A 142,644-nucleotide genomic window follows, 5' to 3' on the forward strand; every position below is an offset into this window, starting at 1 on the left:
AAAGAGTCTATCCGAGCATACATCAAAAGGTTCAATCAGGTAGCTATTGATGTACCTAATGCTACTACTGAAATATTAGTAAGCGCTTTCTCTCAAGGTTTGAATGATAATGATTTCTTTAAAGATTTGGTAAGAAATCCCCCTGTTAATTTTGATTCCTTGATTGAGCGGGCTACTGAGTTTATTAATGTAGAAGAAGCTCAAGCTGCTCGTAGGAAGGAAGGTGCTACCTCTTCCCCTACCCAGGTCAAGGAGAAAGCTCCGGCCCCCGTGCCTCCACCCAGAGGGCCTAGAGTAACTCATCCACCTCATTGACAACAAGAGTATCATCCACAAGCTGTACAACACGTAGAAATACAACCAGAGGCGCCGAGGAGATGGTGCACTTATCATAAAACTAGCAGTCATCATACTGAAGACGGTTTTGTTTTAAGAAATAAACGAGCTAATCGGGAGCGTTATCAGAGGCAGAACTATTATCGACAGCAGTACCCCAGGAAGCAAAGCCCACTCAAACTTGAATATCGCCCGGTCGAGCCTCGACAGGAGGCAATACCAGTCCCGATCGGTATCAGCCAAGTGTCAGAGAAAGCACCTTCTGAAGCTATGACGACTCGGCAGGAAGAAAACAGAAGTAATGCTACTCGGGGCAATATCAATATGATTACGGGCGGACCCACTGATGGGGACTCTAATAGAGCCAGAAAGGCACATGCCCGAAGATTGGAAATTCATGCTGTGGGATGTAGTAGGGAACGAGCGGTCGGTCCCGAAATAAGTTTCGAACCTAGAGATCTCGAGGGGGTAGAAATACCCCATGATGATGCCCTGATCATCAAAGTCGTGATAGCCAACTACGCTATTGCTCGTACCTTCATAGATACGGGCAGTTCTGTCAATATTATATTCAAGAAGGCTTTCGATCAACTACAAATTGATCCGAGTGAACTTCAACAGATCGATACTCCTCTCTATGGATTCACAGGCAACGAAGTACAACCATTAGGCCAAATAAAGTTGGCCATATCTCTGGGAGAAGAGCCTCTGATGAGAACCAGGAGATCTTATTTTATGGTGGTAGACGCTCCATCCTCTTATAATGTGATACTGGGTCGGCCTGCCTTAAATGAATTTAGGGCGGTCGTTTCTACTTTTTGTCAGAAGATCAAATTTCCTGTGGATGACAAAGTCGGGGAGGTGCGAGGTGATCAGAAGACAGCCCAAAAATGTTATGTGGAAATAATTTGGGCTGAAGCTAACACTGTCCGAAAGATTCAAAAAATGAAAGTTAATGCCATTCGGGAGAAGCAGCCCGTCTTGGTTTATGAAGAAAAGGAAGAAGTTCAGATCCAGGCCGGTCGACCTGAAGCTACTACATATATTGCGGCTGATCTTGAGCCTGCTCTGAAAGCCGAATTAGTGCAATGTCTGAAGAAAAATAATGATGTATTTGCCTGGACTCCCAAAGAAGTCTCGGGCGTTTCTCCTACAGTCATGGAGCATTCTTTGCATGTCTTCCCAGATGCCCGCCCAGTCATGCAAAGAAAAAGGAGTTTTAGTGTGGAACAAAACCAGATTATTAAAGAAGAAATAACTAAACTCATGAAAGCCGGTTACATCAGGGAAGTACAATTTCCAAGCTGGCTAGCTAATGTGGTGTTAGTCTCCAAGCTTGGAAATAAATGGCGAGTATGCATTGATTTCCGAAATCTCAACAAAGCTTGCCCAAAAGACTATTATCCACTACCCAAGATCGATCAATTGGTAGACTCCACTGCGGGATGCGAATACATCTCTATGCTAGACGCTTACCAGGGTTATCATCAGGTTCCCTTAGCTAAAGAAGATCAAGAAAATGTCAGTTTTATAACATCTGAAGGTACTTATTGTTATAATGTTATGTCTTTCGGACTAAAAAATGCAGGAGCAACCTATCAAAGGCTTATGAATAAGGTCTTCCAGAAGCAGATTGGTAGAAACATGGAAGTATATGTTGATGACATCTTAATTAAGTCTCTTCAAGCTGCTGATCTATGCAGGGATGTCGAAGAAACCTGCAAGACATTAAGGCAGTATGGGCTCAAATTAAATCCAAGCAAATGCTTATTCGGAGCGAAAGGGGGGGGGAATTTCCTGGGATATATGGTGTCCGAACGAGGGATAGAAGCCAACCCGAGCAAGGTCAAAGCACTGCAGAACATGGAGCCACCACGCAATATAAGAGAAGCTCAGAGACTGACAGGCCGGATTACAGCCTTATCTAGATACATTTCTAGATCGGTCGATCGTAGTTTCCATTTCTTTAAAATACTTAGAAAAGCTAATAAATTTCAGTGGAATGAAGAATGTGATAAGGCCTTCCAATAATTGAAAGATTATTTGTCTACTCTCCCTGTATTGGCTAAACCCATAGTAGGAGAAACTCTTTGGGGATATTTGTCTGCTAATGAAAACGCCGTGGGCTCTGTATTAGTCAGACAAGAAGGAAAGGAACAACAATCTGTATATTTTTCCAGCCATTTATTAAAAGGAGCTGAGTGTAGATATACTACACTAGAAAAATTAGCTTATGCCCTAGTATTGACTGCTCGGAGGTTGCGCCCATATTTCTTAGCACATGAGATTATTGTATTAACCAATAGTACTCTTGGACGGGTGTTACTCAACCCAGAGGCATCAGGTCGACTGATCAAATGGACAACCGAACTTGGGGAATATGACATTCAATATCAACCTCGCTCGGCTATCAAAGCACAAGCTCTAGCGGACTTCATCATTGAAGTTCAAAGCCCTGAGGAAGAAGACATTTGGAAAGTTTATGTAGATAATTCTTCAACTAGACAAGGCAGCGGAATTGGTGTTCTTCTTGTATCTCCAAGGGAAGACAGACTTCAACTCTCTATCAGATTGAATTACAGAGCCACCAACAATGAAGCAGAATATGAAGCCCTGATATCAGGATTGCAGGCCGCGCGGCATATAGGGGCGGCTCGAGTCCTTATTTATTCCGATTCTCAATTAGCAGCTCAACAACTGTCAGGTAATTTTGAAATTAATAATGACAGGCTTAAGTTATATGCTGAAGCATTTGATAAGTTGAAGTCCCAGTTTCAAGAAGTAAATATACAAAAGGTTCCTAGATCTAAAAATCAAGTGGCAGATGAACTGGCTAAGTTGGCCTCTGCTATAGTGCCATAGAGTCTAGATCGGCCCGTAGAACAAACCCTGTTAATATCTTGTATTGAAAGACAGGCCGAAGCAGAAATTTGAGGTGATTGGAGAGCTCAAATCATATTGTATTTGCAACAAGGTATTCTCCCTAGTGATATAGAACAGGCAAGGGTATTCAAGAAAAGAGCTGCTCAATACACTATGGTAGGGGAGCAGTTATATAAAAGAGCTTTTTCTAAACCTTTGCTCAAGTGTATCGGCACAGAAGATATACAGTTTATTTTACAAGAAGTCCATCAAGGTTCATGTGGTAGTCATATAGGAGGGAGATCTTTGGCTCGCAAAATTTTGCTAGTAGGATATTTCTGGCCTACTCTACATGAAGATGCTAACAAGTTAGTAAGAACTTATATTTCTTGCCAAAAACATCAAAATATCTCACATCATCCTACACAGTTATTGAGAGCCTCTATAGTTGCATGTCCCTTTGATCAGTGGGGCTTGGACATAGTAGGTTCGTTTCCTATGGCAGCTGCACAGAGAAGGTTCTTATTGGTAGCGGTGGATTATTTTTCTAAATGGGTGGAGGCAGAACCACTTGCTCGAATTACTGAAGATGCAGTTATTAAATTTCTATGGAAAAATATAATCTGCAGATTTGGCATTCCTCATAAATTAGTCTCTGATAATGGAAGGCAATTCCAAGGGGACAGGATCTTAGACTGGTGCAACAGTTACGACATTACTCAGGCCTTCACTTCTGTAGCTTATCCGCAAAGTAATGGTCAAGCAGAAGTAACCAATAGGGAAATCATAAGAGGCTTAAAGACTAAACTGGATCATGTCGGAGATAGCTGGGTAGATGAATTACCCAGCGTTCTTTGGGCATATTGTACCACGCCTCAAGAAGCTACAGGAATCACTCCCTTTCAATTAGTTTACGGAGGAGAAGCAATAATTCCCATCGAGGTGGGAGTAGAATCTGACAGAAGACAATTATATGATGGGGACAATGAAGGTAGACGACTCATGGAGCTAGACTTGATAGAAGAGATTAGAGATAAAGCTGTTACTCGTCTGGAATCATATCGACAATGGATGAGACAAAACTATAACAAAAGAGTCATCCCCAGATTTTTCCAAGTAGGAGACTTGGTATGGAAGCGAATTAAACCTGTCGGAGATATAAGTAAGTTGGCACCACAATGGGGAGGACCCTACAAAGTGGTAGAAAAACTCACATCAGGCTCATATTATCTCCAAGATACTGAAGGAAGGATTCTAGAGCGTCCCTGGAGTGCCAATCACTTACAACCTTATCGAACCTAATTGCATCATACTACTCAAGAAGGTGTCTGGAGAAACAACTCACAATTATTTAAGGTCCTCGGTGATTGAGGACAAGCATACCTACAGCTTATGTACTCTATTTCTTTTAATAAAAGTCAAGCAAGACAAATACCACCACGGAAATGAGTGTGATTCATACAGATTGATAAATATCAAGGGAACTTTCATTATTTATTTCAAGCAATCTACAGGGGGGAACCCTAAGGGCCTACGCAACTCCCTTCAAGAACCTAGAAGCTTTAAAAACTGTCACAAGGTTAGTACAAACCTCATATTTTTACATATAATGCAGTCGATCGGGAAATCCCATAGAATAACTCGGACGGGTCTTCATGGGAGGAACCAAAGACTCTAAACCATCACAGAACATTAGTCGATCGGGAAATCCCATAAAATAACTCAGACGGGTCTTCATGGGAGGAACCAGAGACTCTAAACCATCACAGAACATCAGTCGATCAGAAAATCCCATGAAATAACTCGGACGGGTCTTCATGGGAGGAACCGGAGACTCTAAACCATCACAGAACATCAGTCGATCGGGAAATCCCATGAAATAACTCGGACGGGTCTTCATGGGAGGAACCGGAGACTCTAAACCATCACAGAACATCAGTCGATCGGAAAATCCCATGAAATAACTCGGACGGGTCTTCATGGGAGGAACCGGAGACTCTAAACCATCATAGAACATCAGTCGATCGGGAAATCCCATAAAATAACTCGGACGGGTCTTCATGGGAGGAACCGGAGACTCTAAACCATCACAAAACATCAGTCGATCGGGAAATCCCATGAAATAACTCGGACGGGTCTTCATGGGAGGAACCGGAGACTCTAAACCATCACAGAACATCAGTCGATCGTGAAATCCCATGAAATAACTCGGACGGGTCTTCATGGGAGGAACCAGAGACTCTAAACCATCACAGAACATCAGTCGATCGAGAAATCCCATGAAATAACTCGGACGGGTCTTCATGGGAGGAACCGGAGACTCTAAACCATCATAGAAACATAAGTCGATCGGGAAAACCCATGAAGTAACTCGGACGGGTGTTCATGGGAAGGACCGGAGACTATAAACCATCACAGAACACAATCGAGGGAGAAATCTTATAATTTCAAAGCCTAATCGACTGGGGTTATACGGACATGAAGTCAGGATTCAAAAAGGGATGCTATGCATATGATACATTATTCATTTGGAAGTCTATCCATCTAGAAGTCTTTATTTAAAATTCACCTGGAGTAATATATTCAGCTCAGAACTCAGGAATTTTATACAGTTCTTTATCTAGAAATCAATTGAAATTATACATTCTTTTGGAATTATGAAGTACACCAGATGTTGTCTACAGAAGGATTCATCAGAACAAGGCTTAACTTCACGAGATGAGCAAGGAATTCTCGAATAAAGTTTATACTTAATACTCAAAAGTATTTCAGAAGGAGTATTCTCAAACCAGCATAATAAAGAAGCAAGTAAGTATCAAAAATTTCTTATATACTACAAGTACTTAATTACCAAGCTTTAATTGCGCTTCTTTTCATTATCAGTTCTTATATTACAAGTCTTTTATGAATAATCTCCTTAAACATTCGGAAAAGGACCTTTCAAATCTGCGGGCAGTTCTTCGTTAAGCCTGCGACGATTTATGAAAGAAAGGGGAGGTTCCTTGGGTAGATAACCACCCTCTCTTAGTTGTTGAAGAACTCCCGATACGGAATGATTCAGAGCACCCACTATCCTGCGGACAAATTCTTGGGCAAATGCTGAAGACTTTAAATAAGTCTGCCGCCACTCTTCCCACCGACTCTTTTCTTGCTCCTTATAACTTTGGAAATCAGCTTGTAGTTTTGTGTTTTGTTCTTTCAAAACATCCTTTTCTGATTTAAGCTGTTCCAATTCCTTCTGGAGCAGTGATAATTCAACCTCTTGAGCTTTCCTCTGCTCTTGTTCCTGTAGGAGAATGAAATCATGAGAGGCTAAGTCCTGAGCTTGGTCAGAGAGACAGACATTATGAAGCTTCTCTACTTTCTCTAAAATAAGACTTTTTTGATAAGCATCTGAGAGAGCTTTTTCTTTTAAAGCAATCTCTAATCGAAGACCAAAATGTAGCAGATCCACCTGTAATTCTAAAGTTCTTCTGGCAAGCTCTTTATCTTTCAATAATTGCTAACACTCCTTCAATTCTTGTTTCAAGGTCCCCAACTGTTGATTTTGTGAGGCCACTTTCTCTTGCAACTGAGCCATATCGCTGTTGGAAGAAGGTGAAGTAGCCTTCAACGCCTCCAGTTGAACTTTTAATTTATTGTTCTCATGGTCCTTAGCTGTAAGTAGCTGGTCGATATGAAGACTTGAGGCAAGAAACTAAACAAAAGGGTGATGTAAGTTAAAGATGAGGGTATAAAGTTTATAACATATAACTAGAAATACTTACAGCTACTGCCTGACGACTATGGTGATCAGCTCGATGTGGAAGACTAAGGTCTCTTAGTTGTTCGTAACCCTGCATCCAAGATTCGGCTAATAGACCTTGTAGTTGTAGAGAACCATAGCTAGACGGACTAGAGGGTTGTCCCAATTGAGAAGGTAAACCTGCAGCCTATTTAAATAAAGGACAGGGAAGGGAGGAAGCAGGAGGCGAAGAAGAAGAGGAGGCAATAGAAGGGAAAGGAATAGTAGAAACAAGAGAAGCAGAGGAAGAGCTAGATGGAATAGAAGGTGATAGTGTAGGGGGAGCTGATGTAGTTGTGGGAACACTAACAGTCAAGGGAATGGCACCAGGAGAAGATCTCCAGCAAGACGTCCGTTTTACTCGAGGCCTAGAAGCCAAGGGAGGCAAGGCCAATGCCAAAGATGCAGAGGACCCAGAAGGGATAACGGCCGTCTCAGAAGTAGAAGCAGAGGGAGCTGAAATAATAGAAGAAGAAGGGATAAGCAGACCGGGTCTCATCATCCTAAGAGTAGGATTAGAGATAATATGGGTTGGAGTTATCGGCGCCTTACCTCTCTCGAGAGAAATAGGCGCCGGGACAAGAGGAGCTTGCACAAAAGTGCCAAAGAAATCACTAAAGGGAGAAGTCTCAATAAGATTTGGCTTTTTAATTAAGGTAATAAAAAGCTCTTCTTCTTCCTCTTCCATGAGTGTGACCGCCTCTGCCCGTCGTTCTTCTTCAGACAGTAAACCCAAGGTAGAAAAATTAGGACCCGATCGGCGGTCGCGTAACCATTCTTCTCCAAGATTATTTACAAAAGACTTAGTCATGGCAGGATTCTTGTACATAAAGGCTGGAAGAAGAACATCAACTGAAATACAGGGATTAAACACCGTTATAAAACAAATATATTAATTAGTAAATATGGATTGAGATGTTTTTACATACCAAAGGATCCATCCAAAGGGGTGTCAATTTTGCTTATTCCGAAAGGAAACATTAAACCCTCCACAATTAGATGCGGCAAGCTGAATTTTGCTCCCCTTAGTTTAGGTAGAGCAGAAGCAACAGAGGGATAGTCAAGGAGATCATGGGTGCTAGGAAGTGGAGGTAAGTCATGTATCCATTGAATAGGAAACGGAGGGGGAGAAGGGAGACGCATATAGAAAAATTTATGATACCATTCCCCCTGAGGAGGAATGTGGTTGAACAAAATAGCCTTGGGACGGGATTAGAATTTTAAAATACCAACATCCACGCGACGAGGAATGAAGAAGTGATGAAAAAGACGTGGAGACAAGGGGAAATCTAACAGTTTATATACCCCAATAAAACCCATAAGAATGGAAAAGAATTGAGGGACAAACTGGTTGAGTGAGATATTAAAATAACGGCTGACATTACAGAAAAAAGGGTGAAGAGGAAAACGAAAGCCCTGTAGGACTTGGTCTCGGAAGATAGATATACACCTCTGCCCCGAATTGATCAACTGGTAGACTCCACAGCCGGGTGCGAGCTGATATGCATGCTAGACGCCTATCAGGGCTACCATTAAGTGTCGCTTGCCCAAGAAGATCAAGAGAAGGTCAGTTTTGTCATAGCCGACGACACTTACTGTTACAATGTGATGCCGTTCGGACTCAAGAACGCGGGAGCAACCTACCAGCGCTTAATGAACAAGGTATTCAAGGAGCAGATCGAACGCAATTTAGAAGTGTACGTGGATGATATTCTCATCAAGTCTGTCCGAGCGGCTGATCTTTTTACGGACATGGAGGAGACCTTCCGAACGCTGAGAAAGTATGGAGTCAAGCTGAACCCTCAGAAATGTCTGTTCGGAGCCAGAGGCGGACGTTTCTTGGGCTATATAGTGACCGAGCGGGGTATAGAGGCAAATCCCAGCAAGGTAAAAGCGTTGCAAGATATGCCGCCCCCAAGAAATCTAAGGGAAGTACAACGCCTGACCGGGCGGATAACGGCATTGTCAAGATTCATATCTAAGACCGCCGACCGGAGTCTCCCTTTTTTCAAGACCTTACGTAAAGCTACTAAGTTCCATTGGGACGAAGAATGCGATCGGGCGTTTGAAGAGCTGAAGACATACCTGAACTCTTTGCCCGTGCTAGCCAAGCCAGCTGTAGGTGAGCCGCTCTGTATTTATTTATCTTCAACCAAGCAGGCAGTGGGCTCGGCATTAGTGAGGACGAGCGGAGAAGAACAACCCATGTACTTCTTGAGTCATATTCTAAAAGATGCTGAATCTCGCTACACTGGGCTCGAGAAGTTGGCTTTTGCTTTGGTCCTCGCCGCGCGAAGACTTCGTCCTTATTTCCTAGCACATACAATCGTCGTCCGGACAAATAGCCCATTGGGAAGAGTGCTGCTGAACCCAGAAGCGTCCGGACGGCTCATCAAATCGACAACGGAGTTGAGTGAATTTGACATTCAGTATCAACCCCGTTCGGCGATAAAGGCGCAGTCCTTAGCGGATTTTGTTACCGAAGTGCAAAAGCCCGAGCCCGAAGCTATGTGGAAAATATTTGTGGATGGATCGTCCACTCGGTTTGGGAGCAGAATTGGTGTGTTGTTACTCTCCCCCCAGGAAGAACGGATGCACCTATCCGTCCGACTGGACTACAAAGGCACAAATATTGAAGTGGAGTATGAGGCCCTCATAGCCGGCTTGTAGGCAGCCCGGCATGTGGGCACCGGTCGGGTGACACTCCATTCAGACTCCCAGCTGGCCGCTCAGCAGCTCTCAGACACTTTTGAGATTAACAACGCTCGGATCAAACTCTACGCTGAGGCCTTCGAAAAGCTCAAGGCCCACTTCAGAGAAGTCATTATCCAGAAGATACCCCGAGCGGAGAACCAGGCGACGGATGAGCTAGCCAAGCTCGCAAGTTCAATATCGCCGGTCATCATCCAGCAGCCAATCGAGCAAGTATCCTTGGTGGCGCACATTAACCGGATGGAGGGCCTCACATTCGCGAGTGATTGGAGGACAACCATCATAGAGTTTTTGCGCTCGGGTGCGACACCGTCCGATCCGGAGGAAGTCCAGCTATTGAGGAGGAGAGTCGGGCGGTTCACACTCATTGGAGACCAACTTTACAAGAAGGCTTTCTCTCGCCCACTTTTGAAGTGTGTAAGCTCGGAGGACGTGGAGTACATCCTCCACGAAGTGCACCAAGGATCGTGCGGAGGACATCTGGGTGGACGATCGCTGGCTAAGAAGATCCTGCTGGCTGGGTACTTCTGGCCAACCCTGCAAGCAGACGCCGCTCGGACCGTCACGACGTGCCTCTCCTACCAGAAGTACCACCACGTCTCCCACCGACCGACGGAGGAGATGAAAGCATCTACAGTATCCTGTCCGTTCGATCAGTGGGGAATGGATATCGTAGGTCCGTTCCCTATGGCGACCGGTCAGCGGAAGTTTCTACTAGTGGCGGTCGACTACTTTTCCAAATGGGTGGAGGCCGAGCCACTGGCCAAGATCACCGAGCAGATGGTCAAAAAGTTTATCTGGCAGCATATAATCTGTCGGTTTGGCATTCCTCGACGGCTCATATCTGATAACGGGCGACAGTTCGTCGGGAAGCAGCTCGAAGAATGGTGCAAAAGTTATGGCATCGAACAACACTTTACTTCCGTGGCGTATCCCCAGAGCAATGGTCAAGCCGAAGTAGCCAATCGAGAGATTCTTCGCATTCTTCGGGCTCGGCTCGACCAAATGGGAGGAAGCTGGGTGGATGAGCTACCAGACGTCCTATGGGCTATCCGCACGACTCCAAAGGAGGGAACGGGCGTCACGCCGTTCCATTTAGTGTATGGCCGCGAAGCAGTTATCCCAGTTGAAGTTGGCATAGAGTCCATCCGGATCCTGAACTATGATGATGACAATCCCGAGCGGAGGGAGATGGAGTTGGACTTGATCGACGAGGAGCGAGCCAAGGCGTCCGTCCGACTGATGGCGTACTGGCAGAGAATGAAGCAGAACTACAACCGGCGCGTGATCCCTAGAGCATTCCAGGTCGGCGACCTAGTGTGGAAGAAAGTAAAGCCGGCCGGGGATGTTGGCAAGCTGGAGGCTCCTTGGGCGGGTCCCTTCAAAGTCATCGAAAAGCTCCGCTCGGGTGCCTATTATCTAGAGGATGAAGACGGACGACAACTGGATCGACCATGGAGCGCGAACCACCTCTAGCCTTATCGGGCAGGGTGAAAGGTGCGCCAAGGTAATGTATGCTGTATCTTTTCCGTTCGGTGGTATACTTGAAATGCAGGAGTAAAAAATTGAAAAATTAGCGCAAGTATAGGGCATCGTCAGCCGAATCGGAAGAACCGTCGAGCTCCGATGTTGAATATCGAGAGTCGAACCGGCGACTATAAACCCTCCGGCCGGAAGACCGTTGAGCTCCGACGTTAAATATCGAGAGTCGAACCGGCGACTATAAACCCTCCGGCCGGAAGACCGTCGAGTTCCGACGTTAAAAATCGAGAGTCGCACCAGCGACTATAAACCCTCCGGCCGGAAGACCGTCGAGCTCCGACGTTAAATATCGAGAGTCAAACCGGCAACTATAAACCCTCTGGCCGGAAAACCGTCGAGTTCGGCGTTAAAAGAGAGTCGACGACTATAAACCCTCCGGAAGACCGCCGAGCTCAGGCGTTAAATATCGAGTCAAACCGCAACTATAAACCCTCGGGAAAACCGTCGAGCTCCGGCGTTAAATATCGAGTCGAACCGGCGACTATAAACCCTCCGTGGGAAGGCCGAGTCGACTCGCGTTAAAATCGAGAGTGCTATAAACCCTCCGGCCGGAAGACCGTCGAGCTCCGACGTTAAATATCGAGAGTCGAACCGGCGACTATAAACCCTCCGGCCGGAAGACCGTCGAACTCTGACGTTAAAAATTGAGAGTCGAACCGGCGACTATAAACCCTCCGGCCGGAAGACCGTCGAGCTCCGACGTTAAAAATCGAGAGTCGCACCGGCGACTATAAACCCTCCGGCCGGAAGACCGTCGAGCTCCGACGTTAAACATCGAGAGTCGCATCGGCGACTATAAACCCTCCGGCCGAAAGACCATCGAGCTCCGACGTTAAAAATCGAGAGTCGCACCGGCGACTATAAACCCTCCGGCCGGAAGACCGTCGAACTCCGACGTTAAATATCAAGAGTCGCACCGGTGACTATAAACCCTCCGACCGGATGAAAATAATAAAGAGGTCGTTTTATAAGTCGTTTGGCCGATCGGCCAAGTAACCAAAGGTACTTCATGAACATTTATCGGGAATTCCATTTAAAGAAGTGGGGGGGGCGATCAGGCGAGCAGCCCGGTTATGTAGAATACTTCGTGAAACGATTAACGAAGAAGAAAGAAGGGTGATCCTGTCCGAACGCTGAATCAACGGACGCTGGGCACGTGGCGCTCTCCTCGTTGCTGACGTAGATCCCCGACCGGTCACACGGAGCTCCGGCGAACCTGCAAAGAAGTCGGGCCGGGAAGGGGTTCCCGGCGACGACCCTCCGACGCTCAAGTCGGACAAATGGACAACAAAGGGGTGGCTTCGAATATCAAAGAACGCGTACCTCCAATGAAGTGTGAGACCCTTTATATAGAGCTGCGAAGAGGCTCACGCACACACACCGAGGCGAGTATGTGTCCTCAGCCCATACCTCAGCATGGGCTTGTCAGACAAGCTTACCTGACACCATACTGCTACAGTCCAAGCACGTCTCTGATGGAACAACGGAACCCTCTGTCAGAAGATCCTGCGTATGGCCTACTCATCGAACATGCCCGCTGTCAGAAGATGTTCCATTGTCCTTTTCTCTTTCTACTCCCTACCGAGTGCCTGGCCGATCGGTAGCCCCCCACGTCCGACCGGCCATGCGTGCTGGTCCGCTCGGGAGATTCATGGTAGTGTGCTCTATGGACTGTTCGTAGTATTGATACTTTATGCCTTCGGCTGAGCGGGCCACCCGCTCGGCCATACGACCCTGTTCAACATGAGCGTCGGAACCCTGACTCCTCGCCGGGTGCCTTTGACTCTGATGGGACCCCGTTCGGGCCACCGGTCTCCCCTTCTCCAGTCGGCCGCCCTTTGACTTCCACGTGGCGTTGACTTCTCTCAGAAGGGGGTCCCTGTTCTTACCGCTGGATCACTTGCCTCCCCTTTAAGTTTAGTCGAAGGAGGAGATTAGTCTGACTGACTGGACGTTTGTTTCGCCGAGCGGCTCATCCAAGAACCCATCCTCCGCTCGGTCGATGAGGTGCTGACTACGGCTTCGGTCAATGCCACCATCCCTCGGATCTCCTCGGAATTCGCGTCAATCTTCGTCATTAAGGCCAAGCACGCGCTCTGTGCCTCGATAAGGCGCTTATTAAATGCTCTCCTGTGGTGGAATGCCACGTGGCATTACTGTCGTCAGCATACGGCGGCGGCGCCGCGGGTGATGAGACCGAGGTGGTTCGAAATGAACGGCGCAATGCGTGCTCCGATTCTCGCGACCTGGATCCAACGGTGGAGGCCGCTCGGGCTCCTCCCTATAAAGCCTTCGCCTCCTTTGCCTTCGCCGCACTTCTGCTTTCGCGTGCCCCTTGCTGCTTCTCGCGCTCCAGCGTTCCGACGATCTTCTGTGTTCTTCCCTCGATCCTCCTCCTCGTTGTAAGGTTCTCCTTCTTTCTCTTTGGTTCTTTGTGTTTTCTCTGCATTTCTTTCTCGAGTTTCGATCCTCGTTTCGTTTGCCTTCTTGTTTTTACCTTTCTTTGCCTTTTTTGATTCCGTCCGCTCGGACGATGGCCCAGTCCTCTCAACCCGAAGATCAAACCCTCGGCCCATGGTACTCTACCATGGAGTCGCGCTTCAATCGGCGCGACGCCGATGTTCTGATTAATAGTTTTGACCTTCCCTCCAATCTTGAAATCATCCTACCTACAGACTCCGCTCGGCCGCACAAACCACCGCGCGGAGCTTTTTGTGTTTTCTGCAACCAGTTCACAGTCGGTCTGCGATTTCCGATCCATCCTTTCTTTGTAGAAGTTTGCAACTTTTTTGGCATTCCGCTCAGAAGCCTAGTCCCCAATACCTTCCGCCTCCTATGCGGCGTTGTCGTCTTATTCAAGATCCATAGCATTCCCCTCCGACCGGAGGTTTTTTACTATTTCTACTACCCTAAACAATCCGAGCCGGACACTTACATGTTCCAAGCTCGGCCCGGCTTGGTTTTCTTCAATAAACTACCTTCTTCCAATATGCATTGGAAAGAATTCTATTTTTATATTCGCCTTCCCGAGCGGGCTCCCTTCCGAACCCAATGGCAGGTCGGTCATCCTCTCTCCCCAGAACTCAAAAGGTTCAAGACCCGGCCGGATTATCTCCACGCCGCCAACATGCTTGCCGGTCTGCGGTTTGACATCAACAAATTTCTTCCAGAAGGCGTTATGTACATATTCGGGCTGAGTCCCATCAGAACACCCCTCCCGAGCGGCTTCGGTAAGAATTTCACTTGTACATTTGCCTTGCTTGCTAACTGATTTTTTCCTTTTTCCTTTGCAGCGAATATTGTCATGGAGTCGGTGATGGCTGGCATTCTGAAGAGGAAGGCGGCGGCACTCAAAGATGCGGCGGCCAAAGAAATGGAGACGCTCGGCATCCAGCCGGTCGGCTCTAATGAAGAAGAGAGCGGAACAAACGCTGGGGAGTCAGCCGCTCAGGCTTCTCTCCCAGAGCCAGCGGCTGGCGCAACTGCAAGTCGAGAGCCTTCCGCTCGGGAGGAGGGCTCGGCGCAAGAGGAAGAGCGGCCTCTCCAACAAAAGAGGCGTCGAGTGGAGACTCCCCTTCGGTCAGCTACGTCCGCGGTTCATCCGTCCGAGCGGGCCACCGTCGCTTCTCGAGGCAAAGCACCAGAGGTGGAGACGGTTTCTTCCGATCGGACGCCTTCTCAACTAGACGCGTCTGCGGACCCCCTTGAGGCCGTTCCGATCAGTACCCTTCCACCTACTTCTCACAAAGTCCATCGGTCAGCGATTTTATCCCAATTTTCTGCGCCGGCCTCCGATCCTTCCCCGGCGTCCGCCTAGACGACCCCCGGTCGGCGCCGCACCATCCGAGTCTCACTTCACCTCCTCACCGAAGAACTGCTGCCCGAGGCCGATCGACCAACCGCGCCCGAGCATATGATCACAATGAAGGGGCCCTTAGCCGAAATGTGGGTCGACGCTCGGGCGCAGGTGGCTATGATCCCACTCAGCAACTTGGCGAATAGCCACATGCAACAGGCCACAGGGGTAAGTGAAAATAAAGTCCTTTTCACATTCTTTCCGATCGGCTACTAACAATTTTGTCAGAGATGGGTGGAGGAGATTGCTGTCTCCAACCGGCTCGCTATGGTGGATGAGGAGCTCAAAAGGCTACGGAGTTCGGGCGGCGCTCCTTCCCAAGGCCCTTCATATGCCGATCTTCAGAAGGAGCTCAAAAAGACCCAAGGTTTACTGGAGGCCGAGCGGAAGAAGACGGCCGATCAGGCCCACACTTTGGCCGAGCTTGAGCGTGTGAATAAATCTCTAGATCGCAAGATAAGCCTGGCAACCGAGCGGAAGAACACGGCTATCTCCGACCTGGAGAAGAAGAATGTAGAGGCTCGGGGGCTGGAGCAGAAGGTGAAAGAGCTGATGGAGCAGCTCGACGGAGAGAAGGCGGGCCGCTCGGCCGATGCAACTAAGCATAAGGACGAACTGTAAACTCTACAAGAGTCCCTCGCCGCCGCCCAAGCGGCTTTCAAAGAATATCAGGAGGCTGAGCCTGGCCGAGTTGCAGCCCTGCGGCTAAACTACATCCGTTCAACTGAATTTTCAGAGAAAGTCTGCGAACAGATGTACACCGCCTTCGACCTTGCTATGACCGCCACGACAACATATTTGAAGTCCAAGGGTCTTCTTCCCAACTCCGCTCTCATCCCGACCGCAGATCAAGTGGCGCTCCTCGACAACATCCCGAAGGATCTTTACGATTATTTGGAGTAGTTTATATGTAATCCAGCCGCCCGGCTAAAAAACTATCACTTTTTGTAACTCGGCCGTTCGACCTTATTTTCTATAATGCTATGCCTTTTCCTTTGCTAATCCATATGCGTGTTGTCCGCTCGGCTCGCTAACTACCGTTTATGTTCGCCTGCTTCTCCTCGTAATTCTCCCCTCATCCCACCTTTCTTGTGTTCGAAAGGGGTTTTTACGAAGTATTTCGCGTGGATAGTCTGCTCGGATGAATGTATACTTTTTCGCAACTGAAATTTACGCTAGCTATTCGCCAAGTACCTTTGGTTACGTGTCCGCTCGGCGAAACAACTCATCAGTAGACTATCTTAGCCAACTGCTTCAGCTCGATTTTTAACGTCGGAGCTCGACGGTCTTCCGCTCGAAGGGTTTATAGTCGCCGGCTCGACTCTCGATTTTTAACGTCGAAGCTCGACGGTCTTCCGCTCGGAGGGTTTGTAGTCGCCGGCTCGACTCTCGATTTTTAACGCCGGAGCTCGACGGTCTTCCGCTCGGAGGGTTTATAGTCGCCGGCTCGACTATCGATTTTTAACGTCGGAGCTCGACGGTCTTCCGCTCGGAGGATTTATAGACGCCGGCTCGTCTCTCGATTTTTAACGTCGGAGCTCGACAGTCTTCCGCTCGGAGGGTTTATAGTCGCCGGCTCGACTCTCGATTTTTAACGTCGGAGCTTGACGGTCTTTCGCTCGGAGGGTTTATAGTCGCCGGCTCGACTCTCGATTTTTAACGTCAGAGCTCGACGGTCTTCCGCTCGGAGGGTTTATAGTCGCCGGCTCGACTCTCGATTTTTAACGTCGGAGCTCGACGGCCTTCCGCTCGGAGGGTTTATAGTCGCCGGCTCGACTCTCGATTTTTAATGTCAGAGCTCGACGGTCTTCCTCTTGGAGGGTTTATAGTCGCCGGCTCGACTCTCGATTTTTAACGTCGGAGCTCGACGATCTTCCGCTTGGAGGGTTTATAGTCGCCGGCTCGACTCTCGATTTTTAACGTCGGAGCTCGACGGCCTTTAAGGCTAATTTTAACACTTCCGTTCGACGAAGATATTTGCCATCTTTTATCGTTTTGCTTCCTGCATTACAAGGACATGGACGACCAAAACATATAAAATTACATTTAGCGCACCTCTCACCCAGCTCGGTACGGCTGGAGATGATTCGCGCTCCATAGTCGGTCCCGCCGCCGTCCGTCCGTCCTCATCCTCCAGATAATAAGCACCCGAGCGGAGCTTTTCGATGACTTTGAAGGGGCCCGCCCAAGGAGCCTCCAGCTTACCAACGTCGCCGACTGGCTTTACTTTTTTCCAGACAAGGTCTCCCACTTGGAATGCTCTGGGGATTACGCGTCGGTTGTAGTTTTGCTTCATCCGCTGTCGGTACGCTATCAGCTGGACGACCGCCTTGTCTCTGTCTTCATCGATCAAGTCCAGCTCCATGTTCCTCCGCTCGACGTTATCATCATTATAATTCTGGATCCGGACGAACTCGACGCCGACTTCAATTGGGATAACTGCTTCGCCGCCGTACACCAAATGAAATGGCGTAACGCCCGTTCCTTCCTTTGGGGTCGTGCGGATGGCCCATAAGACGCCCGGCAGCTCGTCCACCCAGCTCCCTCCCATGTGATCAAGCCGAGCCCGAAGAATCTCCCGATTGGTTACTTCCGCTTGGTCGTTGCTCTGGGGATACGCCACGGAAGTAAAGTGTTGCTCGATGCCATAACTTTCGTACCATTATTCGAGCTGCTTCCCTACGAACTGTCGTCCGTTATCAGATACGAGCCGGCGAGGGATGCCGAACCGACAGATTATATGCTGCCAGATAAACTTCTTGACCATCTGCTCGGTGATCTTGGCTAGTGGCTCGGTGATCTTGGCTAGTGGCACTTAAACTTCTTTAAGTTAGAAATCTAAATCTTTTGAATTGACCAAACTTAAACATATTTGTCAAACATTAAAAAGGGGGAGATTGTTGGTGCAATTGACCTCCAAGGTTTTAATGTCAGACAAATATGTTTAAGTATGTTTAAGTATGGAGCTTGATTTATGGAAGTCCTAGTTGTAGGCTGGGCAAGTGAAGTCCTAGTTGTAGGCTAGGCAAGGGAAGTCTTAGTTGGAGGCTAGGCAAGGGAAATTTCGGTATATCGTGAAAGCCAGGTGGATAGGTCTGGAGGACTTGATCCCTGGGGAGCCGAATACTGAGGCAAGGGAAATCTCGATATATCGTGGAAGCTAGGTGGATAGGTTTGGAGGACCTGATCCCTGGGGAGCCGAATATTGAGACTTGGTAAGTGAAGCTAGGTGGAGAAAATCCTAGGGGGTGGTAACCTTAGGTAACGAGAAGTCTTAGAGGAGTGAACTCCAAGCAAGGTTGATCGGATGGTTTTTGGTCGATCGCGCGCGGTCGACCGGACCAGCAGATCTCGGTAAATCTAGGATTAGGTTTACCATTGTTTTCTGTATTATTATTATTATTGTTGGCTAATATAATATTGCAGGAAAAGTCTTAGTGGATCAGGCGATCAGACACTGAGCAGACAAAAGTCCAAACAGGTCTGGAGGACCATGTTTGGCAGGTAAGTAACTGGAGGATCGATAGTGAGGTCGAGTTCCTGAAGGGAACAACATAAGGTCGCTGATCCAACTGAAGAAACTGGGTAGGTTTCCAAGTTGAGATCAAAACAGTTCTACTGTCTTATATTATTACTCATGCATTTTATATTACTGTGCTAATATCTGTTTTGCAGGATTATTGTCTAACACTGTTTTGTATGTTTGACACGATTGGTCGATTGAACGGGAGGATCGGTCGACCGAACCAGGTCAACTATCAGTTTAGACCAAAACAGAGTACAGTCCGGTCTAAGCTTGATCAGTCGACCGAACCCTGTTGACTCAGCACAGGTCAGCTCATCAGCATTAAACAGAAGCAAAAGGAAATAGAGCTGATCGGTCGACCGAACAGAGGGATCGGTCGACCGAACCAATCAATATTAATGGCGCAGTAAATACAGATCACGATAAATCTCGACGAACAGGGAAGGAGCCTGTTCGGTCGACCGAAAAGCATGATCGGTCGACCGAACCCTTAAAGATCAGTAAATACAAAAGATCGAGCCAGTGTTAGACTCCAGCTAGGAAGGAAGGGAGCGGGTTCGGTTGACCGAACAGAGGGATCGGTCGGCCGAACGACATTGACACTTATAAAAAGGAGGCTCGAAGTCTGAGGTTGTATATGACTGACTACTTCTGATTGACTCAAGTGCTCTTCTGCAAGCTGCTCGTGATACAAGCCTTCGTCATCCCTGCAAGCTACTTCATTCGATAGTACCGACCGAGCTTCGACTTTCATCTACTATTGTCGGTATATCTTATTTTGTACTGCACTTAATTTCATGTAAGATAGTAGGAGTGTTACTATCTTACATCTTTATATTTGTACGATACACTTCTTTCCGAGGATTTCGGAAAGAAGGGTTATAGTGTTTTGCCCATCGGAGCGGTCAAGGACCGCGGGCCTTCGAGTAGGAGTCGAGCTAGCCCCCCCCCCCTCCCCTCTATCGCTCGCATCCGATTCATCACTTAGTGGAGAAGAGTTCCTTCTTGAAGAAGGAAAGATAGCTGTTGAGAAAAAGGAAGGGAGCGACATTTTTCTAAGAGAAGAGTAAGACATCTTGAGGATAAGGGATAAGAAGGTGGAGCTAGAAAGTGATTGTATCAGAGTGGCACTGGAGTGTGGGACTCTTAAGGCTCTAGTATGTTTTCAAGGTTCTGTTCATCTACAAAATCCATTGATAGAGTAGTAGTACTGGTTCCCTGGACTTCATGGAACTGGGCTTATTGGTTGTAAGAGTTGTTGGCTTGGGCCTCGCTTCTTCGAACCTTGGTGAGAGCTGCTTTGTAAGTTGTAGTATAAAGGGCTGAAGTTGCTCATGCTATATGAGTCAATCGTTCAACTTTTTGTTGGTAGGGTTGTAGTAATATTGTATGTTATATTGTAAAGGAGAAAGGAAAGAACCTAATACCCATTTTTCTGGGCCAATAAATTTTTTCAGTGTATACTTCTTGGCTAGGAGATACTCATTAGGGTTTTCTTATCTATCCCATATCCAGTTGGACCCTTGCTCTCCATTGATGGTATATATATATATATATATACATTTTTGGTAATGAATAAAACTCATCTCTCTCCTGGTTTGATATCTCATTCCAAAAGTAGAGTTCTTTCAACTTCTAACCAATTAGATTCGTCGATATATTCATCGTGTTGATGGTGATCTTCAAGGTCACAATTTGATCAAGATAGTAATCTTGTGAAGCTTCTCATCGTCGAAATAGTCAACGAAGATGTGGACAGAGAGAGTATTTTTTGAGAGATGAGAGGGCATTTCTGAGAGAGGAGAATGTCGACGGATGGTTGTCTTCAAGGGCATTTTTGAAATTTTAGTTGATTTGCATTTTAGAATATCAAACTAACCAAACACTATATTAAAATAATGATATTCATTTACATTCCAATCTACTATCAAACTCATTCCAATTCCTATGCTTGCAGTACATACTATGCACCACTTTAGTTTCATCTATTTTCTTTACCGAGTAATTTGCAAGACTACTTGACCAAAAAAAAGGGTTATTTAATAGACTAATAATTTCCCTATGCACTTGTATGATTGTTGATAAGGGTTATCACGAGTGGACTCAGAAGATAACGTGGTGTTTAAAATCAAGGTGATGTGGTGGTCAAAGTAAAAAATAAATAGAGCATTCCTCACTTGCTTTCGTTGTTTGCACTGCGCTAAGGCTCTCAGGTCCAGCCGGATCGGATTACAAGCCGTTCGGGAGAGGGCTGACTGACCCTTAAGTTGGTTGGATATAAGGGGTTTAGTGCTTTATTCTTAAACTGAAAAGATAACATACCTGGTCATTCAACAACTCACCAGGTTTAAAGACGACTGACCTTATAAGTCAGCCAGAATGTCCGACCCACCTCACAATCGACCAACCATAAATTTGATCAGAATAAGAGTTAGTGAGTCAGCCTCCTTGAGGCTCATAAATTTCTCTATGCATGTCCGGTTAGATAAAAAGTTGGTCGGGCTTAAGGCACTTATTCTCACAAATCTTTCTATGCATGCCCGACCAGATAAAAAGTCTGTCCAGCCTAAGGCACTTAGCTTCAAATTGATTCTCAAATGGATTTCCAACACACACAGTTCGTCATATAGTTTCTTAAACAGATTTCTAGCATGCCCAATACATTATATTATTTTCCAACCGGATCACTAATATATACTTTGTAGCAGTGGCGAATCTAGGAATTCAAACATGGAGGGACGATTTTTACGTGGAATAAAGGGTGATATCCTGTATCTCCACCGGTGGAACCCCGTAATACTAGGGGTTTCATTACCGTCAAGGGGGACGATCGCCGATGCCGCCCCCCACTGGATCCACCCTTGCTTTGTAGAACATCATTGACTAGCTTAATGTAAGGATAAGCATAAAGACAGTTGAATTATATTGACTTGAGTATTCGAGGATCTTTGCTAAGGACTCTCCTAATTTTTGGATATTTAGTTTACTTGTTTGAGTGTACATGCACATGATTGGACATGATTGAAAAGAAACCCTTTGAAGTTTATCATCTCTTCATGTTTCTAACAGGATGAATTTCTAATACCTAAATTGTTGGATATTGGGGCCTTAAATGGACCAAAATGATTTTGAGGAAGGAAGTCATCAATTGTTGAAAGTCGTAATTGACTTCAAAATTGAAATCTACGATTCGCGTAGATAAATTTAGACTATTAATTTGCTCAAAACCGATTAAGGGTGAATGAGAAATTAATGTTTAAAGTCGGCCCAAAATAACATTTATTATTCATTAATAAAGTGCATGGGAGAATAGTCCCACATCGAAAATTCTCGATGTGTATTCTCTACTTATTAATGAAGATGTGTTAATGGAGTTAACACAAAAATAAAAGGACAAGTGCTCCCTTAGCCCAGGGCGAGCAGGTGCTCGCACCTGTGAGTCCGCCACCCGCCACGTGCGCATGTGCGCAATGGGCGCTTTGTAGGCGCACTTTGCACTAAATTTATGCTCCAGGTGACATTGCAGTGCCTACGTGGCACTCGGGTGACGTGTCATGCTCGTACCTGACGTGGCAGTACCTATGCGGCATCCTCGTGGGCAAAGGGAGATGACTGGACAGTTGACTTAGGGAATGGATGGCTACCGTTGATCAACGTTGATCAAATAGGTATGATGGATCGCTTGTGATGCGATCTAGAGCATTGGATCGCAAAGAGTAACGATCTGACGGCTTGGGATGAGACTTGATCTGAAGCATCGAATCAATGGATCCAGATCCGATGACCGATGACAATAGGCGGGATCTGAGGGTCACAACTCCTCAGATCTGATGGATGAGATTGAAGTGGGCTTGGAGAAGGGTTACAACCCTTCAGAATGGATGATCTAGATCGATCTAGCCCAAAGAACACATCCACTCACCCAAAGGACACTCAACCTCTTCTTTCAGTATAAATAGAACCCTCCAGATGATGGAATAATCACTCAATCCTCTCTTCTCTTTCTCAAGCATTCATCTCATCTTGTGCATTCAAGAGTCCAAGAAGTCTACTAGAAGGTTCGCTGGTCTCGGAAGTCGGAGTGCTACGATTCCGAGACGTTCGTCGTCGTTGTATCTTGGGAACGAATTGCAACAATCCGTTAAGCACCGTAGCGGAGCAATATCGTTTACGGAGATAGTGTCGAACACTAGTCTCGACGATCAGTTTGCATACTCCAGAAGCTACCCGGGATAAACAGTCGTAAACGATATTTCGTGCAAACTGATATGGCTACCAACGACATTCTGACGGTCGTTCCGACCGTCATTCCGACCGCCATTCCGACAACCATTCCACACGGAGTAAAGCCGGAGAAATTCACCGGAACTGACTTCAAAAGATGGCAGCAGAAGATGCTGTTTTATCTAACAACGCTAAACCTTGTACGGTTTTTGCACGAAGACACGCCAGCCGCTACGGAAGGTAGTAAGGCTGCTAGCGATGCGTGGTCTCACGGAGATTTTCTGTGCCGCAATTATATACTCAACGCCTTGGACAACACGTTATATAACGTATATTGTTCTCTGGAGACGGCAAAATCTTTATGGGAATCCCTTGAGAAGAAATACAAGACCGAAAATGCTGGATTGAAGAAATTTATCGTCGGTCGGTTTCTGGATTTCAAGATGGTGGACTCAAAAAGCGTCTCATCTCAAGTCCAAGATATGCAATTAATACTGCATGATCTGGACGCCGAAGGCATGAAGCTGAACGAGACATTCGCAGTTGCTGCGGTAATTGAGAAGCTCCCTCCGTCATGGAAGGATTTCAAGAATTACCTAAAGCACAAGCAAAAGGAGATAGGGCTGCAAGACCTGATCCTGAGGTTACGAATAGAGGAGGATAATCGAAAGTTATCCGACTCCAGAGGAACCAAGCGGACTATAGACGAAATGTCCAACCTGGTCGAGCCGAACGCTAAAAAGCCGAAGCAGTTCAAAAAGAAGGCTCAAGCAAAGAAATTCAAAGGCTCCTGCTATAACTGTGGAAAGGCAGGACACCTGTCCAAGGACTGCAGACTCCCAAAGAAGCCAACCAAGGGGCCAAAGGATGCTACGAATCATGTCGCAACCTCTCTTGAGGACTTGGATCTCACTGCAATTGTATTTGAAGCCAACTTGGTGGATACCAACCCGAAGCAGTGGTTCATTGATACTGGAGCAACTCGTCATATCTGTTCCGATAAGGTGATGTTCTCCAAGTATACTCCGATAAATGGCAGGAAGCTCTATATGGGTAATTCCACGACGTCACCAATTGTTGGACTCGGAAAGGTTGTTCTGAAGATGACGTCCGGAAAAGAGCTAACATTCATTGATGTACTCCATGTTCTCGACATCAGTAAGAACCTAGTTTCTGGAGCGGCATTGATCAAGGCCGAATTTAGGCTAGTGTTCCAGTCAGACAACTTTGTACTTACGAAGAATGGTGTCTTCGTAGGAAAGGGGTACCTAGAAAAGGGTCTATTCAAAATGGTTGTAATGTCTGTACTCCGAAATTTTGATGGTAATAAAATAAATGCTTCCAGCTATGTTGTTGAGTGTTTTAATTTATGGCATGATCGACTCGGACATGTGCATAATAATACTCTCAAACGTCTCGTCAAATTAAATTTATTACCAAACGTCAATGTTGACGGAACACACAAATGTGAAGTGTGCGTGGAAGCGAAAATGACGAAACTACCTTTTCATTCGGTGGAAAGGACAACAACTCCTCTAGAGTTAATACATAGTGATCTATGTGACTTGAAATTTGTGCAAACTAGAGGAGGTAAAAAATATTTTATTACTTTTATCGATGACTGCACAAAGTTCTGTTATGTCTTTCTTTTAAGAAGTAAAGACGAAGCCCTAGAGGCGTTCAGAACCTATAAAACAGAAGTTGAAAACCAACTTGACAAACGAATTAAAATAATTCGAAGCGATAGAGGTGGAGAATATGGTGCACCGTTTGATGAATTTTGTACAGAATCTGGCATTATCCATCAAACAACGGCGCCTTACTCACCTCAATCAAACGGTGTTGCCGAACGTAAAAATCGGACACTAAAAGAAATGATGAATGCCTTGTTGATAAATTCAGGCTTACCTCAAAACTTGTGGGGGGAAGCAATATTATCGACAAATCACATTCTCAACAGAATCCCTCATAAGAAAAATGATAAAACTCCATATGAACTATGGAAAGGCCGCGAGCCATCGTACAAATACCTGAAAGTGTGGGGGTGCTTGGCAAAGGTTGAAGTACCTAAACCAAAGCAAGTAAAGATCGGACCTAAAACGTTCGATGCGGTATTTGTCGGATATGCCCATAATAGTAGTGCATATCGTTTCCTAGTTCACAAATCAGACATTCCTGATATACATGTGGGAACAACCATAGAATCTCGGAATGCGATATTCTTTGAAAACGTATTTCCAAATAAAAAGGAAAACATTGAAAGTGATAACAACGGAAGTTCAAACAAAATGACGTTACCGAACTTAGCTGTTATAAAAGGACTATTGACGATCAAAGTAAAGAGTCACGTAGAAATCGTTCGGGCCAGATTTCATGACTTTCATGTCAGAAATGGAACCAAGAATATTAAGTGAAGCTCTCTCTAGACCCGATGCTCCAATGTGGAAAGAAGCTGTCAATAGTGAAATTGAGTCTATCATGAATAATCATACTTGGGAATTAGTAGAACTTCCTTCTGGTAATAAACCATTAGGTTGTAAGTGGATACTAAAACGTAAGTATAAAGCTGATGGATCAATTGACAAGTATAATGCCAGACTTGTAGCCAAGGGGTACAAGCAAGAGGAAGACCTTAATTACTTCGATACATACTCACCGGTGACAAGGATTACGTCCATACGAGTGCTAATAGCCATTGCAGCATTGTATGACCTTGAAATACATCAAATGGATGTTAAGACTGCGTTTTTAAATGGTGAGTTGGAAGAAGAAATTTATATGGAGCAACCCGAAGGGTTCATGGCTCCTGGAAATGAGAAAAAGGTGTGTCGACTTGTTAAGTCGTTGTACGGACTTAAGCAAGCGCCTAAACAATGGCACGAAAAATTTGACAAAGTAATGCTGTCAAACGAATTCAGAATAAATGAATGTGACAAATGCATTTATGTCAAAAACACACCTGAAGGCTATGTAATTGTCTGTCTATACGTAGACGACATGCTAATAATGGGCAGTAATCATGATGTAATCATGACTACAAAGAAAATGTTGACCAGAAATTTTGATATGAAAGATATGGGTCAAGCAGATGTTATATTGGGAATTAAAATTTTCAGGACATCAGAAGGGATAGTTTTAACACAATCCCATTATGTAGAATCTGTATTGAAAAAATTCAATGCGTACGATCTCTCTACAGTGAAAACACCTATGGATCTAAGTCAACACTTAGCGAAAAACCATGGTGAGACCATATCGCAGTTGGAATATTCTCGGATAATAGGCAGTTTGATGTATGTCACAAACTGCACACGTCCGGATATTGCCTGTACGGTCAACAAACTGAGTCGTTTTACGAGTAATCCAAACGACACCCATTGGAAAGCATTGATGCGAGTTCTCAGATATTTGAAATATACTATGACTAGGGATTACATTATGGAAAATATCCCGCTGTGTTGGAAGGATATTGTGATGCTAATTGGATATCAGATACAAAAGACTCCAAATCCACTAGTGGATATGTATTCACGATCGGTGGGGGAGCAGTATCTTGGAAATCCACTAAGCAGACTTGCATTGCTCGGTCAACTATGGAATCCGAGTTTATAGCACTAGACAAAGCAGCTGAGGAAGCTGAATGGCTGCGGAATTTCTTGGAAGATATTCCGAGCTGGATGAAACCTGTGCCTGCCGTACTAATCCACTGTGATAGTCAATCGGCGATTGGAAGGGCACAGAGTAATATGTATAATGAGAAGTCACGACATATACGTCGTAGACATAATACCATTAGGCAGTTAATCTCGAATGGAGTGATTGCAATCGACTATGTTAAGTCCAAAGATAATTTGGCAGATCCTCTAACGAAGGGGTTGAGTCGAGATCAAGTATACTGCTCATCAAGAGGAATGTGATTAAAAATCTACAACTGAAAACGATTGTAGCGGTAACCCAACCTTGTTGACTGGAGATCCCAAGATCTTGGTTCAATGGGACAACGAAGTTACAGAAGTTGTGGTCCAGCACATTAGATAGTTTATCTCTATCCCAATCCTAGGATGAATTTGTGTTGTCCTACCTCATGTAGTGAGGTTAAGCTTATGCTTTTAGTGACTTCTATACCTGATAAGGTGGAGTATGGTAGGATACTCTTGATAGAAGTGTCACCTATGTGAGTGTGAAGACAGGCCGCTTCAATGAAACACTCATGAATCCAAGATGGTATCCATGGCCGAAACGGAACCAACCATGAGAACTTAAAGTAGGTGAGATAGATCTCTGTGTGGGTGTTATTGTCTAAGTATACACCAACAGCTGAGCAGTTCAAGACATCACGTTCGCTGCGCAGCCTAGTATACTCGATAGCATTTCACTACGGAAGGTTCAAAGCCACAAGCTACCTCTCCCGATGTAGTGACTTATCGATTGGACTCTTGTAAAGTGTCAGCATGCATATACGCATTGCATTAATTTCCATTCATGTGGGGGATTGTTGGATATTGAGGCCTTAAATGGACCAAAACGATTTTGAGGAAGGAAGCCATCAATTGTTGAAAGTCGTAATTGACTTCAAAATTGAAATCTACGATTCGCGTAGATAGATTTAGACTATTAATTTGTTCAAAACCGATTAAGGGTGAATGAGAAATTAATGTTTAAAGTCGGCCCAAAATAACATTTATTATTCATTAATAAAGTGCATGGGAAAATAGTCCCACATCGGAAATTCTCGATGTGTATTCTCTACTTATTAATGAAGATGTGTTAATGGAGTTAACACAAAAATAAAAGGACAGGTGCTCCCTTAGCCCAGGGCGAGCAGGTGCTCGCACCTGTGAGCCCACCACCTGCCACGTGCGCAATGGGCGTTTTGTAGGCGCACTTTGTACTAAATTTATGCTCCAGGTGACATTGCAGTGCCTACGTGGCACTCGGGTGACATGTCAGGCTCGTACCTGACGTGGCAGTACCTATGCGGCATCCTCGTGGGCAAAGGGAGATGACTGGACAGTTGACTTAGGGAATGGATGGCTACCGTTGATCAACGTTGATCAAATAGGTATGATGGATCGCTTGTGATGCGATCTAGAGCGTTGGATCGCAAAGAGTAACGATCTGACGGCTTGGGATGAGACTTGATCTGAAGTATCGAATCAATGGATCCAGATCCGATGGCTGATGACAATAGGCGGGATCTGAGGGTCACAACTCCTCAGATCTGATGGATGAGATTGAAGTGGGCTTGGAGAAGGGTTACAACCCTTCAGAATGGATGATCTAGATCGATCCAGCCCAAAGAACACATCCACTCACCCAAAGGACACTCAACCTCTTCTTTCAGTATAAATAGAACCCTCCAGATGATGGAATAATCACTCAATCTTCTCTTCTCTTCCTCAAGCATTCATCTCATCTTGTGCATTCAAGAGTCCAAGAAGTCTATTAGAAGGTTCGCTGGTCTTGGAAGTCGGAGTGCTACGATTCCGAAACGTTCGTCGTCGTTGTATCTTGGGAACGAATTGCAACAATCCGTTAAGCACCGTAGTGGAGCAATATCATTTACGGAGATAGTATCGAACACTAACCTCGACGATCAATTTACATACTCCAGAAGCTACCCGGGATAAACATAAATAATGTTAGCAAAACAACATACGTTTTTTTTAAGCTAGACAGAGAAGCTGAAAATGACTTGCAAAATTATGATCAATTTATCATACCAATAACCCGTTTATCGATAATAATACGTTTTTGCATTCCCAAATCACCATTTCCAATTCTGCTCGAGCCAAGCCGGTTTATGGATTGGTTTTTGCCGAGCTTATACGACTCTAATACAGATTTGTGAGAGGTTTCGAAAATTAAATAAAAAAAATTAAAGAGGTGAAATTTGAGATTTATAATTTAAGCACAGTAAAAATATATATATATATATATATATATCCTACACGTCCGCACAGTACATGACTATACGCACGCAGAGGATATCATCCGTTTTAGTTTTTTTTTTTATTTTTGAATTAACAAAAATAATTAAAATATTTTTTAAAAATTATAGTATCAAAACTATAGGGTTCAGGCTTTAGGTTATAGTATCAAAATTTTTTTTTTTTTTAGATTTTACCTCTAAGATTCCGACTTTAGATTATAGTATCAAAATTATTTAGGGTTCAAACTTTATGTTATAGTATCAAAATTTTTTTTTTTAGATTTTACCTCTAGGGTTCAGGTTTTAGGTTATAGTATCAAAGCTATTTTTTTAAAAAAAAATTTACCTCTAGGGTTCAGACTTTGGGTTATAGTATCAAAGCTATTTTTTTTTTTAGATTTTACTTCTGGGGTTCAGACTTTCCAATTAAATTATAGTGTTTGGCTTAAAAAAAATTTAAAATAAAATTAATTTAAGTATTTATTGTGTATTGTAATATGTTGAGGGGATATATTAATGTATTAGAAATTTATATAAAGAAATGTTAATTTATTTTTAATTTAAAATATTTAAAAAATAAAAAATAAATAAATAAAACAAAGCTGTTGATATCTCACTGTTCTATATATATATATATATATATATATATATATATATATATATATATATATATATATATATATATGTGGAGCCATGTAATTACGTTGTAAATTAGATCATAAAAAAATCTCATTTAAAACTTTAATTATTAAGGATATTTTAATAAATTTTTATAATATTACATGATATATTAGAATCATATAATTCGAGCTTTAAGAAGTCGCCCTTAAACTCGATAACGTTTGTAATACGAAGAGTCATTTTGTCTACATGCCAAATTATTCTAAATCAAGTCAATCATATATTTTTTTAATTTATTTTTAAAAATAATCCAAGTGTCAGAACCTTTACCTCGATTAATCTTGAAAGTGGGTGATTTTTCTCCTGTTTATCCATCGGAATCAGAAGCACAAGCGAGGATCCACGTCCAGCAATTAACTTCTCAGATTTTGATGTCCGTAGTAGGAATTTGAGTAGTCTGCCGAATGCTTTTGCCGCTGCCTGGGCCTCTGAGTCAATCATCTACTGAAACGCCGAATAGTTGTTCATCATGCAACATGCATTCTGGAAACCAACGGAGATCACAATGAATTCATTCTTTCGCGTGTGTAAGGCAACGGCGGTCATATGAAGCATGCATGACTCCACTTAGAAGTGCCCGGTGCATGCACGCATTGAATTCAATCGGCCCCGTGAAAGCATCCGTCCGGTCAGAGCGTGCAAAATTCGCACGCATCCAGTTCCCGTGTCTGCGCATGGGGAAGAGGCTTGCTGGATGAGCGGTATGAATGCTATCAAAATCGTAGTTGATTCATAAATTCATATAAAATTATAATTTATTTATAAAAATCTAGTGAAATCATGATAAAATCATCTATTAAAATAAAAACATTACTAAATGACTAAAATTTAATCAGGAATACACTTTGTAAAGGATATTTTAATAATATCATCTCTATATATTAATTACAATTCAATTTTAACCAGTTGCTAGATAGATTTATCGTTAAAGTAATTAAAATAAAATTAGATCAAAATCGTAAAATCGGCTCAAAATCATAAAATCACATTTAAACATGTAAAAATATGATTTTTGAGATAATTTTATCGATTTTGTGTTGTTAATAAAAGGGAATCATTTTGGATTAAATGGACGATTTTAGATTTGTACTTATCTATGAATGATTTATATTAATTTGTTATCTTGTATTTTATTTATCTTTGGACTTATGGGCAATTTACTTGGGAGAGCATAAACCAAAATTAAGGAAAAGTTTCTGTCATTTATTTTATTAAAATTTTTAGATGGGAAAGAAACGCAATCCATCAAGAATAGTTTTAGAGTCAAAATCTATTATCTCAAAATCGGACGGAAAGCAACAGATGGGAAAAAAATGATGCATGTACCCCCTTTTCATTTACAAAATTATACTATATATAAAAAATTATGCATGTACCATTTTTAACTCACAAAATTATATCATGTACCTAAAAAAATGAAGAATGTATCATTTTTTATTTATAAAATTATGTTGCATGTACCCACCTTCCTCTATCAAAATAAATAAGTATGAAAAGGAAGAGATTTATTCACATTTACTCTTCTCTTATTCCAAAGATAATTTTTCACCATAGATTCCTTTTCCTTTCTCACTCATGTTTTAGAGTAAATAGAGCACTAAGCTTTAGACTTGAATTTATGTTTATGTTACGTTTTCATGATAATTATTTAGTTGTTTAAAAGTTTAAAATTATTAATATTTTATGATTATTTGAATTAAAATATTCTATATGTAGATTTATGTTATAATTTAGATTAAAATGTTTAATGATTAATTAAAAAATATATATCAATTTTTTTTTAAAATTGATTTAAAGTATGATGTAAAATCTTACGATTTTACGATCTGATTTTATGACTGCTCTAATAATTTTACCTAAACTCTCGATTTTGATAATACTGAGTGGTATACATAAATTATTTATGGAGCAAAAGCTTAGAATCGTGCAGATCAAATGAGTCATAGACTAACAGGTATAATTAATTTATTAAACCTAATCAACTTGTTTTTAATGAGAAATTGAAGATTTCAACCATGCATCTTACGTATACTTAAACTATTATGACGTTATAGGTCCGCGCATTTAGCACATTTAGCTTGCTTTGCCTAGCTCAACTAGTAATTCATATGACAATATTACACCCGTCTATAACATGTTAATTAGGTCTCTATCCTCTAATCCACAATGGTTGCATGGCCCGTTTGGAACTTATTTAAGAACTAAACGGGTCCAACCAACCTATTCTGTTCTTCAAATTTCAAACCCGTCGTCCAGCTCTTGCTGTGCGTATCTTTGGTCAAAATGTATATCTCAGATCAAGTCCGTCGTCTCCCAAAGAGGGGAGGCAGACATCACGATCGACCATCGCTCTCAACGCCGGACAAGGAAGCACCAAACAAAACTTTAGAGTATCCACTATGATATGGGGATATTGGTGCTAAAATAAATTTGATCATATAGTTAATCGAAAAAAATTAATTTTGAGTTGCAAGTTTTCTGATTGAGTTACGTGAAACAGTATGGTACACATGGCGTGTGATAATTCGCAGAGCATTGGATCTGCTCTTGTCGTGCACATAATCGCTCACAAACTACTGCATCTCCTCAATGGTGAAGCCAGCATTTCTAGTCCGCTCGAGTTATAAATCGCCACCAAATAAGTCCAAGGCTAAAGACCTTTTTTTTTTTATATATTTGAAAATTTAAAAATAATACAATCAATAGGTAAAATTAACACAACCACATCCCCAGGGACTACGGCTCGAGTTAAAGTTTGACGACACAGCCAACATTGAATAAAATTCATGAATGGCTCACTCGCAGACGATAAAGTCGATCGATACCGACGGGCTATGGGTGTTGGCGTTGTCCAGGCAGCGGATGATCGTCCTGCTCTCGCTACGTGTCGAGAACCTGGAGAAATAGGCGGTCCCACGTTACAGATACACGCTAGCAGTAGATAAACAGAAACAGAAATTAATAACGTGCACACCCTTCGTTGGGCTCTCCTCGATATACTTAATTGCTAAGCAAAACGTCGTCGTCTTCAGATTGAAGTTTGCTCCAGTACAGAAGAAGAGGGAGAGAACGCACACAGCTTGAGGCACGCAGTCATGCATGTTCAAACATGCATGCATGCACGCGCACAGCTTCGAGGCGTGCACGCACGTTATGTTCGACGATATGCAGAGATCTTTTACTAGTAAGTTCTTTTTTTTTTTTATCGCAAGAAATATTTAATAGCAGTGTTCGAATCTTCTTTAATTTGTTCCCCTTCGTTTTTTCATTCTATTTTTTTCTCCAGTTATGTTGTGTTAACTTCAGTGAGATCAGATATATCACTCGAAGGAAGAGAGTATACGACTGCATGATATGTATTTGTGCTCTTTTGTCGTACGTGTAAGTTATCGTATTGGCAGTTCTGTATACCTGGGACGACGTTTTTGCTTTGTCAAAAATATATATACTTTTATCGAATAAAAAATACGTTACATAATTCTAAAAACTTATAATTGAAGTTATAAAATCGAGATACGTAGATTTTAGTTAAAATTTAATTTTGTATTACGAATTAAAGGTATAGTCTTGTAGTTGTAAAAGAAGAGGAGCGCAAAAATATAAAATAAGAACTTTTTAGGAGTTTTGACACAATGTAACCATTTACGAACCCTGTCCGTCTCGGTTCGGTTCGGCCCACGCATAGCCAAACTCGTCCGTTGATGACATCATCGATTTCGTACGCTTACGCAGAACAACCGGAGAAGCGGAGGGGACGACCAACGGCGTTGGCAGTTCTCATACGAAGATTCCACTCTTCAGCCATTTGAGGAAGGCAACGATCCGGTTAGATTTCTTCTCGTTTCCTTTATCTATAGCTAGATTTGCTTGTTGCTCGATTTACTGTCTGATCTATGAAAGCAAAGGGGGAAAAGTGATTTGGATCTCTCTGGTAGAGGTAAACTGAAGTTACCCTAGTGTTTTTTTTTTTTTAAATCATGTGTGGTTGGTTGTTCATGTTCTTCTGTATAGAGTTTCTTCTTGGTGGATTCATACTCTTCATCGCCTCAGTTTCTTAATTTGAGGGCGTCGAATGAGGATTCAAATTGAAATTTATATATCTTCGATATAGCTGAAAATCTGAGAGAATCTGAGAGATGTATCAAATCTGATTTAGTTTTGAGTACGGCTCATTGATCTTTCGAAGAATACTAGATTTTATTCCATGGTAGGGGTTCTGCTGAAATTTCATCTAAATTGTGGGTGGTCTGTTGGCTCGCTTTGGTTATTATGATATAAAAGACACCAGAAATTTTGTATAGCTGCAAAAATATTGTTTTTGCAATTCAGAATTAGAAGAGGAAAAGATAAAATGGAATTCTTATTCGAAGAGATAAATTGAACGATAGATTTAAACTTCAATGTGAGAATGAATCTTTGAATAGATGATTTGTAGCACTAAGAACCCATCCGTCTAAAACTAGATGGAAAATTAATTAAAGCTTTTTGGGTGAACAATTAAATACTTCTGATGGGAAGATGAAGTCTGGAGGAGGGAAGAGGAGTTGCTGGAGATTGGGGCCTAAACCATGCTAGGAACAGGAATGGGTAGGGACCTAGCATCGAATGGATGATGAAGCTGTGATCCTGAAATCACACAACTCAAAGAATAAGATCAATGTGCTTTAGAAGTAATCAATCAGTTCAAGGCAATAATTCAAAAGGATAAGTTCTTTTTCATTTTCTCTTCTATTTCCCCATATTTACTATGTCTAACTTGTCAACTTACCATCCCTCCCAAGGGAACAAGGCCTTAGTGGGTGTCTTAGACATGCATTCCTGTCAACTCTATTCAACCACTTAAAGAAACTTTTGCTCCTCAACCTTTAGATGAGAAATTCTCTAGTGAATAACTTTTTTGGGATTATTCAATTTGAACAAATCCATTCACTTCTGATAAAAATTTGTTTTCTAGATTCTGAATGTTTAGATCACCATTTTCTGGGTCATTTTTGTTTAGCTTTGGGTCTTGTTCTTATTGTCATTTTTCTCTGATCCATTTTAAATGAGAGCTTGTCATAAATAAAACCAAAGTAAGTGAAAACCTGTAAGCAATCCACTCCATTACCTGACCTTATTCAGTGCCGCATTTCCTGTGATTAGAACACTACAAAGCCTTTAAATAAGCTGAGTAACACTATTTAAGCAGCCATTTGCCCTTTTTGATCAGTTAACACCAACAATAGAGACTCAGTAGTTATCTTGCAATTTTCTTTTTCAATTACGTTTTACTCATGCTGGGTATATTTATGGATTTCTAGGTCATCCATTCCTTTTGGATTTCTAGTGTGGCTCAAAACAGCTAAACAAGTTGAAAAGCAGACACTAGTCACGTCAGTAATATTTTTGCAGAATTCACCAGGTAACAATTCAGAAATAATAATTGAAGGTCGATGAGGAAATTATTTGCGATAGTACGACCAAACAAAACATGAATGCTTCCTTCAATGCACGAACTAGAATCCAAAACGGCTGCTCTGTTTCTTGCCTCATTGTCTCCATTTTAGCACAGTGTACGAAGCATGGCACCCATTCAAGCTTACCATTTGCCTGTTTCCATGCAAATTCATGCATCATCTCCACACCAGCTGAACCATTGCACTGATCCTAAAGAAACTACTACAAGTAAAATGATATTTATACATTCATCTCCCTAAGTAAACAAACAAGACAGAAAGAAACGGCAATGAAACCTGAACAATTCAACTCAGCCCCTGTTTTTCTTATTTCTTTTACCCTACAATTCAACGTCCTGCTTCCGTCTCCCTGGTCCATCCATGCTCACCATGAATTCATCGTTTTCCTTATTGTTGACAGTCATCAGCAAGATTTTGTTTTTTTTTATAACAGAAGTCAAGCTCTGAAATTACTGTGGTAACCAGGAATCAAATCCGATGGTGGAGCAGGCGATGACCAGAACTGGGCGTGCTTCACCTTGGCTATGCTGTTGAGGACTCCCAGCGGCGTCACGTCGCCCACCACCGTCACCTTCTTCGACGCGAAGTCGATCTCAAAAGATGTAACTCCTAATGATGAACCCAAAACAGGTAAACACTGATTAAATTTCACGAACTGAGACACTACTGTAGCTCCACTGAGATGCTCGGACTTGCTCACCTTCCATCTTGGAAATGTGCTTCCTCACCTTTCCTTCACACCCCTTGCAGTGCAATGACACTCGCAACACCACAACCTAGCAAGAATGCAAAGTACTGGATGAAACAAATCCACTTTGTCCCTCGTTTCATGCCCAAAATGATCGGATTTTTTGTGCAAAATCTTCAAAGAAAATATCAACTTGGGACAGTAATTAACCTGGTTTTGCCTTTCTGAAGCAGAAGCGAAGGCAGCGGCGGAAACAGAGCAGGCCTTTGACCCAGCCGGTTCGCTCGTCAACGCTTTCAGCGTCGGCGGGTCTAGTGACACAAGAGGAGCCAACTCCCGCCCTCCTTCCTCTAAGTAAGCGCCGTCGACAATGACGCCGCCGCCGTCGTCCTCCTCGCCGCCGAGCAGGTATCTCATGGATCCCGGGGTGCCCAACGTGCCGCTCCTTAGCTTCTCCGAGCTCTTGGGGCGGACTGTCTTGGGCTTCGTCGGCGTATGGGGAATGGAGGAGGGCGCGGCGGACTTGGGCCGCCGGCGGGGGTCTTGGAGGTGCAGCGTGTGGCGGTCGAGGGTGCGGCCGCCAGAGCCGCCGGCGGGATGGATGGTGGAACGGAGGTCGATGCTGGTACAGACAGCGGCGGAGGCTGGGGAGGCGCAGGAGAAATTGACTCCCCCGCCACCTTTCTTGTCCTTGAAGAGCAGGGAAGCCATGGCTGGCGGCGCTCCCACAGTCCCAAAGCAAGGAGGAAGATACTCTAACAATAAGGAAGATGCAATAAATTGATGGAGCGCTCCCTTAATATTTATTCTGATAATTTTAATTATTCGCTCTTTTTTGTTACGTGAGGGGATCTACATCGATAACGTAGCAATTATATATTCTTTTACTTTTTCTATATTATCCATTTACCTTCCTACTTTTCCCGATGCTAATGTTCCACTGGTTATTGAGATTTATTACGAAGAGAAAGAGAAAAAGAAGGTATGCAGAGCAAGAGCAAACTGTTAATTTTTTTTAAAAAAAATAAAATTAAAAGATTTAATCAGTTGGATTTCACATGATCTCAGGTTTGGATTCATGTGGATGCTGTGTTCCACCAGCACAGGAGAATCCAAAGCAGGTGGCCGTTGCTGTTTTACTCCAGTAGAACCACCACGTTCTGTAGCCGCAGCCTGCAACATTAAAGAAAATTGCTGATTTATTTGTTTTTGTTTTTCTGGAAGAGAGGGGAAAAAAACAGTTTGTGAACTGTTCATGCCTGTTTTTCTCATGCGCCATCAAGAACAAGATCCTGCCCTGATTCAATTCACTTTTGTAGATGCACATCGTGGCATTTCAGTCGCTGCCGGGAACAATTTATTTCTGCTCCACTTCAACTGCAATACAAGATGGCAGAGGGTGATAATGATGAGAGCAGGAGAAATTGACGGAGACAATGGGTGGCCTTTCTTTCTTCTCCATTATCTGAGAACTTCTGGTCCATCGTTCTTAAGGAATCAGATATCTCCCCTTTCCCATCCACATCATCAGATTCTTGCCTGGAAACCAGGAAATCAGTGGTAGTTTGCAGTAAGGGTATAGTTTGGCTTGGTAAATTAGTCATTTCATCACTGTCATGGTTCTCATTTCAGTGAAACTGGCAAGTGTTTTTTTCTTCTAATATATCGAAACAAAATGGCAAATAGAATTCTAGCATTAATTTGCACCCATTCTTTATTTAAGTCCGGAGCTTCAACATTTTACAGTATCTAATATTATTTTCACATTAGTATTCCTGTTTTATATTACTATTGAAAGTAATTATTATTATTACTTTCAATAATTTTAACAATTGAAAGTAATTATTATTATTATTATTAAAGACCTCCACAATGCTTACATCATTGGTTCTATGGTGTAGTGGTTAGCACTCTGGACTTTGAATCCAGCGACCTGGGTTCAAATCCCGGTAGGACCTTTATTTCTTTTTGTTTCGTTTTTTTTGTTTATTGTGTAGTATGCTGATATAAAACTACACTATTTCGCCGTCAAAGAGAGACCTTTTCATAGATGCGGCCGCGACCATATCTATCTTTAATTCCATCACATTTTAATATTCATAAGCTTCGACGATATCTAGTTTTAGTCCCACATCTGGGAAATTTGAAGATGCACAGGGTGACGCCCTGCATAAGATGCGGCCGCAACTGTTTATCAAGCGCACAGCTGCGTGGCAGGTACATTGCGAATTATTCTTTCGCCTTTTACTAAAGAATACCGTGTACCTACCACATAAAGCGGCATAAGTTTATTTTTGGAGGGCTTTCTTTGTTTCGAAGTGGCCCCAACAAATCTACTTTAAAATATTGTGCTATGTAGTTTGTTTTTGGATCTAAGCTCGTCTGATCAGGAGCCAAGTAGTTAGTTTTACGGTGTTGTGTCATTTCTGGTTAATGTTAACCTTTTATGTTTTAGTTCTTGATTACACTTAATAAGGATTAAAGTTGTGTATCAGTGGTAGCTCTTTAAGCAATTTTGAAATTACAGCTGCTAAATGAAATTTTCCATTGTAGCTGCTATATATGATGGTATCACAATACTTTTCATCGCGTGAACTGTATTTTTTTCTCCAGCCAAATGACATAACAGACAGATATTTCTACCAGAACTACCTGTGGCAGCCACAGCTCCAACTAGAAAGAAGCTGATTGACTAGACGAACAAGTGCACAATCTCAAACAAAGAATGTGCTTCTTGCCTTTGTCATTCTATCTGGCTAAATATCCTGAGCTTGCGCATGCTCAGGCTTGTGGGTGTATTCGTAGTCCAAGTGAACAAAAGCTCGCTCTATCTCTGGCAACTGCTCGAGCTTCTCCTGCAAGGCTTCACCGATGTCGTGTGCTTCTCTTAGCGGCATCTCTGATGGCAAGACAATGTCTACTTCGACAAAGTAGTGGGAGCCAAATGTGTAAGCCCGCACCGTATCGATCTGCCTTATGGCTTTGTGGTGATTCCAACACAGGTATGTTAGCTTCTGCAGATATTCTGGTGCTGCAGTGCGGCCTACCAGGGAGTTGACATTTTCAAGCACCGTCATCGACCAAGTACGGATGGTATACAATGCCAACTGCAAGCAGAGGCGGATTTACATAGTGACTTGGGGGGGCCATGGCCCCCCCACCCCAGTCCATGTGTAAATCCTGGATCAGTCCTGCTTTTAGCTCTCTTCTCATGAGCAAAATTTGAAGACACTCAAGCAGAGATCTCTTTTCAAAATTGTCGTCCGGAGAAACCAAAAGTTGGTGGATCATGGTGAAGGTTTATCCCAACACTGAAGCATATTGCGTAGCCAGTGGCGTTGAGGTCGCTAACAACGAGAAAGATAAAAGTAGGGTGCTGTCAGTGTGGAGGAGGTCTCTACTCTTCAGTTGCAGACTTGACAGACTCCATATCTACTAGACTGGAGTGTTCCAAAGAATAAGATACAATGAACATTCAACAAAGGATAAACTAAGCCAAAGAAAAACATTGACAAACTCCAGATCTGCTATTACAAAATTCAGGGAATGGAAATAGTGTATATATTGATAATAGGATGCCAAATAGAGGCATTTTGCGATCAACAAATAGACCCCCTGAAAAACATCGAGTTATGTTGGTCAACAGTGAAGAATTTACTGGGCTCTATAGGTGAAGTTGAGCAGGTGAAAGCTATATATATTTTTGTTTGATGGCAAATAGAGTTGTAGATAAGGAGTACCTGCATGTGAAGAATGTCACGAATGTGAGAGGAAAGCAATTCGAATACTCAGACGCTTCAGCTTGATGTAGTAATTAGAGTACCTAACCAATTAATAAACCCATATTATGAATAGCAATAATGAAATGCAAAGTAATAGATGCTGAATAGATGTGAATGATCAAAAGGATGGCAAATTGAATTCTACCCTAACGTTATCATATAACTGGTCTTTAGACCATACAAGTTCGCATGTAGCTCCGATGTGAAACAAGGGCCGACAGCTTATTTCAATGTCACAATATTACTTCGAGATATTGATATCAAACTACCAATAGAAAACTTAGGTCACGAGTTTTTCTAAATATATAATGAATTCTAAATTCTCCCGCACCATCGACAATGAATGTAGCGGCACAAGTTTTGGCCCCCCCAATGTTCAAATCCTGGATCCGCCCCTGACTGCAAGTGTAATAGTAGTGTTGCATTAGTATTTGCAGATGATGTCATAAAGTTCATAATATATGATGATAAAACCAAGGGAGGTAGTAGAATAGAATGTAAATGAAATAATCACACTCACAATTACAGCTCCGACAGGATCTATCCAGCCCTCCACATAGTTTGCAAGTAGAGCAGCCACAAGGCCGATCATATTTGTAATGACATCAAAAAAGTGATCCTGAGCATAAGCTTTGACTATTTCATTAGTAAATGAACGACAGTAAATAACTAGTGCAAGCTTCACCAGTGTCACTGAAATCATGATGTCGACCAACCAAGTTTCTTGTTTCCAGGTCAAGCTGAATTCATTCTCCTGCACATTGTACGTGAATAATTATACAGCTCTGGATTTACATAAGTGGAACTATGCAAACTAAAATTTGTACTTGAGTAAAGACAATAAACAATCAATGAAGAGGTCATCCGCCTTGTTGGTAACCACTCTAGTATTTTAAGATGCAATTATACCCAGTCAGGGATCATGTTTGATTTTTATGATCCAAAGAACAAACCAAATTGTAAAATAATTTAATGATGCAGGAGATAAAACATACTACTTACATCCGACATAAGTGAGCGCACTGACTCTAAGATTATCTGTAGTCCAAGTGTTGCCATTACTGATGCAAAAACAAGAATGCCCTGAAAAATCATACAACGCTGAGTGAAGCTGGAAACCAATGGCACAGTCATGGCAGTGGAAGAAATCAATAAATGAGAGTTCAGATGATGCCCACAGAAATGGCTGGAAGTAGAAAAGATGAATAAAAGCAGTTCAGAGATTCAAAAGTGCTAAGATGAATGAACTAGCACTAACTTGGTTACTTGGGTTTAAGTGTTCTCTGTTAGCAAGTTATTAAGTTGTGCTCGCATATTTGGTAGGAAGGAAGCATTTTGTACAAGCTAAACATCAAGAAAAATGTACAAGCTCCGCAACAACAAATGTTCACACCCAGAACAGTGTGTCAAACATATAATGGAACAAATACCTTTCCAGAATGAATGCTATTGAAAGAAAGGTACAAGCTAAGCCACAAGAAATTTTGTACAAAATTTAACACACAACTTGCTCCAGCAAGGCAACTGTACTCTTTCATGGTAAGCATGTGCAGATGCACATGAAGCATGGAGTGTAGTCTAAATGAAGAGTGACTCAACAATGAGAGATCAGTTAATGCAAGGGTAGATGATGTTTTGCAATGTTGAGCTTCATGGTAGAGAAATTTTTTGGAAAAAAATAAAGTTACTGAACCGCTCCAGAAAATATTACTATGTACATTATGATCAACTTAATCACTTAAAACAAGGATATTTACCAATGGTTGCATGCGCCTTTTCCCAATAGGATATTTGTAGGGGTTTCTTGATTTCATTTGGAATGCAGTAAACCATAAAATAAACCCCGATAACAGATCAAGGAGAGAATCCAATGTCGATGCAATTATTGCCAATGAGCCACTTCGAATTGAAGCATAAACTTTTGCAGCAAAGAGAACCATGTTGGCAATATTTGACAACCGGATGGCTAGTGTTTCAGCTTTAGCTAACTTTTCAAGCTCTTCCTGTATTCAGATGATATGGTGACTATCAGACATAATTACCTTTTCAAGGGGGGAACAATCACTTCACTCATACCTTTGACATTCCAGGTAGAAATCCACGCTCAGCTAGTGTATCCATTTCACTAAAGCCCTCAAGCATTTCTTCTTGTTGTTGATAGTATTCTGCAACCTCATCTCCATTCCCTATAACCATCAAATCAAACACGAAATAAACAAAAGAAGGATAAAACTTCTTGCTCACTCAAGTGTTTATAAACTACCTTAAATCTTCAAAGGTCACACACAAGTAGAAAAAAATCATTTTACAAAAGACAACAAAAAAAAACAAAAGAGACTATTAATGAATGATCCCACAACATGAGAATTCAGGATTCTCCGTTGGGATCCTTTAGATCAGAAAGGCACATCCCTTACTCAAACACTTTTCTATTAATGAACTAGTTTCCGGCACAGGGATGAAGCTGGATCAACCCTAATTACCGTAAACAAGAAAGCGAACATCAACCGGACAGTTTCAATTTCTGAACTATTTCATCGCCTTCCAACAGAGCCCCTAAAAAATCCTAGTTTAAAATTTTCTCATATCAAAACCTAAATTAAGATACTTTAAACCAACCAACTATTTTTATATTCCATTTCCAAGTTAATAGTGTTGCAGACGAATCAAACAGCATATGCTTACTGCAAAAAGATTGTACTTTTCATAAGAAAAATCGAGAAAAATCGAAAAAAAGAAATAGACACATGTGATCGAATGAGGTATTTACCATTAAGGGAGATGACGGAAGAAATACGACCTAATACCGACTAAAGAAAGAGCCATCGAGCTGCTCAGATGACCCGACGAAAAGAATTATAAATTAGGGAAGTGAACCTAGGACGCCGAGGCAATCGTGGAGGCCGCGAGGAGGCGGCTTCTCACGGGGTTCGGAAGGCCGGAATCCGTTGAAGTTAAGCCTCCAGGAGCGCTCCCTGTCGCCGGACTCCACCAACAGGAGCTCGGTGCCTTCGTCGTTGGCGACGCCACCGGAGGCCGACCGCCGTGGCTCCGCCATTCGCTGCCGCCGAAGTCGCCGGAAGCTAAACGAATTCAATCTGGCGGAGACTGAGGAGAGGAGCCGTTCCGAGTCTTCTCTCTTTGATTTTAATCGCCACGCAGCAGCCCGTGTAGACTGATCCGGCGGCGATGCAGCTCACGAGGAGGGCCACGAATTTTTAAATCGAGAAATTATTATTATTACCTTTTCTGGTGGTTTCTATAAATGCTTCTTTTTAAAAAAAATCTCATATTCTCATGGTTAAAACATTTATTTATGGACGGCCGCGATTCGATCCCGATGGGATATCCATTACTTCGTGGACGACGATGGTCCGACTAATGGGGCCCTCGATATGACCCAAGATAAGAATCATACTGATCATTTTTTATATATATAATTCTAATTCTAATTCTAATTTTATCGATATCTTCCAAGATGCTGTAACATAATGAGATTAAAGAAGCAACTAAAGAACTTCAATCTATTTATTTTTTCAAAGAAAGTTTTGTATTTTGCTGTCCAGTATTTCGGACCGCATGATGTCCAAGAGAATCTGCTGTTCTAAAAAATGTGATGAACTCGCATCAATAATTTCACGTACCCCACAAATTATAATTTTATTCATTAATTTCGTGGAAATCAGAATGAATTATAATATAAATTTGGCAGCGATATCATTTTAGAAGCAACAACGGGAACAGTTGGAATCGATCGATGTCCTTTTCCGTTTTAGGCGCGATGCTTTCTGTCAAATGGTTAGGTGATTGACGCGGTCCAAATTTCATTTATTATATTAATCTCTGGAAAATGACAATGTTGATTATGATTCCGATCATAATTATAGTGAGTAGAATACAAATGAAACCATGTTAGTAGTCTTAAAGATAAAAGGCAGGTATTAAACGTGTTAAAATTCCATTAGATAACATTAAATGACTGTTTTTTAAAAAAAAAAATAAACTGAAAGCAAGAGGAAGCTTCAATCTGATTGGATTTGTCAGTTTCACCCGATTAGTGATTTTTAATCCTTAAAAACAATGGTAGCTACGGTCTCAAAAGTTTCCAGTTAATGCTGTCTAGAATCAGAGTCAGACGAAGACTGATTGATATCGGTATTGACGGAGAGACGATTCAGACACACCTAATATATGTGTACCAAAAAATAAATCCCCACGTGTAACTGAAGGACGGCGGTGATGAAATCAGCGGTACTGAGGCTCTGCGCACACTCAGACAAGCACATGGAACATTAGAGATCAGAAATCAAGGAAAAAGCCCCTGGTGCAGACCGTTCGACGCTCAAGTCAGATACTTTTTTCCTAAAAGGACAATCTACGAAGGGAAAAAGAACTGTAGAAGAAGAGTACGAATGCGCAAGTGAGCGTACCTGCTCAAGGGAGAGGACCTCCCTTTCTATATGACACTGCGTACCTCTGGAGCTTGACCGATGCCAGAGAATGTTGGGTGCCAGCTCCCGTCGGGTGATGGAGGGCACGTGGTGCCCTCTTATTGGTTGAAAGAATGTTCTATTTATTGAGAATGACTGATCACTAGAATATTCCCCTGGTTGATGACAATTCTTCTATGATGGACGATTACGATTCTCTGACCCTATTGTCATTTAGTGCTGTCTGTGCCTGCTCAGGTTCAATTGCGACTTGCCCGGGAGACTACTCGGCCAAGCTGCCATGCGGGGGCATTAGGTAAGGAAAATGAGCTGAATCATGTAAATTGACCCAAGTAAAGCCCGAACGAGTAAGAAATGATCGGTTGGTGACAAGCCAGGAACTACTCGGTCTTGTGTCTCAGATTTAGATACCTGACCTATCATTGATCGACCAGGAGTTATGCAGCAGGTGACACAAGACGGCCTAACCACCCTTTTTCCTTGACTTCTAATTGTTACGTCCCCTTCACTTCTAACTGTTACGTCCCCTTGACTTCTGCTTGCTACGTCCCTGATCTTTTAGAAAAGGAGAAAAGTCATGATTCTATGGTTTCCTTATGGTTCGTCTCAAAATTCTCTCCCAGAATCTCTAAGCAGCAAATGCTAGTTGATTTGGTTGAAGAAAGCAGTTGTGATTTTGTGGCTGTACAAGAATCAAAATTGCAAACAGGAACTAAAAGAGGTTTGTGAATTATTAGAAAATGGATACACTCTGACTGGGCTATTACTGATTCAGTGTGATTGGCTGGGAGGGTAGTTAGTTTCTCTCAAACAGGATCCTTCTGCAATCAAGTGGACAGCTCAAGATTAACCAATCCAAAATGTCTATGGACAGAGGATTTTTTTTTTTTTCTTCTCAAGAGCTTAAGTTAATAAGCTATCTGATTGATGATTTTTGGCACATTTGAGAAAGATAAAATTGCTCTTATTTGTCGTGGAGACAATTTTACCAGACCATGCTCCATTACTACTAAAAACTGATCATATCAGGGATGGAAGCAGTTCAAACTGATCATAAAGCAATTCGTTGGATTCAAAGATCCAAGATCAGTTGGGCTAAGGTTGGGGATGAAAACACTTCACACTTCCATAAAATTGCTTCTGACAGAAAACTCAAACTAAACATTAATCAATTGGAATTAATGGTGCAACAATGGACAGAGAAGAGGGGCTACTTAAAGCTTTCTAAGAGCCAAACCTGAATTCAGGCTGCAGAAAAACTGACTAATAAGTGAACATAAGGGACTGGAAAGCTTGGTAGTCCCTTTTAAGTACGAAGAGAATGTGGAAAATGTTGAGGAGCTAGGCATTTGATTATATGAATTGGGACTCACTACTTTTGATCTTTAAGTTACATGGCTTTCCTCCAAGATAGATTAGGTGTTTTTAAAGAGATTGTAGTGACTTCACATTGTGCAATTTCAGTAAATGGTAAAGCAGGGCCCTGATTAGAAATAGATAAGACTTAAAGACAGGGTAATCCATTGCCTCCCCTCTTATTCAACATCTTTTCTCAGAGACAGAGAGACTCTGCTACCAGTGTTATTTGTTTATTTGGAAAAGAAATCATGTCAGGAATCAGGATAGCAACACTTCTTCAGCAAGTTACATATATGAGTAAAAACTAAAGCAATTCACTGAAATATTTAGAATTAACAAACCCATAAATGCGTTGTTTACTGCTGACCTTGAGGAGTCCTAACCCCGATAATTGAGTTAGAGGTAAAGTTACTACGTGAGGTCGTGAGGACAATCAGTCATCCACAATTCAGTGAGGAAATTGAGATTGTTAAGGTAGTCAGGCAGTAGTTTTCCAAAGTTTCCGTGGTTGAGAAAGAATAATATAATTTCTTGATGAAGGGAAGGAGGAGGTATGCTATTAACTATGATAAGATAGGGCAGTGAATTACCTAACAATTCCTCTGGGGAGAGGAATCCATTAACTCTTTTAAAAGAAAGAAATGTGAAAGGAAATAAAAGAGTGGATGGAAAGGTTACCATGTGCATGAAGTTTAATATTACATTTGGTTTGAGTTATTATACATACATTTAATTATATGATTATCAATTAATCACATAATTAAATTACTGGGAATAAAATATAATTTAATATTATTTACTCCAAGTCATGTTATAATTTAATTTAACATTTATTATATTATCTTTAATTAATTTCTAAAATTTTAAATTTAAAATAAAAACTATGGGAGGGGTAGAAGGATTGGGGACCAAAACGCCGAAAAGTGTTCTCTGTTTTTTAGCTCAAGCATTGGAGAATCTCCTCCATCTTTTCATCATCGGTTCTATGGTGTAGTGGTTAGCACTCTGGACTTTGAATCCAGCGACCTGGGTTCGAATCTCGGTAGGACCTTTGTTTTATTTCAAGTTCTCTTTTTGGTCCTAGGCCGCGGGCCCGCGACCATATCTAAATTTAATTCCATCACATTTTAATATTTATACGTGATAAACTTCGGCCATATCTAGTTTTAGTCCCACATCTGGAAAAAATTAAGATGCACCGGGTGACGCCCTACATAAGGTGCGGCCGCGACTGTTCACAAAACGCACAGCTGCGTGGCAGGTACATAGCGAATTATTCTTTCGCCTTTTACTAAAGAGTACCGTGTGCCTACCACATAAAGCAGCATATAAATATTTTTGGAGGGCTTTCTTTGTTTCGAAGTGCCCCGAACAAATCAAACATTAAAATATTGTACATATGAGGCTTCTCCCATTGATAAACTTCTCGCTATGTTTTTTGATCTAAGCTCGTCTGATGAGGAAAAAGAACTTTGCGTTACGGTGTTTGGTTTCTGGTCAATGTTAAGTCTCCAGTGAGTATCATGTATCAGTTTTTGCTCCTTCAGCAATTTTGAAATTACAGTTGCTAAATGAAAATTTTCATTGCATAGATAAACCCAGCTAGTCTTAGGGTTTTTGGTCTATAAATATTTTTTTACCTGTCACTATAATAAATCAGAAAGCCCTTGACCGGCAGCCAAGAAACCTAGCAAAACCTAGCAAAAATTTCATCGGGTGAACTGTAGTTTTTTCTCCAGCCAAATGACATAACAGACAGATATTTCTACAAGAACTACCTGGGGCAGCCACCTCCTACTAGAAAGAAGCTGATTGACTAGACGAACAAGTGCACAATCTCAAACAAAGAATGTGCTTATTGCCTTTGTCATTCTGTTTGGCTAAATATCCTGAGCTTGCGCATGCTCAGGCTTGTGGGTGTATTCGTAGTCCAAGTGAACAAAAGCTCGCTCTATCTCAGGCAGCTGCTCGAGCTTCTCCTGCAGGGCTTCACCGATGACGTGTGCTTCTCTTAGCGGCATCTCTGACGGCAAGACAATGTCTACTTCGACAAAGTAGTGGGAGCCAAATGTGTAAGCCCGCACAGTATCGATCTGCCTTATGGCTTTGTAGTGATTCCAAGGCAGGAATGTTAGCTTCTGCAGATATCCTGGCGCTGCACTGCGGCCTACCAGGGAGTTCACATTTTCAAGCACCGTGATTGACCCAGTACACTGGTATGCAATGCCAACTGCAAGTGTAATAGTAGTGTTGCATTAGTATTTGCAGAGATGTTGTCTTAAAGTTCATAATATTTGATGGTAAACATATTACAGGAATTTATACACAGAATAATAAAGGAAAATTGTAATTTTTACTAAAAATATGAACATAAAGGTAGTCAGGCAGTAGTTTTCCAAAGTTTCCATGGTTGGAAAAGAATAATATAATTTCTTGATGATGGGAAGGAGAAGGTATGCTATTAACTATGATAAGATTGGTTGAGTCATGAGTGAATTACCAATTCCTCTAGGGAGAGGAATCCATTTAACTCTTTTAAAGGAAATCATTGGAAATGTGAATGGAAATAAAAAACAGAGTGGATGGAAAGGCCTCCATGTGCATGGAGTTTAGTCACATCGAAGAATGAGTGGCTTGTTGATTGTTTAATGTTGAATACAACCATTAGGTACTTTTTAGTTTAAATTATCATGCATAACATAATTAATCACGTAATCAATACGATGAAAAATTAAACCTAATATTTACTATATTATTTGAATAAATAAATAAATATAATTAATTTCTAATTTTTTAAATTAAAATAAAAAATATGGGAGGGGTGGGCAGAAGGATGGTGTCCACGAATGTTTAGGGACTAAAACAGCACCACCGGCCTCCATCGTCGCTCTCGATGCTACTCCGGTGCTGCCGAAAAGTCTTCTCCTTTTTTTGGGACTCCAGGCACTGGAGGAGTTGCTCCAACTCCCTCACGAACTCAATGGCGCCGTCGATTATGGAGGCCTGATTTCCTTGAACAAGCGAATCAATTTCACGATCAACTCTAATGTTTAAATGAATCGATTAGCTTAATACTGTAATTTCCACCCTTTACACGTACGATCTTAGCATGAGCGAGCAGAGTGCCAGGAGATTCTCGTTCATCTGCCGCCTCCAGTTGCGTTCCACGACGATGTGCATTCCGCCGACTGCTAATCTTCTTCGCCTCATCTGCACCCGCCTTCTCGACCAATCACAGCTTCTGCACCGAGGATGGTGCGTTCTCCAACCAGTACCTGTCGACGACCTTCGTCCCCTCTCTCTCCTCCTCCCCTTCGGCCGTCGCTGGAGGAAGAGAAGGAGGAAGAAGCAACGGCTCGTCGTGCGACCTCAAGAAATAGCTCTCGTCCTCAAAGGCTTTGGATTGCTGGAGCCGAACTCTCCGAACTGCATCACATCGGCGAAGCTGAGCTTGTCCAAGGATATCTGGGCTTGGGCAGGATCGCTCACTCTCGAGGAATAGATAGCAAGAGGAGGAAGGGGAGGAATTGGGACACGACCTAAGGAGGATAATTTCAGGGAAAAATTTTGTTAATCCTCGAAGGTTTTTAGATATCGGATTATATCCCTCATTCAGTAACGTTGTAGACATTTTTCATTATCGCAAATCATTTAGAAACACACATGATTATTGGGTGGCAAAAGATGAATACGTTTGTCGTCAGTGTCCCCGTCAATCTGTCCAAGACCAACATAAACGAGAAACACACATGATTATTTGTTGTCAGCTGGTTCCCGACGGTACTTCACATATGTAACTCGATCACATGCTACGTGGTTCGTTGCTCCTGAATCTACAATCCACAAAGGATACGAATCAGCTAACAACACTGTACTTGTAACATATTGCTCGTGGAAAGAAGATAGCAATGGATCTACCTTTTTAGGCTCAATACAATTTCGAACAAAATGACCCTTCTTGTCACAGTTGAAGCAGGTCAACTTGCTCATAGGTCTTTGTTCATATCTCTTTCCTTTCTTCTTGATTTGGTTTTTAACAGCAACAACACTAGCCTCCTTTTTTCCATTTCCTTTCTTAAACTATCTTTTCTTATTCTTAGAACCAGAACCTTCAACAACAAAAGCTCGATCAGAAATCCTTGCCGATTCAATCCTCTCCGCTTCAAGTTCAACATGGCGTGAGACATCGGTGAAAGTTTTGATACTCTTACTGTGGGTCGGATTCTGTTTCATTGTTTCCCAAGAATCAGGAAGGGAACGGATGACTGCTTGAACCTGTTGTTCATCGGTCAACGCATGACCAACAGTTTTAAGCTCTCGAATCATGTTACCCATTTCTCTGAGATGTTGAGCCATGGTAACATTCGAGCATTTTTTATAGCTATCAAACTTAATTGTTAACTGACGGAGCTTATTGAGACTAACTCCACTGTACTTTTCTCTAAGGGCTACCCAGACAGCATGAGCCAATGGTAATGGCTCATACTCAAATACCAGGTCATCCACTATTGAACTAATCAATATTCCCTTAGCAATGAAGTCCTTCCTTTTCCATGCCTTATAGGCATCAAGGTCACGTCTGTGCTGTGTTGTTGAACGATCAGCTGGTTCTTCCATAATTTGATTTATAGTCTCTAGAACTTCTTGTTCCTCAAGAACGTATTATATCTTAAGGTGTCTGATTTTGTAGTTATCCCCATATAATTTCTCACCCTTATTGAGTTCAGCTATGATGTTTTTAGTTGTCATGATCTACATAATAAATAAACACATTTTTTATTATTTCAGTGTAATTCATATATGTGCAATTATTTATTGATTCAGTGTAAATTAGAGTTAGTTTACAAAATCAAGTGATAGTATTGTTTTCACTCATCATTTGTATGTTCTAATCTAATCAACATTAATCAATCATATTACACACATCCCATCTAATGAACGAATCATTTAATATAAATGAATCATTATTAAAATGAACTAATCATTTTATTGAATATGAACGAATCATGTGTATATAAACTAATCATATCATGAAATGAACTAATCATTTTCAACTTTGTTAACATATAACATAACTTTTCATTATATAATTCTGTTAGTACATAACGACAAAAATTATTACATGACTCAAACACTAAATGAGCTAACACTGTTCGTACATAATGACAGTAAACAGAACACTAATAAACTAGATAGACCAGCACTACTCCCACTAAGATAAATGCTAGAGCAGTGGGTAATTGTATCCCGTTTATCTCAGACTCTATGATGGGTGGATCAACCTTAGATATATCCATCAGATCCATTTTTGGATCTTTTACACACTCTTGAGGATCCTCCTCTGATTCTTCGGGATCAATCTCTAGATCCTCCTCGGGATTCATCTCTGGATCCTCTTCAAAATCTTCAGGATCCATTTCTGGATCATCTTCAAGTTCTTTGAGGTTCATTTTCGGATCATCTTCAGATTCTACAAGATTTGGATCCTCCTCTAAATCTTCGGAATTCATTTTTGGATCCTCCTCAGATTCTTTGAAGTCCATATCTTCGGGATCTGGATCCTCTTCAGATTCTTCAGGACCCCATTCCAAATGAAGTAACTGTCTGCACTATAGGTGCAGCGGAGGCCGACAAGAGGGGGGTGAATTGCTGAAAACAAAAATAAACTATACCTCCTCGGATTTCAACTCAGAAAAGCAATAGTAAAATAATAACAACTAAAGAAATAGAAATTAAGCAGAAGACAGGAATTTAACCTGGTTACAACCAAGAGGGTTGTTAATCCAGGGCAGTAACAAAAGCGCAGTAGAAGATCTCCTTTTGTTGAAGGCGGAGAAACTTTTTACACTTTGAAGCTTAGAACTATTGCTAGGAAAGACTATACAATTGATTGCTTGAGTTGTATTTTATTTCCTAGCTCCAGGGGCCTTTATATAGCTCCTGGAAAGTCTATCCTGAGGGTCCAAAGAGCCTCCAACAAGGTTCAAGGCGCCTCCAGCTCGGTCAGCGGATAAAACTCTATCTGCAGCGAAAACGGTCATTTTGACCAGTCCGAGGCGCCTCCAACAAGACTGGAGGCGCCTCCAAGCCTGATGGAGGCGCCTCCAAGCTGGCTGGCAGCATTTCCAGATTACTTGCTTCAGCTTCTGACTCTCCGTTCTTTTGGGTGATTTCGGCCAACCGAGATAAGGCTCACCCGAACCCAATTTCCGGCCTTCTCCTCGAGCAGTCTTCCTCCCCGGCTTAACGTCCCTCGAACGCCGTGCACGTTCTTCTAGTCCACCGGTATACTCTTTCGCAGCTCTCTCGTCCTTCGGGCGCACCGAGCCCATCGGCTCCCTTCCCGTGCAGTCCTTCTCGCTAGCTGCGTCTTCCGTTCGACTTCCTGCGCTCCTAAGTTCTTGCACACTTAGACACAGGGATCAAACACAAGCAGGACCTAACCAACTTGGTTGATCACATCAAAACACCCACGGGGACCAACAATCTCCCCCTTTTTGATGTGCATCAACCCAAGTTCAAGTTAGGGTAAAAATAGACACAAAACAGTAATTTTAAAGGAAATTACTAAACTAGCATGTTAAGCATTAGTTTGCAATAAGTAAAATTGCAACTACTAAATTAAGGGTTAACCAAAAAAAATTCTCTCCTCCTAAAATATATACTTCTCTAAGCTTGTACCTTTCTCTCCCCCTTTGATCACAGCAAAAATGGGGTAATAGAAGAAAAAAATTATTTTTTAGAAAAAAAATTCTAAGCAAAACTTTCAAAAGACATTTTTCTATAAAAAATGAATTTCTAAGGAAATGTTTAAAAACTTTTCAAAGCATTATCTAATTCTAATTTTAATGCTTTTATTAGAAAGTTAATTAAACATTTTCATTTCGATATTTCGGCTTCCAAGTCGTGGCGTGGCACTAGGCCTTCTTGGTTATTGGAGTAACAACCACTTCCTTAGACAAAGCTTCCATAAAGAAATTCAAAGTTTAATTTTCTTACTGTAAGCTTTTAAATGAATTAATTTAGCACAGATTTCGGAACCTAATAGAGGTTCCTTCCTACAGGGTTATTCAAAAATTTCGGGGGTACATAGTTCTTAGACACTCTTCTAAGTTGACCCTGATGGTTTCTAATGTACCAATTTAATCTACCATAAATCTTTAATTTTGATTTTGGAAATCTGTTTAGGCATGCTTTATTTTTCAATTCTTTAATTTTCTTTTTCAATTTTGCATTCTCTAATTTCAAATCATCATTTTTTTTTCTAATTTATCTAATTCTTTCAAAAGTGCTTTAATAAAGCGAAAAGACTGAGTCAAGGTTAGATTACGTACCTTACTTACCTGACTTGGTGAGGCTCCCCCTTCACTGCAGCTTTCCTCTTCTGATGTTCCTCCCCCTTCTTCTATGCTCATCTCTGAGCTTGACTCTTCTTCAATCTGATGGTTGGCCATAAGCGCTAGTCCTGAGAAGACTTCGATGTCTGATTCGGAGGACGACGAATCTGACCAAGTTGCCTTCAGGTTCTTGTGCATGGAGGATTTCAGATTCTTGTACTTTACCTTTTCTTTTTCTTTCTGCTTGTTTTTTAACTTCGGGCAGTCATCCTTGATGTGCCCTTCTTCGTTACAGTTGTAGCAACGAACCGTTCTTCTTTTTCGTTCATGCTTCTGCGATCTAAATTTGTTAGATTTAAAAAATTTATTAAATCGTCTTATCATTAACGCAGCTTCGGATTCGTCGATCGAGGCTTCGGAGTCAGAATTATTTGTCCTTGCCTTCAATGCAATGTTCTGACTTGCTTTCTCTACTCCATTGAGCTTTGCAACTCGAGATTCGTAAAGTTCAAAAATGGAAAACAGATTTTCTAATGTACTTACCTCGAAGTCCTTAGAGATGTAGTACGCATCTACTAAGGAGGCCCATTCGGGAGTTCTCGGGAAGGCGTTGAGCGCGTACCGGATCGAGTCCCGGTTTGTTACTTCTTCTCCAAGATTGGTTAGTTGCGTGATCAGTTCTTTGATCCTTGCTTGGAGTTGCGCTACCTTTTTGCCTTGGTTCATCCGGAGGTTCGTTAACTGGGTCCGGAGGATGTCGCGCCTTGCTAGCTTCGCTTCGGAGGTACCTTCGTGAAGCTCCAGGAATTTTTCCTAGAGATCTTTCACGGAGTCGTAGCTTCCGATCCGATTTACCTCCTGAGGTGGCAGAACGCTGAGCAGGTGGAACTCAGCATTTCCGTTGCCGACAAAATCAGCTTGCTCATTTTTGCTTCACGTGTTTTCTTCTTTATCTTTCGGCGCTGCATATCCATATTTCATTATTAAAAGTATATCAAATTCAGTTTTAAAAAATACCTCCATTTTTCGCTTCCATGTGGCGAAATCTCCGTCGAACTTTGGAGGATGAATATTTGCTCCGGCCATCGTCTTGATCGTTGTGCTTCAGTCGGCAGTTAGTCCTTCTGAGGCGGTCTGACTCTGATACCAATTGTAGGTGCAGCGGAGGCTGGCAAGAGGGGGGTGAATTGCTGAAAACAAAAATAAACTATACCCTCCTCGGATTTCAACTCTGAAAAGCAATAGTAAAATAATAACAACTAAAGAAATAGAAATTAAGCAGAAGATAGGAATTTAACCTGGTTACAACCAAGAGGGTTGTTAATCCAGGGCAGTAACAAAAGCGCAGTAGAAGATCTCCTTTTGTTGAAGGCGGAGAAGCCTTTTACACTTTGAAGCTTAGAACTATTGCTAGGAAAGGCTATACAATTGATTGCTTGAGTTGTATTCTATTTCCTAGCTCCAAGGGCCCTTATATAACTCCTGGAAAGTCTATCCCGAGGGTCCAAGGCGCCTCCAACAAGATTCAAGGTGCCTCCAGCTCGGTCAGCGGATAAAACTCTATCCGCAGCGAAAACGGTCATTTTGACCAGTCCGAGGCGCCTCCAACAAGACTGGAGGCGCCTCCAAGCTGGAGGCGCCTCCAAGCTGGCTGGCAGCATTTCCAGCTTACTTGCTTCAGCTTTTGACGCTCCGTTCTCTTGGGTGATTTCGACCAACCGAAATAGGGCTCACCCGAACCCAATTTCCGACCTTCTCCTCGAGCAGTCTTCCTCCCCGGCTTAACGTCCCTCGAACGCCGCGCACGTTCTTCTCGCCCATCGGTGTACTCTTCTGTAGCTCTCTCGTCCTTCGGACGCACCGTGCCCGTCGACTCCCTTCCCGTGCCGTCCTTCTCGCTAGCTGCGTCTTCCGCTCGACTTCCTGCACTTCTAAGTTCCTGCACACTTAGACACAGGAATCAAACACAAGCAGGACCTAACCAACTTGGTTGATCACATCAAAACACCCACGGAGACCAACATGCACATCTCTGAATATGTGATGTGCCCATCAGAATCATCCCAAAGTTGGAATATTATCTGCCTTAGATGTTCCGATAATGAATAAACCAGAGACCATCTTCTTTCTTTTTCTTGGACTGGATACCCTTCTTGCTCAAGATTCCAGAACAACCAATCAAGTCGACCAATAAGCCTACCGACTCCGTGATCCAGGTCATATTCCAGCTTCTTGATCTCCTCCCATAGCTCATGTTGTCGTTCATAGCGACCAATCATCATGTATATTATTCTTTATATCTATAATTGAAAATCATGATGTCAATACAAAATCGACAGACCAGTAACAAAAATCGGTCATATTCAATTCTCACATATAGAACAAAATATACAGAATACACAAGCAATTAAGAAAAACAAAATTCCTTATTTTGGGAAGTCTCATGTGACTGATACATTAGATCGGTCGATCAGGAATCCGGATCTTAATCTTAGTCTATCGTCCTCATTAAAACTAATCTAATTAGACAGGGATTTCTGACCTATGTTCTGTTATTATTTAAGCTCATTTGAGTCAATCTCAGACTTGTTGATCAAATTTAGGTCCGTTTGATTCGTCCAATTGCTCATTGGATTAAGTCTGACCCATTAGAATAAATCTAATTTTTTTTGATCAAATCCGACTTAACAGAACTAATTCGGTCATATTTGATCATCCCAACTTCTGTAATCAAGATCACCCCAATTAATTCAATAATAAACCGAACTGGTTAAACAAACAAATAATTTGAACCAGATCTAGGTATTATCGAATCAAATTGGTTTGCTTAAATCAACTAATAATTTAAACTAGACCTGAGTTTGATTGGACAAGTTGGTCTGATTCAATTTTCAGTAAATTGAACTATAAATTAATTAAATATCTATTTATTAATTAATAATACATTTCTATATGCATTTAATTAATTAATAAATATATTTAATTAAAATTTAAACATCCATTATATATAATATACGTGAAGAGAAAAAAAAACAAACATGCATGCACCGTGCTTCGTTAAAAAAAAATTTTGTTCATGCTGTTTTTTTTTTCATCTTTACTCTTTAATCGATTCAGTGCATTGTTCATGTTTTTTATTTATTCAAAATGAAGTACTGTTCATTTTTTTTTTCAATCGATTCCTGAATCAATTCAGTGCACTGTTCATGTGTTTGAATCGATTGAAATGAAACTTCAATCGATTCAATTCAATTGAATCGATTGATTAATCGATTCAATTGAATTAATTGACGGATGAACAGTGCTCATTGTTTATCTTCTTCATGATAAAAAAATCGCATGTATTTCTCATGCCGATTTTCATCGGTACTAAAACAAGGTCGCCGGCACTCCTCTGCCATGACTCTATGCCGCCGAGGACTACGTGATTATGGGTGGAAATAGTAGAAACAGGATCTGGCAGAGATCCCAGAAATTACAACTTCGCGATTTCTCCATGTGCGATCGTGATTTCTCAGTTGCACAGGGATTTACAGGCTTTCAAAAATGTTCTGATACCATTGTTGTATCTTTGAGAGCATGAAACGAAAACGAAATCAAAGCGATAACCACTCACAGTGATTTCCCGAAGAAATCCCAGATGAAGACGCTGATCGACGAAGACGCTGTTGTTATCGGAAGCACGATCACGAGCAACTGGAAAGCGCTTCAGGGTTCACGAACCAAATCCCAAATGGTCAACTTTTGGCTCTCTGATCACCTCACAAACCCTCTGTTGCGTTCTCTCTGATCACTTTCGCTTCGCTCGTTTTTTTTTCTCATTGCTTTGACGCTCCTTTTATAAGAAAGTTAAGGAAGACGAAGGGGAAACGACGCCCCTTCGTCTCCTTGATGTTATGTAGCAAGGAGGGAGATGAAGGGGAAACAACACCCCTTCATTTCCTCAATGTTTAATAGTCCTAACCCCGATAATTGAGTTAGAGGTAAAGTTACAACGTGAGGACAATCATGTTAGAAAAATAATAATAATTATAATAATAATTATTTATTATTTTAATGTATGACTCATATGAAATATTAATTTAATTAAAGGACTTATTGGTCATTATGTATGGGATAATGGGAAGTTATTTTAACCTCCCATAATTGCACGTAGCCGACTTGATGGAGGTTGGCTTCTTTATGTACATGGGTTCTGTCTCTCCCAGAAGTGCTCTTTCACCGTAGCCATCAGAAAGGTGTGAAGAAGAAAGCGAAAGGGAAGAGATAGATTGGGACTTGTAAAAATTTCTTCTGCCGTCGTTGTTTCCTTTCTCATGGATCAAGATATGTCGTCAATCTTTCGTATAAATGAGAATCATGAATTTCAAGATCCTTCTAGTTTTCTGAATTATGAGCTTTAAGAAAACTTCGATTTAACATGTGGTATCAGAGCGAGGTTGTGAAATTTATGATTCTCAATTATGATAAGTATAATGACTTGTTAAACAAAAAATTAGCAGGGATAAGAATGACTTCGGTTCTGATTTCGGTTCAATAATTATTTGATTGTTTCAATAATTATATTTTAATTAAAATTTTATGATTTCGATTAAAGAATGTATAAAAGGATATTTAAAACTTTATGATTTCTATAATTATGATTACAGAATGTATATATATATATAATAATAATAATAATAATAATAATAATAATAATTATGGTTTCGGTTACCGAACGTATAAAATTTAAGGAAATTTTATAAAACTTTATAAAAACAATTATATTTTAATTAAAGTGGTATATTATGAATTGCTTTTCTGTTATGTATCTTGTAGACTTACATATTTTATAATGTGCAATTTCGGCTAGTATGATTAAAAAAAAAAAAATTAGAAAGGAAACAATGCTTCAATAAATGGTTTGTACGTGAATTATGTTGCCAACAATCCATTATGTTAAAGTGATAAAACTTATGTTCACATACAAACTTAAGACTTGCATCCTGTTACAAAAATTATATACTGCATTCTTATGGTTTCGATTCATATGCTGTGCACTTTATTACTATTATGCCGAGATATGCATGTTACGATTGAGAACATAATTGTTTATGAATTATTTAATATTTGGAAATTAAAGTATGATAGATTTGTTAATCAACAAAGTGGTCAAATCTGTAAGTTATTCAATTCCAAATTATATATTTATATTTCAATTACCCATAGAATTTGATGCTATACGTGATGTGATAATTATTGATTTATGGGTCAATTGAAGTTCATTGTTGTAAGGCATTTATGGATCACCCAAAGGTTGATTAATTGCGCTTATAATTAATGGACATGATTGTTAGTAGTGTTTGTGCACTATTAGTTTTATTTATATATCCAAAGATAGTAAGTATTTCTAATTAGTGCATATATCATTACTAAATAATGTTAAATCTATTAGCATCATTAGGATTATTATTGTATGTTGATGTATCACCCAAAGGAGAACATTAATATACATGAATGTTTATTTGTTGTCTGGATCTATTTTATATATTAATTTATGACTCAAAGTATTAATGTTAAGCATGTGTTAATTGCAGTACGTATTCCTGTTTCTTTACATTCGCATGCTACGTCTGTTCCGATTTTTAATGGGCTGAATTTCTTTGATTGGAGTGAACAAGTCCAATTTCATCTTGGTGTGTTGGATCTTGATTTGGCACTCCAAGTAGAGAAACCTGCTGCTATTACTAATGCTAGTGGCAATGAAGAAAGAGCTCATTATAAGGCTTGGGAAAGGTCAAACAGACTTAGCCTAATGTTTATGCGAATGAGCATAGCAAATAACATCAAGTCAGCTCTTCCTAAAACTGAAAGTGCTAAAGAGTTTATGGAATTTGTGAAAGAGCGCTCCCAAACCGCTGACAAGTCTCTTGCTGGGACACTGATGGGTACTTTAACCACCATGAAGTTTGATGGTTCTCGTACTATGCATGAGCATGTTATTGAAATGACAAACATTGCAGCAAGACTTAAGTCTTTGGGAATGGAAGTGGATGAAAATTTTCTTGTTCAGTTTATTATGAACTCTTTACCGTCTGAGTATGGTCCATTCCAAATGAACTACAATACCATGAAAGACAAATGGAATGTGCATGAATTGCATAGTATGTTAGTTCAAGAGGAAACCAGACTTAAGAATCAAGGAAATCACTCCATTCATTATGTGAATCATCAAGGAGCTGGAAAGAAAATTGAAAAGAGACATGGAAAGGGCAAAGGACAGTTAAAGATCTGTGAGTCCTCTGCTAAAATCCAAAAGAAAGAATCAAACAAGAATAAATGTCATTTCTGTGGGAAATTTGGACACTTTCAAAAGGATTGTCAAAAACGTAAAGCTTGGTTCGAAAAGAAAGGTAAGCTTATTGCTTATGTATGTCTCGAATCAAATTTGACTGAAGTTCCCCATAATACTTGGTGGCTTGATTCTGGAGGTACAACTCATGTTTCTAATACGATGCAGGGATTCCTTACAATCCAAACCATAAGCCCAAATGAGAAGTTCGTTCTCATGGGGAATAGAGTGAAAGTTCCAGTGAAAGCTGTCGGGACTTATCGTTTAATCCTTGACACTGGACATCATTTAGATTTATATGAAACTCTTTATGTACCTAGTATTTCTAGGAATTTAGTTTCTGTATCTAAACTTGATGTTGCTGGATACTATTTTAAATTTGGTAATGGATGTTTCAGTTTGTATAAGCATACCTATATGATTGGATCTGGTATGCTTTGTGATGGTTTATATAAATTTAATCTTGATAGTATGTATTCTGAAACATTATTGACCTTGCATCAAGTTGGCACTAAACGTAGTTTAGTGAATGAACGTTCTGCTTACTTGTGGCATAAGCGTTTAGGTCACATTTCCAAAGAAAAAATGAAAAGATTGGTAAATAATGACATTCTTCCTGATTTGGATTTCACTGACCTTAATTTTTGTGTGGATTGTATTAAAGGGAAACAAACAAAACACACAAAGAAAGGTGCCACAAGAAGTACTCAGCTTCTTGAAATTGTGCACACTGATATATGTGGACCTTTTGATAGTAGTTCTTTTGGTAAAGAAAAATACTTTATCACTTTCATTGATGATTATTCACGTTATGGTTATATCTATTTATTGCATGAGAAATCTCAAGCAGTGAATGCCTTAGAATTTTATATAAGTGAAGTTGAAAGGCAATTAGATAGAAAGATGAAGGTGAACTTTAACAAATCAGTCATCCACAATTCAGTGAGGAAATTGAGATTGTTAAGGTAGTCAGGCAGTAGTTGTCCAAAGTTTCCATGGTTGGGAAAGAATAATATAATTTCTTGATGAAGGGAAGACGGAGGTATGCTATTAACTATGATAAGATAGGGCAGTGAATTACCTACCAATTCCTCTGGGGAGAGGAATCCATTAACTCTTTTAAAAGAAAGAAAATGGGAAAGGAAATAAAAGAGTGGATGGAAAGGTTACCATGTACATGGAGTTTAATATTACCTTTGGTTTAAGTTATTATACATATATTTAATTATGTGATTATCAATTAATCACATAATTAAATTTCGAGGAATAAAATATAATATAATATTATTTAATCCAACTCATGTTATAATTTAGTTTAACATTTACTATATTATCTTTAATTAATTTCTAAATTTTTAATAAAAACGATGGGAGGGGTAGAAGGATTGGGGACCAAAACGTCGAAATGTGTTCTCTGTTTTTGTGACTCCAGGCATTGGAGAATCTCCTCCATTTTATCATCATTGGTTCTATGGTGTAGTGGTTAGCACTCTGGACTTTGAATCCAGCGACCTGGGTTCGAATCCCGGTAGGACCTTTGTTTTGTTTCTAGTTCTCTTTTTGGTCGTATGCTGATATAAATCTGCATTATTTTGCCGTCAAAGAGAGACAGCTTTCTAATAAGATAAGATGTGGCCGCGACCATATCTATATTTAATTCCATCACATTTTAATATTTATACGTGATAAGCTTCGACCATATCTAGTTTTAGTCCCACATCTGGAAAAAATTAAGATGCACCGGGTGACGCCCTGCATAAGGTGCGGCCGCGACTGTTCACAAAACGCACATCTGCGTGGCAGGTACATAGCGAATTATTCTTTCGCCTTTTACTAAAGAATACCGTGTGCCTACCACATAAAGCAGCATACATTTATTTTTGGAGGGTTTGCTTTGTTTCGAAGTGGCCCGAACAAATCAAACATTAAATTATTGTACATACGAGGCTTCTTCCATTGATAAACTTCTCATCTAAGTTCGTCTGATCAGGAAAAAGAACTTTGCGTTACAGTGTTTGGTTTCTGGTCAATGTTAAGTCTACAGTGAGTAACATGTATCCGTGATTGCTCTTTCAGCAATTTTGAAATTAGAGCTGCTAAATGAAAATTTTCCTATAATTTTTTTTTTACCTGTCACTATAATAAATCAGAAAGCCCTTGACCGGCAGCCAAGAAATCTAGCAAAAATTTCATCGGGCGAAGTGTAGTTTTTTCTCCAGCCAAATGTCATAACAGACAGATATTTCTCCAGCCAAATGTCAGGCAGTAGTTTTCCAAAGTTTCCATGGTTGGAAAAGAATAATATAATTTCTTGGTGAAGGGAAGGAGGAGGTATGCTATTAACTATGATAAGATTGGTTGAGTCATGAGTGAATTGCCAATTCCTCTAGGGAGAGGAATCCATTTAACTCTTTTGAAGGAAACCATTGGAAATGTGAATGGAAATAAAAAACAGTGGATGGAACGGTCTCCATGTGCATGGAGTTTAGTCACATTGAAGAATGAGTGGCTTGTTGATTGTTTAATATCGAATCACAACCATTAGGTACTTTTTAGTTTAAATTATCATGCATAACTTAATTAATCACGTAACCGATACTCTAAAAAATTAAACATAATCTAATCTTTACTAGATTATTTAAAAGTAAACTTAATTTAATATTTTACTATATTATCCTTAGTTACAAGACCAATCATATATATATATATATTAATATTATTATTATTTAAACGAACTCTATATTTTTTATTTTTCACATTTTTCTTTATTTTTATGTTTTTTTTTCATTTTTTAAAAGTTTTTTTAAATTTTGTTTACTTTATTATTATTTTTAATGTTTTTTTATTTTTTTTTATTTTTATGTTTTTTATTTTTTATATATATTTTAAATTTTTAAATATTTTTATGGTTTTTTTTTTATTTTTTACGTTTTTTTTCTCTATTTTTTATGTTTTTTTAAGTTTCTCAATTTTTTTCTCAATTTTAAATTTTTTAATGTTTTTTTTTTAACATTTTTTATGTTTTTTTTTAATTTTTTGATTTTATTTTTTATATATTTTTTTTGTTTGTCCATAACTTCCTATCAATCTAAACAAAAGAGTTGATTTGCCATCCTTCCCTTGTATTCTCTTCGTTATCTATTACAAAGAATATGATACAAGTAATGAATTCCAGGCATCCGACAAAACGCAAAAAAAGTATAAACAAAGCAACAAAAAGGGTTTGGAGATTTTTTGTTGATCCATATATATGGATGGATCAATAAAAATTTGGCACCTTTTACCAACTTGATGTTAAGAAATCCCCGCACCTAGAAATTCATTTTATATAATTGAACCTTTTCTTTTGTATCATATTTTTCTCTTCTCCGAGGATATTTTGGGTAAAAAAATTTCGTTAATCCCGCAATCAAGAAAAATCTCAGTTTTTCGAGGTTTTCCAATTCCGGGTTACATGTCCTTTTTGCTGACGTGTCGGACATGAAACATTAATCGGGAATTATCGATTACTTAAACCAAACAAGATTTTCATTGATAATTTTGGATGGATAACCAAGGTTATCAAGGATAACCCGAACTAAATGTGTACTTATTAGAAATGTAAATGGAAACGCGTACTTATTAGAAATGTAAATGGAAATAAAAGAGTAGATGGAAAGGTCTCCATGTGCATGGGGTTTAGTCACATTGAAGAATATGATAATTTCAGTTAGTTTCATTAATTATTTTTAGGGCGATCGGTCTGGTCCTATGGAAGTTTTTCACTTGTTATTAGGGTAAATCGGAAAGCGCACGTGGTGGTCAGCTCAAAAACTCAGCATCTTTTAGTTACGCCCCTATTTGGAGAAAAAATTCCTACAAATACACTATAGCTGGGTTTTGAATTATGAGTACCTGGATGATAATCTGAATATCCTATCACGATACCATGGTCCCGGGGAGTCGTTTGATGATTATTTAATAGGTACTTTTAGTTTAAATTATCATGCATAAGGTAATTAATCACGTAACCAATATTATGAAAAGTAAAACAAAATCTAACATTTGCTATATTATTTGAATCAATCAATAAATAAAATTAATTTCTATTTTTTAAAATTTAAAATAAAAAATATGGGAAGGGTGGGTAGAAGGATGGCGCCCCGGATGTTTCGGGATTAAAACAACACCATCGGCCTCAACCGTCGCTCTCGGTGCCGAAACGACTTCTCCTTTTTTGGGGACTCCAGGCACTAGAGGAGTTGCTCCAGCTCCCCCACGAACTCGATGGCGTCGTCGATTATGGAGGCCTGATCTCCCTGAACAAGCGAATCAATTTCACGATCAACTCTAATGTTTAAATGAATCGATTAGATTAATACTGTAATTTTTGTTGGAAAAAGGAATTATGGGAGAAGAAATAAAATGAATTATAGAAGAAAAAAATGTGGAGGAGAAGAATCTCTACGTGAAGAGGAGGAGAAATAAAATCAAGCACTCAACTTGCTTCATTCATGAAAGAAAGTACATATTTATAGGCTTAATGGATAGACACCAATTGAATTATTCTATCTCCACAAAACTTCTTATTCTTATCATAATTGCCACCTCATCAATTTTATCCTTTCACGAAGTCTAGTCAAACTTACCACCTCATCATTCTATCTTCACAAACTTTTATCAACAATTTTATCTCTAAAATAAAGTTTAATTTCCAACACTCCCTCTTAAACTTAATTTTGTGACTCCAAGTAGATTATGCATCTTGATGAAATCTTCAAATTTGAGTGGTTTTGCAAAGATGTCAGCAACTTGATCTTTAGTCTTCACATAGACTAGCTCCACATATTTGTTTTTCACATGTTCGCGAATAGAATGAAAGCGAACATCAATATATTTACTTATTTGATGATATACTAGATTCTTCCCAATGCAATTACCGATTTGTTGTCAATGCAAATTTGAGTTGCTTCATTTTGTTCAAATTTTATCTCCTTTAGTAAGCTTCTTAGCCATATAGCATGACTAACACATGAAGATGCTGCAATGTACTCTATTTCACAAGTGGAAAGAGTAACAGTTGGTTATTTTTTTGACATCCAAGAAAATGTCGTATCTCTAACGAAAAATGCAAAATTGGGAGTGTTTCTCCGGTCATCACAGTCTCCACCCCAATCACTATCCGAATATTTAACAAGTTGAGAATTGTTAGAGTGAGAATAAAATAAATCGTGATTCAGAGTACTCGGACATAATGAAGGATTCGCTTGGCCGTCTTCCAATGAGTCTCTTTAGGCTCCTCCATAAACCTGCTCACAAGACCGACTCCATATAATATATCCGATCGAGTACAAGTTAGGTACCGCAAGCTTCCTACCAAGCTTTTGAAACATGTGGGATCAACCGTCTTTCCTTCGTCACTCTTGGATAGCTTTGTTCCACAGTCCACCGGTGTGTTAACTGAATTACAATCATCCATTTTAAACCTCTTGAGGACCTCCATTACATATTGTTCTTGAGTCATAAATATGTCATCAACTCCTTGTTTCACCTCCAAGACGAGAAAGTAAGACATAAGTCCCATATCGATCATATCAAATGCTTTTACCATAGCTTCCTTAAAAGGTTTTATCATTTGAGGTGAACTTCCTGTCACAATTAGATCATCTACATATAATGATATCAGTAAAATGTTATCATTATCTGCTCTTACATAAAGAGCATGCTCATAAGGGCATTGCATAAAGCCATTTTCTTTGAAGTATGCATCAATTATTGAATTCCATGCTCTCGGTGTTTGCTTCAAGCCATAGAGAGCTTTCTTCAATTTCAACACCTTTCTTTCTTGCCCCCTCTTGATGTAGCCAGCCGGTTGTTCAACGTATACTTCTTCTTCTAAATACCATTAAGAAATGCCGATTTGACATCAAGATGAAATATTTGCCACTTTAGTTGAGCGGCTAAAGAGATTATTAACCTTATAGTCTCCATTCGAGCAACGGGAGAAAACACTTCTTCATAGTCAATGCCGGCCTTTTGTTTGTAGCCTTTTGCCACAAATCGTGCTTTGTACTTTTCTATTTCTCCTTGAGCATTTTTCTTCATTTTGTAAACCAACCTCACGCCAATAGGTTTCTGACCATCGGGCAAAGTAGTAAGATGCCAAGTTTCATTCTTCTCAATTGCCTTCGTCTCTTCATCCAAGGCTTTCTTCCATTTGCTATCTTTAATAGTTTCTTTAAAAGATACAATCTTTTCATTAGCATAAAGACAAATGAGATTAAGTAGAGTTGTCACCTCATATAATTCTTGAAGACTCCTTGTCTTTTGTGGTGGAGGATCTTCTTCATCCAAGGGTGATGAAGAAGTAGACGACGATAGTGGAGTTGGTTCTTTCTCCTTCACTTGTTCTTCTTCTTGAATCATCACCATATTAGTGCTCCAATTCCAAGCACCATCTTCTTGAAATTCAACATCTCTACTTATGATAATCATTCTGTTAACTGGATTATAGAGTCTATAAGCCTTCGATCTTACATCATAGTCAATGAAAATACAAGGTAAGCTTTTGTCATCAAGATTTGTTTTTCTTTGATCCGGAATGTGTGCATATGCAATACACCCGAAAATCTTCAAATGAGATACACATGGCTTATATCCGGTCCATGCTTCTTGAGGTGTAATTCCTTCTAGATTTCTTGTAGGAGATCTATTTAGCAAATACACCACACAGTTTATGGCTTCGGCCCAAAATTCTTTAGGCACTTCTTTCAGTTTTAGCATACTTTGAACCATGTCAAGAATGATTCGGTTCTTCCTTTCAGCAACTCCATTTAGTTGAGGGGAGTACGGTGCGGTTAAAGGCCTCCAAATGCCATGATTTTTGTAGAATTTTTCAAATTCCTTTGACGTGAATTCACCACCACGATCTGACCGCATTGCATTGATAGTATAACCGGATTGATTTTCTACCAATCCTGTGAATTCCTTGAACTTCTCAAAAGCATCATCTTTATTCATTGAAAGATAGACCCAAGTTTTCCTGCTAAAATCATCAATAAAGGTTAGAAAATATCAACGACCTCCAAAGGAGGTCGGAGTGATTGGCCCACATATGTATGTATGAATGAGTTTAAGAGGCTTCTTAGCTTGGTTATGAGATTCATTTGGAAAATTTGCTCTAGGGTGTTTGCCAAGAACACACCCTTCACAAATATGATCTTGGGTATTAATATGAGGAAGACCATTCACCATTCCTTTGCTTGAGAGAAGCTTTAGAGCTCTGAAGTTCACATGCCCATACCTCATGTGTCATAGCCATGTACTATTCTTTATGCATGCACTTAAACATTTTGCAGTAACATGCTTAATATCAAGAGAAAACATCCTATTTTTAGACATAGGAATATGAGCAATAAGTTTGCTTTGCTTTCTCAAACGAAGACTGTCATCTTTTAGTTGCATATTAAAACCTTTCTCAAGCAATTGTCCAAGACTAATAAAATTAGTTTTCATGTCGGGCACATAATAAACATTAGTGATGTATGTGTGAGCTCCATCTTTAAGTTTGATGAAAATCTTACCAACGTCTCTTACTTGGATTTTGGACGCATCTCCAAACGAGACTTGTCCATTCACCGTTTCATCCAACTTGGCAAATATATCTTTATGCCCGGACATATGATTGCTTGCCCTGATGTCTAAGTACCACAAATTCTTGTTTGTGGAATCTCCATCCTTTCTTGCTAGCAAAACTAGCTCATTGTCATTGCCTTCTTTTGATGCGTAATTAGCATTCCCTTGCATATTTTTAGAGCGGCTTTCCAATGCATAATGTCCAAATTTGTTGCAAGTATAACATCTTACATTTCTTTTGTCATACCTTTGGTCTCTACCTTGATTGTGTTGGGGTTGCAAGGTTGCAAACATAGTCCCATATTGGAAACACATGAGAAAGATCATGGGTTTATAAGAGAAAAGATATCTCCATTGGCATGAGGCCTTTTGGGGAGAGCCCAAGAGCAAAACCATGAGGGCTTAGGCCCAAAGTGGACAATATCATGCCATTGTGGAGATATCTAAATTCTTTTCGATCCAACAATTGGTATCAGAGCCCGGACTGCCAGAAGGTTTAACCGCCGACTGTGCACAAGAGATATGGTCTGATTAAGTCATGTGGGTACAATATTAACCTCGAACAAAGAAAGTGGAGGCTCCTATGTTTGGATCAAGAGGACCAGACACCAGGCAGGAAGTCCTAGTTGCGACTAGGCAGGGAAGTCCTAGTAGGTCGGGTGGACCGAGGGGCAGGAAGACCTGGTGGGTCGAGGATCGGACGTGGGAAGCCTATGGTCCTTTGTTTGAGGGGGGGATTGTTGGGGTTGCAAGGTTGCAAACATAGTCCCATATTGGAAACACATGAGAAAGATCATGGGTTTATAAGAGAAAAGATATCTCCATTGGCATGAGGCCTTTTGGGGAGAGCCCAAGAGCAAAACCATGAGGGCTTAGGCCCAAAGTGAACAATATCATGCCATTGTGGAGATATCTAAATTCTTTTCGATCCAACAGATTGTTGTCTTTACTTCTTCCTCGGCCTCGAGCAAAGCCCTTGCCACGACTTCTACCTCGGCCACGACCACGGAAGTTACCACGACCACCGCCTTTTTCTTGCGAACCTTCAGTCTTTGACTCTTCTTTCTGGTCAATAATGGTGAGCTTGGTTTGTAGAGCCTGCTCCATAGGCTTTCTCTGTCTTCTTTGCATTCTTGCTTCGTGAGCTTGCAGAGAGCTTAATAGTTCTTGCACCTTCATTTTTTTCACATCTTTTGATTCTTCTATGACCGCAACTACATAGTCATATCTTGGCTTCAACGAGCGTAGAATTTCTCTACGACGCGACTATCTTCAATGTTATCGTCATTTCTTCTCAATTGGTTGACAATAACCAATAAATACCCTTCTAAAGTAGTCTGATACACTTTCAAACTCTTTCATCTCCAACGATTCAAATTTCCCTCTCAAAATTTGAAGGCGAATACTTTTTGCTCTTTCATCACCTTTGTATGTTACTTGTAGGATCTCCCATGCCTTTTTGGAAGTTGTAGCTTTGGCTACTTTCTCAAACGTAGCTTCATCAAGAGTTTTATAGATAAAGAAAAGAGCTTTCTTATCTTTTCTCTTTTGTTTCGCCATTGCCGTTTTCTGTGCCTCCGTTTGGTCGACTTCTTCTTGTGGCGCTTTATAGCCTCTTTCAACAATATCTCACAAGCCTTCGCTCTCCAGTAAGGCACTTATTTGGATACTCCAATTACCATACTTCAAATCAGCAAGATGAGGGATAGGAAGCATCGACATGACTCTGATACCACTTTGTTGGAAAAATAAATTATGGGAGAAAAAATAAAATGAATTATAAAAGAAAAAAAATGTAAAGAAGGAGAAATAAAATCAAACACTCAACTTGCATCATTTATGAAAGAAAGTACATATTTATAGGCTTAATGGATAGACACAAATTGAATTATTCTATCTCCACAAAACTTCTTATTTTTATCATAATTATCACCTCATCAATTTTATCCTATCACGAAGTCTAGTCAAACTTGCCATCTCATCATTGTATCTTCTCTCAATTATCAACAATTTTATCTCTAAAATAAAATTTAATTTCTAACAATTTTCACCCTTACGATTTTGGCATGAGCGAGCGGAGCGCCCGGAGATTCTCGTTCATCTGCCGCCTCCGGTTGCGTTCCACGGCGATGTGCATTCCGCCGACTGCTAATATTCTTCGCCTCATCCGCACCCGTCTTCTCGACCAATCGTAGCTTTTGCACCGAGGATGGCACGTTCTCCGACGAGTACCTGCCGACGGCCTTCGTCCCCTCTCTATCCTCCTCCCCTTCGGTCGTCGTGGGAGGAAGAGGAGGAAGAGGAAGCAACGGCTCGTCGTGCGACCTCAAGAAATAGCTCTCGTCCTCAAAGGCTTGACTGCTGGAGCCGAACTTGCCGAACCGCATCGCATCAGCGAAGCTGAGCTTGTCCAGGGATATCTGGGCTTGGGCAGGATCGCTCACTCTCGGGGAACAGATAGCAAGAGGAGGAAGGGGAGGAATTGGGACGCGGCCTAAGGAGGATAATTTTAGGGGAAAAAATTTGTTAATCAGCGAAGGTTTTCAGATATCGGATTATATCCCTCATTCAGTAACGTTGTAGACATTTTTCATTATCGCGAATCACTGAGAAACGCACGTGACTACAGAGTGGACGACAAACAACCCAAAAATGTGAGACAGCTCAAGAAATGAACCTCTCAGAACAAATCCATAATTCTATAAAATGAAAAATCTAAATCCAAGTATGTACATGAAAGCCAAAAAGGAAATGTATATTATGTTTACACAGCAACCAATCAATGAAAGAATCAACAAATCCGCAACGCAAACGCAATGATCCCCTCAATCACTAGACGAACAATGGCAGCAGCTGGAACTGAGAGCTACTCCGCCGCATTCCCACCAACTCATCGAACTCGATGCAACCGGCGTTCGTCTTGTTCTCCTCGTGGCGGCGTCCGTACTCGCCGACCGGCCGATCTTTCTCCGCCGCAGCCGCCATGACCCTGTGCCGCCTCATATGACCTCCCAACGCCTGCCCCAACGCGAACTCCACCCCGCACACGCCGCACCGGTGCAAGCTACTGCTCTCCTTCGCCGCCTCCGGCCGCTCCACCCTTGCCCTCTTGTGGCTCGTCCGGTGCCCGCCCAGCGCCTGAAACGTAGCGAACCGCCGGCTACACGTCTTGCACTCGAACTCGCCTTTCTCCTCAGCCTGCGCGTGCGCCGCCCTAAGCTTCACGCCGCCGGACAAGGAAAGCATCAGCAGCAGCTCCGCGCCTTCGACCTCTTCCTGATCTCTCGATCGCTTCAAGGAGCTCACAATTGCCATGAATCACACACTGTTCGACGAAATGCCGCGAATGGAGTACTGTGGTTTTGCGAATTGAATCCTAGTGCTGAAGATCGGTAGAATTTATAGTTGTGGAATTAACTTAGAGGTCTTCATGCTGCACACGCCAGATACTTCGAGGCGGCTACAGAGAGCCACAAGCGTAAGTGATTGCGTTGCAGTTGAAGAACACAAAATTCATGAGAGTCAAAGTCAAACTACGTGTGTTTTGACTTCTTCTAGATTGAGCTACTTATCTCGTCGCTGTGGACACGTCAGGACAAAGCTGGCGATTGCTTGCAGCGTAAGCAAAGTGTCTCTGTTCAAATTTCCCCTCAGCATTTAATGATTTTTCAATTTAACCCCTGGTGTTTTCTATGACAAGATATGTAAATCAATCGAGCCGTTCGTGAGTTATTCGAACCTCTATTCGATAAAAACTCGTTTGAGCTTATTTAATGAGGTTCGTTAAGATAAATAAATCAAGATCAAGTTTTGTAATATTCGATTCGTTAACTCGTGCATACGTTCGTTAAGATCATTAAATAACTTTTAAATAAAAAAATAATAATTTTGATATTAAATTTATAAATTTTATACTCTATTTATGAAAAATATTGACAAATTTATTAAATTTATTTATTAGAATAAAATTATAAATTTTAATAATAATATTATAATTTTCTCTAAATATATAATTCAATTTTTAATAAATATTTAAATTTATTATTTATATTTATTAAATTTGTTTAGGTTCGATAAAAGTTTGAATAACCTCGTGAGTTATGAATATATTCGTTAAATAAATCTCGAGCTCGGCTCGATTATAAACGAGTCAAACTTAAATATTCAAAAATTCGATTCGGCTCGACTGGATTACATCCTTATCTCTAACCATTCGAATTCTACTAAGTAGCAATTAATTAAGTAAAAACTTTTGACGGTAATTGAAAAGAGTATTTGGATATATTTAATATTAATTTTATAATGGAAACTATCAACATTTAAAGGCCGCTCTAAATTATTAGTAAAATTCGGAGTGTTAAAGTTGAAATTTGAGTTTCTAGAAGTTCCAAGAAAAAGGGATCAAATTCAAAATTGTGTTGCTTTTGGTGATACTCGTACGCCACGTCGCCACGCGGTTCTAGAAATTTGACTCGATGGAATCGCCTTGAGAGCGAAGTTGTTGACAGATTGAGCTTAATAAACAGGGTGCAAATGACGATTTAATCAGTACAGCGCCGCCATTTGGATCATTTGATTCATATGTGTATTTTTTATTTTCCAAAATAAAAAAAACTAAATCTTTAATTTTGGATAGTCTTCTTACATTACATAGGGAATGAGGTCAGATACTTGATTAAAAAGTATGATTCATAGGATGAATTATTTTATTCATAAATAAAATTTCATGATCTTATCTGTTATATAAGTAGGATTTATGGGATTCAATCTATTAGTAATCCTTGATCTAAGAACAGATTAAAAGTTATGATCCAGAGAATCTCAATTGTTTAGGGTATAAGATCCTCTAGACTATCTTTGTAATCTGTTCGTGGATCAGCAAAAGTAAATTGATGAAAAATAATGATTCCCACATGTTAAATAAGTGGAGCCATTATCTCACATTAATATAAATGCTAGATAAAAATGATCTAATATTTAAGAACCAGAGGATCCCTATCTCTTAGTTAACGTTGTTAAATAATCACCAAAACTCTATTTATCAGTTTGCTTACGTAATTATGTTCAGTAAACACGTAAGCCAAAGCAAGTGTTTCGGTCTATAAAAAAGAAGACGGCTTTTTAATTTTTTATTTTAAAAAAACGTATTTTTCTCGGTTTGCTTGCTTTTTAAATTTATTCTGAGAAATATTCTAAGGATGGCGTACACCGAATTAGACTTGTAAAATTAAATGAAAAGGAGTTAAGTTGATGGTTGATTTGTTGACCATTTTTTCACTATGGCCGTTATGCGTTGGAACCGCCATCTAAATTTATAATCAATTATAATTTTACAACAAAAATCCGAATGAGAAAAATAGTTCGGTGTTTCTTTTCTTTCCATATTTTTTTTTCTTAGTTAGCTGTTTGAATCGGGGGTTAAGTGATGCAATTGGTGATGGAGAGAACCCACGAAGCATTGGTTGCCCTGTTTACATGGGTGGATTTGGGTGGAATCAAAATTGATGCGGCGATAAAAGGGTCGTGTTCGGCATGGGTCAATTGTCGAGATGAAAGTCAAAATTAAGGTGGTTAATATTAGAGTGTCAAAAGACTCGTCTACGATGTCCGAGAGGAGGTTGACTACAACGGCCGATCAGCAACCAGTTGAGTTGATCAGTGTCCGAGCGGGCCAACCGTCCAGCTCAGGCTAATACAATAAGGTAGTCAGACACTCAGTGCGGAGCGGCAGGAAGCTGAGGAGATCGAAAATCTTGTCCGAGCGGGATGAACACGCTACTATGCCCAGTCATCGCAAAGAAGAACAACTGAGATCGACAGAGTGGAGGAGTCTCGGTCGAGCGGCTACCCCGCTCGGCCAAGCAACGAGACTCTTGTTATTGTTGACACAGCGGGGCAAGCAAGAGTAGGTGAATTGCCTGAAAAAGAAAAACAATAGTTTGTTTATGAAGATGAGTAGTCGTAGCACGAACAACAGCTTGCACAAAGATGAACTTCGAACATATTTCTTGCTTCGTTACTGAGCCTCGGACCTCGAGCACTTTTTATAAGATTTGCCAACGTTCGGTCGATCGACCCCTTTGTTCGATCAACCGACCCCTTTGTTCGGTCGATCGAACAGAGAACTTCCCTGTTCGTCGAGATTCACACTTAATACCCATTAAAGTGATGATCTTTCGATTGATCTATCATCTGGTTCGGTCGACCAATCAGCCTGACTTCCTTATTTGCTTTGGCTTGACCTAATCTGTGCTGAGTTATTAGGGTTCGGTCGACCGATCCTTTGGTTCGATCGATCGATCAACATCGGAACATGCTTTGCTTTGGTCTGAACTGATCTCTGATATGAGTCAAGCTGCTTCGGTCGACCGATCCCTGATTCGATCGACCGATCAGGTCGGACCTGCAAAATAGTGTTAGACATATAATCTTATAAAATAGAGGTTAACACAGTAATATTATATTTGATGTATGAGTAATATTAGACAGTAGAACTATCTTGATCTCAACTTCGAAACATTCTCGGTTTCTTCAATTGGATTAGCGACCTTTGGTTGTTCCTTTCAGGAACACGACCTCATTGTCGCTCCTCCAGTTACATACCTCAACTTACCTGCCAAACACAGTCCTCCAGACATGTTTGGACTTTGCCTGCTCAGTGTATGATCGCCTGATCTATTAAGACTTTTCCTGCAATACTACATTAGCCAACAACAATAATAGTAATACAGAATATTACGGTAAACCTAAACTTAGATTTACCGATATCCACTGGTCTGGTCAACCACATCTGATCAACCTTGCTTGGAGTTCACTCCTCCAAGACTTCTCGCTACCTAAGGTTATCTCACCCTAGGATTTTCACCATCTGGCTTCACTCACCATAACCTAAGGTTACCATCCCATAAGGTTTTCTCCACCTGACTTCACTCACTAAGACTCAGTATACGGCTACCCAGGGATCAGGTCCTCCGGACCTATCGAATCCATCTGGCTTCCACGATCTATCGAGATTTCTCTTGCCTCAGTATTCGGCTACCTAGGGATCATATCCTCCAGACCTATCAAATCCACCCGGCTTCCACGATCTACCGAGATTTTCCTTGTCTAGCCTGCAACTAGGACTTCCCTTGCCTAACTGCAGTTAGCACTAGTCACTCGGTTGACTTCCCACCATTGCCTAACCACGACTAGGATTTCCCATGATCAACCTCCATTAAACTTACTTAAACATATTTGTCGGATATTAAAACCTTAAGAGTTTTATTGCACCAACAGGATTGGTATTCTTCTGATTTTGCCATGGAAAGATAGGATGCATCTGTCCGTTCGGCTGGATTATCAGGCAACGAATAATGAAGCTGAATATGAAAGCTTGATAGCCGACTTACAGGTAGCTCGACATGTCGGATCCACAAAAGTCTTCATTCATTTGGACTCTTAGTTGGCCGCTCAACAGTTATTAGGAGTGTTCGAGATAAGAAGCTCCCAAGTTAGGTTGTATGTAGAAGCTTTTGAGAAGTTGAAAGTTGATTTTCAAAAGGTGGTGATTCAGAAGATTCCCCGGTCAGAAAATCAGGCTGCAGATGAATAGGCTAAGTTAGCTAGTTCATTGTCGCTAGTCGTAATAGAGTAGCCGATCGAGCAAGTCTGATTGGTGACACACATTGATAGGATGGAAGGAATAACTTTCCCGAGTGACTGGAGGACAACTCTGATAGAGTTCCTCTTATCAGGCATCACACCTGCCGATCAGGAGGAAGTCCGCTTATTGAAAAAAAGGGTCGGACGGTTCACCTTGATCGGGGATCAATTGTATAAAAGAACTTTCTCGAGGCCCTTAGTCAAGTGCGTTGGACCAGAGGATGCGGAATACATCCTTCAGGAAGTGCACCAAGGCTCCTGTGGAAGTCATTCGGGCGATCGATCGCTAGCCCGAAAGATCCTCTTCGCCGAATATTTCTGGTCCACGCTTCAAGATGACGCCGCTCGGATAGTAGCCATCTGTTTGTCGTGGAAAAAAATATCACAACATCCTGTACCGACCGACCAAGGAGATGAAGGCATCCACGATGTCTTGCCCGTTCGACCAATGGGGCATGAACATTATTGGACCGTTTCCAATGGCGACCGATTAACGAAGATTCCTACTTATCATGGTGGATAATTTTTTAAAATGGATGGAGGCCGAGCCGCTAGCAAAAATAACCTAACAGATGGTCATCAAGTTTATCTAGTAGAAAATCTTGTACATGTTCAGCATCCCTCAATGACTCATCTTGGACAACCAGATGCAATTTGCTGGACGGAGGCTCAGGAAGTAGTACGAAGGCTATAGCATTCAGCAAGCCTTCACCTCAATAACCTACCCTCAGAGCAATGACTAGGTGGAAGTCACTAACAGGGAGATCCTCAGAAGTTTACGGGCTCGACTCGACCACGCAGGAGATAGCTAGGTCGATGAACTCCCCAGTGTCCTGTGGACTCTTCACATGACACCAAAAGAGGCAACCGGTGTTACACCATTCTAGCTGGTGTACAACGGCGAGGCGGTGGTCCTCGTTGAGGCCGGAGTAGAATTCCACCAGTGTAACTCTACGACGAGGGGAACACCGAGCGGAGACTCATAGAGCTCGATTTGGTGGATGAAAAACGGGATAAGGCTTCTGTTTGGCTCATGGCGTACAGGCAACAAATGAAGCAAAACTACAATCGGAGGGTGATCCCGAGGTCCTTTCAGGTCGACGATCTGGTGTGGAAAAGAATAAAGCCTGTCGACGACGTCACCATGTTTGAAGCCCCATGGGTGGGATCTTACAAGGTTATGAAGAAACTCCGCTCAGAAGCCTACTACTTGCAGGACGAGGATGGAAGAAAGCTCGATCGACCTTGGAGTGCGAACCATCTCTAACCCTATAGGGTCGGTTGAGAGGTGCGTGATTAAACACAAATAATATTGTATCGGAGTATGTCCTGTAAACGCAGGTGAACGATGAATAAAATTCACAAATATCCAAGATTCTTGTGTCGATCGACTATGTTAAAAATTAAGCAGCGACTATAAACTCTTGTCTACATAAATCAACCGTCGAGCTACAACGTTAAACCCCGGTCTTCGTCAATCGTCGAGCGGCGATGTTAAACCCTGATCCTCGTCAATGGTCGAGCGGCTATATTATACCTTAGTTTTCGTCAATCGTCGAGCGATAGTGTTAAACACTGGTTTTTCTCAACCGTCGAGTGGCGACATTAAACCCTGGTCTTTGTCAACCATCGAGCGCCGACATTAAACTCTGGTCTTCATCAATTATTGGGCGGCGATGTTAAACCTTGGTCTTCGTTAACCATTGAGCGACGACGTTAAACCCTGATCTTTGTCAACCATCGACCGGCGACGTTAAACATCGGTCTTCGCTAACTGTTGAGCGACGACGTTAAACCCCTGTTTTCGTCAACGGTCGAGCGATGACCTTAAACCCCTGTCTTCGCCAACTGTCGAATGGTGATGTTAAACCCCTATCTTCATCAACGGTTGAGCAGTGACTTTAAATCCCTGTCTTCATCAATAGTCTAGCGGCGACTTTAAACCCAAACCTTCTTCAATGGCCGAGCAATTGCTATAAACTCGAGTCTATAGCAAATAATGACTGATCGACCTCTCTAATACCAAGTCTACAACAAACGAAGAGGATCAACAAATATGTAAGCCAAGAATAAGGCTGACCAGGAAACATGCTGCTCTAAGAAGCAATAGTTCCCCCTAAAATAAAGTCATTTGACAGAGGTGAAGTGATCGCTTGGACATCCCAGCGGCTAGTTACATCGATGATCGGGAGAACAAGGAACCACACTTAGAATGTTTTTGAAAAATGCTAAATAGTTCGTAATCCTACTTGAGTCAAGCGACAAATCATGCATGAGAAAGCACAACCAACAAAGCAAAGAAACGTTGAACGACGATGCATGATGAATACAAAATCAAATAAACAAAGATACGCCGAACAGACGATCATGCATTAAGACTTAGAAAATTTTTACAAGTTGGCGAGGGGTAGTACAAAAGAAGGCGAGCTTCGCAGGGGACGGGGTCACTCGAGGTAATCTAGCACATCATCGGACAATGACTCGGACAACTTTTCCCGACTGATGACCTTGTTGGTCAATGCAATTGGGATTTAGTTGTCGCCCTTCAGCTGGTCAAGCACCCATCAATTTGAGGTTGAAGAGCTGGAGCGCCCGGTCAGTGAACCAGTCATTGAAAAGGTCCGAGCGGAGGTAATCCCACTTCAGAGTTTCACAGCGGCTAGACTCTTCACCTTGATACTCCACCAGGGTCGTTCGGGAAGCCTCTAGCTTTGCCTTTAAAGTAGCTAACTCGGCATCCTTAGTGGTGAGCTGTACTTATGTCTCTACTTGCTCAGTCGATCGACTCTCTTGCTCGGTATTCATAGCTGCCTACACCTCCGTCAGGTTTTGAGCTAGGATCTGAGCCTCTTTGTTCTTGATCTTTAGGTCCTCAATGGCTCGGAGCTTCCTGGTATTGGCCGAATGGATCTTCGACTCGAAGGAGTTTGCCTGCTTACTGAGCCTCGCCAGTTGCGAAACTTGCTCGACGCTCTTGCACCTCTCTGCCTCCAGCATCTTGGGGCTCTTTTGCAGATCGTCCTACAATTGAGCAGCCTCGACACTCAATTGCTCCAAGCACGCCTCCGAAGTCGTTGACTGGCCGCTCGAAGCGCACAGCTGCTGGACTTTATGCTCCAAAAATGCAAGTCTTTGGCACATGGTTAGGTTCTCGACCTAGTACTGTATCAACAGAAAATGGTAAGGGCTGAGCAGATAAAAATGAGTAAGTACAAAGGCAACATATATACCTTAGTGGACATTTGAGTATAGTTGTTCGCGAACTCCCATGGAGAGATGACCGCCGCACGGGCTCGGGTATCGGCCCATATTTGTGCAAGCGACCCTTGAATCCCTATCTGGTGCTCGGGGGTGCAAGATGCAATGTCTTCCGGACTGCGCCACTCGTCGGTGGGCAAATGGATAATTGTCACCATTTGTCTCTAGCCGCTCGGACTAGAGGGTTCTAATGTATCCCTGCCCGTACACTGGGACGAGGGGACCGGTTGGATGCGGGAGACTTGGGTCGCTGGCAAAGATTGAGGTGGCATGAAGGCGACTGGTGGTGCACAAATAGTCCCCAGCGGCAACCAGGACAACGACGGTGTCCGGTCAGATAACAGTGAGGTGTGGAGCGTTGTGGCTCTTTGCTCGGGAGGAGCAAGCATGGATGTCACGCCTCGCTTGGACGATGGTCGTGAGCCACCCTGGGCTGGAGTCTGCAGGGTGGAAGTAGCAGAACGGGTGGAGCCTTCCACGCGGTGCCTCTTGCGCCGTTGCAGGGGTTCGCCTGAAGTGACCAACTCAGAAGCCACCACAATCTACAGCATCGAGGGCTGTTCAGGAGGAAGGTCGGTTGTAACGACCGCTGCGTCACTCGCCACTGTTTGACTTCTCCCACCTTCGCTGGCCGACGCTTGCATTCCTTCTGCTTAGTCGAGTGGATCCTCGTGGGAGCCAACTAGATGTAGGCCTCGGCTTTCCAATTCAGCCACCGTTGCGACGTTGATCTCGGCGTTTGCGAGTCTGCTCTTGCTAGCCAGTCACGCCCTTAACATGATGCGAACTACAAAAAAAAATTACAAAATTAGTTAGATTCAAGGATAAAGAGAAGAAAGGGCATACCGAAGTTGGACAGAAGCCGCATGCAGATCGAGTTCAAGCCAAACACGTAAAGGACGCCCTCCAATAGCAACCGATGAATATGATATTTCTGACTTGCCAAACAGGAAGCTGCCTGGAGAAAGTCTGATTGACTTCTGTACTTCCTGAGCGATGGGGAATTTATCACTTCCATTTGCTAGCCAGTCGGGAAGTCTGACTGCTCGGGAAAATAAAGAAAGAAGTAGTGTACCTCCAATGTTTATTGGAGGACTGCATCTTATCGAAAAAGACCAAGCCCACTCGGGCTTGAAACAAGAAGGTCCCTGACTCAGATAATTTAGGATAATAAAAATAATGAAAAGCCCGAGGAGTCAAGAGAATACTGTGTAGACGAAACAAAATAACGACCCCGCACAGCAGTCTAAAGTAGTTTGACACCAGCTGATTAAGGGAAATATAGAAGTATCTTAAAGAAACATAGAAAGCCCGCTGGTGACTCATGTGGCCAGTTGTACGCAGATGGAATAGTTTCTTGGTAGTCAGATGAAAAGTGGTAAGCTAATTTCATCCCTTCAATGTCATTCCCGTCGAACCTGAACTCGGTGGAAGTATACCAAAGCCCAGGGATGGGGACATAGGGTTGCGAAGAATTGGCCATTGCAGATAAAAGATTTGAAAAGGAGCAACGAGCGGATTCAGATAGGGAAGAAGTGAAGAAGCTTACATGAAGCGATTGTCGGAGAAGAAGAAAAGGTGAAGCGTCGTACAGAAGGCTCGAAGACGAAGGCGAACGAAATGAAGATGACGGCGACGCGAAGTGGGGCTTATAACCCTCGCGCCCGATCGTCCTAAGCCGTCTAATCCAGGATTCGAAAAACCAAGAGAAGATCTGGCTGTAGAATTTGAAAAGGCGCTTGCCACCTCACCAACGGATATTCGCTTGTCAAATCAAACGTGCGGCGACAAAAAGCGGTGACAAAAAGCAGGACACATGGCGTTCAATTAACGGAAGAAATTAATGAGGCTTAATTAAAAGGTATGGCCGCGTGCTCGGCCATAATGATCAGAGATTTACATGGTCTTAGAAAAATTCAGATGATGTTAGCTACTATGAAAGAGCGCTCATCCTTGGGAGCGCAAGGAAAGGAGAATTTTTACCTAAGTGTTGTCGCCCATCGTCCCGATCGACATAGAGAGTGGGTTATTACACAGTCGAGCGACCGATGCACCATCTTCCATAGGCGGTATGATCCGTGCGACAGTCACAAGGCCAAACCCGTTAAAGGGAGTTGAACGGTGAAGACATGTGATCTGATCAGAGACTTGGGATCGTATATAAGCTTCGATTGGAAGTGCAAACCACCGAAGACACTACTGGATCAGTCAGTCAGACTGGCAGCCTCTTTCGACTAGACTTGAGGGGGAGACTTGTGATGTAGTGATAAAGAGGGGCCCTGCCCGACACGGGTCAACTACCGAGATGAAGGTCAAAGTTAAGGTGGTCAACGCCAGGGTGTCAAAAGGCTCATCTACGGTGTCTGAGAGGAGGTTGACTACAACGACTGGTCGAGGAAATCAATGTCCTATCGTCAAGAGACTACAACGACCGGTCGGGTTGATCAGTGTCCGAGCGGCCCAACCGTCCAGCTCGGGCTAATATAGTAAGACAGTCAGATGCTCAGTGTAGAGCGGCAGGACGCTAAGAAGATCGAAGAACTTGTTTGAGCGGGATGGACACGCTACTATGCCCAGTCATTACAAGGAAGAACAACTGAGGTCGACAGAGCGGAGGAGTCCCGGTCGAGCGGCTACCCCGCTCAGCTAAGCAGCGGGACCCTTGTTATATCTCTCGATATCCTTTTGGGAGATAGTGCCGCTGACACGAGACATGTTCAACAGGTAGATCGTACGATGAAAGCTTCTACTGTCTTGTCAGAGATATGCATGCCCTATTAAGGTATGGTGTCAGAGATACTTTCCTGACAGGTCCTTTTATGGGACACCTTGGAGAACATGTTCACGCCTCGCATGGCGGAGCCAGCCCGGGTGATCTACCCGGGTTGTTTGCTACGAGCGCTTAACGCCCTGGGCTAACTTCCACTATTTCTCATTTTTCTTCCTTTCTCTGTAGTAAATTCAAGCTGTGTTTTTTTTTCATTTTTACTGCATTGGTACCCGAGCTACAGCTCAAGTACTTGTGAACCTGGCTCTGCCCTTGATGCCTCGAGAAGCGTGCACATTGTCCACCAGGGCTCTATATAAAAAGGGTTCAAGCACCAGCGGAGGTACGCCTGATTACTGTTTGCGCTTGTGTTACTGTTGCTCCGCTTTCTTCTATACTTTCGGTGACTGACTTGAGCGATGTCGGGGGCCCTTTCCCTAGCTCGGCACTGACGTTTCTTGTTTTGCAAAGCGGAATGCAGTCTACAGCCAGTCAGTACAGCAACCATATCCCCATCTCTCCACCCTCCCTTTTTTGAAGAGGATAAAACTAACCCACTTTGCTTAGTTTGATTAATCTGACCGATTCCACCTCAATCGGCCCCAACTGGTTCCCAACTGGTTCGGCCTAACCAATCGATAAACTCTTACCATCACAACCTACTCTTCCACAAACATAGTGTCAATTTACATCCCCAACTCAGCAATGCTAACTGCTGCTGGCACCCTATTCTTCCACAAAGCATCTATTCTTTCTTGTGGATAACTATTAAGTCAAAAGTCGAAAGTCAAATTGAGTTGGAAGTATGAGTTTGGATCCGATCAAACTAAGCTCCTATTCCATCAAGACAAGCTCAGGTCCGATCAAATTGAGCTCGAGTCAAATCAGCCCCACTAGAAGATCTCAAGTCAAATTCATCCGAGTCACATGAGAATTTAGTTTGTCATCATTCTTTCACTCTTGTATTTAAAGGTAATCCGTTATAGTATTAAGGTAATCAATTCAATTTTTTCCCCTCTTTTTAGGATTCATTATCTTCCATATCTGACTTAAACCTCAGAGGGACGACTTTCATATGAAGGAAGCCCAACTTGATTGAAGCCCGACCTTATTGAGGCTTGACTTGAAGGAATCCCGACCCGCCAGAGACAGACTTGAAAGAAGCCCAACCTGATTGGTATCTAACTGGTCGAAAGTACTCGGCCTTGGCCGCGATTACTTTGCTGAATCATTTCATCCGATTTCGAACCGGATCAACTACAAGTGTCTTGTACTCTCACCTTGACAGTGAAAGGACTCCCTATCGATTATATTTACGTGAGAAGGTAGTCATTTTGACATGCATCTTGTCCCTTGTATGAAGTTGGAAGCATGCTTCTAGATTTTGGTCTTAGATTTCAATGAGCGCCACTGTTTCAGTCGTCTCTCTAAATTTAATGCCCCATCGTATTCCTCACATTTCCGGTGACTTCAACTTAAAGATTACCTAAACGCTTCCTTTTTTTCTCTTCCTTGTTTTAGATTTTTTCTACGCTTCCTTAAATTAATTGAGTAGCCGAAGTTACGAGCTGTGTGTGGTGAGTTTATTATTTACACGTTGATTATTCCCAGACCACTCAAAAACTAAGTAAAAATGAAAATTTGCCTGGATCTCTTTTTTAATTAGAACGTATATCGTCGTGCTTCAGTTTTAAATTCTGAAAGAAAAAAATCCACCCCGATAAATTATTATTAATTTCCTACTCAGTACAGTGACAAGTAATTTTCCACAGTATTACTAACTACTGTTACCCATTCTGTCCTAGTATTATTAATATTTAATTTTTTAATTGGCATGAGGTATTTAATTGGTTGAGAGTGATCGGTCTGATTCCATAAATATTATTTTTTATCGGCCATCAACAGTCTCTTGATTATTTAGTGAAGGACTTCATCAGTGCATCACCGGGGGTTATTCCATGTTCATTTTATATTTAGAACGTGATGCTAAATTAATTTTATTTAATTTCCAACTTTTATTGGATATATATATATATATATATATATAATTTTTCACAAAATAAAATTGTTTTTTTTTAATATAAATTAAAACAAGAAAGTTAAGAAAATTCTGGTAGGTCCAAGTGAGAAGACAAGTCATAAACACAGATTATAATTAAACACCCTTTTATGAAGGGCATTACCACACCAGTGATTAAAATCAAAGCCTATATTGGCTTAAATTAATTATTTGATCTTCAATTAGCCCTAGCTTGCAGCCTAACTTAAGACTCGAAAGTCTTAATTTAAAAAAAAAAAACTCAATTGGATTATCATAAATTCATCAATTGTTCTGTAAATCAAGTGTTAATTATGCCCTTGTATATTTAATCAGATCCTAAACCGTTGGATTTCATAATTTTCTTTATCAATTACTTAATTTTATGATATATATATATGTATATATATATCCTAGACAGTAGGATTGTAGGGCAGTAGCAGTTGTGTTCCTAGTTGAAGACTCCAAGTACAAAGTATATATAAACAATAGCAACAGCCTTCTTCTGCTGCTCACTCGATCGCTGTCTCTTTCCATTGCTGCCGCAGCGAACACACCTGTCTTTAACTTCGTGTCAACTCCGTCACTCATCCAATTCCATTCTCATCCATAAAAGTTTCCAGAATGTCAATCTCAATTTATCCATCTACAATTTTGTTCTTGCTCGATCTGTGTCCCAAACATTGAGGGGTAAAAAGGAATTGGAGTCTCATCCACGACCACGACTCTACTAGGCCTATAATTAATGACTTTGTGACATTATAATTCTTGGATTTCATCTACAATTTAACTATTATTTTGCCATGAAGAGATCGTCGTATCGGTTCGGAGGAGAAGCCGGGATCGATAGCATCGACATGGCCGGCATACTCATGCTCTTATCTCGCGGCGGCGGTGGCGAAGGAGGGGCCGGCGACGAGAGTCGCGTGTTCGAGTGCAAGACGTGCAGCCGCCGGTTCCCGTCGTACCAGGCGCTGGGGGGCCACCGCGCGAGCCACAAGAAGCCGCGGCTAGTCGCCGCAGGCGACGAGGCGGAGAAGCCGAGGAGCCACGAGTGCACCGTCTGCGGGCTCGAGTTCGCCGTCGGCCAGGCGCTGGGCGGACACATGCGACGCCACAGGGTGCCGTCGTCGTCGTTGTTTGAGCGCGGCGCGGAGGCGGCGGCGGTGGAGCGGGAAGGGATGAGAGGAGTGGTCTTGGACTTGAACTTGCCGGCGCCGCTGGAGAACAGCGTCGTCGATCTCAAACTGGGGTTGGGATTAACAACAAATTTGGTGGAGAGTGTTGATAATTAACAACGAATCCTCCTGCTATCTTCCTAATACAATAATTCTTGCTAAAAGAAAAAGAAATGCAGCTAATAGATGAGTACTCCCTCCTTGTACAATGCATCGAGACTATAAACTGAGTAAACATGGAACAGCTTTTAATTTACTATGGATACAACGGGCTAGTTCTTGCCAACTTTTGATCAGCTTTTTAACTTAATTGCCAGATAAATTAAAAAAAACTGATAACACAGCCAATATTAGTTTGAATTTATAAGTACTGACATATATGAGTTACCCTATCACTCACTAAGACTCCGCTGCAATTAACAAACAGATCAATTTTAGATCAATTTTACATCAAACAGATTAAATATAAGAAACCTCACTTTCCTACAGGAGCACACCAAGCGCAAGTGCAACAAATAAAGAAGAAAAAAATATGATTAAGTGCCTCTGGGGAGAACACTAGCAGAATTGTAGCACACTTGCAAATAGCATTATTACATTCCTGATGCCCTTTTACAAGTACTTGATGAGGGACCAGACTACAACAATGAGAACTACAATAGCGATGACCGATAAGAGCAGACACTTGCAAGAACAGCCACCTTTTGTGCGCTTGTTGAGGATTGCCAGTCTCTTTTGAACTCTCTGCATGAAGTCCACAAAGAATTAACGTGATACATTCACAAGTATTCTGAGTCAAATGCAGGTATTCCTGCCTCAAATCCTAAGTATCAAAGAATAATGTGAACTTCTAAAAAGGGCCGTGTTAAGTCAATGAACTGGTAAAAAACAGCATGAAGAGGTTGGAATTACCCGTAACCTTGAGTCGGTTACATCAACTTGCTGGTCCAGATCATCCTGTATCATCATTAAAGCATTCAATCAACGATGAGTTCTTGAAGCTGCTGCTCAGTAATTTTGCATAATAAAGAAGCCTATACCAGTCATAGTATTACATACAATTAATCTTGTGTGCAGATCCAGCTCTTCATTAACTGCTAATGCAATATGTTTGGTGCTTAACACAGTCTCCTCCAGTTGTTCAAGACCCTGGTCTTGCTCTATAAAATGGGATAAATTATATAGTACGTTGAATTAAAATTTGACTTAAAACGTGAAGAAAACCTAGAAAATACCTCTCATAACCTGCCTCTGCAAACCAACAATACCCTGATTATCCAACCCAGCGACCATTGTTGCCACATCAACTGGTTTTTTACCATCTCCAAGCAAGTTCTCCCTATGTTTCACAGATTACTTAGTTTAAAGTAAAAAAAAAATGACTACAATGCATTATTCAAGTGGTAACAAACATGCAATCCTAATAACTCACTAAATTTAAAGATTGAATTTTGAAACAGAGGTTCTATTATGGTAAAACTGAGAGGTGTCAATATATATCTTTATAAAGACAGAAAACTGACATACAAATATCATGCTAACCTGTTCCCGAAGTTGGACATGTTTAACGTGGATGCCATCTGATTTGCTTTAGATTTAAGATTTGATAGCATCTCTTGGCGCTTGTGTAATTCCTTATCCTTTCTGGATTAAGAAGGCAGTTAGGATGTAAAAAAAAGAGGTATTATGTACTTCCTTATCCTTTCTGTATTAAGAAGGCAATTAGGATGCACAAAAAATAGGTAATATTCCTAAAAGCAATCAATGGATAAAACTCAGCTCATAGTGAATAAAGTAAAGCAATTTAGTTTCCAAGATTCTATAACAATGCCTTGTATGTATAGAGGGAAAATAATGCAACCTTTGACTTGCACAGGATAGTATAGTATCAAGCAAATGATATTGCAATTAAACAAAATAATGACTGTCAGTAATGTAGCAGCATACAGAGAAGAAACCTGTAAATGAGCAGATACAATGGATCATTCAATAAAAACATAAATAAAAGATCTTCATCCTCGTATATATTCTTCCAAAGGGAAAAAAAAAAAAGAAAACCCATCTCTTTGTCCCTTCCAAAGAATTGCATCCTAGGTTGAAGTTATCTCCCGAAAGAGTTTGCAGAACAGTAACACTTACATTGGCTGTAAGCTAGGAAGCTTTGAAAGAAGCGACTCCAAGTTCTCCAGTCTGGTCCGAAGAATTGTTATCTTCCTCCTCATTGCAGTCAATTGGCGTTGGGTCTCAGGCCCAGATGGAGGCAAAGAGCCCCTTTCAGAAAGCATAACACTAATTTCCTCAGAAAGCCTTGATGCTTCGTTGAACTCTTTCATCCATTGTTCTAACGAAGATGCCATCGCTGGTGAAAGGATCTATAAAGAAAATCTCCACTGTATGAGTCTTGATATTAGTTTCCATTGTAATTAATTGTATATAGGATGAGCATGTGTAGAAGAAATCATTCATACGAGAACCAAGAGAAAGAATGTCAATAAAATTATAACCTTAATCTATTGGAAACAAGATTAACAAGGTAAATATAGTCCAAGCAAAAAATGTAAACTAGGAAAAGAAACGCAGGATTAATGAATACAAATTACCACTAAATTAAGAACCGAGACTACAAATTCTGCAAAGCTGGATGCAAGAAGGAAAAAAAAGACCTTTCTAACTTAACACAGATATCAATCACCATGAAGAAGGATCTACTCCTAGTTAAAGAGACATCCAAAGTTCGAAACTTCCACCAAAAGTCTGCATTTAGTCTCCTCTATAATGTTACTCTTTTCTCCCCTCCGAAGCACTTCGGAGATCTAAAAATATACGATCAATGCAACCTTTCGTCCGGTTTCTTCTAATGTTTAAGAAATTTACAATCTCAACCGAAATAAATCCGATGTGCCGGAGAATTTCGAAACGAGGAAAGAGAAAGAGGATGACAATATTCATCGTAGGAACTGGGACAAATCACCACCAATTCATAATTCCAACTACAATAACACTCGATCTCAACCAAACAAATAAAACGCTACAAATTTACAGGAAAAAAAAAAGAAAAAGAAAAAAAAACAAGAATCGTTATGAAGGTAATCGAAAGATACGCAAACACATCAAGGAATCGAGAAACAACGACGATCTCTCGGAAAAGATCACCGATGAGAAGAAAAGCATGATAAAGCTATTCCGGAAGGAGAAATCTCGGACCTGATCGCCTCCTTCACCTCTTGCTTCCTCTCCCCGATTCCCAAATCCCGAAATTAATTCCTTTCGCACCGCGTCGCGTTGTCGGTCTGATCTATTTCCCCTTCCGGACGAATCGAAACAAATAAGAAGGTTCCAATAACTAAAATGCGCTGCGGCATCCGCCCGAATCCGACGTCGGAAGTAAACAGCTCATTCCTCCGACCCGCTTCATTAACGCAGACAAATCGATTCATATTATTGGTAACGGATTATAATTAATAAATAAAGTACAGAATATTAATTTATCTTACCAAAATAAGAAACTTCCCTCCTCTGCTCTTCAGTCTTCTCCTCTCCGTTCTCTCTTTCTTCCATCTCGGCCAACTGCGACGGCGAAGACGTGCGATCGTTCGTTCTTCTTCATCTCCACTTATCGATCCAACCGAGGAGAAAAGATGATTAAGGCGGAGGACTGTAACGACCATCTCTAATCTCTGCTAAACTTCTTTTTTAAAAAAAGTAATATTAAATGTATCCACTGCACCTTTACCAACTCAAACTACACTCGATTTCGAGTGCTTTCGGTCAACGTGCAAACGAAAGAAAAGATGCTTGTCCGACAATTTCAAAACCCATTACACTTGTCTCTCGATAATTGGATGCGGATCAGTCATAAATCCACCACCGCATCCAATTCCGGCCCAGCTCTTGGAATTGCCGAATTCTTATCAAAGGAAGCGAACAAGCTGCCGTTTTCAAATGAACAACAGTAACCTAATTTATCCAAATGAGAAACAGAAACCAAATTCCGTCTAAATGACGGTACAACAAAAGTATCTATTAAGTCTAAATAGTAACCAGTGCTTAACAACAATCTAAAATGCCCTATTGCTTCCACCTCAACCGACTTGCCATCACCCACATAAATGCATCTTTCAGCATCAGTTGGCTTTCGGTAGCTCAGGCAACCCTGCATTGAAACACTGATGTTAGTAGTAGCACCAGAGTCTAACCACCAAGTGTTTCTAGGTACTGAAGCTAAATTTACTTCAGAACAGACCAAAGTGAAAAATGTACCCTTTTTCGCACGCCATGCATGGTACTTAGGACATTCTTTCTTGACATGATCAGGCTTGTTACAGAAGAAACAACCTTTCTTGTCTGTATCTTGCTTTTGTTTCTTCACATAAGGACCTTTAGTAGCTTCATTCTTTCTTTTGTTGCCCTTATATTTAGGGGTGCTTGCCAAATAGGCACTTTCAGCCTTGATTTGCTTCAACCTCTCTTCCTCTTGAACACAGTATGAAATGAGCTCATTAAGAGTCCATTTCTCCCTTTGACAGTTATAATTGATTTGGAACTGACTGAACTGGTTCGGGAGAGATATAAGCACTAAATGCACAAGCATGTCATCTGACAATTCAAGATTAAGTGCCTTCAACTTTGATGCAAGGTGGGACATTTCCATGATATATTCCCGAATATTTCCCTTGCCTTTATACTTCATGGAAATCAAGCTCTTCAGAATTGTGCTTGTTTCTGCCTTATCGCTTTTGGCAAAGCGCTTTTCAATCTCATCGAGATATTCTTTAGCTTTGGTGACACTATTAGACACCGCGCCCCTAAAAGCCTCAGGTATGCCGTGCTTGATGATCATAAGACTCATGCGGTTAGAGCGATCCCACTTCTCATATTTAGTTCTCTGTTCAGAGGAACTAGTATCTGTAGGAGCAGTGGGTTGCTCTGTCCTAAGCGCAAGATCCAGATCCATGCAGCCAAGAACAATTAGAATGTTCTCCTTCCAATCCTTAAAATTTGTACCATTAAGGATCGGCACTGAACTTAAGTTAGCAGAAATAGTAGCAACATTTGCTGAAAAGAGAACACAAGAATTTAACATAAATAACATGCTCATTTTGAATTAATTAAAAACAAATGGCAAATCCCATCTAAAGATACCTAGTGCAACAACAATATCAAGTCTTTGGACAGTAATATTATTTGCAAGTGGTACTCTTTTCTGTAATAATCAAACACTAACAATAATGCATGACAAATAATAAACCTATCTTTGGATCGATTTATTATATGCATGAACTATAACAGATAAAATCTTATAATTGTTACGTGTTTATTATCACAAGTAAATGTATAATTTATTAAGTATAAATCTTCCTTTGGGCCGATTAATACTCACAGAAATATACACATTTACACTTTATTTAATACCTCAATAATATCTCAATATTTCAAATAAAATTAAATTCAAATAATAGAGGTCACTTTGGTGACATATAATTCAAATTTAATTTAATTTAAAATAATAGATATTAATAAACCTATATAATCCAATTAAATTAATATTATAAAATAAATTGATTTAATGGATTATCATTTAATGGGAGAAATTATATTACTGATATGTAATATTTTGATTCCTTAGTGACCGTATGCATCAAAATCCTTTTATCAAAATTCTAAAATATAAAATTTGATAAAACTTGTTATCCTTAAACATGGCCTCACTCCATGTACGTGGCCATCAAGCCAGGTACTGGCCTCACTCCACGTTCCACGTACGTGGTTTTTTTTTTTTTTTTATTTATTTATTTTTTTTAATGCCCATTTTCAAATATAATAATAAAATATGAAATGGAAGAAGCGTGTCCATCTTTTTTCCCAACGTGGCCATCGTTTCCTTTGAACGTGGCGTCAAAATTTCCAAAACCACGTAACTGTTTATCTCCATCAACCCATCGTGCGGAGGGAAGAAACGACCGCCAACCGACGGCAGCCTTTCAATCTGTCGTCGACGCCGCTCCTTCAGGCCGAACCACTGCCAACCGACAGCATTCCAAAAGGATCGACCAACGCAGCGACGTCCAAATATGTAGATTTTGTATGAAGAAATTGTTCGTTTATTTCTTCCTTTCTTCGCCGCACGCCTCTATGCTACACAAAACCGCCCGAACTACCGGGGCAGCCGCTGGCCCTTTCCTTTGTCGGAACGCCTGTCACCCTTGTCGCCGGCGTCTGCTTGTGCAGAACCAGCGAGAGGCAGCCAACTCGCAGTAGGAATTTTTAGTTATTTTTCTCTGCCAGTTGCGATACTGTTCATAGTGTTTGGCTTGGGAGCAAGCGGTGAAAATTGCGATGATAAAATAAAATTGCAATTCAACCAAAACCGAAATTATATAAAGATAAAACTTTGTACCCAGAATAAAAAAGTTTTCCTAAGAAATTGGAATAGAAGGCTCTGATACCAATTGATAGAATAAATTGGGTTGAGAAATATCAACACAAAACTTATGCATTCTATTCAATTCTTAAGAAATTATAAACTGGATAGACAGAAAATTACGGAAGCGTACCAGAATCCATAGTATGCAGTCGATTTGGGCAAGATCTTCAATTTGCAGATCTTCCTTAGTATCCAGAGAGTTTTGTCGATGAGGAAACAAAACAAAAGCGTCATCTGCAAACTGGGACCATAACCCTTATTTATAGAAGCCTAAGTTGCTCATTTCTAATTTGACCCCTCAACAAATTAGAAATTGCACATGGTATCCACATTAATTTATTCATAACAATTAAACCCTTAAGTCATATTCCTTAATCATAAATTAGATCACATTAAACTATGACTTCTTTAAGTGATGACATTAGACATTTATAATTACAATTATGGTCCCAAAATTCTAACACCAAGAACATACAGCAGCCCCGCACTGTCCTCTCTTGGAGCAAAAGCTGAGCCCGATTACGGAAATCCTAGAGTTTGGACTTTCCTCTTGCTACATATTTATCTGCTTTCAGTCGCTGCTCAGTCTATAAGAGTAATTTTATGCTAAAAATGTGATTTTTCTTACTTACTTTCACCAGATTTGTGTGAGCGATCAGTTCGAGAGTTGAAATGTGTGCTTTCCTTTTCCTTGCCATCTTCTTGTAGGTTTGAGAGTTGAAATTTTAAGGAAAAAAAGATGCGAAGTTTGAGCAATTTAGGCGTCTGTTTGAGCCTTGTTTCAGGCTTCCTCTTCCTGGCTCTTGTTGCAGAGCTCTACTACCTCTTTTGGTGGAAGAAGAAGAACAGAGCAAACAGAGGCAGGGAAGACGGCGGCTACAGGAGCTGCTCTGCCAAAAAAATTTTCCTTCCTCTCTTTAGCTGGAGGAATCCATCTTCCTTGAGTACCACAGCCATCAATCCCCATGAGATCTCTAATCCGCTGAAGGCAGTCGAGGAAGAAGATGGCACAGTGGAAGCAGAGCTGAAGAGGCTGCAGGGTCTTGCAGGTCCTCCGAGGTTTCTCTTCACCATCGAGGAGGAAACCAAGGAGGATTTGGAATCAGAGGACGGGAGAAGCAGGAAGGGATCAAGAGGGAAGAGCTTGAGCGATTTGTTTGTTACTTCAAGCACTCCATTCTTGACGCCTCTCTCCTCTCCTCCTTTTTTCACTCCTCCTCTGACTCCTATGTTTGAGCCATTGATGGCAGAGGAGTTCATCAAGATGTGTTCCTCTCCGCCTCCAAAGTTCAAATTTCTGAAGGATGCTGAGGAGAAACTACAGAGAAAGAAATTGATCGAAGAAGCAAGAAAAATCACAGAAGAAGAAGAAGGATCTTTCATCTCTATAAAAATAGGATGGACCAAGGACAAAGGGCAACAGCAGCATTCGAGTTCCTCCCAAGTGATTCCATTAGCAAATTGCAAGCCACTTCGTTGAGCTTTCCATCAATCACAATCTGCTGCTATTTTTTCTTGTTTTTTCGCCTTCAACAAAACTTTGATATGACTTATGAGGGATTTCTTCGGCTAAAGGGGTTGAATCATTATAGTTATCAAATGGAGGTCATCATAAGATCTGTAGTCACTTTTCTGTATTATAATTCATGGAGCGCTTTTGCAACTTTTCAAGTTTTCAAGTTATAATAGATATGTAAATATTTATAATACCAAACAATTATTTTACTTGAATGAATCTATCATATTCACAAATGGTCTCCAATTTTTATTTTTGTTTGAACTGAGAAGGTTAAAGAGTGCCCCTTCATGGCGCAGAAGAAAAAAAAAGGCGCTCCTTTCCCTTTCCCTTCCACCTTCCCCCTTCCTCTTTAATTGGCAATATAATTATTGCTTGCCTTTTATATATAAAAGACGTGAGACGTCTAAGTCAATCAGTGAAAGATGATCAGTTCACCGAAGGAGGTGCGATCAAGAGAGAACATTTAGAGCAAGCAAAAGGTTTTGGTTCGTGAAATTTTAATGAGTTTTTTAATTCATTTGTCATCATTCTTCCTACTACAAATTTTTCTTATAATCTTTTTCTCTAATCACTATAAGTCTTTTCATTTTGTATAAATTTATCCACGATAATATCAGAGCCTATTGCTTGACAGAGGAGAAATCCCTCTTGCAATCACATCGCAGTAGAGACCGAGTAGTCACGTTGGGAAAAAGTGACAATGTCGCGTATTTCTCCGTCGCTGAGATTGACGTGGGCACCGGCAAGGCGGCAACCAGGTCAGATGGGTAGCGACGGGCGTCCGTCGCCCGTGAGTGCCAACGACCACGTGGGAAATCTGGGGATCGACCGGCCATTGTTTTTGTTACTACGGATAAAACCTGGCATAAGTAGAAAAATGATGAAGCTTAATTTAATTAAATCAAAGAAAAAATGTATGTAAGATTTAATTGATTATTATTTTTAATCGAGTAAACTTTTAAGTTTAATCGATTACACGAGGGACTGATTTAAAAATTTTAAAAATAAAAAATTTATATTGAATCTATCTGATTCAATTGGTTTGAACTGGTATAGTTCAATCATATCCAAGTCAAATTATTAATTAATTTAATCAGACAAATTTGATTCAATCAGATCCATGGTCTGACTTAAATTAGTTGGTTTACCAAATCAAGTTGGTCATTTTAAATAATGATCTGGTTCAAACTATTGATTGGTTTAACCAGATCAATTTAATTCAATCAAATCAGATTGAATCTAATTGGAATGATTTAATTAAATGGGTCTCGAATAGTCAAAATTGGTTAGAATTTGGTCAGTTTGATTTATTGGACTGGATCTTTCCAGATATAATCAAATGAGTCAGATTTATTCTGATGGGCCAGATTTGATCAAAATTAGGCCGGATTGTTCAATGGGTCGGAATTGATCAAACTGGTTTGATCAATATGCCTGAGTTTGAATTAAATGAGCTTAGGTTACACAATAACAACAATACATCCAAATTAGATTAGTTCTAATGAGGACAAGGGACTAAGTTCATACTCAGGATCAGGATTTCCAATCGACAGGTCTAGTGTATCAATCAATTAGAGCTCCTCAAATAAAAAAAAAAATATTTTTCTTATTTGTTTATAGATTTTGTGTGTTTATTCTATTCATAAGTGTAAATTGAATTGAACTGCTTTTGTTAATGATTTATCAATTTTGTACTAACATTGTTATTTTCAATTTCAGATGTCGAGGATGATATATATGATGACTCGTCACGATGTGTGACGGAATGAGTTGAGGGAGGCGATTGAAGAGATAGAGTATTATCCGATTTACGGACTCCAAAGAAATATTGGACAATTTGATTGATTGTTCTGGAAACTCGAATAGGAAGAGTTTCCAATCTTGGATAACTACAGGATCTAGACTTTGATTGCATCATTGTTGGGGCATCCCAAGGTATGGGGGTGCTATGACGGGCACATCTCATATTCAGAGTTGTGTGTAGAGCTACTTCACTATGATGATCTAGAAGAAGATTCTGAAGAGTTTGAGGAGAATCCAGAAGAAAATCCTGAAGATTCTGTGGAGGATTAAGAAGAAGATGCAAATGTGGATCAAATAGAGAATCCTGAAGCTGATCTACTTGAGACTGTCCTAATTCAGTCCGGTATGAACAAGATAGTACTACTCATTGCACTAGTATTTCTTTTAGTGGGAGTAGAGTTAGCTTATCTGGCTTATTAGAGTTTTGTTATTGTTATTATTGTTATGTACGAATAGCATTAACTCATTAGTTTATGAAAATAACGTAGCAGAAATTGTTATTATGTATAAATAGTGCTATATTTTATGAAAAAAATTATTATGTGTTAACAGTCTTAAAAGAATGATTAGTTCAGTTTAAATGATGAGTTTATTTCATAATTTGTTCACTTAATGATTAGTTCATCTGATGGAATATGTATTGATCCGGCGGTAAGAATGGGGGACCCACAGACGGGGTCCCGTCCGAGCGGAACCAGAGATTACCCAGCCAAAGGTTTGGGTTTCCGACGCCAAAGCAGGAGAACCGGAGCCGAGTGGTCGAGCGGAGGTGTCCGCTCGGCCGGAATCGTGGCAAGGGAACAGTGGTTAGCCGAGCGGCCTATTCGCTCGGCTCGGGATATGGTATGTCAGCAAAGGCATGATGATTAGACTGTACGCAAGATGGCACTATTAAAGGCCCCACCATCACGTCACGAAAAGGTTGATACAGTAGCAGTAAGGTCTTATGGATGCCCTTCTGACAGGCCCACACCTAGGCATGGTCGAAAGCAGGTGATTGCTTCGATTGGTGTGCCCAGGATCCTTCGAGAGGTCTATATAAGACCTCCACTTCTTCAACTGGAGGTACGCAAGTCTACAATTTCTAAGCCACTTTCTTATTCCTTCGCCTAACTTGAGCGTCGGAGGGCCGTCGCCGGGACACCCCCCCGGCTCGGTTTTGTTGCAGGATCGCCGGAGCATCGTGCAGTTAGTCGGAGACCCACATCAGCAGCAGGGGAGTGCCACGTGCCCAGCGTCCGTTGGTTCAGCATTCGGACATGATCAATTTGGCACCGTCTGTGGGAGGGCCACCCGAATCTGGGCGTCCTCGAAAAGTTTGGCGAGCGGACCCGTCAAGGTTATTTCATGAACGGGGCTTGATGGCCGATCGGCAGACAATAAATATTCCTCCGATGGGAATCGAAGGGTAGTCTTGATGGTCGGGTGGCCGGCCGGCACTTCCTCAGCCGCAGTCGCCTGGCCCGAGGACTCCCCTATGGTTGAAGTTTCGCCCAACCGTCGTAAGCGACGACGAGTCCGTGGAGGAGAGCCAGAGGGCTGTGCGGTGGGCGAGGCCACGGGGGTCCTGATCTACGACGGCGTGCGATCTCGATCGGCGCCTGTGGTTCGCCCTCTGGGGTCGGCGGAAGGCTGGAGTCTCTTCCACGTTTCCGCCGAACTTCCAGTGGTGAATCCCCGGCCTGGGGGACTCCCAGCTCGGCTGGAGCAGAGGAAACAGGATCCGCCTCAAACTCCGTTGAAGCGGATTGGGTAACTTCTGTTTCAGGGGCGAACTGCGTCCCCCCCTCTCCTGAATCTGCCGGGCGGCTGGGGATAAGACCCCGCTCGGCGAGTTCTTTTTTGGTAGCCGCCTCAATTTCCACGGCCTTCAATTTCAGATGATCGGTAGCCTTGGAGCGTCACATGACTTCAGCTGCAGTGGAAGAAATTAAAATCAGTTAGACAAAAAAGGCGAAGGGAGTAAAGAGTCCTTACCCATGCGGTAGGGGAGATTGGCCCGAACGGGAGATAATCCAAAAATGTACAACACCCCTTGAGAAGCAACCAACTGACCGGACAAGCAATTTGCCGCATGAAGGTAGGCCGGATCGCTTCGAATTTGCCGAGCTCCGGTTGGGTCGGCACAGCGGTCTGCCATTTGGTTCGGAATGCTGGCCGCTCGGGAAGTCGTATATAGAAGAAGAACTCCCTCCATTGCTTGTTGGAGGTCGGCATGTTCTCAAAAAATTTGAAGCCTATTCTACTTTGGAAAATAAAAGTACCCAACTCGGATTGTTTGGGGTAGAAGAAGTAGTGGAATATTTTGGGGTCAAGTGGGATACTGTGCAGCCTAAAGAGGACGACCACCCCGCTCAGTAGCCTAAAGGAATTCGGCACAAGTTGGCCGAGCGGGATGCGGAAATAATTACAAACTTCCAAAATAAATGGATGGGTAGGAAATCTAAGGCCGCCCTGGAATTGGTCCAGAAAAAAATAAATAGTACCGATCGGCGGGTTATGGGGTCGGTCGGTCGGGCCGGCTACAACTATTTCATGGTCGTTCGGGATCCCGTAGGTCCTAACAACGCGCCGGGCGCGCTCCTCATCGAACCTACTCTCCATACTCATATACCACGGACCGTGAACCTCGGTAGCGGGTGCAGAAGTGCTCGCCATGACTAAAGAAGGGAAGGAAGCCTAGCAATACTCGGAAACAAGGGGACGAGAGAAGAGAAGAAGCTTACTGAGGGAAGATCAAAGGAAAGAATCCCCAGGAACTCGAAAACCGTCGGAAAGCAAGCACTGGGAGTCGCCGGAGTAAGCTAGCAGCAGGCAGCTTCGACAGAGGACGCGCGATGAACAGAGAGTGCGGCGTGAAGGCCAGAACGAGGGCTTTATACAAATGAGACCGCTCAGCCTCGTCCGTTGGATGCAGGGCACAAGAGACGAGGTCGTCATCTAGCCGTTCATTTCAAAACAAAGGGCGTCCCATCGTACGGAGCGTCACCGCCACTAGAGACGAGCCACGTGGCGCTCTGTCACCGAGCGCAATTAATGCGCCCATACCGCGCATGCTTCGGCTTAATGAAAAAGACTTGCGCGATTTTCAAGAGGATTTAGACAAGCAAACATCCACGTTGGGCGCCAAGGCATACAAAGCGAAGAGCCGAGCGGCTAAATTTGGCATGAGGGCCGAACGGCTCAAGGGATATCAGCAGCAGCGATAAGGCGAAGACCGCCCGCTCGGACACATAGTCCAGTCAGTCGGACTCACTGCCTCCTTCGACTAGACTTGAAGGGGAGGCAAGTGATCCGGCGGTAAGAATGGGGGACCCACAGATGGGGTCCCGTCCGAGCGGAACCAGAGATTACCCAGCCAAAGGTTTGGGTTTCCGACGCCAAAGCAGGAGAACCGGAGCCGAGTGGTCAAGCGGAGGTGTCTGCTCGGCCGAGGACAGAATGGCCGAGCGGAGGTGTCCGCTCGGCCGGAATCGTGGCAAGGGAACAGTGGTTAGCCGAGCGGCCTATTCGCTCGGCTCGGGATATGGTATGTCAGCAAAGACATGATGATTAGACTGTACGCAAGATGACACTATTAAAGGCTCCACCATCACGTCACGGAAAGGTTGATACAGTAGCAGTATGGTCTTATGGATGCCCTTCTGACAGGCCCACACCTAGGCATGGTCGAAAGCAGGTGATTGCTTCGATTGGTGTGCCCAGGCTCCTTCGAGAGGTCTATATAAGGCCTCCACTTCTTCAACCGGAGGTACGCAAGTCTACAATTTCTAAGCCACTTTCTTATTCCTTCGTCGCCGGGACCCCCCCCCCCCCCCCCGGCTCGGTTTTGTTGCAGGATCGCCGGAGCATCGTGCAGTTAGTCGGAGACCCACATCAGCAGCAGGGGAGCGCCACGTGCCCAGCGTCCGTTGGTTCAGCATTCGGACAGGATCATGTATAATATAATTGATCAATATTGGTGAAATTTGATCATACAAATGATGAGTAGAAACACAGTTGCTACTTAATTTTGTAAACAAACTCAAATTAATATTGAGTCGATTATAAATTATATATATATATATATATATATATATATGAATTACACTTAATTACTAAATAATATATTTATTTATATTAGATCATGACAACTAAGAACATTATAGTTGAACTCAATAAGGGAGAAAACTCAAGCCACGTGGTGGACATACCTTGTTTTTAAATAATGTCTTGTATACTCCTGATATTCGATGGAATTTAGTTTCCATTAATAGTCTTCTTGATTTGGGTTATTGTATAAACTTTTATAGTCATTGTGTGAAACTAGGAATTAACTCTGTGTTAATAAGAGTTGGTTATGTATCGAATGTTTCATGATTCTTGATGTAGAATTAGATATTAATTGTGGTAATAATGATTATTTTTCAAACATTGCTCTTACTAGTGATGCTGATGTAAATGATAAAGTTTGACATGCTAGATTAGGACATATAGAACAAGAATAAACGAATAGATTAACTAAAGAGGGTTTGTTCGACACTCAAAATAAAGTTTACTTGTGTATATGTGAGCATTGTCTTACTAGAAAACTAATTGGAAAATCATTTCGTAAGGCTATTAGAGCTGAATCATCATTGCAATTAATTTATTTGGATATTTGTGGTCCAATAAATGTGAAAGCTAGACATGGAAGTTCTTATTTTATTATATTTATTGACGATTTCACATGTTTTAGTCATATGTATTTGATTTCTTACAAATCTGAAGCATTAGATTGCTTCAATTGTTATTTGAACAACGTTGAGAAACATTTGAAACTTAAGACTAAAACCTTGCACACTGACTGTGGAGGTGAAATTTGTTTGATCAGTTCAAAACAATATGTAATGACAAAGGAATTATTAGACAACAAACTATCCTTGGAACTCCATAGTAAAAATGAAGTTGCTGAAAAAAGAAATAAAATTTTTCTAGATATGATTAGATCTATGATGACTCAAGCTAATTTGTCAATTTCCTATTGGGGAGATGTGTTATTAGCTACAACCTATATACTTAACCGAGTGTCTTCTAAATTTATTCCATTTACTCAATATGAACGTTAGACAGACAAAAAACCAAATTTGAGAAATCTGAAACCTTAGCGATCAGTTTCTTATATTTATAATAAGATTCAAAAATATGAAAAATTAGGATCCAGGGGTAAAGAAGTGTATCTTTGTAAGCTATTCTAATATTTCTAAGGGTTATATCTTCATTGGTGAGCAATAAGATGAAATCACCTCTGAAATAGAGTCTAGAGGTGCAACTTTTCTTGAAACTGAGTTTCAAACCAGAGGTGAAATTAATAAGATAATTCCTTTATTTGTAATAGAGGAGGAGGATAATGTTCCATTATCAACAAATAATATATCACGAGAGATACCTAGATCTAGTCAACCTAGTGGGAGTGATTTATCGATGAATGAGTCAATTTCTCAACAATCTAATTTACGAAGAAGTAGTCGTCATATTATTTCTCGGAAAAGGTTTAACTTTGAGAATGAGGTATGATGATTCTTCCAGTTGACGATGAGAGATCTCGAACAGTTGAAGAAGCATTAAGATGGTTAATAAGAGAAAAATAAAACATTACAATGGATGAGAAATGAAGTCTATGAGAAAGAATTAAGTTTGACATTTAGTTGATCTTCCTCCTGGTCAAAGGGCTATTGGAAATAAGTGGATTCTCAAAGTTAAGAAGAAAGAAGATAGATCGATTAATCAATATAAAGCTCGTTTAGTTGCAAAAGGATATATCTAGATGGAAAGTATTGATTTTAAAGAAACATTCTCTCCAGTTGTGAAGTTTGTATTAATACATGTCATCCTAGAAATATAATACATTTTGACATGAAATTATATCAGATGGATGTAAAAATAGTATTTCTTAATGATAATCTTAATGAGGAAATCTATATGACACGACCAGAAGGTAATACTGTTGAAAGACAAAAGAATAGAATATGTAAACTTAAAAAGTCTATATATAGGCTAAAGAAAATGTCAAGACAATAGAATATATGATTTAATAAAGTTATTTTGTCTTATAATTTTGAAATGATTAGTGAGGATCTCATTATTATATATTGATGATATGTTAATAGCTGGAAGTGACAAATATGTGATAAAAGTTAAATCGTGACTTTCATCACAATTTGTCATAATAGATTTGGAAGAAGTTATACATATCTTAGGAGTAAAGATCATTAGAGATCGATCAAAGAGGGTTTTGAGTTTGTCTCAAGAGACTTATATCACTAAAATGCTACATCACTTAAACATGTCAGATTGTAATATTGAATAAATACTTGTAGCGAGAGGTATTGTTCTGAATAAATATATGTATCCCAAGACTCTTGAAGAAAAAAATCATATATCAGTGTCATTAGTAGTTTAATATATACTATGTTATATATTCGTCCTAATGTAAGCTATATTGTTGGTTTAGTTAGTCGTTTTCAGTCAAACTCAGGATCGAGATACTAGAAAGCGGTGAAAAGGAAATTTAGATATCTTAAAAGGACAACAAATTATTGTCTATGTTTCTAAGAATCAAATATGAGCCTGAAGGACTACACAAATGCAAATTGGGTGGGGAGATATTGATGACATAAAATTTACATCTGACTATACCTTCTTGCTGAATAATGATGTCATCTCATGGAACAAAAAGAAATAGACTTGTATAGTGATGTCAACAATTGAAGCTCATTATGTGACTTGTGTAATGGTTGTGCAAGAAACTGTCTGGTTAAAAAGGTTTTTGAAATATCTGAAGATTGCTGAGGAAAGTGGAAATCATGTTATAGTGTATTGTGACAATCAAGTCACAATAATTTTTTCGAAGTATCCCAAATATCACAATAAAGACAAACATATAGAAATTAAGTATAATTTTATAAAGGATTTTGTTGGAAAAAAAAAGATAATTTTTGAGTATATTCCTATATGTGCTAAGCTTGGAGATCCTTTCACTAAGTTATTGACTAAAAAGTCATTTCAAGGACATGTAAAATCTTTGGGATTTTATAAAATGTAACACTTTGTAAATATATGAAAATGTTATGATTTATTCAATATATATATATATATATATATATATATATAATCCGGGGATGACCCAGGGAGGACTCAGGAGGGCCCACTTCCGTGTCAATTGACCAGCCGACCGGAAAGCTCTCCATCGTCGATCGACCGATAGAGTTCGGTGAGAGACAGTCGAGCTTGCAGCGCACAAAAGCAAATGATACCCTAGATGATCAGCCGCGGCACACCGACCGAACCAATCAAGGAGAGCCCGGCCAGACTAGTAGCCGACAAACAGGAACAGTAGGGGCACGTGCCTACATCCTTTTGGGAGTTATTGCCACCGACGATCGGTGCAAATGGACAGAAAATCGAACGACAAGACAGAGAATCGTACGGGAGAAGCTTCCGTCGTCACGAGTGAAGCATGTGTTCTCTCGTTGGTGTAATATATATATATATATATATATATATATATATATATATATATATATATATATATATATATATATATATATATACAGCAACTCTCGCCTGTCGTGTTTCGGTGCGGTTTTGGTGCGGCAACGATTACCTAGACGCCACGTCAAGTGAGTTAAGGCAAGTGGAAACAAGCCGCGTCAACACAAAAACATCTCCTATCGCCGCGGTGCTCAACTATCCAAACAAAAAACCTTAGCAGTCTCTCCTTGCGCCGCGCCTCTCTCCTCGCGATCCCTCCCTCACTGCGCCTCTCTCCCCGCGATCCCTCTCTCGCCGTGAACATCTCCTCGCCGCGGTGCTCAACTCTCCAAACAAAAAACCCTAGCAGCGATCAGCGCCTCTCTCCCTGTGCTGCGCCGCGATCTCTCCCTCATCGCGGCACTCTCGCCGCATTCAGCCTGCGGGATCTCCCTCCCTCGCTCGCCTCTCTCGCTAGAACCCTAGCTGCGACCTCCCTCCCACCAAAACACCGCCTCTCTCGCCGCGAGCAGCCCGCGAGAACCCTAACTGCGGCCTCTCTGGCCGCGAGCAGCCCGCGAGAACCCTAACTCCTCTCTCCCCGCGCCTGGGTTCCTCGCCGCCACGAACCCGACGAAGTCTCATAGGCGGCCTTCCATCCCTGCTCAGTTGCCGGTGGAAACTAGGTAATTTCCCAAAAATTATGCTGAAGCTTTCCTTAACTTGTTTACTCTGACGCGAACAACTATGGTTTCATTAGCTGATGTTTTCTGATTTGCCGTTCTCATTTTCTAAGTCATATGTTCTTTATTTCATCTCAATTCGTACATAAATTGATCGAAGTTAACTTCTGAATATTGTTCTCTTTGCATAATTCGGTCCTGTTTGCATAATATACCTCTGCAAGGTATTTGTAAAACAAACATATATAGATGTTGAGATCATGATTATGCAACTTAAGTTTGTTGGAAACAATATCAAGTTTAGAGTTTATGTCTCTGTTAAGTTAATTAAAAAACTTAAGTTTATTGTTTATTCTGAAATAAGATGTAGTATTTATTCATTTATTTATTTATCTATTGTCTAGACCCGACCCCGGGCCGGGTCTGGCCCGGACCCGGCCCGGGCCCGTAACCGGGTCAACGGGCCGGTTGCCCGTTGACCCGGTTCGCCGGTTCATTGGATGTAAAAATCGGCGAACCGCCGGTTAAAAACGGCTTGAACCGCCGGTTAACCGGCGGTTCGTAGCCGTTGGGAGGGTTTTTAGGTATTTTTTCAACGGTTAGGATCATTTGACCGTTTTTTGATCAATGGCTATGATTTAGTGTCCGTTACTATCAAAACTCTATAAATAGAGAGCTTATTTCATCATTTTTCACACACATCTTCTCTACTCTTAATCTCATTTTCGTATTCTCTAATCTCTACACGCTTTCATTTTCAATTACAATGGAAGGAGGCCGCGGAGGTGCATCATCTCGAGCTCGGAAGGGAAAGCAAATAATGAATCCGCGGGAGGAGGACCCCAACATTCAATCCACCGATGATGAGATCGAGCATCTTCCGAATCCGACACCCGACACACAAGGAAGTACCGATGCAATTACTTCTAAGGTTCGGGAACTTCCTCCTCTAAAATCTTCTATTTTTACTAAACATTTTGAGAAGGTCACTCTTCCGTCGGGAGAAATGCGTGCAAAATGTAAGAACTGCAATGCTTCCTACAAATTCCAAGCCGGCGGCGGCTATGGGTCGTTGAAACGACATGTAGAAACGAAGCACCCGACGGAATATGGACTCGACCGTTCTCAAACACAATTATCAAGATTTTCTTCAACTAGCGGTAGTACCGATTCCGGTTTATTTTTATATTCGGATAATAAATTAAGAGAATCATTAGCTAAATTTGTTTCAGTAGAACATCTTTCTTTTAGTTTTGGATCTAAATGCACATTTGAAGATTTTTGTAAAGAATCTCTTAATCCATGTGCTAAACGTGTTCCTAGGACTACACTTACTCGTACAATTAAAAAATTAGTAAAACAAGGAAAAAAGAATTTAATTGATGAATTTAGTAAATTAGATAATAAAGTTTCTTTATGTTCCGATATTTGGAGTGATCATTGGCAAACACATTCGTATATGGGTGTGACTTGCCATTGGATCGATAACTCTTGGAATCTCCAAAAAAGATTATTAGCTTATAGAGTTTTTGATGAATCACATAATGCTCATAATATCGCACAATTATTATGTTTAATTTTAGAAGAATATGGTTTAACTCATAAAATATTTTCAATATCATTAGATAATGCTAGTTCTAATACGCTTGTATAGATGATCTAAAATTTGTTTGTCAACCTATTATTGGAGGTTTATTTTTCATATTCGTTGTGTATGCCATGTTTTAAATTTATGTGTTCAAGATGGTTTAAAATTTTAGAAAGTTATATTAAACCAATTAGAATTGCAATTTCTTATTTATGGTCTCATCCATCTATAATGAAACAATGGGGTAGGTTTTGTAAAATTAATGGAATGAGACCTAAAAATTTCCACGTGATGTACCAACACGTTGGAATTCAACATACCAATTATTACAAGATTCATTTCAATATAAAGAATTATTATGTTCATTTTTGCACAAAACACTAATGCTAATATATATTTATTTTCACAACAATGGAATATTTGTAGTAGTATTTGTGAAATTTTAAAAGTATTTAATGATGCAACCGAACAACTTTCCGGTGTTTATTATCCGCTCAATTAGTTTTAGAAAATTTTCTAATATAGTATTAGTTTTAAATGAACATATTAATAATGAATCTTTATCTCCTTGCATCTTAGCTATGAAAACTAAATGGGAAAAATATTTTTATTTAATTCCTGAAATTTATTTAATTGCATTTGCTTTAGATCCTAGATTTAAATTAGAAGTTTTACAAGAAATGTTAACTTTATATTATGATGCTTTAATTACAATTAAAGATTCTTCTTCCCCTGATCCAGTTAATATTATATATAATGTTAGAATTTATTTATATGATATTTATAATCAATATTATGCAAAATATGGAACATAAATTAATATTTCTGAAATTCAACAAACTACTAGTAGTAATTTAAAACTTACAAAAGCACAACTCTTATTAAAAGAACGGACAAAACGTCCACGAGGATCCTCAAGTTCCACACAGGAACTTGAGAATTATTTTACGACTTCTTTTAATTTTAATGAAGCAGATAGCGAAAACTTCGATATCTTAAAGTGGTGGTCACAGAAGGCTCAAAGCTTTCCCGTTCTCTCTGTGATCGCAAAAGAAATTTTAGCTTGTCCAGTGTCAACTGTTGCTGTGGAGCAGACGTTCAGTGCCGGCGGCAACATATTAGATGAACGACGATCAACTTTGTCTCCTGACTCATTGGAAGCCCAAGCATTACTGGACGATTGGACCAGAGCGGAGAAAAGAATCCAAGGAATGCAACTTTCAGATGACGAAGTTGAAGATTTTGATACTGAAGGAACAAATACGACAGGAACAGGAAATGGAAGTGAATGAAAATGTAAAAGGATAAAAATGTAAAAGAACTACGTGGGCTTTGATTCCCCTAAAGGGATACGTAGGCAACTTAAATAAGTGCAAGCCCTTTTTTTAATAAATTTTAATTTCTAATTTTTAATGTTTAATGTTTAATTTTTAATTTTTAATTTTTAATTTTTAATTTTTATTAACATATTAATCTTGAACCGTGACGAACCGTGACGAACCGTGAACCGAACCGTGAACCGGCGGTTCTGAACCGTGAACCGTAACCGTCTTGGGCGGTTAAGGTTAAGGGTCGACCTGCCTGGAACCGTCGAACCGGCGGTTCCGAACCGTCGAACCGTCGGTTCCGAACCGTGGTCAGGTCTACTATTGTCTAATATAATGTGAGGGGCACAGAAATTGAAGAAAATAGAGGTGATGATCAAGACTTCATTCCCCAAGTTGCAGATGATCGAAAGCCAAAAATTGGAATGGAATTCCCATCACTGGAGGATGCATATTCTTTCTATAACCAATATGCACGAGAAGCAGGATTTAGTTCATGGAATAGCACGAGCAGAAAAAATAAGATGACAAATGAAGTGACATGGAAACAAATTGTCTACTTTAAAGAAGGGCATACAGATCTAATGCGGAACAATAAACATCCAAACTCTAATCAACTAACAAGGGAAAGAGCACGTGGCGCAGTTAGAACGGGTTGTAAGTCAAATATTGCATTTGTCAAGAAACAAACGGGGCCTAATTGGGTTGTGTGTAACTTCGTAGAAACCCATAATCATCCGCTCTCAACTCCATCAAAGGTGCATTTGCTACGCTCACATCGTAGTGTTTCGGTAGCTAAGAAAGCATTGACAAAACAGTTTTCAGAAGCCAATGTGCCAACTTGTCAACAAATGCGTTTATTGGAGATAGAGTATGGAGGCCCTGAACGAGTAGGTTGCACAGAAAAAGATATTAGAAACTTTGAGAGAAATCTTAGAGATGAACAAAAGGGTATTGATGCTGAAACATTGATTTAGTTTTTTACATCTGAGCAAGAAAAAAATTCAGGTTTTTTCTTTGATTACGAGATTGATTCAGATAAAAAATTAAGTAGGTGCTTTTGGGCTGATCATGTATCAAGAAGGGCATACAGTGTATTTGGTAATGCAGTGGTATTTGATACTACATATAACACCAACAGATGTGGCTTGATTTTGGCACCATTTGTAGGAGTTAACCATCATCATCAGACAATTCTTTTTGGTTGCGGGTTTCTTAGTGATGAGAAAATTGATTCTTTTGTTTGGTTGCTTACAAAGTTCTTAGAAGTCATGCCTAAAGGTACATCAAATGTTATAATCACTGATCAAGATCCTGCTATGACAAAAGCTATTGCACAGTGTTTCCCTCAAACAGTGCATCGATATTATTTGTGGCACATATTGAACAAATTCCCAGATAAATTAGACCCTTTGAATTTTTGAAATCACTATCACAGCATAAAGAATGTCATTACAAATTCTGCAACAGCTGATAATTTTGAGAAATCATGGGAAGAGACTATCAAATGTGCTAACTTAGAGAAAAATGATTGGTTATCCTTGATGTATAAATTGCGACACAAATGAGTTCCAGTATATTTTAGTCATGTATTTTCTGCAGGAATGTCAAGTAGTCAAAGATCTGAAGGCTCACATGTATTTTTTAAGAAATATGTCTCAAGTAAGAACTCGTTAATGGATTTTATCACCCGTTTTAATAGAGCACTGAGACACCAAAGACACAATGAGTTAGTTGCAGACCATATTGATATAAATGAGCATCCCAAGGTTAAGACAACCTGGCCAATGGAAACTCAAATGGTTAAGATATACACAAAAAAGAAATGGCTAGAGTTTCAAAGCGAAATGACCGAGAGTCATAGTTATTATGTGCAACAAACATTTACAGGAGTTGCCTCAGCGGTTTATCATGTGATGAAATTTCAAAGTTCTTCTTCATCAAAATCAAGAGTGCTTACGCATGACAAACAAAGGGACTACATATCATGTAGCTGCACGAAATTTGAGTTCGAGGGTATTCCATGCAGACATATGTTAGCATTTTTTCGTATCAACCAAGTCTTTCTTTTGCCTGGTACATATATACTCAAATGATGGACACGAGATGCAAAAGTTGGAGCAATATATGCTTTAGGGGAGCAAAATGTCATTGATGATCAAGATTCGGAAAGGTATTTGATGTCGAGGCACTCAAGGTTATCCTATAAAGCTTCAGTATTAGTTGATGATGCATCTTTGAGTAATGAGAGGACAACCTTCTTGGATGAAAAATTTGATTATATCTACAATAAAATTCAAGAGATGTCCATTAGTACAACATGCAGTGATAGAAGTCAAAGAAAGAAATCCATTGATGAGGGTCTTGGTATTATTGATCCTTCTACAATAAGAACTAAGGGATGTGGGAAGAGATTAAAATCATCAAAGGAGAAATTAACCTCAAATTCTAGGCTTTGTCATGGATGCGGACATCGAGGAGTGTCACATGACAAGCATAACTGTCCCAATTTGTATCAAGGGTATGCGTCGATATTTACATTTTTATTATATTTTATTATATTTTGTATATGGCAATGTCACAATTATCAGATCAATTGAAGATAATAATCATATCAGTCTTGACGACACATATGAACCTGATTTGGGATCTATAGCTGGTACTATCAAAGTTTTATTTTGTTAAATTATAGTGGTTTATTATTTATTGAATAAATGAAATTAATAATTTGTCTTTATTATTACAGGCTCTAACAACATGCACTTTTGATGATGGACAACTGTATCATTAACTTACTGATGTTTTAGGTAACTTTCTGATGTTTTAGATAACTTACTGATGAAATATCTATTATTATGCCTCTTGCTTCTTACTGATAAAACATTTAAGAATAATTATCATTAACTTCTTAATGATTTCTTTAGTGTGACCTGATCTCACACTTTTTAATAGTGTTTGACTGGTGACTATGGTTTTGAATTATAGATATCAATCAAGAGAATAAATAGGGTGATGTCAAGACTTTGGTTGAAATCCTAACTTGGTAGAAACCCTTGTTTAACCTTTTTAGTTCCCTGTGTTGTTTGTTACTTGTCTTGGATTTCTTATGCATGCTTGTCTAATGCACCACTTTATCAAGTTTAGAGATTTCAATATTAGAAATTTGGACAATTGATGCATTCTTCCTGTTAGGTTTATTATGTTTGCATGGATAAGTCTTGTCACTATGTTTTGATACAAATATTGTAGCATAACTTGGTTAAAGTTTGCTAGTAACTATTTTTCATATATTATTATCAGAAACACGTGCACCAACATAAGTATCTGTTGCCATGTTTAATAGCATATATACCTATCACCTGATATTAGTTAGGGCATGCCGCATGCCCAGGAACTTCATATTCAGATATTGGGACACAAACAAGTATATTATGATATTAGTTGTTCATGTGAAGAGAAAGATAATTGTTTTCTATTATATTATCATGTCTCTTGCTTCTTACTGATGAAACATTTAAGAAGAATAATCATTAGCTTCTTACTGATTTCAGGTCACTTGCTTCAACTGATCGTAGCATTTAATTAACAGAGGCAACACCAAGGATGACGTGGTTGTTAATCCTTTCTAGAACTTTTGGACTCAAGCCTATTGATTTAGAATGGATAGTTGTTCATGTATTTTCAGTTGTAGAATGTATGCGTGAAGAGAAAGATAATTGTTGTTGAATTATATTACTCAGAAGATAATTGTTTGTTTTTGCTACCATTTTTTTTCTCATCGAACAAATTCAATTTGCTACCTGCTGTATTTTTCTATGTTAATCCTTATGGTTAATTCAATGTAGGATAACACATATGCACACATTGGTTGTGACTTGTCTTTTTGCAATAATTCCCAATTATCAATTCTTTCTAAGGTCCAGAATCTAATAGAATATTGTATGCAACTGTATATGAATAAAAAGGAGGTAATTAGAACCCTGTTTGTTCGAGCTACAGTTGAACCTGATTTTACTGCACTTGGTAAGTTTATCTTCCATACATTGTGTGCAACTATATATGAATATGATGTTTGTTCTTTTCACATTTGTGTATGTGTGAAAGAGGATCCTTTTCCACATTTCTTTGTCCAGTGAAGATTATCAACTCAACTTGCACTATTGTCGAATATGTGTAAGAAAAAAATGTTTATATGCCAACAACTTGTTCAGACATAATTCATTGTAGTAGTACTGATTTACTTCCATAACATAGCATATAGATCAAATGACAGTAACAAGATACAAAGCAGTTTCTGCTGCTACGGCAGATGAAGAACATCTCTAGATATTATTGGTATTTGTTGTTGCCAAAGTTGTTTCACCAAAGCTGAGAAGGAATTGGGTGAACTACATTCTTCATTAAAATCAAGTTTTATCTTTTAGCGTGGAGGGAGATTAATTGGTAGAGCCATCTGCCCATTGAACAAGTTCGTTATTCTTTGTCAAGTGCTCCCTGCAACCTCAGCTGCCCGTTGTCGCATCATCTCCATCACTGTTGCCCACCTTCTAGAATCAGATTGCTACTACAATCTTCTCAAGTGCTCTTTGAAATCCCTGGAGAGATTCGAAATGGTGTGTCATGCTGTCATGTAAATGTTGGAAGTCTGCAGCACATAACCAGATGACAATTTGAAGTTGGCCTTCAAACTTTCATCACGACAATTTGCATGTTTAGGTTATACAAAAAATAACAATTTGCTACTGCTTCTTTTGGAGTGGCATTTGCACATGATACTATAGGTTGCTTCTTTTGGAGTGGCATTTAGACAAATAAATCCGGAAAATAAGAGCTAATCTATAGGTTGCTTTACAAGTTTGGCTATTATACACTTAGAGGTTTCAATGTTTAATCATATACCTGATTTCCCAGATTCAAGCAAGGATATCTTCCTAGAACGTCTCCAAGATCACAATTTGCTATCCATGAAACATTTTCGAGAGCCTAATAATGCAATAACCACATCTCAAGGGAATAATATTACAATATTAAAAGCGTCTAAAAGTGCTAAGAATTGTTATAATATTTTCGAGATTGTTATTTTGATTGGCAGCAAGAACATTACTTAACATTAAATAACAAGATGAACTAACAACACAATCAGGATTATAGCTAAGAGAAATTAAGTTCACCATCACTGATATCCAAATGAATTTCGATATTTGGATTATTCCCGGATTATGTCCATGAGAAGCATTGTGTTCACTTTCAATATTGGCAGATGAACTAGTATCGGTTGTCATCCAATTTTGCCATCCATGTTGTCTACAATTGTAATACTGTCTTCCAGGATTCTTGGTTGATCGAGAAATACACACCAATGTTCTTTGTCCGCAGTCTCTACATGTTACAGGTTGAAATCTTGTGTTTTCGATGCTGCTAAAACTTGATGATGTCATGAAATAACAACCTAATAATCAATTTTTCATTAATTAACATTCTACATAAAATAGCTTAAAACATGAACTATATTCAAGTAGTCATAAAACCAAAGAAGCATGTAACTCACCAAGTACATCAGTGGATGGATCATCCAATAGTAGTTCATTATACCCTCTAAACTCTATACTTGATATTGTTTCCAACCAACTTAAGTTGCATGGTCATGATCTCAACATCTATATATGTTTGCTTTACATAAAGAAGTTAACCATGATCAATTAATGTACAAATTGTAATGAAATAAATAATAGATACCTTGGAAAAATGAGAACGACAAATCAGAAAAGATCAAGTTAATTCCCCCAAATTTATAGGTGTATGAGCAGTTTTTTCCACAATTATGATCAAGTTAATTCCCTTAATTTTACAGGTTTTCTGATAATTCCTATGCAGCAATTGAGGAATATCAACAAAATCCTCAAAATAACACCTTAAGCTCAATCCTACATCTAATATTTTTCGTTTTTGTATATCTGACAAAGAATTCATGATACCATTAATCAGGTACCAAGCAATTGTAGAAAATTAGTAAGGGTTATCAAGAAAAGATCAACTAATGCAACCATAGTTCCACAACATAAGTACAAAAAAACAAGTTAAGGAAAGCTTCAACATAATTTTTGGGAAATTACCTGGTTTCCACCGGCAACTGAGCAGGGATGGAAGGGCGCCTGTGAGACTTCGTCGGCTTCGTGGCGGCGAGGAACCCAGGCGCGGGGAGAGAGGAGCTAGGATTCTCGTGGGCTGCTCGCGGCCAAAGAGGCCGTAACTAGGGTTCTCGCGGGCTGCTCACAGCGAGAGAGGCTGCAGCTAGGGTTCTCGTGGGCTGCTCGCGGCGAGAGATGCGGTGTTTTGGTGGGAGGGAGGCCGCAACTAGAGTTCTAGCGAGAGAGGCGAGCGAGGGAGATCTCGCAGGCTGATCGCAACGAGAGTGCCGCGACGAGGGAGGGAGGCCGCAGCTAGGGTTCCAGCGAGAGAGGCGAGCGAGGGAGGGAGATCTCGCAGGCTGATGGCGGCGAGAGTGCCGCGATGAGGGAGGGATCGCAGTGCAGCGCAGCACAGGGAGAGAGGTGCTGATCGCTGCTAGGGTTTTTTTGTTTGGAGAGTTGAGCACAGCGGCGAGGAGATGTTCGCGACGAGAGAGTCGCGACGAGGGAGGGATCACGGGGAGAGAGGCACGGCGAGGGAGGGATCGCGGGGAGAGAGGCACGGCGCAGGGAGAGACTGCTAGGGTTTTTTGTTTGGATAGTTGAGCACCGCGGTGATAGGAGATGTTTTTGTGTTGACGCAGCTTGTTTCCACTTGCCTTAACTCGCTTGACGTGGCGTCCAGGTAATCGTTGTCGCACCAAAACCGCACCGAAACACCGCAGGCGAGAGGTGTTTGTTGGTGCAATATCCCTCAGGTCAAGGTTGATCTGGTTGACTAAGCTTGAGTCTTGGTTTGAGTTTCAATGTTTAACAATACAAGACTTCGAAGATATGGACAAGTGCAGGTGCAGTTGTTCATTTGGGGAGATTGTTTGGTGCAATTCCCCTCTGATCAGGATCTGATCAGGTTGATTGAAGAAGAGTCAAGTAGGTCAAAGTGTTGACTGGATAGTTGACTGGGAAAGTCCTAACTGGGATGTTAGGCAGAAGGAAAATCCTGGTGAGTGAAGCCAGGTGAAAGACATAGTGAGTGAAGCTAGGCAGTGAGAAAATCCTAGTGAGTGAAGCTAGGTGAAAGTCCTGGTGAGTGAAGCCAGACAGAAGAGAAATCCTAGTGAGTGAAGCTAGGTGAAAGTCCTGGTGAGTGAAGCCAGGCAGAAGAGAAGTCCTAGTGAGTGAAGCTAGGCAGAATGGAAGTCCTGGTGAGCGAAGCCAGGCAGAAGAGAAGTCCTAATGAGTGAAGCTAGGCAGAATGGAAGTCCTGGTGAGTGAAACCAGGCATGGGGGAAATCCAGATGGGTCGAGGTTGACCAGACATCTGGTGAAAGTCCAAGTAGGTCAAAGGATTGACTGGATACTTGGCATGGAGAAATCCAGATGGGTCAAGGTTGACCAGACATCTGGTGAAAGTCCAAGTAGGTCAAGGGAGTGACCGGATACTTGGCATGATGAAGAAAAGTCCAAGTGGGTCAAAGAGATTTGACTGGACATTTGGTGAGGGAGTCCTAGCAGGTCAAGGGTGACCGGATGCTAGGCATGATGAACCAACAGGTCATGGATTGACCGGATGTTGGTTTGGGGGCTTTGGGACGTGGTTTTGGGCAAAAACCAGCAGCTGGATCGATCAGTCGATCGATTGGCTGGAGCCGGCCGATCGATTGGGGTGTCCCCGCGAGAAGCCTTCGTCCCAATCGATCAGTGGATCGATTGGGAGGAAGTCGCAAGCGCACATAAGCCTGCTGGATCGATCAATGGATCGATTTAGAGGTCCCAATCGATCAGTGGATCGATTGGGAAGCTGCGACTTCACGCGATAAACCTTGGATCGATCAGCCGATCGATCCAGGCTATTCCAGAGAGCACAGAGGCGCTCTGGATCGATCCATTGATCGATCCAAAGCCTCCCCGATCGATTGGGAGCATTCCAATCGATCGGGATCTGACCGTTGGTGTCGTATTTAGCTGCAGGCGCTCGATTCCTTCGGAAGAGACTACGGAGAACTTCAGCGATTAACTTCCGATCCTCTCCAGCAGCTCTTCGCACTTCTTCTCCACGCCACCGCCAGTTCTTGAAGGGTTCTTGGAGCAAGTTTGCTAGTGATCCAAGATCAAGAGGCGGGCAACAACAAGAAGTTAGGGTTAGGGTTTCTGTTGCATAACTTGTAAGCTTTTGCTTGTATTTTGTTTCCCTTTCCTTCTTCTTGTATTGAGAGTGTTGTAGGATTTCTCCGCCTTTGGTAGTTACCATAAAAGAGTGTTTTCATAGTGGAGGGTGCGTGAGTAGGTGTGGATCCTTGGACTAGTCACCTCTTGTGAGGTGGATACCAAGTAAATCCTCCTTGTTAGCGTTGTGTGTTTTGTTTCTGTATTTTCCGCTGCGTATTTATGAAGAAACAAGCTACAACGAGCAACGAGCACGCGACGAGCTATTCACCCCCCCTTTAGCTACATTTCGGTCCCAACAGTGTTGGGTACATATATTAACAAAATAAATTAATATTAATTTATATCTTTAATATTTTATTCATTCATAGTACTTAAAATATAATTATAAATAATTAAAAATATTAAACATGCTCTCAACATATTATTTTTTATAAGAAATTAGATATATACATATTGATATAAATAATATAATAAATAAAATTTTGATATCTTTAATTCGATTGATGGAGATAGAATAGCTAAATTAAGTATCTGTAATTGCTCAATGTAGTTATTATCATATAAATTATTTTCTCTAAAGTAAAACGTAAGTGCTCTAAACTAGATAAATTAACTTAGATGAGTAAAAGAACAAGTCTGTTAACTCTACGAATTTATCTTAATGTAACTAGATGAATTAACAAATATTTATTAAAGAGATGAGAAAATGATTAATCAGCTCAACTTGGTTTGTTATATTTATGGCCTCACACTTATGAAAGAAACAATCAAAGTATACAAGCTGAATGATTAATTAATTGGTTCACTAAAAATACGCTGAAAACGGATACACCTGTCAAGGACACCACATACAGGAGATTTTTCAAATCGCTACGACTACAATTCTGAAGGGAAAAGGCAGATCAATTGCTAAAATAAAGTGCAAAAACAAGAAGAAAAAAAACGGCAGCATAATACTGAATTGTAGCCTTGCGAAGGGTCTATCATTTCTTCTTGTCGCTAACTCCAGCGGACCTGAATAACCAAACATCGTGAGAAATTGAAGGCGGAAGCAAATATATGGCTAGTTTAAAAGGAAATAATGACTCGGTATTAAAAAAAAAAAGTACCATCAAATGTTACTTTAGACACCAAATAATTTAAAGGTTCTTATAAATTTATGAAATAGCATCGCTGATTCATGAAATCAGAATGGCTAGAATTAAAAGGAGTATTTTGTATCCTATAATTTGCTCAGTTAAATTTCTATGTCTGATTTGCATTTGCAGGAAGCAATAAGAAATAATTTCCAAAAAACCTTGTTGCAACCAAAAATTCTATTGCATTTTTTGGACTTTTTAAATAAGTTTAAATAATCCTGACTTGAATAATTGGGAAAAAAAACTAAGTTGAATTTAAAAACAATACTCAGTATTCAACCAAACATAGAATAATTATCGCATCATGATTTATCATGGGAACTAAACATAGAATTAATGTGTTTTGTGGATATCCCACATCAGTTGTACATGGTTATTAAACACCTAGAAGGTTTATCATACATACCAGATGATAGATCCATCTAACACATGGAACTACAATTATTTCTCTCAATTAGCCATTCTATTAATTGTGGTCATTAAACAATTTTAAATATGTAAAAGAATGCTTTTAGCACAGAAGAAGATAGGTAAAAATAAAACAATGAAATTCCGGACAAGTGGAATCAAGATTGAACCGAATACCTCATCTTCCGAAGAACATTTGCCATCTCCTCTCTTTTCTTTTTTGCCCTCTTATGTGTGCCAAGCTTTCTTTTTGCAACTTTTAGGGCTCGTTTGTCCTTCCCAACTTTCAAAAGTTCAGTGATCCTTTTCTCATATGGCGCAAAACCAGCAACCTCTCTGATCAAGCTCCTGACAAAGTGAACCCGCTTGCTAGTTTTCTGAAAAATAATTGTTTCAAATTCAACAATGCTAAAGTGCCTTAGTCAAACAAAAAAATAGAATGCATCAGAGAAAGCAACATGTTGAAGGTTTAATCTAATGTAATTAGACAAGTGACATAAGACATTTCAATGGGCATCTTAACATAACCGAAAAAAAATATTGAAGGGAAAAAGTAAGAACGATCATGAATATGGAAACACATACAACATGCAAACACACAAAACCAGCTGCCAGAATTATACACTTAAGAGGACTTTCAAAAAATTGGGCAAATAATGAATATGACATCCAAACTGGCATAAAAAGTAATTACATGCAAATTTGGCTTACAACGGAAGGGTAGTGATAAGTTATATGTTCAATATGAGATAATCGTAAATTGAGACTGTATTGAACTAAAACCCGTAGCTTGATAGTAATACGTATACTGATAATGACTCTGACGAGAGATAATCGCAAAGAAATTTTGAGGCTAGAGTACTTCATCAATTTCCAGTTGCAAATGAAGAGGCAAAATAATTTCTAGAATATCATCAAGAGATCAAAATATCAGCTTAAAAAAAAATGAAATTCATACCCCTTTTCTGCTTGAAGGTCGAGGAGGCAACTCCCTTCGGGTGACGATGTGCCCTTTGTTAAGCCCCACAAAGAGACCGGTCTTTGGCTGAGGAGGAGCCATTTCTACACCCGGATAGTAGTTTAATTCAACAGATGCACAAGAAAACCACGTACGCAGGAAAGATCGAGACGTAAAGAGGCCAAAAAAAAAATCTGGAACGGAGACGACCAGATCTCTTACCCGTGAGAACCCAAGCAGAGAGGCCTACAAACCCTAGCGGCGGCACACAGAACATTAAATAGCAGGCGATTACAAACCCTAGTGGTTGCACACGAAAGAGGGACTCGAGAGTAACGTAATTACGTCGTTGCCCTAGAGTGATTAGGAACGTTGGATCAATTGATTAAATAATGTCAAGATCTTAAAACGAAATTAAAAATTTCTGTAATAATTTTTTTAAAAAAAAAATAATAATAGCTTATAGATAAAACACTGAAATTAAATAATAAAAAACGTAAAAAATATATATAGTTTTAGAAATTATTTTGTAAATTTTATTAAATCAAATTTTTATTTTTTACAAGACACACAAATTGAGTCAACATCCTGCTATTTAGTCTGCAAATTCATATCAGACCGTCGGATTAAATCTCGATTCGATTGCCATTCTTATGTTCCATTCATGCATAGTATTAAAGTACCTTTTTGTGATCCACATTAAGATTTTGTTACTAGAGGGTTTGTTTTCCTTCCCTTGAGACTATGTGAAAAAGTATTCGCTGACAACAATAAGGTAACGAAGCAATGGACAAAAACATGCTCGAAGATCTAAGGTCTCTTCCTGAAGAGGACTAGATGAGAATGTCGGCCATGATCGATCAAATCCAAAGCCATAATAGGTATTTCGAGTGATCCTGTCTGAAAGTTGAGTAAATGAGCGACGATGAGGAGGCTGGACTTAGAGCTGGAAATTGCGAGCATGTGCACACCATAAAAAGAGCATACGGGAATATTAGAGTGAGAATCAAGGAGTGGGTCTTTGGCGCAGATACTCCGACACTCAAGTTATAACTGACCCCCAAATGAACAGTAGAATAATAGCATAGATGCATGTGATCGTGTATCTAGTTAACAGAGAGGACCCTCTTTTTATACTGCCTCTCATAATCTCTGTAATAATGAGACGTCAGAGAATGTTTGATGTCAGAATATGTTAGGCAGAGGAAAATGCATGACAACCCTTCCCTAGGCAGTGGAAGGTTTCGTTGCATTTATACGTCAGAGTCACGAAATATTCTATGGTGAGTAGTCGTTATTCCCTGACAAGTTGTTACGATTCTCTGACAGTGTTATCTCTTATAGGGAGTCCGATCGGCTTGAAGCCGATTGAGTTTATACTAGGAGTTTTACCTATGATAAGTGAGGAGTCGAGCCTCATAAATCCAACCGGATCTCGGGTCGATCGGGTATATGTTGAGAGTCTTGTCCATGAGAAGTGGGGAGTTGAACCCCGTAAATCCGACTATCTCTGGGGCCGATCGGGTGTATGCTGAAAGTAATGCCATGAAAAATGGAGAGCTGAGCCTAGTAAGTCCGACCGATTCTGGGGCAGATCGGGTGTATACTGGGAGCTTTGCCCATGAGAAGTAAGAAGTTGAGACCTGTAAATCTGACCGGCTTTGGGACTGATCGGGTGTATGCTAGGAGCTTTACTCATAAGAAGTGGGGAGCCGAGTCCCGTAAGTATGATTGACGTTAGGGTCGATCGGGTGTATGTTGGAAGCCTTGTTCATGCGAAGTGGGGTGCTGAGCTCCGTAAATCTGATCGACTTTCGGGGCGATCAGATTTATATTGGGAATATTGCCCATGAAAAGTATAGAACTGAGCCTTATTGATAGTGATTCGTTCAACCACATACATTCTGACTTTAAATACACATTAACTATTATAGCTATCTCATCTTTATTTTAATCATCACATCATCTTAATTATCGATTCTATATTAGTTTTTGGTCCACTCACCATGCGCCGTCGAGTTATATTGTAATTTTTATTTACACATCTCTTCTTGTCTTCTTCTTGATTACTTGGACGAACTAGGGGATAGATTGTCAATCAACTACGCATGAGTTAGAATGCTTTAAACAGTGCTACACTCGCATCGACTGTGTTTGCTATCTCCTCTCCGCGCGTTAAAAATGGATATACACAGCTAGGTTCATCAATTGTTTCCTTAGTATGCTTATTTCTCGGTGCCACAATATCAACTAGCAGGTATTCCCAATGGTCAATACAAGTGGCGTGGTTGTAGATGTCAGATGCCACTTCATCTATTAATAGGAAGTAACTCGAAAGTGCATTTGAACGCTCGTCTTTGCTGATGGTTTGTTATGGCTGAATCCCACGAAGTGTTGAAGTGACCGATTACTAAGTAGCAAGATGAATTTTGGCGATTGACACATGAAGGAACAATAGTTGGATTGGTGTTTAAGGAATTAGATGCTGAACTTTTTTTTCATTTCAAAAAACATATTTTCATTTCATTGTCATCTCTTCTAAATGGCAGATACATTTCATTGGATATTCCATTTGCTTTTGATCGATAATTTCAATTATTCGTGATAGAATAAATTGTATCAATTATTTTTCTTATCTTGTGGTTTTTGGTGGGTTGTATGGATCTCTACGCTTAACAACTTTTCAAGTGTTGGGATTTATTGTGTTTTTCCTAAAAGCTGACCTAAAGTATTGGGGGTTTCAGAAAACCCGAATCTGAAATTTTTTGAATGAAAACCCAGATTGGGCCAGGTTTCAAGTTTCTTTTTTTTTTGCAGGTTTTATGCATTTTACATAGTATTTTGTAGATTTATGGTACATAAATGTATGGTATATATTATAAAGCAACTCAAACCTAAATTTTGAAATCATTGAATTTGAACCCCACCGCTAGGGATTGTTAGGAGTTTGCCTAATGTTTTTACTACTACTAGGGGTTTGATATCTAGTTACTACCTGGTGGGACTTCTTCACTTGTTAAACATTTACTCATCCTTAATCTACTTGGACTTTCAATGCTAAACATTGAGTCCTCTTAACTTGCCTAGATATTCTATAGTGACACTTATTGGACTTCATTTTTAGTCAACTATTTGTTAGACTTTCTACATGTAAGCATCTTTCGGAATTTCATCAATGTCAACCATCATTAGACTTTTCATCTGCCAATTATTTATTGGACTTCTCCGTTATCAAATGTGTAGTCAACCTCAACCTATTCAGACTTCATCCAAATAGAGTTGATGTGAGTGTAGCACTGCTATAAAGCATTTTTACTAATGTGTAGTTGATTTATAATCTATCTGGTTGTTCATTCACGGAAATAGGTACATATGTATAAAAACATGTTTGAGAGGAAAAGACTCTCAAACCGAATGCCAAACACATACATCATAGCTAGGAGTCTATCCTCTACAATCGAGGTAAACCCCTTGATCATCACTCAATTCACTTACATGGTAATGCACTCAAAGCAACCCACACCATCACAACCAAAGTCAAAATAACAACCAATCACTCACTCACAACATATCACACAACACCATGATCATAAAACAAAGTCAAACTAACCACCAATCACTTAATCACACAACACCATGACATGCAATTCAAATGGCAATCAAACAATGTGAGCAAGCATAACTAAAGTGTGGAGCAAGTGATGTTCGACCATGGGAAATCACGGACAGGAGCAATTGCACAAATAGTGCTTCAAAACACGGACAACAAACAGAAATCATCCCTTCATAGAACGTCGTCCCACTTTTAGTAAGTGGTCAGCTATCAATGGATTTGTCATGTCTTCACCGCGAGCCGTTTGCTGCGGACTAGATAGATCCTTATGGCGGATCTATGAACCCTCTTGGGCTTTTTTGGCAAAGCCCCAACCATCAATGGATTTGGTGTTGTCTTTATCGCGAGCTATTTGTTGCGGACTAGATATATCATTATGGAGGATCTATTCACCCTCTTGGGCATTTTGGCAAAGCCCCAGCCATCAACGGATTTGGTACTGTCTTTACCGTGAGTTTTTTAATGTGGACTAGATAGATCAATTATGGTGGATCTATTCACCATCTCTCCCATGCCCCCAACACACATTCTCTCACAAGTCAACATTTTGACTCTCACCACCAATCACAAGGCATGCATAAGTCAACATTTGAACTAGCTTGCATATACTCAAGTCTTCAACATACCTCGCATGCACACACACAAACCGTGAGTCTTCAAATCCATGAACAGTAGAGGTAGCTTCAAAAGCACGGATAGCAACAGAAGCTTCAAAACCACGAACATCTTGAGTCTTCAAATCCACGAACAGTATAGGTAGCTTCAAAACCTCGGATAGCAACAGAAGCTTCAAAACCACGGACATCCAAAACCAGCGGACAACAAACTCCTCACGGGCAACAACCACTTCAACTTCTACATAAGTCCACAAAACGATAAACATGAATTTGAATCTTCCGCAACATTCTATCAATATCAAGAGTCATTCCCTCATAGCGACATCTGTTACGGGATTCCCACAAAACATATATCATGCAAGAAACTCCAAAATACCGAGCTATCATTTTCTGACTTGCACCTTTGTAGTACTGACCGAGAATGTGAAATAGCTCCACCACTGAGTTAACATCATGATTTCTCTAGCCAACTTCTCACCATGTTCCAAAGAGCACATGTGACAGGGCACTCAAAGAACAAGTGATCATTCGACTCGTCTTGGTCGTGGCAAAGCACACATGTCTTGTTTTCCCCATATGACAAACTATCGGTTGTTTGTAGCCTCCCATGACAAGTAACCAAAGAATGAATCGATGCTTCGGCATAATCTCCGGTCTCCAAACCAATGATACCCACGACACTTCAGAACCTCTCGGCATAAAGAAGTCATATGCATTTGCTGTCCCATTGGTCCCCGTTGCAAACCACTCAACCATCAATCTGTTCGCCTCTCCACTTCCACTTGTAGCCCTTTGGATTTTGTTTCGAATGCCCACAAGTCTTTTGATAAGCGGAGAGTCCGAGGCTTTGATCCCCCATTTCCAAAAATTAACCCCTTTGAAATAATAATGGTGTACCCATCTTACCCATAGCGAATCCACATTAGTTTAGATCTCTCATAGTGTTTTGCTAAGAAGAGTCTCATTCCATGTATGAAGGTCGTGAAGTCCATAACCACCATCTTGTTTCGAAAGACATAAAGCGACCCAAGAAATAGGAGGATGCTTTAAAGATCACACAAATGCACGACATATAGTTTTGATCTTGTCAATGACACCACCAGGAATGAGGAGCATAGAAAGCCAATAACACTCCACTCCTTGAAGCATCGTCTTCACCAACTCCAAGTGCCCCGCATGAGATAAGATATGTTTTGGCCAAGAATTAATTTTCTTTGTAATAGTATCAAGTAATGACCCATAATTTGCAATCCGCAATTTCTCTGTCGCTAGTGGAATCCCCAAGTACCGGAATGAAAATGTACCCTCTTGGAACCCAATAAGTTGAAGCAATCGGTCCTTTATTCTATCATCAATCCCCGCCATATACATATGAGACTTCAATGAATTAGCCCGAAGTTCTGCTTCATTGCCAAAAACCTCCAAACAATCCGCCAGTACTTTTATTGAGGACTCATCGGCCCGTGCAAACAACATAAAATCATTGGCATAAGCAAGATGTGTGATACCGACCTCTTTACACATAGGATGAAAGTGAAAAAAAAAGCATCAAGGAAGTGACTTGCAACCTACAAGATAATACCTCTATGCACAAATCGAAAAGTAGAGGATATAGGGGGTCGCCTTGCCTTAGACCTTAACGCCCACTAAAAAATCCATAGATACCACCATTTATGGAAATAGAGTAAGAGACCGTAGTTACACACTCCCTAATCCATCCACAATATCGTTGGGGAAAATCAAAACCAACGAGAGCCTCCATAAGAAAATCTCAATCTACTGTATCAAAAGCCTTCTGTAAATCAACCTTGATCATACATCTCGGGGATATTCTTTTGCACACATACTTCCATAGCAACTCCTGAGTGAGATTAATGTTATCACCAATAGAACGCCCCTTGACAAAAGCAGCTTGCGCCAGATCCAACAAGTCCCCCAAAACTCTTGCTAACCGGCCAGCCAATACCTTTGCAATGACTTTATAGAACACATTGCAATAGGAGATAGGCCGATAATCCGTAACCTTCGGGGCATGATCCGCCTTTGGCACCAAGGATATCAATGAGTGATTCCACTGTTTAAGGAGCTCACCACTTAGAAAAAAATTTTGGACAACTGCAATAAAATCTGGCCTAACAATATCCCAAGATGAAGTGAAAAATTTTGTTTCATATCCATCCGGGCCCGGTGCCTTGTCGCTCCCGATGTCATATAAGGCGGCTTTAATTTCCTCCACCTCCACCGGCCTGATTAAGTCCGCAGATTGGCCATGAGTGAGTTTTCTTCCAGGAAATCCACCGCTGTCCATAGGGTTACATGCTACCTTTTGCCTAAGTAGACCATGAAAGAAGCCCACAAATTCATCTGCCACTTCACCCAAGCTAGTTGTTTGGTCCCCATTATGCTTTGTGAGTGTAATAATTACATTTCTCTTATTATTGCACTTCATCACATCATGGAAGAATTTAGTACACTTATCAGAACTTCTTAAGTAAACATTTTTCTCACGCTGCTAATAAAACTGTTTCTCCGCTTCCGCAAGTAGAGTGGTCTTCCTCCGTATATGATCATAGTTAATGGAAATTGTTCCTCCTGCTAGGACCCCTCTCTGTATCTCTTCTAAATATGCAGTTGCTCTTCTTGCCTTCTCTGAAATGTGCCCAAAATTATTTTTATTCAACTCTCGCAACTTGCTCTTCAAACGGGTCATCTTTGCTTTAAGAATATATATTAAGCATTCCCAAAAATCGTCGTTGACCAAGAGTCCGACACAAGCTCGGTGAAACCTTCTTTGAGTGACAACATATTAAGGAACTTGAAAGGTCGGTTTGAGGGTCGATCTTTCGCTAGAGTATGCACGATGGTACAAGAGTGGTCCGAGAGACACCCGGGCGCCGTAAACTCCGCATAAGCATCAAAATCTGTCAATAGCCAAAAAGAATTCACCAAAGCTCTATCCAATTTATAAGAAACTGTACCATTGTTCAAGTGAGTCGACAACCAATGGAGCGAAGATTCACCAAACCACATACTTGAGTAAAAATTTGAAAATCTCGCATTTCATAATTAGTGACTGGAGAGCCCCCTTGTCTATCCAATGTTGATATAATAGAATTAAAATCACCAAGAATCAACCATGGCGCAAATATAGATCCTCCAAGGTACGTAAGGGACTCCCATAACGCCCTCCGAGCAACAATAGAATGAAGCCCATAAACAAATATCACTAAGAAATCCCTCCCGGAGACTCGACACTGAACCCGACAATGAATAAATTGTTCGGTGATCAAGAGAATATCCATATCAACTTTGTGTAAGTCCCAAAGAAGCAGCATACGACCATGATTAGACATATCAAAATTATGTACACGCCTCATACCTGAAAATCGCCGATGCATAATAAGAACAAGAGAGGCCCCATCCAGCTTCGTCTCCAATAACGCCATCATTTGAATATCTTTCTGCTTGAGAAGGTGATGCACCCCTCCATGTGTTTAGGGACTTGTGAAAGCCTCTAATGTTCTAAGCAGCTATCTTCATTTGACACCTTCCGCTCGGGCTGCTCGGACCCGTAGTTGTCGTCCACTTTGTAGGGGTGCTATACTTCCAGTCACTTCCTTACTCTTCCCTTTATGTCTCACCGAATCAACCTGAGAGGATGCTGAAGAAGTTGATCCAGTGTCACGAATGCAGCCGAGGATGATGGTGCCGAAGATGATGGTGCCGAGGATCAAGTTGCACCACTACTATCTGTTTGGGACCGATGATCCTCTGAAGAGAAAGATGCCTCCTTGCTACTTGAAAACTCCGGTATAGTAGACAACTCCTCTGCATTCGCCGCCTCTTCATGATGTACATACTGTGCATCCACCTCATTAAGATCTAAGGGATGTACAACTGCCACAGGCTTAGGACTATGCACCACCAAAATTGCTAAATCATTTTGTGCCACTGGATCCTCCATATTTTGCGGTTGTTGTCTTGGTTGTCATGCCCGACTTCTGGATCTCGGTTTTGATCTCCTTCTACCCCAGTAACCTATTGATTTAGATCTTGCCCTCCTTGCGCGAGGCAGACCGCCACAGTCTTCTTTCCGGTGACCAATCTTCTTACAAGTCTCACAATATTCAGGCATCATTTCATAAACGATTCTGAGATCAAGCTGCACTCTGGTAGGTAATGTGATTGGAACCTCTTAAATTCTATCCTCAATGACCGGAACCTCCACCAAAAGAAGAGCATACTCTAGCCGCTCCCTTAATCGTGTCAAGCTATCCGTGTATAAAGGCTTGCCTACCTCCGAACCAATCATACCCAAGACCTTCTGTGACCAACAATCCGGTGGTAAACCATGGATTTGTATCCAAGCTGGAACAAGCCGACCACCTTCATGGAAGAGAAAACACCTTGGCATAATCTTCAGAAAAATGGGAACTCCAAAAGCAATGTAAGACCCTCCCTGTAAGACCCTATCGCGATCCTCTTTTGTATCAAAACGGTAGACCACCCATCCACTTTTATGCATAAAGAATTTGTAGTGAACCTTCCACTGGTTGGTTATTGCATAGACTACATTTCTTCCTGGATGTTGCCCCATGAAACAACCAATGAGACAAAAGCCCAGGGCGTCCTCAATATCATCAAAATCGATAGATAGTCTCTCGCCTTTAGCTTCATATTACTCCAGAGACACGTCAGATGTTGGCTTTCGATTGTTTCTGAATAAACTTGCCCAAGTTTTCGTCTTTTGCACCTCCTGTGCCGGTTGTGTAGGTGGAACAACCTCTGGCAACCCATCCTTTTGATTATCACTATCTATAGCCACCGGTATTGGATCCGACATTACTTCCTCCACTGATGCATTCTCCTTCACGTTGGTGATCTCACTAGCAACCTCCGTCACCTTACTTCCTTGTTCATCCACCTCAGCACCGCTTTTGGTATTAGAAGCATGATCGGCAAAAGCATCCTTCACAGATTGGGCCACCTCACCAATTGGAGAGTCCACTTCATGAAAATCATTGGTTGCCAAGTTGACCGCTTCAATGTGGCTGAAACGTTGCTCTTCATATGAGGAAAATTGCATTTCATGTGCTTGACTCAAGGGAGAATATTTGAGCCCCTTTTTCTTTTTTCCCATTGTGGAAAGTGGACACCTAAGCACACTTCAATGAAATTAGCTTCCAAACAAAAGCCACCGAATAAGGATATGTCGTTCAAGATTTGCCAATCAATGGGAAGAAATTTGGCAAGTAATTAATGCAATGAAATGTCGTCCAAGATTTGCCAATCAATGGGAACATATTTGGCAAGTAATTAATGTAATGAATGCAAATTCATGAAAATATGTGACGTTGAAGACTTTCCTTCCTTGGCAAAACTTGTCCGGAGATGAATACTTTCCTTCTTTGGCAAAACTTGGCCGGAGATGACCACCACCTGAGTTCACCACCGAGAAAAGTTGCTCCTTCAGAAATCACCAACCACTTTGAACAATGGCTGTAGAACTCAGATCTAGAGGCCAACGAAACGAGAAAGAGAAAACTGAAAAGAGAGAATCAAGAGAGGAAAGAAATCTAACGGACGGAAAAGGGGGAGGGGGGAATGAAAGCGCTCACACAGATCGCCGAAGAGTGATTCCGGTGTTTCACCAACCTCCAATCAACTTCTCTCTAGAAATTCTAGAGAGACGACAAAGCTTCTCTCTCTAACTGGTGGTGCATGACTGAGAGCTCTTTCACGATGGCAAAAGGCGAATACGCTCGCCCCCAGCGCCCCCGCCAACCCGTCCCAGGGCCAGCACGGAGGAGATAAATCACGGGCGGCTACTAGCATTTGGAATAGTGACTAGCACATAAGGACTGAGAGCTCTTTCACAAAAAAAAAGTGGAACCCCTACATCAGCGACCTCCCTAGAGCCGGTCCCACGGATATGGAGGGAGGTAAATGCAGGTATACAACTGAAAGCACATGGTCGGGATGCTAACCCCAGGCAATGACATCCCGAGGATCGAACTCTGGATCTCTCGATCACAAAACCATGTGCCCCAGCTATGCTACTGTTGGGTTTTTCGGGCCGCGAAAACCGCTTTTCGCATCGCGGAAACCCCGAATCGCCCAAGCCACGGATCTCGTGCAAGGTAAAACTTTCAAAAAATATGAGTACGAGTTTAAAACACGATCGACTCTTAGATCTACGAGGGAAAAACATTTACCCTTGATGCGTGCCCTTCGTAATCCCGCAACGTCCAAAAGGTAGCCGGATCTCGAGACCGTCAAGCGAACGGTCCTCTAGCGGTATCCACACGAACAAGGAGTGGTCTTCTACCACTCAAAGATGGAGAGGAGAACCCACAAGTGTGCTAGCACTTTCTAGGGCTCTCGGATTGGATCTAAAAGGTGAGAAAGGAGAGAAGGGAAAAAGGAACTCACACACTCCTCTAGGTACTCTCCTTTTGTGACCTTCACACCACCTAGTTGCTCGGAATCAACTCTCACTTCTTCTCCACCATGAAGCCACGACCATCAGCAAGCTAGAGAGAGGGAGAAGCACCCAAGGAAGAAGAAGCATTGAACACCATTCAAATTGCCACCAAATGAAACCCTCTCCTCACTTAGTGTGGCCGGCCACCACATGTGTAACCCCCCACATTAATGTGGCCGGCCACATTAAGAGGATTAATGGTGTGTAACCTCCATGAGGTGGCACACAATTATATAAGGGGATGATGTGGCATGCCATGTAGGATGAGTCATCCTCATGATGTGTCAATTCATCAAGTCAAAACTTGATGTGTCAACCTCTATTTGGTCAAGTCAAACTTGACCAATGCTCTTCCTTGTTGAGTTAAATCCAAGCTTTGATTCAAGTCAATTTTAATTTAATGAATCTCAATTCATTAATATAAATTGACTCATGAATCAAACTTAAATTAGACTCATTCAACAATTGAATCTAACTGAGTCTAACTCAATAAGTCTAATTTGAATCCAATCTTTGATTCATCATATGAATCTAATCCTATTGGTTCATCATATGAACCTAATCTCCATGCACATGTTCTTTGTGTGTGACCCAATAGGTTCTTGTAACGTTGGCAATGTTATAAACTCCTTTAAAAACATAAGCAATGAGCGGCATCTAGCAATACATCATTGCTACCCAAGTTACAAGAAATGTTGAGATCCAACATCACCTTGTGACTACTAATTGTGACTCCTCACAATATGTGACAAGTGTCCTTCTATCCTAGACATCTAGATTGATCAATGTGAGGCATAGACCGTGTCATCCTCTGACCAATCTAAATCTTGAACTTCGAGTAGACTCACTCAATCAAATGAGCTCAATATTTCATATTGACTCATTTGGGTATGACCATACACTTCGTGGTCTCACTCTATCAAGAATATCGATGTCTCTCCCGTCATATATGAGGGATAGATCCCATCTACATCACTCACATCCCTCTGCATAATTTGTTATATACTCAGTAATCGCCTTTATAGTCCACCCAGTTACGGGTGACGTTTGACGAAACTAAAGTACATAACTCCTTATGTAGGGATCCATGGTGACTTCAGGTCTAAGGACTAATAGTCATACTAATAGCCACATGAGAAAGTATATGACACTCATATAATGATTCATGATACTTTCTCATGGCGGGTCATTCAGTATACATTCTCTAATGCATACCCATGTGTCAGCTTGATATCTCTATATCCATGACTTGTGAGATCAAGTCATCGAGCTGACCTACATGCTAGTCTTATTGTATTAACATTGTCCCTGAATGTTAATACTCGACTAGGAATGATTTAGAGTAGTGTTCCCTATATCATCTCACTATCGATTCAACTAATCGATTGATATAGGTATGAACCTTCTACTCAAGGACGCTATTATACTTAGTCTATTTGGCACTAATACAAATAAGTATAATAACCAAACAAATGCCTTTATTAATATACAAGAATATGATATACATGAGTCCATACAATCATCAAATGATTGGCTCTAGGGCTTTAACTAACAGCTACGCCCTCGGGACAACTGAGAGCTCTTTCATGTGACAAAAGGCGATTTGCTCGCCCCCAGCACTGAGAGCTCTTTCATTGTTCTATGGATGGTGATGCATGACTGAGAGCTCTTTCCTGATAGTTCATTCAAGTAATAGTAAAAGATTGAGAAGAAGACAACAACAAATGCATAAATAAAAATTACAGTATAGCTCGAAATACCTGTCGCGGATCTAAATTTGATCAATCATGATCGACATTCTCATCTGGTCCTCTTTGGGAAGAGACCCTAGATCTTTTAGCATGCTCTCATCCATCGCTTTGCTGCCATATTGCCGTCGTGAGGGAAAGGGAACAAAGCCTCCAATATGCGGACCATAAGAAGGGGCTTTAATACTACGCTCGCATGGTACAAGAGAATGAGAATCGGATTGAGATCTAATCTGATTTGGTCGTATATGTGCGGTGTCAAGTGGGATCAGGGTCGGATCCGGATTGGATTTACGGGATAAATAGAGGGACGTTGATTCAACCTGCATGTCATGTAAAAAATAAAGAGACGTTGACCCTAAACGCCCCACGTAACTGGACCCATAGTCATTTGTAAAAGATAAATTAGGAAACCAAAACTAAGCCCTATGTGAGAGGACATTTTTCTCCGTTTTTATCAAGATTCAACCTTAATCAGTTGATTGATTATAACAATTCTACTATAGGATGATCAATTATCCTTGGACGACTTGTCCTACTAGATCACATCATAGATGGAGTTGCTCAACTTTAACTCATCATTGCGCTAGATTTCTCTTTGTTTACTCTATGCGGCGCCGTATAAAAGTTGATAGTAAATTAATTGGAATAGAGAAATAAAGTTAGTTATAATCTTAACATCTTACTAATTTAGTAAGATGTTGGCATTTTACTAAATAATTTTAGTAAAACTCAAAATAAAATTATATAATATTATTTTTTATACTAAAAATAATTTTAAAATTTAATAATATTTTTCTCTAATTATTTTTATATTAAAAAATATACACTATTATGATGTTCTTTAGTTCTCACATTTTAAAATTAATAATATTATGAGTAAAAAAGTTTCTATAAATATTTTGAGTCATTAATTTAACTAAGATCAAGTATAATATTTTTTTTATCAATTTAATATCTAATATAAAAAAATAAATTAAGTTTTTTTTTATGAGTGAGAATATGTTATAGTAGTTTACTGTTGAAAATCTTGTATTATTTCATGGGCCCTAATATACTTTTAAAGACATGAAGCGACTACAAAGTAGTGGAAATGTCCAGTTAAAATTGTAGCCCAATGATATAAGAATGCAAAGGGAGCAGATCTCCTGATAAAAAAAAATGAATTACTTGTAATTATGATTGGATATTGGTTACGATTCCTCCTTAAATTTATCATCCCCACTAGATTATAATTCGGATCGAAACGGATAGCCAAATGCCACCCGGACAGCCAAAGACCACCCCATGCTCAGTACCCAATAACCTGGACACTTACTCACTTCCAGCGACCTCCGGACGACTTCCGACCGCTCGCTTCGACCTAAATTATAATCTAATGAGAAGAGTAACCTAAGGAGGGATTACAACCAAAAGCGACCAAATTGTAGCCACAACTCAATCGTAATTACAAACACTCCATCCCTTAATTTTTTTTTTTTTTTTATGAACGAAGCTCTCCTGAGTTTTTTTTTTTGGAATGTTGAGGGTAGGGAGTTAAAGCACATTTCTTTTGCTTCGTATTCACAAAAGTCTAAGATTAATCTGTATATTTATTAGAAAACACATTTTATTTGAGAGAAAAATAAAGAAGGGCCATAAAATAAAAAGGAGCCCTTATTAATTATTATCCTTTTCTTTTAATGATATTTGTTTTATTTTTATTTTTTAAAAAATTAAAACAACACCATTCTTATTAAATATAGAGTAGGTATTATAATATATAAAAATAAATTGTTTCATTTTGATAAAAACAAATTTAAAGATGGGGTCCATTCAAATTAAAGGTCCAGATAAGTGGACCATCCCCTGATCCGCAATTTGTGGATCAAGAGATCCCTGCTGAAATTAATATCCAAGGCAGACCATGCCGCATGGGCATCATATCCGACAAAGAAAACACAAAATATCAATTCAGTGTTCCTTGGACCTACCTTTTCTTAGAAAATTAAGCCTTTTAACGCGAGAACAAAAACAAGTAAATATATCGTGAAAAAAATCCATATATTTTCCTTTTCGACAGAAACGAAACTCAGCAAGTAGGATTTATACTCTCCATTCTGAAAATTCTATAGTCACTAGTTGCACAAAACATACAGTTAGAGTAGATCAGCCTTTTAAGAAGAGCACTCAGACGAGGAGGAATCTTTCCGAGAGATGGCTGCCGGTCTGCAGATTGATTAAAGCAAAAACATAGTTCCCGAATTTCATGAAATTATCAATTATAAACAGATTAGTCCACAAGATAAGAAATAACTGAAGGGGAAAATACAAGAAGTATCCACAATGAATTCATTGATTAATCTGATTTTAGGTCTCAAGTTTAGACTTCTATACTGGCAAAGCTGAAATCTTGTTTGCAAAGCTCACAGATGTCATATTAAACTTCACTATTAAGACAAGCTTTAGAAGCAACGGAGAAAGAATTTCTAACTAGTAAAACAAGGCACAATCGAAGACAATGGGTCAAGGCCAAGTTATTTCCAAAAATAATAGAAGCCATAAAGCACAATTCAGAAAACTAGAAAGTCATTCAAAAAAGTCCACATCACAATTAGCAGAAAAACAAATAGATGGCTACCGATTGACCAAACTGCATCATCCATATATTTGCATATTATGACTGAACTATATCTAACGAACTAAAATTCAATAAATCCATTATCCCCAGCAAATGTGTTATCAGCTGTCCATAATTGACTGTTTATCGGACTCTTGATATTCAAAAAATAGATTCTGGGGTTACATCTAAGAAACTGAGGGTATTAATGAAACTGAAAAACACACCTCTTTTATGCTAATGCTGACAGATACAACTCCAACACAAAAAGACTGAAATTATATCTAGATTTCACTCCAGTAGCATAGTGTTTTCCTACTTTTTCTTTTTGTTTCTAGGCATGTGTGATTAGTGATTACAGAAAGTCTTTTTGTTTCCTAAGTTACATGTGTAATCAGTGCTTCTATAAAGTAATTATGTTGATAAGAATATGAATGATAATGTAGTTACAAGTATTTAGAACCATAGCGAGTCTGATAAATGAATTGTCTATAATTGATGTACATCAAGAGTCAGCTCAGCACCCATGTTTTTCACATTATCTAATATAATGTCACTTGTTGCATATTATTTCAGATGGTATTTTGCTATTTGGTCATAATGCAAAAAAGGAACTTCTAAGTAGAATAAATTGAATATATGAAATGTAGTTGCGAAAAACAAGAAAATGATTGAAAGAATGATTAAGATGACTGAATATAGAATTCCTATAACATAGAGCTTTTAGATATCTTAAATCTATTAGTCATCAAGGAAATATCGATCAAGATAACATTACGAGAATAAAGAATGATTGAAATGAAGAAAACGTTTTAGAGTTTTTGTGATCATTGTATACCCTTAGCCTAAAAATAAAAAGTTCATAAGACAGATATAAGCATACTTCATTATCTGTGATACAGAAACTCTGCTCTGCACTTTATTGTTTCAATACAGTTTTAAAAAGAAAAAAAAAAGCTGAGAGTGATTAGATATAGATTCAATATATGATAAAAGGAGCGGGAAATAAAGATGGTATGAACGCGCTCAATGACTAAATTTTATAATTAGTGAAGATCAATAAAAGTGAAAGGTGTAAAGGATGAAGGGATACACTGAGAACTTGATTTAATATATGAAAATTCATTTAATTAATTTAAAAATCATTATCCATAGATCTCAATAGAGGGATGACGATGATTGAGATCTCAGAACTTCCATCATTTGACAGTTCAAAAATTATGTGAATTAACACCTGAATTTTAAAAGCTTATCTAATATGATTTCACTCTTGATTTGAAAAAGAAACAACAAAAGAAAAAAGAAGCAAAAGTTACTATAGGAAATTCTTTTTTTTTCTGAGGAATGAAAGGTTAAACTTTACATACTTTCATGGATAGTATGTGCAAGTTTTTTAGACTAATCAATTAGATGTCTAGATGTATATATATTTGATTTTTCATATATGCACACACATAACCAAATAATCTTGAAATTCACAACCAGTGAAATTTCTTGAAAAAACTTATAAACCAAAATTCAACTACTTAGATCCACAAAAATTAAATAATATATGGTCTGTTTAGTAGATTAGAAATTGTGCATGCAATGGATTTGCTCCTAAAGGAAACATACAAACAAACAAATAAAGGAGTAAGCCATTTGCTGCATGGATCGATCAACAAAAAGTAGCAACACAATGGAAAGAATTAACAATAACTAAACAATCCTTATGAGCCCATCGTCTACTAAAGCATGCTCATTAGCACACATCCTTATTTGAATACAATATGCACGACTGAAAAGCTTATACTGAAAACAAAAACCGATAACAGCTAACCGATACATCTAATGCGACAGGAAAAAACGAGTATTTAGAAAATCTGATACCAAATATGAGAATTCAAAAAAAAAAAAAATGCTACTCACCTCCAAGCTTCCTAGAATTTGAACCTTTCCTGTAGAGACTAGAGACTTCTTTGTCTCCTTGTCTGTTCGCATTTCGAACACTATGATGATGAAGAAGGTGGACAAAAGAGAAGAATGAAACATATTCGTCATGACATACAGTCCTGTTATCCTCGAAGAAATCAGCGATAGAGGAACCAATCATCCTATGAAGCGCAAGCAACAGAGCCGGTAACATCTGATACAACAGAGAACCAGAGTAAGAAAGAAGAGGGGGAGAATACAATTGAAACCATAATTGATAAACCCTAGAGAATTATGTATTACAAATCCTTGCCCTAATCAACAAACCTGTGAACCCTTGCACTAATTGATCCGGTTATACATACAATTCGCTGTAGCACCTGGAGGGAAGAATCAAAAACTGGAACTGCTCCACCGATCGGTTCTATGAATCGCCTAGACCCCCTCCACCTCCCCATCCCAGCGAGTCAAGGTCGAAGAGGAGAATCGATTCTAAAACAGTCGATTCCGCGACGTAATACTCCTCGATCCGCTGCGTATCAACTGAAGAACCGGGCAGAGAGGGAGGTGGAGACGACAGTTCGATTCATCGGGACTGGACTCCGGCCGATCCGAGCCGGGCGGACGGCGCACAGCGAACCGCCTGTGAGAAGGGAAGCAACCGGAACATTCGGTTCTTCCACCGAGAACCGGTTCAACGGAATTTTTGACCCGTAAACAAGGATTGGGCCGTGCTAATCAAAGAAACCAACGCGGATCGGTCACCGGTTTAGCCGGTCAGACCACAAACCCTCGCCCCCTCCTATAAATCTTCACCAAACCGAACCAAATCGCCTCCTCTCGATTTTTGGATTCTTTCGGCTCTGCAGCGAGCGAGCGAGCGAGCAACCGCGAGGCGAAAAGCCAAGTAAGTTCTCTACTTGTTTTGCTTTTTGGTTTCGTGCCTTTTTCTTTGTTCGTAGGCATTGCATTGCTCCTGGTGTCGCCGCTAGGGTTTGTAATAATCTCTGCTTGGGTTCTCACAGGTAAGATCTGATCGTCTCCGTTCCACTTTGTCTGCCTCTTTACAGCGAAGCGATGGACAAGAGCATGCTCGGAGATCTAGGCTCTCTTCCCGAAGAGGACCAGATGAGAATGTCGGCCATGATTGATCAGATCCAGATCCGCGATAGGTATTTCGAGCTATATTACAATTTTCATTTATGTATCTGGTTTTTGTCTTTTTTCAATCTTTTAATATTACTTGGACGAACTACTGGATAGATTGTAAATTAACTAAGCGTTAGTCAGAATGCTTTAAGCAGTGCTACACTCATCATCGACTCCGTTTGCTATCTCCTCTCAGCGCGTTAGAAACTGGCAAACATATACGCAGCTAGGTTGATCAATTGTTTCCTTCGTATGCTTATTTCTCGATGCCACAATAAACTATCAAGTATTCCCAATTGTCAATACAAGTGGCGAGGTTGTACATGTCAGTTGCTACTTTATCTATTAATAAGAAGTAACTCGAAAGTGCATTTGAACGCTTGTCTTTGCTGATGGTTTGTTATGGCTGAATCCCACGAACTGTTGAAGTGACCTATTACTAAGTAGCAAGATGAATTTTGGCGATTGACAGAATTTTGGCTTAAGAGGGTCATTTGTTGCAATTTCTGTGTTGATTTTTTTTTATTGTGCTCAACACATGAAGGAACAGTAGTGGACTGGTGTTTAAGGAATTGGATGCTGAACTTTTTTTCCTTTCGTTTTTAGAATTTGGTCATGACTAGAATGCAACAATAGTTACTGCACTACTTAGCTTGAAGTGTGATGAATTTACTTATCACATTCAATTTAAAGGAAGTTAGGATTTAGCCAAGAGAACGCCAAAAGATCCGATATTAGTTATCATATAAGTCTCTTGATGAGGTCTGTAAGTTGTTACGAATTGGGATTAGTTGACTTGGATCCTAGAACAAGAGGCTTTCTTTTCCTTGGCTAATGCTAGTAGAGGCATGCTATTACATATCTGTTCCACATGTCAGGTGCTGATTTGTTTGGTTGTTATTCTAGAAATATACCTTGTACTTTCCTTACCAGCTCTAAACACACACAGCAGGCTCTCGGTTTGCCTGCATTAGTTTGAATTTTGGTGCTGTAGTTCAACAGGAGTGGGGGTTGAAATTCATTTGACTATTAGTTCTGATGATCAGGTGATTTTGAACCTAGAAGTTTTACTGGTCTTTTGATGTAAGAATTAGGAAGCTCAAAAAAACATATTTTCATTTCATTGCCATCTCTTCTAAATGGCAGATTCATTTCATTGGATATTTCATTTACTTTTGATTGATAATTTCAATTATTCATGATCAAATAAATTGTATCAATTATTTTTCTTATCTTGTGAATTTTGGAGGGTTGAATGGATCTCTACTCTTAACGATTTTTCAAGTGTTGGGATTTATTGTGTTTTTCCTAAAAGCTGACACAAGTATTGTGGGTTGAAAAACCCGATCCTGAAATTTTTGTGAGAAAACCCAGGTTGGGTCAGGTTTCATGTTTATTTTTTTGCAGGTTTTATGTATTTTACATAGTATTTTGTGTGGATCGAAAAGCGTGCTAGAGGGGGATGAATAGCTCTTGTGATTTTTTCTCATTTATCATAAAGCAATAGAGAAAACACAGTGGAAATAAAGAAGTAAAAGAAGAACAAAAACCAAGCTAACACGTTTTTACTTGGTTCAGTGCAAGTGACGACTTCTACTTTAAGGTCCAAACTCGTTGAGTGTTTGTGCTGGGCAAGTCACTATAGCTCAAAGCATTATAGAGGAAATTTAAATTATAAAGTAAATGCAAATATTAAATTTACCGACAACTTTAAATATGTAGAGCTTTGGTGTTGTTTGTCAGATTAGCATTCGGTTGTTGTGGAGAGTTTTTCGAAGCAGTGTGCAAGTACAGAACTCGATGCGAATTAATTGTTCTTTGTGGGTGTTGAGCATTGCTTTTTTAAAGTGTTGAGAGCGTCCCCAACTTCATCTGAGATGCCTCCAAATGCAAATTTTATCCCATGCACTTCGAATTCTATAACCTCTGCAGATTGTGGTTTCTATCTACGCGAGTGTGCCTTCCAGGCACTTCGAGGCATCTCCAATGCGTTCTAGGGCGCCTCCCCATAGCGAAAACTTTATCCTCAAAGTTTATCTGCGCGAGGGCGACTTTGTCCTATCCAGGGTGCCTTCGCGCAGCTTCGCAGCGCCTCTGTGGCGCTTCCACGTAGCTCCATTGCGCTTTCGCGCAGCTCTGAGTCGCCTTAAGCACTGTTCACTCGAGGCTAACTTGTGTATTTTAGCTCTCGCAAAACAAAGTTAACACAATGTAAAATAGTATTTATTAATTAATTTGGCAGTCTTGGGATTGTCTGGTTCTGACTTTAAGATTTTTCATGAAATCCTAGGTCAAATCGACATTCTCAACGAGGAACGTGTCCTCACCTACTTCTTTCAGGGGTGTTACCTTTTGCCAAACATTCGTTTGGACTTTTGCTTAGCATCTGACCTTGATCTTCCTGACTTTTGCTAGACGTCCAATCCTCGATCCGCCTAGACTTTCGCCTGGTGTATACTACTCCTAGGACTTTTGTTCAATGTCCTCAATTTGCCAAGTCTTCTATCCAGTCCATCTGATCAGGATTTCATGCCCAATCGTCTCGATTAGGATTTGGTGCCCAATCTCTTAACCAGAACTTTGTGATCAATCTTTTGACCAGGACTTCGTTGTCTAGTCTCAACTAGGCAAGACTAGGTCTTGCGTGTACACTGAGATAAGCTTGTTAAATCACAACACAGTTTAACTTTGAATTATTTGTCATTATCAAAACCAGGTTTGGTTAGTTGGTACTTCCAGTACCAATATTTTGTAGATATCTGGTATATAAATGTATGGTATATATCATTTTTGGAAAGCAACTCAAACCTAAATTTTGAAATCATTGAATTTGAAACCCACCACTAGGGATTGTTAGGAGTTTGCATAAAGTTTGTACTATCACTAGGGGTTTGATATCTAGTTACGACCTATTAGGACTTTCTCACTTGCTAAGTATTTATTCATTCTTAACCTACTTGGACTTTCAATGCTAAGCATCTAGTCCTCTTAACCTGTCCAGACATTCTATGCCAACACTTATTGAACTTCTCTTTTGCCAACTCCTTATCGGACTTTCCATCTGTCAATTGCTTGTTGGACTTCTCCTTAAACAAATGTGCAGTCAACCTCAACCTATTCGGACATCATCTTATGTCATCTTATGTTAACATATTAGCCTACCTTAAAGTTACCTCGATTATATTGCCCACAATTGGATTGTGCCAACATATTTCAAATATCAAATCACAAACCTTCTTGTCTATCTGGATCAAGTTGCATTTGATTGCACCAACACAATCTGCCACTAGTGTATTGGCAAGTTGCTTTTAGAATCAGGCCATCGTTTATATTTTTTTGGTTAACTATCACACCTCATGCCTCATGATTTGCTTGTTTCTTACTGGGCTGCATATATCCTTTGAATTTCGATATTTCATTTACTGATATACAACTTATTGTTCCATCAATGATTAACTGGTCTCCTGTCTGATTATTCTTTGCGAACATGCAGTTTAAGAATGTACAATTCACTGGTCGAGAAGTGCTTTACTGACTGTGTAGACTCCTTCAAGCGTAAATCTCTCGACAAGCAAGAAGAAACATGCATCAAACGCTGTGCTGAGAAATTTCTGAAGCATTCCATGAGGGTCGGCATGAGATTCGCGGAGTTGAACCAGGGTGCTCCCACTCCTGATTAATGTAGTTAAAGCTGGTCATTTTCCTATATCACAGGTTTCTCGCTTCCCATAATCTTTGACTGCTGTGTTCTAGGAGAATTGAGTTCAGACTGAAATTATTTAAATTTACATTTGTCCGTCGGCGAGCTTCCGATTAGCTCAGCAGAGTTTGTTGCATTTTTTAGCACTAAGATTTGACCTATTAATTAATCTTATTATAAAATAAAGCTCAAGCAATTAGATCTTGCATCAGCCAAAATTAACTACCTTGATTGGGTTGGTGCTATTTGTTAAAGGGAAAATTTCTCTTTACTTTTTTTTTTCTTCTGAAAATTCCCTTCTGTCAGAGTAAACAAAAATATTGAACCAGAAATCGAAGGACACTTCATTCGGCAGGTTTAGTTTAATTTTGATATCTTAGATTCTAATTCACGAGTTGTTTTTTTTTTACCATGATAGGCCAAATATAACCAATGAGGATGTTGAAAGTCTAATTTTTGGAGACGATTCCTTTAGTTTTCTACCACGAACCAGGAGCTACTAGATGGCTGGTCGCTCTTCTAATCATGAAATAGAAAGATAGTATATATGGCATTACGATTCAAACAGCAACAATAGTACTTCTAAAGATAAGATTTAGGACTTGGCAAATGAAAGAGCAATGAAGACACCAGTAAAAAATTAGTCTCTGAGGTCGGCTTCTCTCTTCACCGACCGTTCATCTCCGCCGGAAGCCAGTGGCGGCCGCTCAGCTGCTCCAGAAACTTGCTCAGCCGCATATGCTTTGCGGCCCACTGATCTGCTAATTTTTGCTCCTTTGCCTCCGCGTCTTTCTTCAGCCCGGCAATCTGCTCCTTGTACTCTACCTCAATTCTCTCCAGCGCCGCCTTCTGCTCCTCCCTCAGCGCCCGCACCTTGGCCTCGATCTCCTCCAGCTTCTCCCTCCTTTTGCATGCCTTCTCCGTCTCCAGCTGCAGTTCCAGCCGCTTCAGTCTCCAAGCTGCTTCCTTTTTGTGTTCCATCCACGCCCGGTGCCCGTCCTCCAATTCCCTGCAGCACTCGACCAGCTCCGGCATGATATGTCCGCCTTCGATGCCATGCTGCGAGTTACCCAAACCCAATCTACCTTCGCCCCCCCGTTCAGCCTGAAGCCACGGCCTGGGAGACGGAGGCGTAACTGACGGCGAGAGCGTCAGAGTAACCGATGGCGGCGGTGGCGGAGGTCTGTGGCCGCCGGCGCCATTGTTCGCGAGCCACGGTGGGAGGAAAGGGGTGGCCATCAACAGCGGCGCGACCTGCTGCTCCTTGACTAGCTTCTCCGCAAAGCCCTCGAGGATGCGGTCGTACTTGCCTGGCTCGGCGGCGGAAGCAGAGGATTTCTCGATGATCTCCCGACGCTCCCTCTGCTGCTTCTCCCGGAAGACCTCCCACCACTTGCCTAGCCGCTTGGCGGTACGCCCAGGGATCTCGGCCGCGATCTTCTTCCACTTATTGCCGTGCTTGGCCTGCAGGCGAATGACGAGGTGCTGCTCCTCCTCGGTCAGCGACCCTTTCTTGATCCCGGGCTTGAGGTAGTTCTTCCACCTCTCCAAGCAGGATTTGGCGTCCCTATCAAGGGCAACGTTCATGCGCTGGGAAACGAGGTGCCACTCCCTGGCTCCATACTGCTTTACATAAGCACGCAATATGTCGTCCTCCTCGGCCTTCCACCTCTGTCTATCCTTCATTTGCTGACTTCCATTGCCATCTCTCCCGATACCTCATAACTTTGTGCTCTTTTTTTTTTTTTTAAAAAAAAAGTTCTTTTGATCCCCTTCCTGTTCTGGGCAAGGTTCAACAACACAATAATTATGCTAACATCTCAATCCTACAGAGTAACCAGATCAAGATCGTCAGTAAGAACGATGGAATTCAACATCAACACCTCTTGATTTTTAACGCAGTGGTTAGTGAAAGTTATATATACTCAACGGTAGTTGTTTTGTATTCAGCTGCGTCACAAGTTATCATTTTCTACAGCATATGATTCCAATAAGAAGCATCCAAACTTGTTTAGAGGAGACATAACAAATTAGTTCGGAATGGCACAGAAACATACAATTGTCCAAATCAAAGATTGTTCATTCCAACATTTTTTTGTCTCAAAGAAAGGACATCCAAAGCAGCTTATAGATTTGTTTGATAAATTTCTAGACTAAACGGATGGCGCAAGGCATGCAGAGTTATAGGAATAGAACAAGCCAAAACACACCAAAGAAAAGGAATCATTGAAGTCTTACGGCGGCCTTCCGATGATACTGAGAACCAAAGCAGAGCTCTTCACGCAGCAGAAGCAGCAGCAGAGACAGCGAGATGCAAGGAAGCGGAATGAATTTTCACCAAATGAGCAGAAGGTGGTCCGTAGGATAAAATATAGTGGAAGGAAAGGCGAAGGGTAGGGGAAGGAGGTGCGACAGCCGCGCAAAAGGAGCGCACGCGAGTGGGGAAGAAAAAAAAGACGAAAGGTGGGCGAGGAAGAGGACAGGGACTAAAAGACTAGTCACGTAGGACGACAAAAGACAGTGGGGAGGTGTAAGAACCGTGTCGGGGTGTTGACGTCAAAGAGGAATGTGATGCCATTCTCGTGCGTTTACGAGCTACTGGAGCCCTACCCTTTATGATCCATCTCCATATTGTGTCGATGAGGTAGCTAGCTGTGCCCCCTTCTTCTTCTCCAGTCTTTTTAATTACAAAATAGTAGTAAACTCCAAAGAGGAGGTTTTCCAATCAGAGTTAAAAGGTTCACTGCGTCTGAGATTTCTGTAGGATTTTTTGTAATCATCTTCGAGCATTAAATTGTTTTTAATATCTATTAAAACATGACAACACTAACTTTTGACCGCACGAGGTAAAAGACAAAGCAACCCAAAAAATGAGAAGGCGATCGCTTTAGTCCACTCGCTCACAAAAGCTGAAAAGGAACAGGCCAAATCATAGAGGGGGAGGGGAAGGGGGATCTGACATGACCGCTGGCAGTTGCCTCCTGGAGAGTGGCGCGTTACTTTCTTTCGTGCGATGCCTCGTCAGCCAAGTTTGTCACGGCGAGAAGAAGAACCATCGCTTCGCCATCGTCCTGCCTACGTGGGCGTGATGGGATGCTGCCCTTTTTGTTTTTGCAGGCAGCGATGGCGCTTAGTTTAGCTCCCTACTAATTAATCAGCTTTACTTTTATTTTTGGCAAAAGCTGCATGGTGTAATTACATCGCAGTGAGCGTAGTCGGTGTGCCCCGCAACGGACGGGATCTGTTGCTGTGGGGGCAAGTGGGCATCGGGCGCGGGCGTCGAGAGCGGCATTGGCTCAGTGGCGGTGTGGCAGGCAGAGCAGGCAAGGGGATGGCAGCAGTGCAGTGTGGGCATGGGTGGTGGGTTGGAGAGGAGGTAGTGCGTGTTTCGCGGCGGCAGCGGCAGGAAGAGGAGCAGTAGGAATGGAGGATAGAATAGGGAGGCTGGGCAGGCCAACTGGAGCGATGGGGACGCGACGACGCGCTATCTCCATCTGTGTTTGTTGGGTGGCATTCTTTTCTCATTTTTCTCTTTCTCTCTCTGACCCGCTCGGTGCTCGCCTTGGTGTCAGCGACTGGTTACGTCGCTCTCGGCTTCGGCGTGGATCCGGGTGCAGATTTGGATTCGGAGGGATGGCTCCGCTCTGCTCGTTTGTCTCCGCGTGTTTCAGGCTCGACTTCTGCGGAGATCGCCGGACCACTTTTGGAGCCATTTATATCTCACTCCTATTCAGTTGTACCAACTCCTGTCGTGTTGCAAATCCAACCAAAATAAATAAATAAATAACGTATAGGAGGGTTTTACAATTATCACAGCTGGTTTACCCGGATGAAATCAAGATGAAGACCAGAGAAATATATATATAGATTCCCGATATATTTCTTCTGGGCAGAATAGAGCTTTCCTTCACGGATTCGTACAAAAACCCTGTCTTTGCACTCACCTCTAGGAGATGCAAGTTTGGAAGAGTTGCGCCCATGGGCTCGGGTGCGATGGCACTCGATAAAAGCGAGTGTTTGATCATGGCTGCGGTTGATGAAGATGAGGGTCAATGGTGATGGCTGGAGCACTGTCAGGATTAGTAAGATGAAGGTTAAAGCGGGGAAAAAAACGAGAGGAGAGAATTATATTCTAATTCTTAACATGCAAAATATAAATTCGAAAGTGTTTCTAGATTTAATTTGCACGAGAACTTCAACTGCATTTTTGAGGAAAGCAACATAGAAGGTAGCTGTGGAAGATGAAATCGACTATGTACTGATGTTTACTCGCCAACGTGAACACGTCTAATGAATCTTTAAAGAGGATGGTCTTTGTGATTATGTAGGTGTGACACGATGTGTTATGAGTGGATCCAGTAGTGAGATGAAGGTTAAAGTCAAGATGAGATGATTAACAAGATTGGATGAGGTGACAATCAGGATCGAAGTTTAAGTAGATAGTCAAGTTGCTTTCACCGAGACTCAGCTTCTTACTCCTCAAAAGATAAAATATTCAATACGAAGTCGGTCAACCTTAAAATCGGTCGGACTTAAGTGACTTAGTGCTCCAGACCTCAGTGCCAAGATACACAGAATAAACCTGATAAGCTCCAGCAATAGTTGGGTATACGGGGCCCAACTTCTCGCTTCTACATGCATACGGGGCCCAACTTTCAACATATGGTCAGTCCGCCTAAGGGTCGGTCGATATACAGGGCATATTTCCCTTGCATCAATACGCCAACTCTCCGCATATGGACGAGCGACCCAAGGGATGGTCGGCTTTACAGGGCATAGTTCTCTATTTTTCAACATTAAGACAATTCTCATAATACGGTTAGTCAGTCTAAGAGTTGGTCAGACTGAAAGGACTTAATTCCTTATTTCTATTACCAATCTCGCATCATAAAGCAGATCAGCTATTATGTCAGTGGACTACCTCCAGGGGACAACATTGTCAAAGAATCGTAATAATCTGACAAAGAATAACAGCTACTTGTCAGAGAATATTCTGCTATACCCACGATGGAACCTTCGTATGAGCATGGTTATATGTCTTCCAGTAATTGACAGCAAATATTCTCAGCCGCTTCATTTATTGCGGAGGTTATAAAAGATAATTTATATACATGTAACCGAAGACTCCTTGAAGGATAACTGCACATCCTCCAAATTGTACATCTTTCATTACTCAACATATTCTGACAACAAATATTCACTGTCACCTCATTAATTGCAAAGGTTATGAGAGTCAGCATAAAAGGTGGTTCTCTTCGTTGGCAAAATAAGTAAAAAATGTCCTCACACCTTACACTACGCACATACATCTACTATTCATCTTATTCTCTACTTTTCGCTTGGCCACAGTATTGACTTGAGCATCAGAATTCCTACGTCAGGGACCCCCTCCCTGGTTCTCGCTTTAACACTTTCCTTTGCTCTCTTTGCAGTGTGCACAGGAAGAACTGCCCCGGAGGAGTGCCAAGTGTCATTTCTTCTCCGTCCAGAGTCTTCGCCCAGTCAACGACAGAGTCATCTACCTAGTGCGTCATCTCCAAGACTTTCAGTCAAGATCAAATTTGACGTCGTCTGTTGGAACTTCGCCTAAATTTGTTATGCAGAGATGGATGAGACTGGACGATTCACTATAGTCACCTGTCATAGGAAGATTTGGAGTTGCTAATAGTAGTCTGAGCACAAAAGTTAGTGCAATAACAACAACAACAAGTAGCAATCGTCAGTCCTCTACCGCATGACCCAACTGTATCAATGACGGACCTTCATACCGAACGAGGGACTCGGGTAGAAAGTCCAATTGGGCTTCAACTGATCCCTCTCCCACCGACGG

The 142,644-nt window shown here is 40.6% G+C and overlaps 10 protein-coding genes, 3 long non-coding RNA genes and 6 other non-coding genes across 29 annotated transcripts; 11 read left to right on the plus strand and 8 right to left on the minus strand.

The window, feature by feature from the left end:
• The first annotated feature begins 32,448 nt into the window (after positions 1-32,448).
• On the plus strand, positions 32,449-35,972 carry LOC122046989. Of its 2 annotated transcripts, XR_006130448.1 has the most exons (5): positions 32,449-32,639; positions 32,742-33,280; positions 34,756-34,856; positions 35,377-35,541; positions 35,833-35,972. It is a non-coding gene; the product is annotated as an uncharacterized LOC122046989 (long non-coding RNA). The 2 variants fall into 2 exon arrangements; XR_006130449.1 differs by lacking the exon at positions 34,756-34,856.
• On the minus strand, positions 35,115-36,310 carry LOC122046981 (protein SODIUM POTASSIUM ROOT DEFECTIVE 2-like). The gene is made up of 3 exons (XM_042607976.1): positions 35,810-36,310; positions 35,612-35,687; positions 35,115-35,520 (listed from the first exon to the last, which is right to left on the minus strand). The coding sequence occupies exons 1-3, from the start codon at positions 36,308-36,310 to the stop codon at positions 35,348-35,350; spliced, it is 750 nt and encodes a 249-aa protein (XP_042463910.1). The 3' UTR covers positions 35,115-35,347.
• A 133-nt stretch (positions 36,311-36,443) lies between these two features.
• LOC122046996 lies at positions 36,444-37,321 on the plus strand. The gene is made up of 2 exons (XR_006130454.1): positions 36,444-36,581; positions 36,668-37,321. It is a non-coding gene; the product is annotated as an uncharacterized LOC122046996 (long non-coding RNA).
• A 164-nt stretch (positions 37,322-37,485) lies between these two features.
• TRNAQ-UUG lies at positions 37,486-37,557 on the plus strand. The gene has a single exon. It is a non-coding gene; the product is annotated as a tRNA-Gln (tRNA).
• Positions 37,558-37,803: 246 nt separating this feature from the next.
• On the plus strand, positions 37,804-37,921 carry LOC121993006. The gene has a single exon (XR_006115045.1). It is a non-coding gene; the product is annotated as a U5 spliceosomal RNA (small nuclear RNA).
• Positions 37,922-38,130: 209 nt separating this feature from the next.
• LOC122047003 (metal tolerance protein 5-like) lies at positions 38,131-42,584 on the minus strand. 5 transcript variants are annotated; one of them, XM_042608030.1, is made up of 8 exons: positions 42,259-42,584; positions 41,458-41,567; positions 41,139-41,384; positions 40,384-40,464; positions 39,902-40,135; positions 39,713-39,780; positions 39,340-39,422; positions 38,713-39,039 (listed from the first exon to the last, which is right to left on the minus strand). In XM_042608030.1, exons 1-7 carry the CDS (start codon positions 42,437-42,439, stop codon positions 39,356-39,358), a joined length of 987 nt encoding a protein of 328 aa, XP_042463964.1. In that variant the 5' UTR covers positions 42,440-42,584; the 3' UTR covers positions 38,713-39,039; positions 39,340-39,355. The 5 variants fall into 5 exon arrangements, with proteins under 5 accessions (XP_042463936.1, XP_042463964.1, XP_042463955.1 ...); XM_042608021.1 differs by lacking the exon at positions 38,713-39,039 and adding an exon at positions 39,061-39,214; XM_042608037.1 differs by lacking the exons at positions 38,713-39,039; positions 39,340-39,422 and adding an exon at positions 39,061-39,339.
• A 3,586-nt stretch (positions 42,585-46,170) lies between these two features.
• TRNAQ-UUG lies at positions 46,171-46,242 on the plus strand. Its single transcript has one exon. It is a non-coding gene; the product is annotated as a tRNA-Gln (tRNA).
• A 197-nt stretch (positions 46,243-46,439) lies between these two features.
• On the plus strand, positions 46,440-46,557 carry LOC121993057. Its single transcript, XR_006115059.1, has one exon. It is a non-coding gene; the product is annotated as a U5 spliceosomal RNA (small nuclear RNA).
• A 514-nt stretch (positions 46,558-47,071) lies between these two features.
• Positions 47,072-48,302, minus strand: LOC122001987 (metal tolerance protein 5-like). The gene is made up of 3 exons (XM_042560087.1): positions 48,292-48,302; positions 48,056-48,234; positions 47,072-47,421 (listed from the first exon to the last, which is right to left on the minus strand). Exons 1-3 carry the CDS (start codon positions 48,300-48,302, stop codon positions 47,072-47,074), a joined length of 540 nt encoding a protein of 179 aa, XP_042416021.1.
• Positions 48,303-60,324: 12,022 nt separating this feature from the next.
• On the plus strand, positions 60,325-60,396 carry TRNAQ-UUG. The gene has a single exon. It is a non-coding gene; the product is annotated as a tRNA-Gln (tRNA).
• Positions 60,397-60,649: 253 nt separating this feature from the next.
• On the plus strand, positions 60,650-60,766 carry LOC121992937. Its single transcript, XR_006115030.1, has one exon. It is a non-coding gene; the product is annotated as a U5 spliceosomal RNA (small nuclear RNA).
• An 8,379-nt stretch (positions 60,767-69,145) lies between these two features.
• On the minus strand, positions 69,146-69,922 carry LOC122047030 (zinc finger protein ZAT12-like). The gene has a single exon (XM_042608048.1). It carries the CDS (start codon positions 69,786-69,788, stop codon positions 69,306-69,308), a length of 483 nt encoding a protein of 160 aa, XP_042463982.1. The 5' UTR covers positions 69,789-69,922; the 3' UTR covers positions 69,146-69,305.
• A 12,892-nt stretch (positions 69,923-82,814) lies between these two features.
• Positions 82,815-83,644, plus strand: LOC122047047 (zinc finger protein ZAT7-like). Its single transcript, XM_042608081.1, has one exon. It carries the CDS (start codon positions 82,984-82,986, stop codon positions 83,473-83,475), a length of 492 nt encoding a protein of 163 aa, XP_042464015.1. The 5' UTR covers positions 82,815-82,983; the 3' UTR covers positions 83,476-83,644.
• A 230-nt stretch (positions 83,645-83,874) lies between these two features.
• LOC122047038 (syntaxin-52-like) lies at positions 83,875-86,990 on the minus strand. 2 transcript variants are annotated; one of them, XM_042608070.1, is made up of 8 exons: positions 86,853-86,990; positions 86,563-86,767; positions 85,498-85,748; positions 84,901-85,002; positions 84,594-84,697; positions 84,418-84,518; positions 84,271-84,315; positions 83,875-84,102 (listed from the first exon to the last, which is right to left on the minus strand). In XM_042608070.1, exons 3-8 carry the CDS (start codon positions 85,713-85,715, stop codon positions 83,971-83,973), a joined length of 702 nt encoding a protein of 233 aa, XP_042464004.1. In that variant the 5' UTR covers positions 85,716-85,748; positions 86,563-86,767; positions 86,853-86,990; the 3' UTR covers positions 83,875-83,970. The 2 variants fall into 2 exon arrangements, with proteins under 2 accessions (XP_042464004.1, XP_042463996.1); XM_042608062.1 differs by having other exon boundaries at positions 85,498-85,730; positions 86,853-86,987.
• Positions 86,991-90,071: 3,081 nt separating this feature from the next.
• On the plus strand, positions 90,072-91,547 carry LOC122014963. Its single transcript, XM_042571944.1, has 2 exons — positions 90,072-90,377; positions 90,491-91,547. The coding sequence occupies exon 2, from the start codon at positions 90,522-90,524 to the stop codon at positions 91,260-91,262; it is 741 nt and encodes a 246-aa protein (XP_042427878.1). The 5' UTR covers positions 90,072-90,377; positions 90,491-90,521; the 3' UTR covers positions 91,263-91,547.
• Positions 91,548-113,274: 21,727 nt separating this feature from the next.
• LOC122047056 (60S ribosomal protein L36-3-like) lies at positions 113,275-115,348 on the minus strand. The gene is made up of 4 exons (XM_042608093.1): positions 115,216-115,348; positions 114,994-115,097; positions 114,213-114,412; positions 113,275-113,502 (listed from the first exon to the last, which is right to left on the minus strand). The coding sequence occupies exons 1-4, from the start codon at positions 115,268-115,270 to the stop codon at positions 113,472-113,474; spliced, it is 390 nt and encodes a 129-aa protein (XP_042464027.1). The 5' UTR covers positions 115,271-115,348; the 3' UTR covers positions 113,275-113,471.
• A 14,131-nt stretch (positions 115,349-129,479) lies between these two features.
• LOC122047113 lies at positions 129,480-132,689 on the minus strand. Its single transcript, XR_006130481.1, has 3 exons — positions 132,293-132,689; positions 131,963-132,179; positions 129,480-129,663 (listed from the first exon to the last, which is right to left on the minus strand). It is a non-coding gene; the product is annotated as an uncharacterized LOC122047113 (long non-coding RNA).
• Positions 132,690-132,788: 99 nt separating this feature from the next.
• On the plus strand, positions 132,789-137,025 carry LOC122047099 (mitochondrial import inner membrane translocase subunit Tim9). 3 transcript variants are annotated; one of them, XM_042608151.1, is made up of 3 exons: positions 132,789-132,872; positions 132,991-133,137; positions 136,608-137,025. In XM_042608151.1, the coding sequence occupies exons 2-3, from the start codon at positions 133,043-133,045 to the stop codon at positions 136,792-136,794; spliced, it is 282 nt and encodes a 93-aa protein (XP_042464085.1). In that variant the 5' UTR covers positions 132,789-132,872; positions 132,991-133,042; the 3' UTR covers positions 136,795-137,025. The 3 variants fall into 3 exon arrangements, with proteins under 3 accessions (XP_042464085.1, XP_042464093.1, XP_042464101.1); XM_042608159.1 differs by having other exon boundaries at positions 132,804-132,872; positions 133,036-133,137; XM_042608167.1 differs by lacking the exon at positions 132,789-132,872 and adding an exon at positions 132,905-132,958 and having other exon boundaries at positions 133,036-133,137.
• A 309-nt stretch (positions 137,026-137,334) lies between these two features.
• Positions 137,335-139,253, minus strand: LOC122047084 (transcription factor AS1-like). 3 transcript variants are annotated; one of them, XM_042608142.1, is made up of 2 exons: positions 139,053-139,253; positions 137,335-138,590 (listed from the first exon to the last, which is right to left on the minus strand). In XM_042608142.1, exon 2 carries the CDS (start codon positions 138,498-138,500, stop codon positions 137,481-137,483), a length of 1,020 nt encoding a protein of 339 aa, XP_042464076.1. In that variant the 5' UTR covers positions 138,501-138,590; positions 139,053-139,253; the 3' UTR covers positions 137,335-137,480. The 3 variants fall into 3 exon arrangements, with proteins under 3 accessions (XP_042464076.1, XP_042464068.1, XP_042464060.1); XM_042608134.1 differs by having other exon boundaries at positions 137,335-138,595; XM_042608126.1 differs by having other exon boundaries at positions 137,335-138,640.
• Positions 139,254-142,644: the final 3,391 nt, after the last annotated feature.

The sequence above is a fragment of the Zingiber officinale genome, chromosome 1B (genome assembly GCF_018446385.1).
Source record: "Zingiber officinale cultivar Zhangliang chromosome 1B, Zo_v1.1, whole genome shotgun sequence".
In the NCBI taxonomy this organism is placed as follows: domain Eukaryota; kingdom Viridiplantae; phylum Streptophyta; class Magnoliopsida; order Zingiberales; family Zingiberaceae; genus Zingiber; species Zingiber officinale.

Coding starts and splice junctions, on each gene's coding strand:
- LOC122046981 (XM_042607976.1), bottom strand. CDS start 36,310: ATGGCTTCCCTGCTCTTCAAGGACAAGAAAGGTGGCGGGGGAGTCAAT. Junction 35,688..35,809: donor CTTCAGAAAGGCAAAACCAG/GTTAATTACTGT, acceptor CATTCTTGCTAG/GTTGTGGTGTTGCGAGTGTC. Junction 35,521..35,611: donor GCACATTTCCAAGATGGAAG/GTGAGCAAGTCC, acceptor GTTCATCATTAG/GAGTTACATCTTTTGAGATC.
- LOC122001987 (XM_042560087.1), bottom strand. Junction 47,422..48,055: donor CGATGGAGGCCGGTGGTGCT/GTTTTAGTCCCT, acceptor TTACACTTGCAG/TTGGCATTGCATACCAGTGT.
- LOC122047056 (XM_042608093.1), bottom strand. CDS start 115,270: ATGTTCTGTGTGCCGCCGCTAGGGTTTGTAGGCCTCTCTGCTTGGGTT. Junction 115,098..115,215: donor CTCTGCTTGGGTTCTCACGG/GTAAGAGATCTG, acceptor ATCCGGGTGTAG/AAATGGCTCCTCCTCAGCCA. Junction 114,413..114,993: donor GACCTTCAAGCAGAAAAGGG/GTATGAATTTCA, acceptor ATTATTTTTCAG/AAAACTAGCAAGCGGGTTCA.
- LOC122047038 (XM_042608070.1), bottom strand. CDS start 85,715: ATGGCATCTTCGTTAGAACAATGGATGAAAGAGTTCAACGAAGCATCA. Junction 84,519..84,593: donor GCAGAGGCAGGTTATGAGAG/GTATTTTCTAGG, acceptor CCCATTTTATAG/AGCAAGACCAGGGTCTTGAA. Junction 84,316..84,417: donor ATCTGCACACAAGATTAATT/GTATGTAATACT, acceptor ATGATGATACAG/GATGATCTGGACCAGCAAGT.
- LOC122047047 (XM_042608081.1), top strand. CDS start 82,984: ATGAAGAGATCGTCGTATCGGTTCGGAGGAGAAGCCGGGATCGATAGC.
- LOC122047084 (XM_042608142.1), bottom strand. CDS start 138,500: ATGAAGGATAGACAGAGGTGGAAGGCCGAGGAGGACGACATATTGCGT.
- LOC122014963 (XM_042571944.1), top strand. CDS start 90,522: ATGCGAAGTTTGAGCAATTTAGGCGTCTGTTTGAGCCTTGTTTCAGGC.
- LOC122047003 (XM_042608002.1), bottom strand. CDS start 42,439: ATGGCGGAGCCACGGCGGTCGGCCTCCGGTGGCGTCGCCAACGACGAA. Junction 41,568..42,258: donor CGATTGCCTCGGCGTCCTAG/GTTCACTTCCCT, acceptor TGATGGTTATAG/GGAATGGAGATGAGGTTGCA. Junction 38,707..39,901: donor ATCCTGTCGGAGCTGTAATT/GTGAGTGTGATT, acceptor CTCTGCTTGCAG/TTGGCATTGTATACCATCCG.
- LOC122047099 (XM_042608151.1), top strand. CDS start 133,043: ATGGACAAGAGCATGCTCGGAGATCTAGGCTCTCTTCCCGAAGAGGAC. Junction 133,138..136,607: donor CAGATCCAGATCCGCGATAG/GTATTTCGAGCT, acceptor GCGAACATGCAG/TTTAAGAATGTACAATTCAC.
- LOC122047030 (XM_042608048.1), bottom strand. CDS start 69,788: ATGGCAATTGTGAGCTCCTTGAAGCGATCGAGAGATCAGGAAGAGGTC.